We start from the raw sequence: 138,558 nt of genomic DNA, 5'->3' as shown, positions 1-138,558 counted from the left end.
TTGTGTGGTGGGCAGTGCTGGCTGGCAGGCGCCACTTCCGTGCCTGCCTGCCAGCCTGATGGGAAGTGGCTGCTTCTGCTGAATCCTGCCAGCTATGCTACTGCCCCCACCCCCACTTCTGGGATCCCCTCTGAACACTGTCCAACTCCCCTGCTGGCAGGATCCCTTCCCATTCCTTTCATTTCCTGCCTCCCTTCTGAGCAAAAGCGCTAGCCTGCTCCCACACTGGGAATTGAATCCAGGCCACCTGGCTGAAAATGAGGAAACCTGACCACTGGACCATATGGGACTTGAACAGTCACTAGTCCAATTACACATTCACACATTCACATTTAAAAGTAGCCGTTCAAAAAACTTCAAAAACACTTCAAAGAGAATCTGCAGAGTTATAATTTATTTGCAAACTTAACACCATTAATTTGAGCTTGAATAGGGACTGGGAGTGGCTGGCTCACCACAAAAGCAATTTTCCCTCTCTTGGTATTGACACCTCCCCATCAATTATTGGGAGTGAACCACATCCACCCTGACTGAATTGGCCTTCAACACTGGTTCTCCCCTTGTAATGTAACTCCCTTCATGTCATGTTCCAATATATATTTATGCCTGTATCTGCAATTTTCACTCCATGCATCTGAAGAAGTGGGTTTTTGACCCACGAACACTTATGCCCAAATAAATCTCTTAGTTCTTACGGTGCCACCAGACTCCTCGCTGTTTTTGTGAAATAAAAGCAAAACGCATTCTAAGCTGATCTTAACCCTTTCAGTGCCCTTACAAACTTAGATGCTTCTCACCACAGGCTGGCTGGTTGCTTTTCAGCCGGGGTCTCCCCTTTGATCAGCTCTTCAGTCGCTTAGTGTGGTGATGGCTGTAGGTGGAGGTGGAAGAGAGAGATAAAGCTTGGCGAATGTCTCTCCTTTTATCATGTCTTTCTTCCCCATTGGCTTTGTGGCCCTCTTCGGAGTCAGGTGAGCATCACTGCGTCTCTCCAAGCAAGGCTGAACAATTCCCCTCCTGTGGCCTCATGCAGGTGATGGCTGATTCCCCCAACTTACAGCATAGTGACAACCATACTGCACAATCAATGGTATACATCTATGGGTAGAGAAATGACTTTCAGCAGACCATATCCTTTCCCCTGGTACCTTACAAGTCATGCTCTATATGTAAGATCACGATTATATGAAAATGAGGAATATGGGGATTACAGCCCGCTCCCCCAAAGGTCTAGAATGTCACACTGAGATTCTATTTTCATTTATGTAACCAACTTTGACCTCTCTGCCTAACACTTATAATCACTTACAATCTATCTTTCTGTAGTTAATAAACTTATTTTAATGTTTTATACTTACTTGTGAAATTGTCCAAAGTGCTTGGGAAAGCTGTTCAGATTAAAAAGGCTGGTGCATGTTCACATTCTTTTTGAGGAAGTGGTGAATTAATTAATGAGCTTGCACTTTTCAAGAGGTTTTGAGCAGTGTAAGACGGTACATTTCTGAGGTGCAAGGCTGAGGGCTGGGGAGATATGCTGGTGTCTCTCTATGTGTAATTGAGGAGTGGCTTATAGAGCATTCATGCCACTTAGTTGGGTGCATTGCTGCATGTTGTTGGTTGGTGTTGAGTGATCACAGCACATGGAGGGGGTTTTGCTGCTTGTCACTAGTGCAGCATTGTAAGACACAGCCCAGGCTGGAGAGAGAAGAGGACAGAGCAGTTCCACAGTTTGGGATTGTACCCCGCGGATCCCACCACACAGATATCCTGCTGTGACCAGCCATGGTAATACTGTGCTTAGTGCTCTGCCTTGTAGCTTCAACAACTGCACATGCAAGATGAGTTTCAGTGACCTTGACCTTGTTTCCATGTTTATCCAAAGCCTCCTTTTGACACATGTCAGCAAAAAGACCCGTTTCTTTTGCAAGCATTTGTATAGCTAGCCAGAGTCGGGCTTCTCTGTTAACAAAAAAGATTGACCAAAAGGTGACAAGAGGAGGCACGTTCAGCAGTGCAGCACTGGATGCTGGATCCTGAATCTGCTCTTTATCCAGCAGCTCTCTTGGGAACCTCTGCCATGGTGCCACGCTCTGGAACTTCTCCCCTAACTGCTCCATTTTTCATCAACAATAACATGAAAAGTGAAATGACAGTAATTCTCCATTTCCTGCAAGCCCTGCAGAGAACCGTCTAGAAGGGGCTCTGTGCACAGATAGCCTCAGCGAATTGCATGGGTGCCCAACACAGGCTCTCCTGTCACAGCAAATTGCAGCCGGAGCAACCTCCTTGCCAATGCCAATAGCCTTTTGATCAACTCCAGACTGAGGATTTGATTCTCTCCAACGCTCCGCTGGAAAGAAGTCTTTTCCTTCACAAGCAATTACTTGGATTGTCAAGGGAGGTCTCTTCTGTTTCCTAGAAGGACACAGGAAAATGTGAGCAAAGAGATGAAAGCTATAGAACAAGGCACCACTGGGAGTTAAACCCAGGATCTCCTGTTTACTAGATAGGTGCTTTAGCCAATTAAGCCATGGTGCCTTCCTCAAGAGGGCATTTGCAACCACTACACTTGATAGTCCAAGACTACACCTTAAAATTCCAAAGTACAGACATTCCCCATTTCCTTCAAGACTTGCAGACCTTGAGCAGGCTGGCTCAGTGCACAGAAAGCCACAGCTGAGCTGACAGAGGGCTTCTAACATGCACTTCTCCCACAAGCTGCTGTGATCAGATACTGTGTTTCAGTCACAGCAGCTTCAGCTCAACTTGAGTCATGGTAACCTTTCCATCAGCTCCAGACTTACCATTTAACACTTTCCAAGACTTAGCTGCAAGGAAGGGTCTCTGTGTCTTGAACAAGCTCTTACAAGGATTGTGCAGTGAGGTCTTTTCTTTTTATGAGAAGAAATAAAAGAAAGGAGCCTGACACAAAAGCCAGGTTCTGCAAGGAGGAACTGTCAGGTCAAGCCAGGATCTCCTGGTGAGTAGGAAGGTTCTTCAGCCAGCTCTGCCCAAAGATTGCTATCTAGAGGCCACTTCCCACAGAGACTGATTATGGTTACAGACCCATCCTGAAATTAGAGCAGGATATTTTAAAGCTTATTCTCACAATAAAGTAACACAATTCAACCATGTCGGCACAGAGGACAAAGCACTCCGTCATTTCACAGTTATTGCTACTGATCTCACTGACAAACTTCCTTTTCTCGGGGCTGCTCCCAGCACTTTAGGGAGTTTTTCCTCTTCTCCCTTCCAGCTGTGGTTACGGGACTGCAGCAGCTCCCCAGGGCTGGCTTTGCTCTTTCACTTACATCCTTCTCTTCTTTGGCTGAAGTTGTGTTTGCCACCAGTTTAATCCATAGCTGAGACCTCAGGTACCAGCAGCTAGTTACAAAGGCTCAATTCCCATTGTCATCAGTGGCAGGTTATCCTGGGCTGTCAGGGCTGCAGGATTTGGCTCATGGTCAGTCAAGGTGCTACAGCAGCTACATTCTTACGTGGTGAGTCCTGCAGCCTATTACCAAACTGCTCTGCCATAGTCTGCAGGGGGCCTGACTTGCTGAGAATCTGGCAGAGGAGAGACCCTGGAGCAGAGAAGGAAAATGTCCTCAGCAGTCACAGCCGGCAGGCGCAGCAAAGACTGAGTATCAGACACACTTTTTCACCAGGACAGTAAATGTGCACAACCCCCTGATATATTCTCAGTTCACACCCCCTCCCAAGGAAGCCCTATTCTGCTCTCTTACATTCTCATGGGAGGAGAGGGAAGATCCTCTCATGGGTAAATAACTGGTTACAAGGTAGGAATAAATGGTCAGTTTTCAAAATGGAGAGAGGTCAATAGTGGTGCCCCCCAGGGAGGCTGGGACAAGTGCTATTCAACATATTCATAAATGATCTGGAAAAAGGGGTAAACAGCGAGGTGGCAAAATTTGCAGATGATCCAAAACTACTCAGGAAAGTTAAGTCCAAAGCAGCCTGCGAAGAGTTGCAAAAAGAGCTCACAAAACTGGGTGAAAGGGCAACAAAATGGCAGATTTGTTGATAAATGCAAAGTGATGCACATTGGAAAACATAATCCCAACTCTACATTTAAATGAGAGTTGGTTGCCACTCAAGAGAGGGATCTTGGAGCCACTGTGGATAGTTCTCTTAAAACATCCACTCAGTGTGCAACGATGGTCAAAAAAGCAACGAGAATCTTGGGAATCATTGAGAAAGGGATAGAGAATAAGACAGAAAATATCATATTGCTTATGGCCCCCCACATGCATTGGCCTCCCCTCAGGCAGGGGGCTTATAGGCCCTTCTGCCAGTTGGTGTTGGCAGCAGCAAGGGCTGAGTTCAATGTCTAGGAGAGGAGAGCAGCAGAGACGCAGGAGGAGAGAGAGTCCTGAGAAGGAAGCAATGAGAGCAGAGTGCAAACCAACCAGCTGAGGGTCTCACAGGAGTCCTGAAATAACAGTAGCTCCAGGTCCCATCAGGGCTGCCCAGCGGGGTAAGAGGGGCAATTTGCCCTGGGCCCTGCAGGGGCTCCCACAAGAGTTTTTCGGGGCTCCTGGAGCGGGGTCCTTCACTAACTCCGGGGGCTCTGGAAAACTCTCGTGGGGCCTGGGCCCCCGGAGATTCTTCCTCTCCGGGTCTTCGGCGGCAATTCGGCGGCGGGGGGTCCTTCATGAATGAAAGGTGACTTCACTGAAGTTTAGAAGGGCCTTAATGGAGAGAAAATATTGGGTATTAAAGGGCTCTTGAATCTAGCAGAGAAAGTCATAACAAGACCCAATGGCTGCAAGGTGAAGAGACAAATTCATATTACAACTAAGGCACAAATATTCAACAGCGAGCATGTTTCATCACAGGAACAAGCTACCAAGGAAAGTGGTGGATTCTCCATCTCCTGATGTCCTTTAATGAAGGATAGTCCTTTAATGTACAATAGCATTCAACATCCCTGTGGTGGGAAGAACATCTCAACTGCCCAACACTGTGGCCTTTAATTTCAAAAGGGGGAACTATACAAAAATGAGGGGGTTAGTTAGACAAAAGTTAAAAGGTACAGTGACCAAAATGAAATCCCTGCAAGTCGCGTGGGCCCTTTTTAAAGACACCATAATAGAGGCCCAACTTCAATGTATACCCCAAATTAAGAAAAACAGTAAAAGAACTAAAAAAGAGCCACCGTGGCTTAACAACCATGTAAAAGAAGCAGTGAGAGATAAAAAGACTTCCTTTAAAAAGTGGAAGTCAAATCCTAGTGAGGCAAATAGAAAGGAGCACAAACACTGCCAACTTAAGTGCAAGAGTGTAATAAGAAAAGCCAAAGAGGAGTTTGAAGAACGGCTAGCCAAAAACTCCAAAGGTAATAACAAAATGTTTTTTAAGTACATCAGAAGCAGGAAGCCTGCTAAACAACCAGTGGGGCCCCTTGATGATCAAAATTCAAAAGGAGCGCTTAAAGACGATAAAGTCATTGCGGAGAAACTAAATGGATTCTTTGCTTCAGTCTTCACGGCTGAGGATGTTATGGAGATTACAAAACCTGAGCTGGCTTTGGTAGGAGACAAAACTGAGGAACTGTCACAGATTGAAGTGTCACTAGAGGAGGTTTTGGAATTAATTGATAAACTCAACATTAACAAGTCAGCGGGACCAGATGGCATTCACCCAAGAGTTCTGAAAGAACTCAAATGTGAAGTTGCGGAACTATTAACTAAGGTTTGTAACCTGTCCTTTAAATCGGCTTCGGTACCCAATGACTGGAAGTTAGCTAATGTAACGCCAATATTTAAAAAGGGCTCTAGGGGTGATCCCGGCAATTACAGACCGGTAAGTCTAACGTCGGTACCGGGCAAATTAGTTGAAACAATAGTAAAGAATAAAATTGTCAGACACATAGAAAAACATAAACTCTTGAGCAATAGTCAACATGGTTTCTGTAAAGGGAAATCGTGTCTTACTAATCTATTAGAGTTCTTTGAAGGGGTCAACAAACATGTGGACAAGGGGGATCCGGTGGACATAGTGTACTTAGATTTCCAGAAAGCCTTTGACAAGGTCCCTCACCAAAGGCTCTTACGTAAATTAAGCTGTCATGGGATAAAAGGAAAGGTCCTTTCATGGATTGAGAACTGGTTAAAGGACAGGGAACAAAGGGTAGGAATTAATGGTAAATTCTCAGAATGGAGAGGGGTAACTAGTGGTGTTCCCCAAGGGTCAGTCCTAGGACCAATCCTATTCATTTTATTCATAAATGACCTGGAGAAAGGGGTAAACAGTGAGGTGGCAAAGTTTGCAGATGATACTAAACTACTCAAGATAGTTAAGACCAAAGCAGATTGTGAAGAACTTCAAAAAGATCTCACAAAACTAAGTGATTGGGCAACAAAATGGCAAATGAAATTTAATGTGGATAAATGTAAAGTAATGCACATTGGAAAAAATAACCCCAACTATACATACAACATGATGGGGGCTAATTTAGCTACAACGAGTCAGGAAAAAGATCTTGGAGTTATCGTGGATAGTTCTCTGAAGATGTCCACGCAGTGTGCAGAGGCGGTCAAAAAAGCAAACAGGATGTTAGGAATCATTAAAAAGGGGATAGAGAATAAGACTGAGAATATATTATTGCCCTTATATAAATCCATGGTACGCCCACATCTCGAATACTGTGTACAGATGTGGTCTCCTCACCTCAAAAAAGATATTCTAGCACTAGAAAAGGTTCAGAAAAGAGCAACTAAAATGATTAGGGGTTTAGAGAGGGTCCCATATGAGGAAAGATTAAAGAGGCTAGGACTCTTCAGTTTGGAAAAGAGAAGACTAAGGGGGGACATGATAGAGGTATATAAAATCATGAGTGATGTTGAGAAAGTGGATAAGGAAAAGTTATTTACTTATTCCCATAATACAAGAACTAGGGGTCACCAAATGAAATTAATAGGCAGCAGGTTTAAAACAAATAAAAGGAAGTTCTTCTTCACGCAGCGCACAGTCAACTTGTGGAACTCCTTACCTGAGGAGGTTGTGAAGGCTAGGACTATAACAATGTTTAAAAGGGGACTGGATAAATTCATGGTGGCTAAGTCCATAAATGGCTATTAGCCAGGATGGATAAGAATGGTGTCCCTAGCCTCTGTTCGTCAGAGGATGGAGATGGATGGCAGGAGAGAGATCACTTGATCATTGCCTGTTAGGCTCACTCCCTCAGGGGCACCTGGCATTGGCCACTGTCGGTAGACAGATACTGGGCTAGATGGACCTTTGGTCTGACCCGGTACGGCCTTTCTTATGTTCTTATGTTCTTTAAGACTAGATGCCTTTCTGGGATGTGTTTGCCCAAAAGTAGCTATTGTGTCATACAGGAGGCCTGTGATATGCAGGGGGTCAAATAAGATGCTCTAATGGTCTCTTCTGGCAATAAAGTCGACTAATTTCTGAAAAACTGAGTGTAGCATTGGGAGCAGCGTCTGATGTTTTACTGTCCAGCCGGCTTGCTTCCTAGAACGAACGCTCCTTGAGTGGGGTGATCCACAGGGAGTAGCTCAAACCTCCAAAGTGCCTGGCCAGGGGCAGGACATTAGCACAGCAAGGGAGGGGTGTGGCAGTGACATCACAAAGGCCTTTTACAGGACCTCAGACTATTGGTCAAAGGTGGTGGGGAGGTGGTGACCTCACAGAGAGATGCTGACATCAGGCAGGCAGGAGAGGGGTGAGGGGTCAGGGAAACCTCAGAGACCCCTGTGGCTTTGCTTCAGCAAGTCTCCTTCTCCAGGTCTCTCTTTGAGGACTGAGAGAGTATTCGGGTTCAGGCACGTGAGTGCCAGGAGGAACCTCTTCCGAGTTTTCTCCTTCCCTTTTAGTGATTTTACGAGAAAACAGCCATCCCTGTTTAGAAAGTAAGAGCCTCCTCGAGGGAAGGGGTGTCATGGAGGTATCACAGTTCAGATGCCGGTGCCCCCCCCCCCCCCACCATGTAAGGAAGTTCCCACCACCCTGCTCTGTGTTCGCTGTGCGGGAGAGAGCAGCATCCACGGCAGTGATTTGCTCCTGGCTGCTGGAGCAGAGCAGCAGGCTCAGCTGTCAGAACTTCCCAGAGCTATGAAAGGGAGGGGCCCATGGCTCTGTAGCAGGAATGCAGGGCAGGCGAGTTCACGGCAGGCATTGTGGGATACTGGGGAAGGCGAGTTATGGTGATATAATGAACAGCAGTGTTTACTCTGTCACTTTAAGTTTGCTGCAAAAAGCTCTAGACCTCTCATCGAAGTCGTTTTATTTTGTCAGCAAAACAGGGCAGTTTTGTCGCCAGACGTGGCATTGCAGTGTATACACCAGCCACAAGCTGCCGACCAAGGGAGCGTTGTGTGTTTTTCACACACCTGAGCAATATAATTCTGCTGAAACAACTTTGTAGTGCAGACCTGGCCAAAGATTCACTCACACACAGCTTGCAAGGAAAACATCACCTGCTCCTCTGCTTTGCAGAATCCAAACACAACCAAAGCTTGTCAGGCCCTGGTGGCGATGGCAGGGAGTCAGGTGTGTGCAGAGAGTGTGTTTTAACTACATACAGGCACCATGGCTTAGCTGGTTAAAGCATCTGTTTCGTAAACAGAAGATCCTGGGTTCAACTCCCAGTGGTGCCTTGTACACTGGTTGTTGGAGCACCTGTTATTGACTGCTGTCAGAAGACAAGGTTCAGAACTAGGTAGGCTTTTGATCTAGCCCAGTTTGCATCAAGGACACAATAACTGTACCTGGCATTTGAGGCCTGAGAGCTTCACCCTTGCCTGAAAAGTACCCACCATTAACGGGTCTGGATTCCAAATGCAAAAACCTTGTGGGAAATAGAAATGGATGTATGTTTTCTTTTTGCATGTGCTGTTCCTGGTGTGTAAAGACAGAGGCATTTTTGAATCTCTTAGAATTGTTCTTAGTGCTGCAGTGCTGAAATCACTCTCACTAACTTTATGCCATGCCATCTCTTTCGCAGTATATTTTGACCCTGGGAGGTAAAAGGCTGCTCTTTATGTGGTGTTATGCAGTGAGGTAGCAAACATTGATTGCAGAGGTGGTGCGTGTGCCACAAAAATCGTTCCCCTCTTCCCTCCCCTGATCTGGTCCCAGAGTCCATGATTTGCATAAACCCACCCACTGACCAGTGACTAACAATTTCGCCCTGCTAACTCTTCCAGCAAAACAGGCCAAAGAAAGTGTATGCGAGCGCTGTACCACAGCCCCGGTGCTCTTTTCGGTTCCTTCCCACAGAACTTTCGCTCCATAGCAGTCCAGTTCCTTGCTGTTGCTTGGCTAACCACTGCATGCGTGTGCTATACGGTACCCTGAGCTGATTCCTGACTTTTGTGCTCAATGCAGCCTGGCCTGTCTGTGTCTCTATGGCGCAAAGGGTCAGCGCGTTCGGCTATTAACCGAAAAGATGGTGGTTTGAGCCCACCCAAGGACAGCGCTAAGCCCGTGCTACTTCCTTGCTTCCTCAAGGCCTGTGGGGAGCCTCAAAGGTCCCATTTTGCTGACTCTTGACCTCAGTGCTTTCAGCTGGTGGTCCAAAGAGCGGGCTGGATGCCATTCAGAAACCCATCTGCCAGCAGCCGTGCCGGAGGCTCAGGCTTAATCCTCAAGGCCGAGCACAAAAACTTTCAGCCGGGAACATTTCGCTCCCTTCCCGCCTCCGCCAAAGCGGCAAGGGAGAAGCGGAAGAGACACGCCTGCTCAAAGACGCCTCCCTCCCACTTCCCTGTACGCTGTACAAAGCTCTTGGCCTGCCTCATGCCTCGTCAGGAAAGCGTAGCCATGCGGCCCAAGCCTGAGTCACATCCGCAGCCTGGCCCGCCCCGCCCCGGCTGACGGCGCGCAGAGCCATGCGAGTCAAAGGCAGGTCGAGTCGGGAGCCTCGGTTCTTTCCCCTGACAGCCACACACACAGCGCTGCCTAGCGCCCCGAGAGCCTCCCTCGTGTTCTCCCGCAGCAGCCGCCTGCCGGTGTGGGTGGGAAAAGGGGACCAGGAAGCACTGCAGCCTCATTCCGGGACAGGAGGCCCTCGCCACGCCTAGGCCTGCCTCTTGCCTTCAGCCCAGGCAGCCAGAGGTGCCGGGGAGCTCCCTGGCAGGCCGCCGCTTCGCCTCAGCCACCTCTTGCCTCATGGCCTAGGCTCTCTGCTGGTCACCGGCTCGCTTGAAGGCCCAGAGGGAAAAGAAACAAGCGCATGCGTAGCAGAGGATGGTTTCGATCCATCGACCTCTGGGTTATGGGCCCAGCACGCTCCCGCTGCGCCACTCTGCTGGTTCTGCATATCCTCCCCCTGCCACCTAGCCGCCACTATCCGGATTAGTGCCTTACACGCTCTCGCGCTGGCAGGCAGATGCGCAGGCTGCTAGGCAGCTGCCCTGGTCACAGGATTTTACAGCTTCTACAGGGTAAAAAGGATCTATTTGGGGTTTGGACCCCATTGGGAGCTGGGTAGCTGAGTGCCGGAGACGGGAGCACTTCTTAAACTGTTTTCAGTTAAGCTTTCAAACTTGTGAGGGACGAGGTTCAGCCTTGGATCCGTGTCTGCAGCAGGCAAGCACCTCTGGCTCAATCGGCCCCCCGCCGTATTAGCAGACTAAAACGCGGAGCGAACGCACACGCCTTGCAAAGGAACAGGAGCCGGGATCTCGAACAAAAGTCAACATTTTATTAAGATGTCGTTCAAAGAAAAAAAGTGTACGGTACAGAGTTTCGGCGTAGAAGTTTCTGGTGCTCAGGGAACAACGTACAGCTTACCCAAGGGGTGCGAAGTTTGATTTAAGATCGGGTGGCGTAAGGAATACATAATCTGCAATAGCCCTGACTGGGGGTAAAAGGTTAACGTACAGACACTGAGTTAGGAGGGTATGTTGTCCATATGAGGGCTACGTTCGGGTGTGGAGTATAACGAGCGGATACGACGATGAGGATGGATTGACCCGCGTTTGGTGAGTTTTAACGTTCGGTGTTTTGGAATCTTTGCCACAATCTAGTTGAAGCAGGGTCAGTAATGAAGTCTACCCTGCCATCTGTTGGTGATCTGTCGTCAAGGCCTTTTGGGGCTGATGTCATTTGCATGGTTACACCCACCCCGGATTGCATGATGGGAGTGCTTGTCCAAACGGTCATTTCAGCTGCTGCGGGATCCCCAGTCTCTTTGTTATTGGGGCAGGAGTAATGCAGTGTATTTTCCCTGTTGATTTTGGATCAAGGACAGAGTAACTGTACCTGGCATTTGAGGCCTGAGAGCATCACCCTCACCTGAAAAGTACTCACCATTAAGGGGTATGGGTTCCTAAGGGCAGCACATGGTAGGAGGTAGAAATGGATGTTTGTTGGTGTCTTGCAGGTGCTGCTGATGTCCTTTCTGCTGTCCCTGGTGTGGAAAGACAGGTGGTTTTGAATCCCTTAAAATTGTTGTTAGTGCTGCAGTTGCTCGCCCTAAGCTTATGCCGTTAGATCTCTTTCACGGTGTATTTTGGTCCTGAGTGGTAAAAGGTGTGTTGTTAGGGAGTGAGGTAGCAAAGGTTAGTTGCAGAGGTGCTGCGTGTGCCACAGAAGTCGTGTGCCCCCCCCCACCCCGCTCCGGTCCAAGAGTCCAGTATTTGCATAAACCCACCCACTGACCTCTGACTACCAATCTCGCTCTGCTAACTCTTCCAGCAAAACTTTTCTGCCAGGTTCTCATTCCAAACTGTATTGCTATGAACTTAAGCTTTTAAATAGCATCACAGTCCACTTCCTTCAGTATATCTCAATTTTTCACTTATCTGTCTAAGATTTTAAGTGCATGTTTTAACACACTATTTGTAGTGGAATAATAATTAATTCTATTTTTCAACTAAAGAGAGAAGAAAACGATAAAATGTGTATTTAGAGAGTTCCGCAGAATCTCAGGATGTTAAATACATATATTTTCAATCTCTTAAATTGCTAGTCTTTGGAACCCATGTCCCTTGTCTATCGATTTTTATGTAGGTTCGGGTGAGTCCCGAAATCATGAACTGCTAAGTACCGTTCTACTGGTTTTGATTCATATGACCAGGATTACTACACTTTATTACTCCTGCCCTATTAAGAAAGTGTTTGGGGATCCCACAGCAGCCAAAATCACCATTTGGACAAGCACCCCCATCATGCAATGCGGGGTGGGTGTGACCATGCACATGAGCAACCAAAAGCCTTTACAACACATCACCAACAGATGGCAGGGTAGAGTTCATTCTGACCCTGCTTACATCCTCCCCACAGCCAAGAGTTGGTGGTCCTGATAAATCACACTCCCTATTATACCAGCTCATTGGTATTGAATGCTGAAGTTATGGCTAGCAAAAGTAGCCACCCATCTCTGCCCTGTAGCATCCAGCTTAGCCCTTCTTAACACATAAGTCAGTGGATTGTTCTCTGTGCATACCTGAAACTGAGCACCAGACAAGTAGTCTCAAAATTTCTCAATGATGGCCCATTTCAAGGCCAAGAACTGCAGCCGGTGGATGGGATAGCGAGTTTTGCTATCAGACAGTCCTCAGCTGGCAAAGGCTACAGATTTACATTTACCTTCCACTTCCTGGTAGGAGAGTGCTCCCAGACCCTCCAAACTGGCATCAGCATGCAGGATACTGTTTGTTTGGTCAGCAAGGACTAGGACTGGCACATGAATCAGGCAAATAATGATTTCCCGTAAAGCCCTGTCACATCTCTCATCCCGCCATGTCCCCAATGGAGAGGAGAGGAGCCCCCTCCCCTGTCCCAGGCCAGGCGTACCAGATCTGTGGGGGCAGATGTCCATGGCCCAGCCCAGGTGAGCTGGAGCTGCTGGGGAGAGAAGTTCCTTCCTCAGCCCAAGCCCACCAGAGTTGATGTTGCAGTGGGGGAGAGGTATTTCTCACCTGGTTTTTAGATGCTCTGATGAGAGCGAGCAGAAGAAAGATTTTTCTTCTCCTTACATTTCAAATTCTCCACCCCCACCCCTAACCATTTTCTGCTCTAGCCTGATCTCTCTCTTATGTGTCCAGGGCCATCCTTACCCATAGCCAGCTGCCTAGGGCACCACTAGGTGTGGGGGCACTGCTCTGCTGGGAGCCTGGACAGACGGAAGCAGTGGAGCATGTAAGAGCAGGGCTGCTGGGTCCTAGAGAGAGCCAAATGCAGCACAGTCTGAGGGAGGGGATTGGCTGCTGGGGTCTCTGGGAAGGGGAGGGGTTGGGGAGGGAGCTCACCTGTGAGTGTGACTCTTTCCCCTGGCTGAGGTGAGGTGAGGCAGGCCCTGCGGCTCTGGAACCAGTATCCTCTGTTGTCCCCCATAACATCCATTCTTCTCCCACCCTGCCCCATGGAGCACCCCCTCCTTTCTCCCTCCTCCCCAGGAGCATCCCTCTCTCTCTCCTCCCTCCCCTCCATCAGGGATGGGTTGGGTGAGGTGCTGGGGGGTAGGTGGGGGGAGGAGGCTGGCTGGCTGCCTGCTGAGGAATGAAAGTGAAAGTAACTCACTTCTTGGGCAGTGAGCCAGGATTGGAATGTCACACGGGGCTGGGCTGGGGTTAGCCAGATGTGTGAAAACTCAGGACAGGGGGTTGGGATAGGGTGAGCAGATATCCCTATTTTATAGGGCCAGTCCCAATTTTGGGGTCTTTTTCTTATATAGGCTCCTTTTACCCCCCACCCCCTGTCCTGATTTTTCACACTTGCTGTCTGGTCACTCTGGGTGGGGGTAAATGGTGCCTATATAAGACAAAGCCCCAAATATCGGGACTGGCCCTATAAAATCAGGACATCTGGATCTGGTCAACCTACCTGGGGAGCATGTCTCCCCCGGGCTGGCAGCTGCCACCGATCCACCTCATCCGGGGGGAGCTGTACAGGGCAGGATGAGCTGCTGTGGCTCCATGGGTGACCTGTCCCTGAGATCAGATGCTGTGCTAACTTCACCATGGTCCGTAAGGCTGGTGGTGGTGCCCATTGGCGTGTGATTGGACCTGAGGGTTTGCTGCTGCTGTTGCCACTCTGCACCCCAAGAGGTGGATTTTGGGGTCTACTGCAGCTGTTGGACCAGCAGTATGAAAGCAGTACTGTGTTGCCATTTAGATTGTCATTTAACAACTTTGTTTGCCAAAAATTCTTGCTAACAATCCTGAATCCAATTTCAATATATTTTTTAAAAAAAGTCAATCTCTTAGCCAAAAACAGAAAATTAAGTTGTTGACAATTATTAGTGACAGGTTTGGTTTGAGGCAGGGAGTAGGCCAGTTTTCATCAGAGAAACAAAAAATGTTGACTGACTTTCCTATAGCCTGTTACTCCTGATAAGAGCCCTCCAACAACTGTAATATGCTCATCTCCTTACTAGCGTATAAAGCAGGGGTCGGCAACCTATGGCACACATGCCAAAGGTGGCAGGTGAGCTGATTTTTGATGGTACGCAGCGGCAGGCTGAGTGGCTCAGCCCATCACTGCTCTGGGGTTCCGGCTGCTGCCCTATTGCCAGCTGGGATACCGGCCGTCGGCCCCTCTCAGCACCTGCTGCTGGCCTGGGGACCCCCAAGGAACCCCAGGCTGGCAGCGGGCTGAGCAGGCCGGCAGAACCACTCAACCTGCTGTCAGCCTGGGGTTCCATTCACTCAGCCGGCAGCGGGCCGAGTGGGCTGGTGGCGGGCTGAGCAGGGCCGGTGGAGGGTTGAGTGGCTCAGTCTGCTGCCAGTCTGGGGTGCCGGCAGTACTCAGCCTACTGCTACGCCGGGGTTCCTGCTGCCGGCCCCTTGCCAGTGAGGAGCCCAGCCGCCGACCCCTGTCTGCCTCCTGCGAGCCTGGGTGAGCAGAACCCCAGGTTGGTAGCGGGCTGAGGGGGGTTGGCGGCCGGGATCCTGGCTGGCAGGAGTTGGTGGTCAGAACCCCAGACCAGCAGCGGGCTGAACAGGGCCTGGGATCCTTGTCTAGGGTTCCAGCCACCAGTCCCACTCAGCCGCTGCCAGTCTGGGGTTCCATTTACTCAGCTGGCAGTGGCCTGAGCAGGACCGGTGGCCAGGACCTCAGATAATAGTTTATTTATATAATATACACATAGAGAGAGACCTTCTACAAACGTTAAAATGTATTACTGGCACGAGAAAACTTAAGTTACAGTGAACTTGGCACACCACTTCTGAAAGGTTGCCGACCCCTGGTATAGACTGACCATATGTTGTACTAAGATTCTCCTGCTTTTTTTTTCCTGTGAGTCTGTATAGCTTTTGCCAGCCCAGAAGTTGGGCAGCCAATGTTTTACGTTTTCACAATGTTTTCTCCAACTTTCATAAAGTAAATTCATTATGAGTTAAAAAGGCCAGGGACACTTCCTTGTGAAGAATCTGTACAGCAGATCATGCTAGAGCTGTGAAAATGTCAGTTTTTGATGGAACTTTAGAGGCAGTGATTTATCATTTATTTTATCATGTGAATGTGCTGCTATTGCTAATGTCTTTCCAAACAAAATAAGGCACAATAGGACTTCTGTAACATTTCTGTGCTACCTTAATCTAGATGAGATGATGCTGTGCTGACTTCATTTTGGTCACTTTGTGCTTTACCTAGCAGTAAAACTAGGGTTATATTTTCCCACTGTTTGGAAACCCAGCTTATTAAACTGATTTTGCAGCCAAAAAAGCCAGAAAGATTGCTTTTAATTAAAAACAAATTTTGGTTCAATACCTCTTCATATAAATTTCCAATAAAAATTAGACAAATTAAAAAAATTATATTATTTGCATCATTCTGTCAAATCAGAATTTTTTCTATAGTGCTACTTCTTTAGTGCTAGTGCATCAGCATTACAGCGTGCTTCATTATGTTAAACTGGTTTTAATAACGTGAATGTGGCAAGTTTTCCAATACTGTATGCTTATATTTGTGTTGCTAAGAGCAGATCAGGCACAGGGGCACCAGTTTCATAATCTCGCCTAGGGCACCATAAATCCTAAGGACGGCCCTGGTGTGAGGAGATGGGGAGGGAGGAGGAGCCGAGCCTTGGCTGAGGCAGCAGTGAGAGGGGCTCCTGGAGCGTGTGAGGAGATGGGGAGGGAGGAGGAGCCGAGCCTGGGCTGAGGCGGTGGTGAGAGGGGCTCCTGGAGCGTGTGAGGAGATGGGGAGGGAGGGGGAGCCGAGCCCGGGCTGAGGCGGCGGTGAGAGGGGCTCCTGGAGCGTGTGAGGAGCCAGGGAAGGAGGAGGAGACGAGCCTGGGCTGAGGCGGCGGTGAGAGGGGCTCCCGGAGCGTGTGAGGAGATGGGGAGGGAGGAGGAGCCGAGCCTGGGCTGAGGCGGTGGTGAGAGGGGCTCCTGGAGCGTGTGAGGAGATGGGGAGGGAGGAGGAGCCGAGCCCGGGCTGAGGCGGCGGTGAGAGGGGCTCCCGGAGCGTGTGAGGAGATGGGGAGGGAGGGGGAGCCGAGCCCGGGCTGAGGCGGTGGTGAGAGGGGCTCCTGGAGCGTGTGAGGAGATGGGGAGGGAGGAGGAGCCGAGCCTGGGCTGAGGCGGCGGTGAGAGGGGCTCCCGGAGCGTGTGAGGAGCCGGGGAAGGAGTGGGAGCCGAGCCTGGGCTGAGGCGGTGGCGAGAGGAGCTCCCGGAATGTGTGAGGGAAGGAAGTGGGGACCAGGATGCAGGGAGGAAGGCGAGGTCCTGCTGCCGCTGCCACTCCGGGCGGCGCCGCATTTCCCTGCCAGAGTGGGCTGGGCAGGGCGTTGCTGGGCTGGGCAGGGGGCGTGGATCCTGGCTCGGGCGAGTGCCTGCTCCAGGGCTGGCTCCGGGCAATGCCGCCCCAAGCAAAAAAATAAAAAATAAAAATAAAAAAAGGCGGGGCGGAGTGTAGCCCCTTAGAAAGTGCCGCCCCAAGCACATGCTTGGAGGGCTGGTACCTAGAGCCGGCCTTGCTGATAGCTTTGGATCCAAAAGCAAGCCCGAAAGCCTGTATGAATGCAAATGACCTAGCTGATGGTGGAAGGAGAGATCTGCCCATAAGTAGCAGCATAAAGGAGCTGCAAATAATGAATACATCTGGTCAGCAAACAAGCTACTGGAAGATTCAGATTGTGGCCCTCCAGGAAAGGGAGGTGAAAAAACAAGTCAAGCCTGAAAATAAGGGGGACAGGTTAACCCTAAGGGGGTGTGTGTGTGTGTGTGTGTGTGTGTGTGTGTGTGTGTGTGTGTGTGTGTGTGTGTGTGTGTGTGTGTGTGTGTGTGTACAGTGCTAAAGCTAAATCTAAAGGTGTCTTTCACCACCTGAGAATAAACTTAAAGCTTAGTACAGCAGAGAAACTATTGCAAACCTGGTCTGTTGTACAAGAGGGGACACTGAGGCACACCACCTCATGAATTTCATAAATGACCAGCGAGTGGGGTAATTCACTATCTGACGATAGACCACAGTAAGGACAGCCTGGAGGTAATTATTCTGTTTTTCCTGCAATTAGCAAGGACATTTGTAAAAGGAAGTGGTATTATTATTAAGCACTAATCTGTCCCCACCAACAGGAGGGAGGGGTGGAAATTGTTTCTTTTGTTTTTCAGACACTCTACAAGCAAGCTGGCACCAGCAAAAGGATAACCCATAATACCATGAATCTATGTTTTGTGTTGTTTGTCTGTGGTGTTTGTCTTGTTGTTAGCATTGTTGTGTTTCAATTAACAGAAAAACCTCATGACATGAGTGGGGATGGCTTCAAAGGTTGACCTGGGGGAAGATATGTATGGAAATTCAAAATGCTCGACAAGGAGGCCAGCACCTGTGTAATAGCTACCGTGGTATCTGGAAGTGAATTGGCAGCTAAGGTGGGCCCCACAAGCCGTATGGGAATAATGAGAAGAGGATTTGCTCTCTGGGAATCAATGGAGGGGTGTATAAAATGGTGTAAATCCAGAGAAGATGTTTGCATGTGCCCCTCCCTGATGGCCGTGGAGGAGCACACCCAATGGCCCGTGGCAAGGGTTGACAATTGGGTGTCTGTGTATGAGGTGTTTTGCTGGAAATGTACATATTACTGGGGGCACAATTACACCAGCCCCTAACCAAATTCCACACTACACGCTGCTCTCTGGGCTTTGGTGCACAGATAGACCTGTGAATCTTACTGCTGTGAATAATCGAACCAGCGCATACAGCCTGATTCCACACCATGTGGTTAAGTTGGTTTGGACAATAACCCATTTCTCTGTGGACATTCAATGGAGTTATGATATGGACAAAAGCACAAAAACCTGCAGTGGCAGCGTATTGCAACTGCCAGCAACTGGACATGTTAAGAGCTTGACCCCGTCGAAGGAGGAGAGCAGGTGTTTCGGTGGTGGCCGGGATGTTGGACCATGCGGCAGTGCTCAGGTCTCTCGGTGTTGCTGTGGATTATTACAGCGGCTGGTGTATTGCTAAGTATACTTGTGTTACGTTGCCTATGGAAATAACCTAGAAGTAATGGAGTAAGCCCCTCCCCCCCTGTACTAGACAACTTGGACCCAACCTTCCCAGGCCCACTATAGTGGGAAGTCTGGAACGCTAATTGGAACAGGTGTGGCACGCCCGTACGAGAGACGGTGCAGGGCACTGTACTACGCACGGGGCAGTGGGACAAATGGAATATCAACACCTTCCACCTTGATGCCTGGCCCTGTCAGGAAATGTGTCACCATATGTCCTATCACAGCAGCAAAGAATCCTGTGGCACCTTATAGACTAACAGACGTTTTGCAGCATGAGCTTTCGTGGGTGAATACCCACTTCTTCGGATGCAAGTCTTGCATCCGAAGAAGTGGGTATTCTGCATGCTGCAAAACTCATGCTGCAAAACGTCTGTCTATAAGGTGCCACAGGATTCTTTGTTGCTTTTACAGATCCAGACTAACACGGCTACCCCTCTGATACTTGACATATGTCCTATGTTTTGCTAAGGGGGAGAATGGGAGCAGGGGATGGGAACACTGAGGAAGGAATGGAATCATTGCTTGCTGGAAGTTCAATCTAATAAACATCTCATTGTTTGCACCTTCGGACTTTGGGTATTGCTGCTCTGTGTGTATGCAAGAAGGACCTGGTAATGAGAGGGTGAAGAGATAAACCCTCTAACACTAACTAACATCTAACACATTTCAACCTCTTCTTTTCACACCATTGCTCATTCTCAGGGGCTGCTTTGTCTCTAGACAGATCCATTCTCTTTCAGGACGGCCTTGCTCTTTCCATCTGTTTCACTCACTGAGGTGTGGGAGTAAACACTCCCCTTCCCTCTAGTCTCAGACAAACACTAGCATTAATTGTTTGCTACTGAGGGGTTAGAAAACATTTGTCAAGATGCCATTTCTGGGGCATTTTTCCCAAGATCCAGTATTTTGTGTTCAAACATCTCCCAGCTTCCTTGGTGAAAATAAGGCCAAGGTTTCCTTGCAATACAGAGGCAGTTTTTCACCCCAGATGGGACTTGAACCCACAATCTCTGACTTAGAAAGCCATTGCCTTGTCCATTAGGCCACTGGGGCCCTGTGAAAAAAAGGAAATTCAATCTCCTAAATGCATATTTCTCATATTAACTTGGAAGCCAAATACCCTCTTTCTGCACCTTACAGAAATGTCTGCATCCCCTGGCAGCGAGGCTACTGGGCAGGTCACTTACAGAGCTGAGCACCACCTTTCTGCCAGCCATCTTTAGAGAAGAAGGCTCTTTCCCCTGACAGCCACACAGCGCTGCCTAGCATCCCGAGAGCCTCCCTCGTGTTCTCCCGCAGCAGCTGCCTGCCCGTGTGGGTGGGAAAAGGGGACGAGGAAGCACTGCGGCCTCAGGCCGGGACAGGAGGCCCTCGCCACGCCCAGGCCTGCCTCTTGCCTTCAGCCCAGGCAGCCAGAGGTGCCAGGGAGCTCCCTGGCAGGCCGCCGCCTCATCCAGGAAATAAGGAAAAGGGGATGAATGAAGAAGTCAGGAAATAACAAGGAAATGAAGAGGTTTGTTGAATGGGTTTCTGCCCAATTTACCATCTTCTCAGCTACCGCTCAAAGTTAAAGACCTAAAGTCGACCTATCAGCATAAGTACAGATGGTTGGATGGGAATTAAAAGGAGCTGCTGTCACAAGTGTTAGGTGCCTGCAAGCAGCATGCAGACCGTTTAAAAACACCGCAATTAGAGGCTCAGATGAAACGTTTGCCCTAAATCAGAAACGACAATAGGAGGACCAGCACAAAGCCACTCTAGGTAAATGGCCGAGTACTGGAGGCTGTTAGAGGCAAAAAGTCATTCCTCAAAATTTGGAAATCAGATCCTAGTGAGGATAATAGGAAGGTGCACAAACTCTGGCCTGTTAAGTGTCAAAGTGTAACAAGTCAGGCCAAGAAAGAATCTGAGAAGCAACATGCTAAAGACACAAAAGCTAAACATAAATCCGGTCAGTGCGAGTCCTGGCCTGTCCCCGCAGAAAGGTGAACCCCCTCTGTGGCTGGAGTGAGCTCCTCTAAGCCGACCTCACTACAGACCTGCGCCAGGTAGTGCTCATTGTAAAAATGTTTCCTCTGACGGTTGGGAAAACGGGACCAGCGGGCCTCAGGCCGGCTGACACAATTAAAATCCCCCCCAACACCAAACATAATGCGGTCCAGAGGAAGGGAGCCTTTGATCTTCCCTCTCATGGCTTAACTGGGGACCATACACACTAATATAGCAGTAACCAGTGCCACAGAGCCCACCAGTAATGCCCTCCCTGGTCGGAGCTCCACCACCTTCTGTACTCGCACCGTGAATGTGAAGAACAAGACTCCAGCCCCATCATTCTTCCCTGGCCAGGAGGCCCTTCCTCCAATCACCCTCTGCCCATTGATCTACCCTAAAGTCATGAATGTGCATTTCCTGAACACTCACCATGGCCAAGTCCGGCTGCTCCAAGGCACTGAACATCAAGCACCTCCTCCTGGGCCCCCAAATCCCTTCCATCTTCCACAGGGCCACTTTCACAGATGCCCCTTCCCTGGTACTGCCCTTGCTCAGCTGCGCAGAGGAGTTTTCATCCCCAGTCCCTGCCTGTCACTGCCCAGCAGCCCTCTGGCACCATTCCTGAGGGTCACCCTGCCTCACTCTCTTCCTGCCATGTTGGGAAAGACAGCTCCCATCTCTCCTTGGTAAAGGTCAGGTGGGCCAACTAGGGGCAGAAGCCCATTCTATGTTTTCCTACTGCAGAGCCCAAGCTCAGGGACTCACCTTCAGGGCCACCCACAGGGGAGGCAAGTGGGGCAATTTGCCCCAGGGCCCACAGGGGCCCCATGAGACTACAGCCTTGCAACTTTTTTTTAATGGAAGGGGCCCCCAAAATTGTTTTGTTCCAGATCCCCTGGATCCTCTAGGGCAGCCCTGCTCATCTGGGGTGCAGACACCACTGTGCTCCCAGAGAACAAGCCACCACTGCATAAAGAGGGATGAAAGGACTTGCCAAAGCCTGGGATTGAACCAGCGACCTTTAGAGCTTCAGTCTAACGCTCTCCCAACTGAGCTACTTTAGCAGCTATATGGGAGCATTTTGGCCTGTTACTTCTGCCTGGGATATTTTTGCAGCAGATGCACACAAAAAGGACGCCATTGTGAGCGGCCCATGAAGACAAGACTCGCTTTTGCCTGCCTTGCTCAGCTTGACTTGCTGCCTCACCCCGTTCCTGCCCTAGTGCCCGGGTTGACCTGGTGGTGGAAGGGGACTGGGGGCCAGTGGCGCGGGGAGGAGGTTGAGCTGGACCCTGAGCTAGACTAGACGCTGGCGGTGAGAGACTGGCCACCACTTGCCGCCCCACCCTGTTGTCCTGGCTTCCCCCACTGGGCGTCATTTCGGGAGGGAAGTGGGGCTGCTGCCTCCCCTCCCCGATTTTCACACCGCAGAGGAGTGTGAACAGGAAAACGAACGGCTGCTCCACACCCCCACCGGAGGAACCCGACGCCCTTAGCTGTGGGGAGTAAGAAGTGGCTGTTGGCTGACAGGGCCTGTCCCCGAGGAGCTGGAACAGCAGCTGCCGCCTCCCCCTCGGCTCCAGGCTGTGGGAAATGCTCATTGCCTGGCTGCATGGGTGGCTGCTGCTCCGTGCTCTGGAGAGTGTCTGTATTGCTCAGTCAACCCCCCGTCTTCACTGAGCCAGTCTGGTAAGGTCCCAAGTGCCCCCTCCAGCCTGGCAGCTGAGAGTCTGTGCAGACATCAGTCCCCCTGCCAGCCCCACAGGGGCACTCAATGCACTGGGTTTGTCCCAACATATGTCCTAACCACTTCTGTGAGCTCATATCTCTGGTTCTTCTGCCATGTGCATTGGTGGAAGGAATCTCCTAGGTCAGAATATTTGCATCACATGTTTTAATCTTTCAAAGCTGGGCCTGACTGTTATAAAAAGGCAGTCAGCTGCGAACCAGCTGAGCAGTGGACAGCAGAGAGGCAAACAGAAGGAGTTTGCCTGGGAGCTGACTGAGCTGAGGTACACTAAGTGCTGCATTAGGGGGACTGCGCTGGTGAGTATCTGGGTGTCTGTTAAGGGAAAGTTTGGCAGTTTGACCGTGTGCTTGATTGTTTGATTGCTTGTTTGACCAGTGTGATTTGGGAGTGCTTTGTTCCAGCTGGGCCTGACTGTTATAAAAAGGCAGTCAGCTGAGCAGCGAACAGCAGAGAGGCAAACAGAAGGAGTTTGCCTGGGAGTTTGCCTGGAGAGAACCTACTGAGGCCCCCCTCTCACAGGTTTCTCTGAGTAGCTTCTGCCACAAGTAAGGAAGCTCTCAGAAGGAAGAGACTATGGATGCTGAGCAATCCGCTGTTGTGACCTGCACAGGATGTGCCATGTTTGTCTTCCTTCCACAGGATAGAAGCGACTTTGTCTGTACAAAGTACAAGCTGATCTCCATATTGGAAGAGAAGATTCAAGGTCTGGAGAAACGAATATCAACCCTGCGTTCCATAAAAGAAAATGAGGATTTCCTGGATAGATGTCAGGATCAGCTTCAGCGGCCACAATGTTCTGAAGATTCAGAGCAGGCTACGCAGCGGGGACAGAAGGCCAGCGAGGATAATTGGCGGCATGTGAGTTCCAGAAGAGGAAAGAGTACCAGAAACATCCATGTACCAGAAACACAGATACAGGTGAGCAACCGTTTTTATGTTCTCTCCACAGGTACTAGTGCAGAGAGTGGAGTGGATGATACATCTGAGGGAACAGAGCAGAAGGAGACTCCACTGATTGGAAGGCATGAGATGCACTGTCCTAGGGATATTTTTGGCAGAAGGGGGGGGCAGTGAAAGGAAGTTTGAGAAACCCTGGCATAGAGCATCTCCATTACTGAGCTGCAGCAGCAGAGACTCACTGTTTGAAATGTTGATTTGTCCTTAGCCTCTAAATATGTCTAGACTTGGCTCCCTGGGGCATCGTGGGTGATCAGACACTGAAAGTGCAGCCATGGAGACACCACACACCAGCCTTGCCTAGCTGGCAAGAATCAAACCTCCACAGAAAAACCCCTATGGTGTTATAGCTCAGCTCCCTAAGCCCTCAGCCACAACCACTTAACACAGGGGCCTTTCTACACTCTGGTTCTGTTCTCACTGAAGGGTCATTTCCAATTGTTTGCTCAGACCAGCTTCCCCAGCACACTCACTGCTGTGCAGCTCTGTACGTGTGGCCATGGCTGAACAGCAAGAATTCCTGCCCATTTCCCTACTGGCTGGAGCATGGCTAGAGTGTGTTTGTGGTTAATGATGTTGTTGTAGATTGTTCATTCTCTGCCTTGGCAATTCAGACAGTCCCTTTTCCCATCATATTGCCAGCACCTTTGTGAGTCCAATAGCAGGGCAGGTTTTCTCTGGGCACTGAGATTTTTCAGGGAGTTGGTGGCTCCTTTCTTTCCTCACCCTGGAGTAAACTCATCTTTTTATTCTATCCTTGATGACTCATGGAATAACAGCAGTATGAAGAGGAGAGAAAATATCTCACTGCCGGGGGGCGGGGGGTGAAGGTGGCCACGTCCCCTCTGTTTGACCATTGCCATTGCAGGAGAAAAGGTTTCAATGGAATAAAATGCCCTGGCTCAGACAAGAGACACAGGGAGGTTTTGCTGTTCGTGGATCCATGCAAAGGAAATTGTGTGTCTGTGTGAAAATGGGGAGGAAAATGAAACGGCCACCTGGTGGTGCCTAAGGCAGAAGGGACCCCTATAGGATTAGAACAGGACACGTTCTCAAGCAGCATGTTTCTTACTTTGCCCATCTGTCAATTTTGATTATTATTGATGGAAATATTTTGCCATTGGGTCGTGTGTTTCCACAGAAATTGACATTTACCAACAAACACGTAATTCTTCCAGTCCTGCCGAGTCTGCCCTTGGTGAGTTTAGAGGGACACATTCCCCCTTCCCACTCCCCATGCCAGGCCTGGGCTCTCCATGCTGCCCACTTCCCACACTGCTGGGATCCTTCCCTGATCTCCCCTCAGAGCTCTGCCCCCCACTCCCACTTCTGGGATCCCCTCCCAACACTGTCTAATGCCCTGTTTCCAGGATCCCTCCTCATTCCCTTCCTCCCCTCTAAGCAAAAACTCTGCATTATTCCCACACTGGGAATTAAACCCAGGCTGTTTGGGTGAAAACCAGGAATCCTGACCACTAGACCCTATGGGACTGGGATTGTGATGGTTGTCTGTTAAAACCCTCATAAGAGCAGCAGCGCCACCCAGTGGTGGTTGCACACAGGGCTGCATTAACCCTTCAGATGCTGAGGTTTCCCTCTCTCCATTTCCAGTGCCTGTGATCAGGAAACAGACATCAGGGCTCCCAGGTGCTGCACAGACCATGACTGAGATCGGGACCCCATATTGCGCTAGGTGTTGTACAAACCCTGGCCAACACTGGGACACCCAGGGGGTTCCCCTCAATTTCTCTGAGCCTCTGCTGCCCAACTTCTTCTGACTCCCTCCCCCGCTCCCAAAAACCCACCTTTCCAAACAGTCCTTTCCCTGCCCCCTAATTTTGCTTTCACACCCTGGGACCATCTCCTCTCTTTGTCTCTCCCCCGCCCCCCAGGTAAAGCAGAGAGGGAGGCAACTTCAGCCACTGGAGACAGCCCCAGCGAGCGCTGGAGCCCGCCCCGAGGGGGGGGGGGTGCAGACACAGGAAGGGAGCAGCTGGGAGCTGGGGGTGCTGGGAAGAAGGAGCCAGGAGAACAAAGCCCAGAGATGGGACATTGGGCAGCTCCTGGGGACGTGGCAGCTCCTGGGGGCGGGGCTCTGGCACAGCCCGGGGGCGGGGCAACTCCTGGGGGCGGGGCTCTGGCACAGCCCGGGGGCGGGGCAGCTCCTGGGGGGGGGGCTCTGGCACCGCCCGGGGCGGGGCAGCTCCTGGGGCGGGGCTCTGGCACAGTCCGGGGGCGGGGCAGCTCCTGGAGGCGGGGCTCTGGCACAGCCCGGGGGCGGGGCAGCTCCTGGAGGGGCTCTAGCACAGCCCGGGGTGGGGCAGCTCCTGGGGCGGGGCTCTGGCACAGCCCGGGGCGGGGCAGCTCCTGGGGCGGGGCTCTGGCACAGCCCGGGGCGGGCAGCTCCTGGGGCGGGGCTCTGGCACAGCCCGGGACGGGGCAGCTCTTGGGGCGGGGCTCTGGCACAGCCCGGGGCGGGGCAGCTCCTGGGGCGGGGCTCTGGCACAGCCCGGGGCGGGGCAGCTCCTGGGGCGGGGCTCTGGCACAGCCCGAGGGCGGGGCAGCTCCTGGGGCGGGCTCTGGCACAGCCCGGGGGCGGGGCAGCTCCTGGGGGCGGGGCTCTGGCACAGCCCGGGGGCGGGGCAGCTCCGGGGGGCGGGGCTCTGGCACAGACGGGGGCGGGGCAGCTCCTGGGGGCGGGGCTCTGGCACATTGTGACGCAGGAGCCCGGGCTCAGCAGCTGCTCCCTGGTGTCCACGTGCTGCCAGCAGCGCTGGAGCCGCCCGGGCCGGAGCGGAGCCGCTGTTCTCCGCTGCAGCCGGGATCTGCCCCCGGCCCCGCTGGGATCCAGGTGGGGACAGAGCCTGGGGCCCGGGGTTCCCCGTTGTGTGGCTGGCGGGGGCGGGGGCGGAGGGAGAAGCCGGAGCTGCAGGCGGGGGAAGGGCAGTGGGGCAGGTGGGGGTTGAACGGTCTCTGTGCAGCGGGAAAGTCCAGGGGGAGAGTGTGTGTGAGTCGGGGGGGGGAGATACCTGCATCCTTCTCCTGTCTGTGCCACTTCCCTCCCCAGTACTGGTAACAAGTCTCTCTAGTTCTCCCCCTTTTCTCTCCCCTCACCACACAGGACCGTCAAACCCAAGGAGATTCCCTCGTTTTTCCTAAAATTATTGACTCTCTAGTCTCTTATTTTTCCCGATTTTCTCCATAATTCTCAAATATCAATTTAAATTCTCCTCATATTTGGGGGGCTTCCCCCCACCCCCCATTTCATCTGCAGCAATTCGTCCTTGTTTGGGTGGGAAATTGTTGCCCTGAGTCATTCCCCAAAAGGGATGGGGGTTTTTGGGTGCTGTTTGGGGAAGCCCTGAGACACAGCTCCCTCTGGGGTGGAGATGGGGTGGCCGTTCTCTGCCAGCCACAGGGCATGGCTGGGGCACCGGTGGGGAAGGAGGAACCAGTGTCCCCTATGGAGCCTGCCCAGCCCCTTTGGTTCTGCTCCTTTCTAGCATTTTGTTCAGAGAGTTTATTACTGCAGAGGCTGAAAAATGTCTGTGGATTTAGCCCTGGCAGGAGGGGTCAGGTCTACACTGTAATAAAGAGATCGAGCATTTCCCAGCATGGCAGAGTCTAGGATGTCTGTGTGCAGGGAAAGGGCCTGGGGGAATAGTGATGTGAAATGAACTAAAGCCAGTTCTGAAACCTCCACCACTGCCCTTCTCATCCTGCCAGGCTGCAGAATGACGCCCACGTCTCGCTCCAGCTCATCCCATCCTCCCGTGGGACAGGGAAGAGAAATGGCTGCTGTGGAGCCAGTTCAGGTAGGGGTTATTGGGGGGCTGCTGGTGGATTCCTGCAGGAGGGAGAGAGGCCGTAAATACTGAAGAGGTGGCAACTTCTGGAGACTTACGTCTGGAGGAGGCAGGGAATACGCTGGGTGAAGAAAGGGAGGAGGACAGAGTGTGACAAACCTGCTGGGACTTGTTTAACGTGGGCCTAGATCCTCAGAACAAAGGCTTGGATGTTGGGGGAGAAAATTCCCTAATTTTAAAACAGGAACTAGAGAAACAAACCCCCTGCGCAGGGCAGGGAAAACTGACCAGACTTCTGGTGCTGAACCCTCAACCTGCTAGCCAGAGGCTAGTGTGACATGGAAAGGTAGGAAGGTGAAGGGAAGATGTCCCAGCTCCTCACATCCAGCTGCTGGCAGTGGAGTGGGTGTTGGATTCCCTACATGGGGCTGGATCAGCCTCTGGCTCGTAGCCGTGTGATGGATCTGCTGGCAGAGACAAGGGGTCTCTCTTTGTTCTTTCACTGTGATGCCCCTTGGCTGCTCTCAGCAGTGTGGGGATAGGACTCTGCTGACTGTTTCTCTCTCAGAGCTCCATTTGATTGGCTCCTCTCCCCCATGAATAGTGGGGTTGTGAGTGGGGCAGCAGGTACCGAGTGTTGGACTCTTGCTCTTTCGGGGCCGGTGACCTTCGAGGAGGTGGCTGTGTATTTCACCAGGGAAGAGGGGGCTCTGCTGGACCCCACTCAGAGAGCCCTCTACAGGGATGTCATGCAGGAGAACTATGAGACGGTGGTCTCGCTGGGTAAGGAGTCCTGTCTCCTGGGTTATTAGAAGCTGTGGGGGTCTCTGAAGAACCTGAGTAGTAATAACTTTATTTGTCATACAAGTGTTGACAAGTTTCCTTGTCCCCATATTTTTGCCTTATCTCCCACCCACTAGAATAATGTTTGGACATGTGCCTTTTTGGTGCTGTCAGTCATTTTAAAGTTGCATTTAATGTATCCTTATAGGATACCTTAATAACTACATTAATAACTGTAGCTTTCATGCCGTTTCCTCATTTTAGGAGGAAAATATGCCTCCTGTAGAATTCTAAATTGAGTAAATAGGTGTATGACTCATGCCTGGCTTGTGTGACAGTCATACGAGCTCCTCTTTTAATAGGAGAGTGTATAATATTGCCATTCAGGAGCCCACGGGTGAAGGGAGAACAGAGCCATGTGAGAGGAGGAGAAGTGGCGGAGTAAATAATTCTGGGGTGCCAGGACATGGGGAGGGTGCGTGCAGGATTAGCGCTAAGAAGTGGCAATAAGGAAACAGATCAACAGGGCCAGACGTGTACCCAGAAGCCTCGTACTGCAAAAGAAGCCCAAGAAAGAAACCAAGAGAACGCCACTGGCCATCACATACAGTCCCCAGCTAAAACCTCTCCAACGCAGCATCAGTGATCTACAACCCATCCTGGACAATGATCCCTCGCTTTCACAGGCCTTGGGAGGCAGGCCAGTCCTCACCCATAGACAACCCACCAACCTTAAGCATATTGTTACCAGCAACCACACACCACACCATAGTAACTCTAACTCAGGAAACAATCCATGCAACAAACCTCGATGCCAACTCTGCCCACATATCTAAACCAGCAACACCATCACAAGACCTAACCAGAGCAGCCACACCATCACCAGTTCATTCACCTGCATGTCCACCAATGTAATATACGCCATCATATGCCAGCAATGCCCCTCTGCTATGTACATCGGCCAAACTGGACCATCCCTACATAAAAGGATAAATGGACACAAGTCAGATATTAGGAATGGCAATATACAAAAACCTATAGGAGAACACTTCAACCTCCCTGGACACACAATAGCAGATTTAAAAGTAGGCATCCTGCAGCAAAAAAACTTCAGGACCAGACTCCAAAGAGAAACTGCTGAGCTTCAGTTCATCTGCAAATTTGACACCATCAGCTCAGGATTAAACAAAGACTGTGAATGGCTAGCCAACTACAAAAGCAGTTTCTCCTCCCTTGGTGTTCACACCTCAACTGCTAGAAGAGGGCCTCATCCTCCCTGACTGAACTAGCCTCATTATCTCTAGCCTGCTTCTTGCCTGCATATTTATACCTGCCCCTGCAAATTTCCGCCACATGCGTCTGACCAAGTGGGTATTCACCCACGAAAGCTCATGCTCCAATACGTCTGTTAGGGCATGGCTACACTTGCAAATTTGCAGCGCTGCAGCAGGGTGTGAAAACACACCCTCTCCAGCGCTGCAAATTGCGGCGCTGCAAAGCGCCAGTGTGGTCAAAGCCCCAGCGCTGGGAGCGCAGCTCCCAGCGCTGTCCGTTATTCCCCACAGGGAGGTGGAGTACGGACAGCGCTGGGAGAGCTCTCTCCCAGCGCTGGCGCTTTGACTACACTTAGCGCTTCAAAGCGCTGCCGCGGCAGCGCTTTGAAGTGCAAGTGTAGCCATAGTCAAAGTCTATAAGGTGCCACAGGACTCTTTGCTGCTTTTACAAATCCAGACTAACACGGCTACCCCTCTGATATATTCTAACAGTGGGTTCTACCCCTTCCCCCATTCTGTGTCTGTCTTGTCTATTTAGATTGTAAATTTTTCAGGGCATGGGCCATCTACTATTCTCATTTGTACTTTGCCTAGCACAATGGGGACCCACGGTTAGTCCTTAGGCACTAAGGTAATGAATCTGATTTATAATAATAAGTCTCCTGCCACTTTAATCCAAGGAAGCTGATCTTGGGATGTTACTGCTTAAAAATGATCTCGGGTTAAAATCATGGAATGTTCTTTGTGACAAGTGTCCCACAAATTCCACTGACTTCCCTTGTTTTCTTTGCCTGGAGTAAGGTTTCCAGTTTCCAAACCTGATGTGATCTTCCAGCTGTGTAGATAAATCTCTGCATTAAGCATCTTTGCATAACTTTCATATGACTTTGTATTATGCCTCTTCATATAACTTTGTATTGGGGCTACCCATGTGTGACCTCTGTTTTCATGCAACTTTATGTCAAGTCCTTTGATATGGGAACTTTGTATCAAATCCTTATATAGAACCTTTGTATTGAGCCTTGGTATAATGTTATAGCTCATAAGGATAGAAGAAAAATATCTTTTTTGCTAGGAGTAGAATAAGATCTTCCCCTCTCCTTTAATCAAGTGCCCCGTTGAATGAATGAGGGGTGAATGAGGAAGGCGTGGAAGGCAGCACCTCCAGACAGCTGCAACAGTTGGAGGGGGAGGGAAGCCAGACTCAAGAGCAATAAAACTTGTCAAGTGGGCTCATTAAAGAACATCAGACATAGTGATGGCCTTGGAAGTTAGAAGCGAGCACCTTCTTTTGAAAACACCCTCTTTGAAAATAAATGTGGCAGCAGTAAGATAACCCCCAGAAGGAGGTGCCACACATGACCAGGTGCCACAGACTTTGAATCTGTACCAGATTTGCACGAGAAGGAAGCTGCGATAAATGTGAAGTGTCTTGTAGAGGACCCCAGGTCTCATCTTGTCAACACAGAATCATAGATTATCAGGGTTGGAAGGGACCTCAAGAGAGCATCTAGTCCAACCCCCTGCTCAAAGCAGGACCAATGCCCAGAGAAATTTTTGCCCCAGATCCCTATATGGCCCACTCAAGCATTGAAATCATAACCCTGCATTTAGTAGGCCAGTGCTCAAACCACTGAGCTAGCCTTCCCCCATGTAGGAGCATCGATCCGGATCAACAGAAGCCTGGCTCCACCCCTCCCCCATCTAACTCACCTGGACAGTGAAGTTAAGGAGAGCAACTAGTTGGTAACAACAACAAGATGGATTGTGCTTGTGGATGTGTGGGAGCGCATGAGTTTAATATATATCACATGCATGTGATACAGTGTTGATTGATACATGTATTACCAAGAAATGTGGCACTTTGCCTTGTCCCCCCTGAAAAGATCCTGTGCTGTACTTTAAGTACAACAGCGGGAATGAGGGAAAGAGCCGTGGGTCCCAGACCGCCAGGGCTCTGAGAAAGAAGTGCTCCTGAGAGCTGCCTGCACAGGTAGGGAATTGGTTAAACCAACTCAGAAACTCTCTGTGAACATAGGAAACATTTGGGATGCCCTACAAAGACCCTGTGAGCACTCTAAGTTCAGGATTGTTCCCTGCAGATGTGGAATCATTAGGCAGATGTCACTCATGGCTTCCCACCTATTCTGACTGACAACTGGCAGCAGGTCGCTCCCCGATCTCACTTTCCCCTGAGTGTTCTCGTGAGATGCAGACCAAAACTGATCCTTTCCTCTGTCCTCTGGGGAAGGGTTTGGGGAAAATCATTTCCTCATAGGTTTGATGTCTCCTGCACATATGTTGGTTTGTTCATCTCTTTTTTGATTCCTGTCTCTGAGATTTCCTTTTTCTCAGGCACAGGGATTGACCTATATCTGGATTCTCTCTGTCTCCCATCAGTGATGGGATGGCGAGTGAGAATGAGGAGACACCCCAGCAGGAAGATGCTGAGCAAGTAGAACCACATGGGATGTTATCAGGAAGACCCAAAGGGAATATTTCCGGGAGTTGTGCACTCCCAGAAAAAGCAAAAGCCTGTGAGACTCAGCAGAGGCCAGAGGAAAACTTGAGGAGCCACTTAGACCTTATTACAAGTGAGAGAATCAACTTGGAAGAGACACGCTACACATGCCATGAGTGTGGGAAAAGCTTCAATCAGAGCTCAAATCTTATCAGACATAGGGGAATCCACACAGGAGCGAGACCTTACATATGCTCTGAGTGTGGGAACAGCTTCTATCAGAGCTCTGACCTGATCAAACATCGTAGAATCCACACAAGAGAGAAACCCTACACATGCACTGAGTGCGGGAAAAGTTTCAATCAGAGCTCAATCCTTACTAGACATCAGAAAATCCACACAAGAGAGAACTGTAATAAATGCCTTTATTAGGGCTGGCCAAAGATTTTCCTTTAAAAAAAAAATCACATTTGCTAATTCCTACAGAGTGATCTTTACACCATCTTCACCATGGTCACTCAGCTCCCCCAGGTGAGTTACCTGCTTCTGCCTTTTGCAGCTCACCCTTCTTTGGGGTCAGTCCTGTGATCTTTTCTATCAACTCCTTTCCTTTTGACTTGCAGGAGCGTGTGTCCCTCCAGCCAGGAATGTTCATCAGCTCCAGGTGGGGGAGAGAGGTTTGATCCCAACAAGCAAAACTGAGGCAAAAGCTACCTGGGCCTTCCATCCACTAGGGCTGCACATGGCGTTAGCTGCTCAAGTTAGTGATCTTGGTGTAAAAAGACAATTATAGTTGTAGAGCAGGTGCAGCCCAGGGGCAGTGGTTGGCATTAGCTTTCCCCTGGACCTGACCTAAACTCCATCACTTTTCCTAGTCTAAACAAACCCTGAGCATCACGGTTATACTGTTCCCCCATTTCGCAGCAATTGTTAGTCATCAAGTTTCCCCTTTGGGAACAAATTGTTTAATTCCCAGTTGCTTTGATGTTGCTTCAGGTTTTGCTGGAGAGCAGATACTTTTGCTACCATTTTTCTCACTTAAAATATATTGAACTATAACGAAGAGCAGGAACAGGGCAGGGATAGGGAAACATGTCATTTCATTGGCTATAAGAACAGAAGAATAAGATAGGGTAAGTCAGAGGGATTCCCTTATTCCCCATCAGCATCCCAATCCCCCTGTTGTTCAATTGGTTAGGTCAGTATTTTTTCTAAAGGGCTGGGAAGAGGATTCCCTCGTAAATGGCTTGGAACTAAGCAAGATACCCCTGCATTTGGCCCCCAAAGCCGTTGTGGCCCAGGCCCTGCAGGAGGTGACTCCTGAAGATATCGCCTTCCTAATCAGGTGCGTGTTGCCTATTATTTGGGAAATGCAATTCCTGTCTAGGTAGGGAAGGGGGAAAATGGAAATGATGTTTCTGTTCAGCTCACCCCGGGAGATGCTGCAAATATGTAGAAAATGAAATCCCTGTTGAATGTGACATAGCTGCAGAAAGAGACCTATTTTCCATAGAGACCTGACATTTGGTGTTTTACAAGGATTCTAAGCCGCACCTGAATTTAGTCCCTAATTTAAATCTGTGCCACCAGATTAAAGAAATGAAAGGGCATAGTTGGGGGAGTTGTACCTCACTATCACTATTGATACGTTGTGTGGTTGGTGAAGAATTCTACACCAGAGACGTGTTAAATTACTCCAAGAAAGGTCAAAGATTCGACAAGAACTCAGGGAGAAACTCCAGATTTTGATTTTCACCCTAGAGATGGAAGCTATGGTGACCTGTGGCCCAGGTAAACTATTTTTAGAATGCTGCTCCCTAGTTAAGTGGCATTGGTCCCTCCTAAAAGATGCCATGATTAAATTAGGAACAACTGTCTTTTACCATTTGGATCCAAAGTTTCATGGAGCACAGAGAGAAACAGCTGATTCCTTCAGAGCCATTCCATGCCTATGCGTCTCAATCTGGCTGACTTGTTGGACAAGAAGCAGTTCCATGCTGGGCAAATGATGGTAGCCAATGAGGGAATGTATCACATTCCAAGTTCAGACCGCAGGATACATGAATGCTGAGTCCTGACTCCGTGGTTTGGTCTCTTAGTTTTGCTATTAAGGGTATGTCTACACTACCAGAGTAGTTCAATTCTACTTAAATCGAATTTGTGGAACCGATATTACAAAGTCGAACGTGTGTATCCACACTAAGGACAGTAATTCGACTTTGTGAGTCCACACTAATGGGGCAAGCGTCGAGATTGGAAGCGGTGCACTGTGGGCAGCTATCCCACAGTTCCCGCAGTCCCCACTGCCCATTGGAATTCTGGGTCAAGCCCCCAATGCCTGCTGGGGGAAAAAATGTGTCAAGGGTGGTTTTGGGTAACTGTCCTCATTCAACCGTCACTCCCGCACTCCCTCCCTGAAAGCGCCGGCGGGCAATCAGTTCGTGCACTTTTCTGGTGAGTGACAGCACGGACAGCACAGCACTGCGAGCATGGAGCCCGCTGCGATCATCGGGGCAGTTATGGCCGTTGTCAACTCCTCGCACCTTATCGTCCACCTTTTTCACAGTCAGATGCTGAGAAATCTGCCGAGGAGGCTATGGCAGCGCGGTGAGAACATGAAGTCTGAGAGTGGCACAGACCTCTCACAAAGCACGGGACCCCGCGCTGTGGACATCATGGTGGCAATGGGTCATGTTCATGCTGTGGAACGGCGATTCTGGGCCCGGGAAACAAGCACGGACTGGTGGGACTGCATAGTGCTGCAGGTCTGGGTTGAATCACAGTGGCTGCGAAACTTTAGGATGCGTAAGGGAACTTTCCTTGAACTGTGTGAGTTGCTGTCCCCTGCCCTGAAGCGCAAGGACACCCGCATGCGAGCAGCCCTGACTGTGCAGAAGCGAGTGGCCATAGCCCTTTGGAAATTTGCAACGCCAGACAGCTACCGGTCAGTAGCGAACCACTTTGGCGTGGGCAAATCTACCGTGGGGGTTGCTGTGATGCAAGTAGCCAACGCAATCTTTGAGCTACTGCTCTCAAAGGTAGTGACCCTGGGAAACTTTCAGGTCATCATAGATGGCTTCACCGCAATGGGATTCCCAAACTGCGGTGGGGCTGTAGATGGAACTCACATCCCTATCCTGGGACCGGCCCACCAGGCCAGCCAGTATATTAACCGAAAGGGCTACTTTTCAATGGTGCTGCAAGCACTGGTGGACCATAGGGGACGTTTTACCAACATCAATGTCAGATGGCCGGGCAAGGTTCATGACGTGCGTGTGTTCAGGAACTCTGGTCTGTTTAGACACCTGCAGGAAGGTAGTTTCTTCCCGGACCACAAAATAACTGTTGGGGATGTGCAGATGCCTATAGTGATCCTTTGGGACCCAGCCTACCCGCTAATGCCCTGGCTTATGAAGCCCTATACAGGCGCCATGGACAGTGACAAAGAACTCTTCAACTACCGGCTGAGCAAGTGCAGAATGGTGGTGGAGTGTGCTTTTGGACGTCTCAACGGGAGATGGAGAAGTTTACTGACTCGCTCAGATATCAGCGAAACCAATATCCCCATTGTTATTGTAGCTTGCTGTGTGCTCCACAATCTCTGTGAGAGCAAGGGGGAGACCTTTATGGCGGGATGGGAGGTTGAGGCAAATAGCCTGGCTGCAGATTATGCCCAGCCAGACAGCTGTGCGATTAGAAGAGCCCAGCGGGAAGCGCTGTGCATCCGGGAGGCTTTGAAAGCTATGTTCCTCAGCGAGCAGGGTAACCTGTGACTACTAAGTTTGTTTACAGAGAAGCTGAACCTGCCCCCGTTTCTTTACCCAGCTAATGTTGACTATCCTCTGCAGTTACATACCCCGTTCCCCCCCTTCCAACGCACGTTTAAAAATAAAATACATGGAACTTTGTTAATTAACACCGTTTTCTTTATTATTGATTTTGCGTTAAAGGGTTGAAACTGGGACGCAGACTGTGCTGGGTAGGGTGTGTAGTGATGTAAAGACCGCTTCTAAACTCGAGGAATGACAGGCTCCTGCTCCTAGAGCGGTCCGCAGTGGCGGACTGGTTGTTTCAATGGAGCCTGCCACCCCTCCCTTTCGGGACTCTGTGTGTGGGGGAGGACGGTTACAGATCCCCTGCTGCGTGGCTCTGTGATCCAGGATAAGGACCGCTGCATAAGATCTCTAACCGCCCTCCCCCGCCACAAAGTCACATAGCCCCCCCGCCTACACAGAACATGAAAACCACCTCCCAGACTGACCAGGGTGCCTAGTGACTGCACTGTGTGTGTGACCTGCTGCTGAACCTGCCTCCGTGTCTGTACCTTGGTAAAGGTGACTGTCCTGTCCAATTACCAACCCCCTTCCCCCCATTCAAACACAGTCTCCTCTAAAAGAACATGACGGAAACAGTAATTAACAGAAAAGTATTTTTTATTATCAACTAGACAGTTAGGGGATGAAACTGGGACGGGGGCTTGGGTGAGGCGGGAAGGAAAGGATTTATCAAAATTTTGGGAATGAGAGCCTTCTTGTAATTGAGCACTCTGCAGGGGTGGAGTGACAGTATTCACGGCCCCTGCCGCCCCTCCTTCTTGGTACTTTGGGTGAGGGGGGTATGGGACTTTGTGGCGGGGGAGGGCGGTTGCAGATACACTGCAGTGGGGCTCTGTCCTCCTGCCTCTGGTCCTGCAGAACATCCACAAGGTGCCGGAGTGTGTCCGTTTGCTCCCTCATTAGTCCAAGCAGCGTTTGAGTCGCCTGCTGGTCTTCCTGCCGCCACCTGGTCTCCCGTTCGCTGTGTGAGCGCTGGTACTGCGACATGTTCTCCCTCCACTGGATCTGCTGGGCCGCCTCGGCTCGGGAGCAGCCCATAAGTTCTGAGAACATCTCGTCCCGTGTCCTTTTCTTTCACCACCTAATCTGTGCCAGCCTCTGTGAGGGGGATGCTGGGGTAGGTCGGGAGACAGCCGCAGCTGTGTGATGGGAAAAAGGGAGTGAATTCCTTACAAAGATACATTTTTGCGAACAATGAACATAGTCTAGTCTGTCTCTGTGAACAAGACCATGCACAGCACCTATCTCATGCGCACTCAGGACAAGTTCGAATTTTCGGCCTTCGCATTCAGTGCCTGGGGTCTTGCAGTGGAGATCAGACAAGCGGGGCAGGACAGCAGAATTTGTGTAGCAGCCAGGCATGGTAAGCCGTAGACTTTTGGCTGCTTAAAACTTAATTTATAGCAGTGCCCTCCTTTCATGGTCAAAGCAATGCTCCTACTGTTGGCCAGTTCCTGCTGCCGGCAATCCGGAAAGCATGAACTCTGCCCCTGTCCCACCTCCACCGCATGGCTGTAAACCGCCGGTTACAGTTATGTAAAGGAACAGGCAAGCAGTCCCAATACTAACATTCCCCTAATTCAAAGCAGGTCACCATGAGCGACATCACCCTGAGGAGGATCACTGCCACTGATAAAGCCCGCATGCTGCGTGAAAGCCAGCAAAAACCAGGGCCCTATGCCGCCATGCTCTGCGAGGCAATGATACCAGAGAACCTGAGGATAGCCTGGCACGGAAAAGTGTGCTACCACGGAGGACGCAATAAGGCCGCTCTCCCCAGAAACCTCCTGCGGAGGATTTTCGATTACCTCCAGGAGAGCTTCGTGGAGATCTCCCAAGAGGATTACTGTTCTATCCCCGTTCATATTGACCTTCTTTTCCATTGTTAATATTCCTGTTCTGTTAAAAATAAATGTTTTCATGTTTAAAGCACTTACCGACTGATCCTTCCCCTGATTCAGGGTCCGGGGTAACGGCTGGGGAGGGTTGTTAGGGGATCTCCATGAGGGTGATGAAGAGATCCTGGCTGTCGGGGAAATCAGCGTTGTAAGCGCTGTCGACTGCCTCGTCCTCCTCATCTCCTTCTTCATCTTCCCTGTCCGCGAACATCTCCGAGGAACCGTCCGTCGACACTATCCCATCCTCAGAGTCCACGGTCAGTGGTGGGATAGTGGTGGCGGCCGCACCTAGAATGGCATGCAGTGCCTCGTAGAAGCGGCATGTCTGGGGCTGGGATCCGGAGCGTCCGTTTGCCGCTTTGGTCTTCTGGTAGCCTTGTCTCAGGTCCTTGATTTTCACGTGGCACTGCGTTGCATCCCGGCTGTATCCTCTGTCTGTCATGGCTTTGGAGATCTTCTCGTAGATCTGTGCATTCCGTTTTTTGGAGCACAGCTCTGAAAGCACAGACTCATCGCCCCACACAGCAATCAGATTCAAGACTTCCCAATCAGTCCATGCTGGGGCCCTCTTTCTATTCTGAGATTGCATGGACTCCTCTGCTGGAGAGCTCTGCATCGCTGCCAGTGCTGCTGAGCTCGCCACGATGTCCAAACAGGAAATGAGATTCAAACTGGCCAGACAGGAAAAGGAATTCAAATTTTCCCGGGGCTTTTCCTGTGTGGCTGGTCAGAGCATCCGAGCTCGGACTGCTGTCCAGAGCGTCAACAGAGTGGTGCACTGTGGGATAGCTCCCGGCACTATTAGCGTTGAATTCCATCCACACCTACCCTAATTCGACATAGCCATGTAGAATTTAGCGCTACTCCCCTCGTCGGGGAGGAGTACAGAAATTGAACTAAAGAGACCTGTATGTCGAACTAAATAGCTTCGTTGTGTGGACGGGTGCAGGGTTAATTTGATTTAACGCTGCTAAATTCGACATAACCTCCTAGTGTAGACCAGGCCTAAGTGACACAGACAAAACACTCAAATCCCGCCTGGTGCGGGGAGCCAGGTTTGCTCTTCAGATTCTGTCGTTGGTACATTTCCAGGCCTGGGAATGTCCCCCAACAGCATTTAATGGGAAGCTGCCTGCAGAACAGTTACACTGCACAGAGCTCCTGTGGAGGAGGGGTGGGAATTAGTAACATTTTGAGGATGGTTTGGGAAATGAGCCTTTGCTGACAAGGTTTGTCTCTGTTCATATTTCACCTTCACCTTATGTTGAGAGATCTTTAGTATATTTTTAGGAGGTTAATAACTATCTCCTCAACTTTATTTACTCAACTTAAAAATTGATGTCACTTGATTTTTGCATCTCCCTGTGAAAATACAACTGACACATGTGGCTTTCTACAGGGGGGTCATGATGTTAAAGTTGGGGAATTCAGTGTCTGTACTTCTGGGGGGGGGGCTGTTGCTTTTTTACAGCTGCCTCACGGCCAGGCACACCGGGCTGTTAGCTGCACCCACTGTCCTTGCCGGGGCCCCTGCTGTGTTGCATCGCAAGAGCAGGAACGAAGTCCAAGCAGAGAGAGAGAGTGTGTGTGTATGCATCCATCTTTATTCATTCCCAGCATGCTCTTATATACAACATGATAAGCAATCACAATTGCTAATTAGTTAATTAAACCCACACAGCCGCAGCTGTAACTCATAGGGTAATTATCATTCTACACACCTGTCTACCTATTCACAATTAGCTGGCCAATGAGAACAAGCCCAAGGCCAGTCCTTCACACACAACTCCCAGCATAATCAGCTCAGTATCTCACATTCTAATCCCACATCTCCCCCCTCTATTCAAAATAAAGAAGAGGGAAAGGAAAAAAGGATAAAAAACATTCACAAAACATTTCCAACTTATAACAACATAACACCACAATCTATCTTAGTCTTGTCCAAGAAGTTTAAATTATCATAATAAATATTATGATGGAAACAAATAGGTGCAGGTCCTCAGCTGGTGTAAAGTAACACCAGCTGATGATCTGCCTCAAATTCTTCAAATAAGATCACAATACACAACCACTAAATAATCTGTAGAGTATCTTTATTCCACTCCAGCAGGCTCTTATATACAATCAAATCAGGCAATAACTAATTGGTTAATTAATTTAGCCTGCACACCTGTCTAACTTATCTCACATTTCTTTTCCCACACCTCCCCCCTGTATTCAAAAATCAAAGGAAGAGGGGAAAAGAAAGAAAAGAAGAAAACATTTCCAACTCATAACAGCATAACACTATAACCTATCATAAACAAAAAATTAAAACTTTATAAGATCAACCTATATGACCATTCAATCCTTAACATATAATTTCAAAAACATCAAACGAACAAAACAAAACACAATAAACAAATGATGTAACCTCTGCAGGACCCCCCCCCTTTTTTTTTTTTTTTTTTTTGAAACATCCCTCAGCTGTCAGGTGATCAAACTGACACTGAGGGTGGTGGGGGGGTCTTAAGGAAAAAAAAAACATCAAACCACATGACAATACAACAACAATTCTGGCCAGAAAACAGACAACACAAAACATAACAAGGAACATAAAACATAAATCTTAGTTCTAAATAATAATTGCATGGTACCACACAGATTTTCTTTCAAACACAAAAGATCATCTCAAGTGAGTAATTCATTCATGGAGGATCAGACAGAAAAAGTCCTGGCAGAGCTAACAAACAGCTCTCCTCCGGGGGCTCTGGTTCCGCGACATCTGAGCGCGTCTCGTGAGGCTCCTCCGCATCTGCCTGCCGTCACTCCGGAGGACGCAACCAAGGCCGGACCCACCTCGCTGGCATCCACCTGGGACCCGCATCAGTGGCAACACACACATAACCCCTGCCCCACATTAGCAAGTTAACTGGTCCTTTCCATATTTGCTGCTGATAATCAAACCATTTGACCGAGGGTCGGGGGGCCGCACCCTGCTCTTCCCCAGTCATCCCGCTGACATGTTTAATCGCGGGGGGCACCTGGCTGTTTTTACCAAGATGTAACCAATTAAGTACGTAAAGAGCTTGCAGCAACCGAGCGGCAGGCGTCTTATCCAAGGCGTCTGCCCGCTCACTGCAAATCCCCCCTTTTTGTCTTAAAAGGAGCGCCTTAAAAGAGGCATGAGCACATTCAATAATAGCGTGTAGTTTGTCTGCTTCAGCCTGAAGGGTTTGGACAAGCAGTTCTTTGGCTTGTAGCTCCTTCTTAATTTCACTCAGCTCAAGAACCGCAGCTCTATAATGACGACGGTTATGTGCTGCATCTACTTTGGCTGCCGCAACCTGCTTTTGAAGGTTATTAACGTTTGACTTTTCTCTTTCTAAGGCAGTCTGTAAAGCTTGAATATTTAGGACTGCTTGAACCCGGAGATTCAGCTGCACCAGGTCTGCCTCTCTTTCTGCTAGTACTGTTTCGGGGGTGTTGCTGTACTCTCGCAAAACAGTGTTAGACTGACCAAGACCAGTGAGCTTCCCCCGTTCATGTTCCAGTTCGAGGGCCAACTTCTTGTTTATTTCTTCCAAACGTTTTATCTTTCTCCTGAAACCTCTAGATTCTCGAAGCTCCTGGCTGGTGAGTGAAATTACTTCTTGCAGCTCTTTCTCCAAAGCTTGAATCCGTTCATGGGAAGCCTGGTTATTTCCTCCATCAGCGATTTGTGCATCCTTTTCTTTTTGCACTGACTGGAGGTGGCTTTCTAACTCCACTATCTGCTGGTGAACCTGGGATACTTCCTTCTGAAGTCTTGAGCATTCAACATCAATGGACTGCTTTTCACTTCGAAGTTTCAGTAACTCCCGTTTTAATTCTTTCACTTCCAAATCCAGCCGCTTCTTTGTAGATTTTAATTCACTAATCAGCTGGTCCTGTGAACTTGCATCTCTTTGATAAGCTTCCACCATTAACTTTTGCTGTAAGAACTGCTCCTTTACTTTTTGGGTCTGTTTCTTCAGGCTGGCACTTTCCTGTTGCAGATTTTCCATCTGGCTCAATTGTGCCAAGATTTCTGATACTGCCTCAGTACTTTCACCTAAGAAGTTTGCTCCTTCATCAGGTTCCTCTTTGCTTGCTTTTGCTGCCTGCAGAGCTACCTCTAGGACAATCTTCTCATTCTGCAAATATTGGATCGTGTCATCCTTAGAAATAACATCACCCTGGAATTCCTCTAACCTGGCCACCAGCTCATCATATTGAGTCTGTAGGTCATTTAGGGACTGCTCTTTGGTGTGCAATGATTCTTGGGTTAAGGTGAGCTGCTTCATGAGCACTAGATGCTCTTGCTGTAAAGATTTAAACTGTAGATCTCGCTGATGCAGAATCAATTTAACCTGTTCCAGTTCTCGCTCCAGTGTTACTGCAAAATCAGCCATTTTCTGAAGTTGTCTTCTCTCATCCTCAAACTCCTCCAATCGTCTCTGCGCGGTGAGCCATACTGGACTCAGGGAGAAAACCTCCTTATTGCCCTGAGCCACCAATTTCCAGAGCTCACAGCCCAACCGCTCCCAAACAGTATTATTACTTGATTGAACGGAAAGTCCCCCTCTTCGTCCCCACTGCAACAGGCGGGACAACGCATCAGAGGGGAACTTTTCTCCCCACCGCTCCGTGATGCGTATCAAATCTGCTGACGCAGCAGTTCCCATATTAGCTGCTCACTTCTTGGTTCGAGTGTGCCTCCCTTGTCAGATGCCCTGCGGCTCCCAGCCGCTCGCTCGAACACCCTGCGGCTCCCAGCCACTTGTCAGGTACGCCTCCTTTCTTCGGACGCCCCGCGGCTTCCCAGCCGCTCACTCGGACGCCCTGCGGCTTCCCAGCTGCTCGTCAGGTACGCCTCCTTTCTTCGGACGCCCCGCGGCTTCCCAGCCGCTCACTCGGACGCCCTGCGGCTTCCCAGCCGCTCACTTGGACACCCTGCGGCTCCCAGCCGTTTGTCAGGTACGTCTCCCTGATTCGAACGTCCCGCGGCTTCCCAGCCGCTCGTTCGGATTCCCTGCGGCTCCCAGCCGCTTGTCAGGCACGCCTCCTCTCTCGGACGCCCTGCAGCTCTCAGCTGCTCGCTCGGACGCCGTGCAGCTCCCAGCTTTGATGCGTTCCCACTTGGCGCGGCGGTTCTGGAACCAGATCTTGACCTGTACCTCGCTGAGCGTGAGGGCGTGAGCGATCTGCGAGCGCTCCGTCAGGCTCAGGTACTTCTTGCAGTGGAATTCCTTCTCCAGCTCCAGCAGCTGTTCGCTCGTGAAAGCCGTGCGCTTTTTTTTTTTTTTTTTTTTTTTCCTCCCCCCCTCCGGCCGCTCGACGCTGGGACTTCAGGCGCGTCCTTCTTTTTCTTTTTATCAATTCAGGCCACCAACACTATCTTCATTCAAGATTGGCAACAGTGGTACTAGTACTTATCTTGTTTTAGTTCTGTTTGCCTTCTTGATAGTTCACGATTTGTCTTCTAGTGACTTCAGTTATGGGTTTAGTTCTCTTTGCATTTCATTCATTTCCTTTGCCTCAGCCTTCTCATACTTTCCTCTCCTTCTCCTAGTGATAACCAGTACAATAATTCCAGCAACAATTGCTAGTACCACCACTACAATGACTGCAATAACACCAGCAGTCAGACGTTTCATGGAAAACTCTGGGGGCTTTTCATCAACATAGTAGATTAGAGCTTGATCAAATTTTAGAGGTTCTTCACTGATGTTTATCTGTAGTGTGAGTCACCTTTAACATCTTTTTCAAAGTAGTAAGCCACGTCAGATATATCCACACTCTTGGCAGACTTCTGGGAAACATTTTGTTTCAGTTCAATAGTGATATAAGGTTTTTCATACACAACATCAGTTATATACTCTGGATTCAGCGAGTAACGCTCCTTAAATTCATTTTTGATGATTTCCTTCAAAAGAGAAGCATCCACAGCTGTACTTCTCTCACTGTGTTTTGTTTCAATGATGATCCAGCTTGTTCTGACTAGTTCACTGCACTGTAAGTCTGTATCACATCGGGGTCACCATTTGTTGCATCGCAAGAGCAGGAACGAAGTCCAAGCAGAGAGAGAGTGTGTGTGTATGCATCCATCTTTATTCATTCCCAGCATGCTCTTATATACAACATGATAAGCAATCACAATTGCTAATTAGTTAATTAAACCCACACAGCCGCAGCTGTAACTCATAGGGTAATTATCATTCTACACACCTGTCTACCTATTCACAATTAGCTGGCCAATGAGAACAAGCCCAAAGCCAGCCCTTCACACACAATTCTCAATCCAGAAGCCTTCAGCATCTCACATTCAATCCCACAGATAACATGCTCAGTTTAAAGCTGAGACACTGACTTTGTTCAAGGACACTCCTCACAGCTAAGACTTGGCTAACCCTCAAAAGGAACAAGGGGGGGACTTAAATTTGCCCATGCAGCTATAAAATTTGTAAACTCTGCAAAGACACTAATGCAATGTGTTAGGTTTCTTTTCTCACAGGTAAAGAGGAAACAACCCAAAGATCCTAGCAGCCCGCCACTCCTTGGAACCAGAAGACTGGGTCTACATAAAGATCCATCAACGACAGACTGCCTTGGCTCCATGCTGGAAGGGCCCTTTCCAAGTCCTGTTAACCACCAACACCGCTGTGAAGTGCCAAAGACTGACTGCCTGGACCTAGGATTCTCACTGCAAAAAGACCCCTCCACCTCAAAAGAATTCTCCTATTGATGATTAGCCTATTCCTTTCTCTAGTACTATTGTGCTTCTGAACAGCAGGGAAAAAGGACAAGGTGACGTGCTGATTGAACCTCTCCCTTGTCCACGGACAAATCTATTGTGCCTTTGAATTTTTCTAAAAGAAGCAAAACCATTACAGGGTGATGTACTGATAATCTCTTCCCTGTAGAATGCTAAACTACATCTGTTTTGGGAAAGAAGAAAAAAACACTCACTCCACTGACATTGCCAAAGTCCAGGAATTCCTGACCAGAAAGGACATTGAGAACTGACCCTGGTGAAGAAACAAACAATTACACACTGGCAGGACGAAATTTGTGGGACTTATATTTGGAACTGTGGTATTAATTGGATTTTGGGGTTTATTCTACAGGCTGCGCCCTGTGTTTTGGATAAATCCTTCAGCATGTATTGCCTCCCTCATTGCATTTTGAATAACATTGTCCTTATCCTGTTTTCAGATCGCTTTTACATACCCAGATTGCTCACAAGGGGCTGCCCTTACATTAGTATAACAGAGAGCCTGGGCTATTTCCTCTGGAACAAAGAGGGACCTAAAAGCCAAGAAAATGATGAGAAATTGGGCCAACTAGAAAAGGCCACTAGACTTACTTTTGAAGCTCAGCTATCTTAAGTACAGGCTGGAGTTGGTGAGTTACATGTCATTTCAGCCCTTAGTTCTGTGACCCAGAAGTTACTGACAGAGATGGTATTGAATATCACTGAGGCTGGGAAGGCATTGCAGTGGGATCTAGTATGTTTAAATTGATCCTGAGCACTGGACTTGGCCCACTGCCCTTACAGACACGTCAGGAGTACCATCTGATCTGTGGTCATGCAGACATACTTGGACACTTTTTTGCGGCCTGCAGGGAATGGAGACAAACCAGGGGGATGCGGGGACTCAGGGCAGGACCCACGGATCTGATAGTGCAGGACCACAGTCGCTGGAGGAGGAGAGAGAGTCCCACGAGAGGAAGCCGCTGGTGGGAAGCAATAAGTGCAGAGTGCAAACCAGCCAGCTGAGAGTCACAGGGGTCTAGAGAATGAAACAGCAGCAGGTCCCATGGTCTAATGGGCAACACTCAGGGCTCTGAATCCTTGAATCTGAGTTCAAATCTCAGTGGGCCCTCCTAGAGATATGTGATTTTGCTGCAAAGCCCTGGAGCTCAACGTGTTTGGCTACCTTCTCTCAGGGTGAACTAGAGTGAGTTTTTTTCTCTCACGTTGGGTGACTGATGCCCACTGGAGATAGGTCTCTGGTCTGGCTGGTTCAATGTGCTGGCGGCTATAGGTTGGGGTCCTAGAACTTAACAGTCTGGCTAGAGATTCCTGTGGATTGACCATATGGTTGTTTCTCGCTGCTTCACCTGATCCCAAAACTTTGGTCCCTGCAGCTGCCACACTCTTCCTCTTGCCCACATGGCATTTAAAGGAAGGAGTTCCAGGGCCAGGCTTCATAGTCAGGGCTAGGCAAGAGGGAGGAAGAGTCCCAGGCTGGAGCCCAACACACCTCTCCTCCTCTGGGCACCTGGAGCAGAGGCGGCTGGTGCTGACAGCTCCAAGGGAAGGCTTAAAAGCCACAGAGCAACCAAGGGCAGGGCAAGAGGAGGGGAGAACCATGCCTATGTGTGGCCAGCAGACAGCCACAGAGACACCCGGCCAGCCTGCGCCCTGCTCCCTGGCATGACAAACCCCCATTGAAGGCCACCCACAGACCAGCATTCGTTCTACGGCCGGCCAGCATCACAAGGTGGTTGGAAAGCAGGTGGGGCCTCTGACCGTTCCCACTCAAGGGGCTCCTTTTGGCGGTGGGGCAGGAGATATTTCCCCCAAGAGGCTCTTTCCCAGCTGCTGAGAAGCACCGAAGTACCCGGTCTTTGCTCTTGCCGTGAAAGGGGTTAATATGTTTAGGCGGCCTGGCTAGCTCAGCTGGCAGCACCTCTGGCTCTTACTCTGAAGGTTGAAGTGACAATTCCCTGTTTGGGTGCTTGGGGCTCCTCTTCAACAATACAACACACAATCTGCCTAAGCCCCCACCCAGTAACCTGGGGAAACTAATCCTGGCCACTGGGTGCCTCTAAGAGGCGATACTTTCCCCACTCAACCACTGAGTGTAGAAAAGAAACTTTAAGAAAAAGGAGGAAAATCACCTTGTATTAACTTGGGAAAACACCACAATCATAACACAACACTATGAGCAAAACACCCCCCCACAGTGCGCTGGGCAGTGGCCTTTTGCCTCAGGCTCCTAAATCCAGACACCAGAAGCTCTGTGGTTTCCAGGTCTGGGAATGTCCCACAACAGCATTTAATGGGAAGCTGCCTGCAGAACAGTTACACTGCACAGAGCTCCTGTGGAGGAGGGGTGGGAATTAATAACATTTTGAGGATCGTTTGGGAAATGAGCCTTTGCTGACAAGGTTTGTCTCTGTTCATATTTCACCTTCAGGTGTTATGTTGAGGGATCTTTAGTGTATTTTTGTGAGGTTAATAACTATCTCCTCAACTTTATTTACTCAACTTGAAAATTGGTGTCACTTGATTTTTGCATCTCCCTGTGAAACGACAACTGACGTGTGGCTTTCTACAGGGGGTCATGATGTTAAAGTTGGGGAATTCAGTCTCTGTACCTCTGGGCGGGGGGGTTGCTTTTTTACAGCTGCCTCACTGCCAGGCACACCGGGCTGTTAGCTGCACCCACTGTCCTTGCCAGGGGCCCCTGCTGACCCCTGGGTGGCTGCACTGCAGTGATGGGGTGACTCTGCAGGTGGAGAAGCTGCTGTGGAGCAATGTTGAGCAGGTGCAGGAAGGAGACGAGGTCACTATTCACATTCTGAACTGCACAATTTTCCAAATTTGGGAATAGATTCATCGATTCATAGACTTAAGGTCAGAAGGGACCATTATGATCATCTAGTCTGACCTCCTGCACAATGCAGGCCACAGAATCTCACTCACCCACTCCTGTAACAAACCCCTAACCTATGTCTGTGTTATTGAAATCCTCAAATCGTGGCTTAAAGACCTCAACGTGCAGGGAATCCTCCAGCAAGTGACCCGTGCCCCATGCTGCAGAGGAAGGCGAATGTCCGAGAACAAGTCTAAGGGGAAGGTGAATGCAGAGCAATGACACTGGAGATGCCCAGACCTCCAATGGGGGCAGCGTGGAAATTAATAATGGGAAGATCATTTGCGAAATTAGTCATCACTGGCAAGCTTTGTCTCTGTTCCTATTTCACATTGTGGTGTTAGTTAGAGGAATCAGTACAGATTTTTTTACTATATTGATTAAACACTTAATTTTATTTAATCAAGCCAAAAACTTAGTGTCACTTATTTTTTCTCTGTCCTAGCAAGAATGAATTGAATTTTGTGACTTTCTGGAAAGTGCAGCGAGATTAAATGTGGGGAATTCAGTCTCTGTGTTTGCGAGCTGATGTTTTCCTCTCACAGGTCAGTGCCTGCATTGAAATACCAAGAGGGATCTAAGGGCTGGTGTACGCTGGGCACTGAACTGGCAGACCGACGTCTCTCAGGGTGTGACCCCCCCCCAAACCCATAGAGTTAAGGTGACCTAAGCCCTGGTTAGATAGTGCTAAAGAAAAGGAAGAATGGTTTTGTCCATGTAGCTATTACAGGGATGGGAAAACCCCTCTAGTCACTGTCTACTCCAAAGTGCTATAGCAGTGCCACAGCAGCATTTTAAGTGTAGACAGAGTGAAACTAGATCTGGCTCCAGTTTGCACTGTGGATGCTCAGGTACTAAGACTATAATAACAACAGCACAGTGCTTGCGTAGTTGGCAGGATTCGAACCTGCGCAGGGAGACCCCCAATAGATTTCTAGTCCATCGCCTTAACCACTCGGCCACAACTACTTAAGCTACAGTTGTTCCACTATATGATGATTCTGTTCTCACTGAATTGTCACTTCAAATTGTTTGCTCAGACCAGCTTCCCCAGCACACTCATGGCTGTGTTAGTGTAAGAGTGTCCTTGGTTGAACAGTGAGAATTCCTGCCCATTTCCCTTCCGGTTGGAGCAGGATGGGAGTGTGTTTGTGTGAACGACATTGCTGTAGATTGTTGTTCATTCGCCACTCTGAAAATTCAGACAGTCCCTTTCCTAGTCAAATCTCCAGCACATCGTTCCAATAGCAGGGGGCAGGATTTCTCTGGGGCACTGAAATTTTTCAGAGGGCTGGTGCGTGTACTCAGCCTTGCATTCCATCCCTGGTGTTTCATGGACTAACAACAGCAGCAGAAAGAAAGAGCGGAGCCAATATCTCCCTGGCAGGGATGCAGGTGCCATGACCCCTCTGTCTGACCGTCGCCATTGCAGGAGAAAAAGGTTCACTGGCATCGAATGCCCTGTCTCAGACCAGAGACACAGGGAGGTTTTGCTGTTCATGGATCTGTGCAAAGGAAATTTTGTCTCTGTGTGAAACTGAGGTCGGAAATGAAACGTTCACATGGTGGCCCAATGCTCTAGGGAATGTGGGTGAAGGACTCGGGCTGAGAAATGATTTAACAGGGGTTTGTTTCAATTTATTGCCCCGATTAAAATCTATGGCTAAAAGGCAGCCACTGTTGTTAGTACTTGTACCTGTGTAGGGACACCCCAGTGGGTGTCAAGTCCATTGTCTTCACCAGGGGCAGTCGATTATTTTATCAAGATACAAATTTCTTGGTCAAGGCCTGGACTCCAGAGAAAACAATACACTGCTGATAAGAAGAAGTACATCAAAAGATTTTGCAGCCACCATGGGCATAACTATGATGTGTCGTGTTTCACTCTTTATACCTGGCACCACCTCCTTTCCCTTTAGCCTTGTAGTTTACCAAGGGCAAAGCTGAACATCTCCTCAGATACCAGGGAGTGTTTATGTCCATTCCTGTGAGCTACACAGGGGTTTGATGTTGGTGTTTCAATCCTCTGGCTCTGCCGGGATAAGGAACAATTCAGGCTGTCACTGAACTGAAGGAGGAAGATCAGTTTTTGACAGGCAGAGGGACGCCTCCTCTTAAAGGTGTTTGTCTGGCTGGCAGTCCTGGTTCCCAGGTCTCGCCCGTGGGGTCCAGCAGTTTTGGGACCAGGTCACTCCCTTGGCCCCACCTGCTCCCCCCAGGGGCCTCAGCAGTGCAGCAGAGCTGAGCAGCATCTGCCTGCTCGCTCCAGTGGCTGCCGGCCCCTCCGCATGGCAGGGTGGGGCTGGGCCTCCGCATGCTGCCCCCACCCCGAGCCCTTTTAGCCAATGAGATGTTTTGGGGGCGGTGTCTGGGGGCAGCAGCACATGGAGGCCCCCCCAGTCCACCCCGCCTTGGAGCCCCAGGTAAGTGCTAACCCTAACCCTGACCCCCTCCCAGAGCCTGCACCCTCCCCCCTCCCCACATACCTCTTCCCACTCGTAAACTCCCTCCCAGAGCCTGCTCCCCCCTCCACACACCCCTGCCCCCAACTCTCTCCCACAGCCTGCACCCCCTCCCTCCATGCCCCCAGCCCCCAAACTCCCTCCCAGAGCCTGCACCCCCTCCCCCTTCTCACACACCCCCTCCTGCCCCCCCCCCCACTACCACCCAGAGCCGGCACCCCACCTCTCCTCCTGTTCCCGCTACCCCCTGCCCCAGCCCAGAGCCTGCACCCAGCACCCAAACTCCCCCCAGAGTCTGCATCCCTCCTGCATCCCAATCCCCAGCCCCAGCCCAGGGCCTGCACCCTAGACCTCCTCCCCCCACCCAAACTCCCTCCCAGAGCCTTAGGCAGGTGAGGGGCAGAGTTTGGGGGGATGGTTTCTGGGCAGTATGAGTGACATTATTGGCCCACTGGGAGGACTGGAGGACTGGCCCTGGCCCTAAGGTAAATTGTGGTTGAGACCCTGCTTTAAGGGATTGGAGCAATGCTGGAGAGACTGACGGGCAGGGAGCTGGGGAGCCGTGTGTGCTCCAAGGAGAGTTGTTGTTGTGCTCTGGTGACACAGAGCGGGGGTGGGGAGTTTGTAAGCTGTGGTGTTTGTATAGAGAGAAAGTTTACTAACCCCCAAGTTAAAAACTGTTCCTGCTCTGGGCTACACATGACACTCTCTGTTGTGAGTGTAGGTCAGTGGGTGAATGTTTCCCTGTAGGATGATGGGTTCCTAGTTCCAATTCAAGTGATTCCCTTTAAAAACTTTTTTGAATGAAAATCAATTTCCAGACCCATCTCCAGTATGTTCAGGAGTTCGCTGAAGGGGGGCAGGGGGCTTGAAATGAATTTAAACACTCAGCATTTTCCTGTGCAAATGAATAAAGACCTAGCAGAGCTGTCCAGCAGCTGAAATCAGTTCCAGCCCTCGGCGTCTCTAAGAGGGACACTCGGTAGCTGAGGCATGTGGGACACCTCTGTGGTGAGGACAGGTGAAAAAATGCTGGATTCAATGAAAGCTGAGACCATAGGAGGGGAAGGTGAACGGCGGCACCACACAGGGTCATAACACTCAGACATGGGGCTTCACTGTCACTTCCCCTGTGTTTTCTATAATTTCTATCCTAAGGAACACACCCTCCCCCTCCCCCACGCACTGTCACACACAACCTTCTCCCCTTGAGCCCCATCCCACCCCTACCCCTCTCCCCCACACACGCCATGGGACACAGCCTCTCGGTGACTATCCCAGATGGGGGCTTGTCTCTGCATCTCCCCAACAGGGGAGCAGAGAGCCGAAAGGGCCACAGGAGACCAATGGAGCTAGGCAGGGATAGAAAAGACTTCCCCTCCCTTCCCAAGAGTCCCGTTAATCTCACCCATGGGACGTTCCAGCACCGGGTGGGCTCAAAGCACCAACCTTCCCCTGAGCAACAGAAGGGGGAACCAGCTCTATCACACAGAAGGAGGCTCCCCATCTCTGCTGCTGCCATCCTGCAGCCTTTAATATGGATTTGTTTTAGCTAATGCAATCCCTGACCCCTCTAATCCATCCATGAAATACAGATACAAACTCCTACATGTGGGCTCCAGTGGTGCAATGGGTTAGTGCCCAGTGCTTATGGAGCACTGCTGAGTGGGCTGAAGTTGTGAGATCAAACCTCCCCTAAAATGCTAATTTTCTTTAAGCAAATAGCTTCTCCCAATCATTTTGCCCTGCAGAAAATACAATTGCAGCTCAGAAGACACCGAGGTCCCCTTGCTTTACAGAGAGCAGGGCAGATTCCACAGATCTACCATGCTCTGCTCTCCACCAGCCGCCTGTGTCAGGAGGGGTCAGGCAGAGCCCAGAGCACTGCCCCCAACTCCCCCTCAGTCTTTGCTCCCCAAACCACCTGTGTGCTCACCCTCTTCGCTGTGAGACTCAAACCCTGCCTGGCTTTCTGTATGTCGGTGTGGTTTTTGTCTGTCTCACTGATGTGCGTGTGGGTCCTGTGTGATTTTGGTGGATGCCTTGCATAGTTTTGTGTGCATGAGTGTGTGTATGATTTTTGCATGAATATTGTTTTTTGCTTAGTATTCTTCTGTTATGTGGGTTTTGTGCTTTCTTGTTGTGGGCTTTTGCTGTACTTTTTGGTGTGGATTTGTTCTTTCTATGTTTTGTGTGGCTTTCCCTTATGTGTATATGGCTCTGTGTGCTGTTTGGTTTTTGTTTATGTCTGTGTGGGCCTGTGCAGTCTGTGATGTTCTCATTCTCTCTGTGTGGGTTTGTCTCTCTGTTTGTATCTTCATGTGTAAATTCACTGGAACTTTTCAAAATCTCCACAGCTTTGCCAATTTTCACCAGGAATTTTTCTCCATTAACAAATTCTCACTTGTTCCCTACCACTTGGTAACCATTGCCCCAGGAGCCTGTCAGTCTCTGGGTCCTGATTTCCCATTGACCCTTCCCCCTTCTATTGGGACTGGGAACTAGCCAACCAAAAACCCCACTAAGTTTTAGTAAAGGGCCAACAGTCCCTTACATGAGCCAGCCCCGTGAAGGTCACCAATGTGCAAAGAAGGCAGCACAAGCTGCTCTCATGGTGTAATACACAGGGCTCTGAATCCTGCAATCTGAGTTCAAATCTCAGGGGGATCTTGTGTTAGCTGGTGGTAAAGATCTGGTGCTCAAAGTGCTTTCCTGTTTCCAGCTATATAAGAGTGAGTCATTACCCTTCTGCTGGGTGACTCCTCCCCCACTGGAGCCAGGTCTTTGGTTGGGGTGTAGAAGTGGCTGTGGCTCTGTCTGGTGGTTGGGATTCTCACTGCTTCACCTGATGCCCACAAGTTTGGTGCTTGTGGCCACACTTTTCCTCTTGCCTACATGGCACTTGAACAAAGCGGTGCCAGGGCCAGGCTTGCTGGGCAGGAGGGAGGCAGAGTCCCAGGCTAGAGCCCAGCACCTCTCCTCCTCTGGGCACCTAGAGCAGAGGCGGCTGGTGCTGACAGCTCCAAGGGAAGGTTTAAAAGCCACAGAGCAACCGAGGGCAGGGCAAGAGGAGGGGAGAACCATGCCTATGTGTGGCCAGCAGACAGGCAACAAGACTCCCAGCCAGCCTGCTCCCTGCCATGCCAAACCCCCACTGAAGGCCACCCGCAGACCACCATGCAGGGCGGCTGCTGATGCTCTGTGGCCAACACCAGTAGACCGTAGGAAAGCAGGGCCAGCCCCCATGGTGGAGCCTCTTACCGTTCCCACTCATGGTGCTGACTTTTGCAGTGGGGCAGGAGATTTTACCCCAAGGGGCTTTTCCCCAGCTAGTGAGAAGCAGAGAAACATCCAGGCTCCAAAGGCGCTATGTAGCAACCCCCCCTCCAGCACAGGGACAGGCGCACACTTGGAAGAGGGAAACTGCTCCATACACTTGCCCGGGCAGCCATCCATTTTCTTTGGCAAGTCAGGAATGGCAAAGGCGAGACTGGAAGCACCTGGGGCTCATGCCCCAGCCTTTGTGACACCCAACCCCCAACTCCTTCCCAGGGCTCTAGCAGAAGGCAGAGCATTGGCCTGAGCAGCCAAGAAGAGGTTCCAGATTTGAAAGGAGCAGGACTTTCAGCACAAAGGTAAAACTGCACAAGCACAACGGGACTTGACCTCTCAAGCTCTTGATTCAAAGTCAGACACCTTATCCGTTAAGCCATGTGGATGCCTACTTCATGCACTTCGTTGGAAAAGGTGGACACTGTGTTTCTTGGGTCATCTATTGAGGGGGGGCAAGACTCTCTGGGCACAAGAAGTCGAGTTCCCAGCGAGATGTGAAAAGTAATTTTATGGAGCCAGGTGCAGGACTTTGGGAGGGAGGCTCAGGCATGGGGTATTGTGGTGCAGCGGATGGACCGGCTGTCTAGGTGTGGAGAGCCTGAGGCACAGGAGGGAGGAGGAGGAGGAATCCTGCTGACAGGCAGTGGCTGTGCAGAAAAAGAGGAGGGGTTTCTGGGACTTTTTTTGCCTCTCTTTGGCCTGCCTGCTCACTCTTGTGGTGAACCGTAACAATGGTTTTCAACAAGCCCAGGTAGCTCAGTTGGTAGAGCATCAGGCTCTTAATCTGAGGGTCCAGGGTTCAAGCCCCTGTCTGGGTGCTCAGCTTTTAAGTTGCCTTGTGTGCCAGGAGCCAAATTCTGTTTACAGCCACATGCAGATACCCAGAACCTGTGGCCATTTCATGGAAAGGTTCCTTTCCTTTCCTTGGCAATCAGGAGAGAGGCCACATCCACAGGAGCAGGTGTAGAAAGCGCAGTCTCTGGCTGCCAGGAAGCGCTGTGCCAACATAGCGTTCTCTACAATGGCACTTAGATCGGGATAATTTACATGGCTCAGCACCCCCAGTTCCAGCCCCTCTGCCCAGGCAGCTCCCCCAGCCTGACACACACACCCAGCCCCTGCACCCGCCCACCCCAGGGCTCCTCAGCCCAGAGGGGAGCCCCCCGGCTGAGTGGGGAATCAGAACCCTCCGAAATTACCCTGGGACCAGCATGATCTGCCTCCGCCCTGCCCTGCTCCGCATGTATTCGGAGTGAGTCAGTTTCCCTGTCCCAACATGTGTCCTGCGATGTGTCTCTTCTCCTCCTTAGTTCCCTCCAAACTGTCTTATTTCCCTGCACCCCAGGCTGGGTATCTGCCCACCCCGCTCCTGCCCCCAATATCTCCCTGCCCCTACAGGTCTATAGGGCTGGATCCCTCCCTCCCCCCTTCTCCTCTCATTTCCTGCCTCTGGGGGTTTAAGGAGATGTGTCTCTCCTCCCTCCATCCCCTCTCCTGCCCCCCCATATCCCGCTGCCTCTAGGGGTCTATGGGGCTGGGTCTCTCCCCCTATCTCCCCCCATCCCCTCATCCCCTTCCCCAATATCTCCCTGCCCCAGGCTGTGATGTGCTATGACGTGTGCTGGGGCTGTGACGTGTGCTGGGGCCAGGGCCGGCTCCAGGGTTTTTGCCACCCCAAGCGGCAGGAAAAAAAAAATCTGTGATCACAATTGGCGGCAGCTCCACTGCGCTGCTTTCTTCTTCGGCAGCAATTCGGTGGCAGGTCCTTTCCTCCAAGAGGGACCGAGGGACCCGCTGCCGAATTGCTGCCGAAGAGCCCGACGTGCCGCCCCTTCCCCTTGGCTGCCCCAAGCACCTGCTTGCTGAGCTGGTGCCTGGAGCCGGCCCTGGCTGGGGCTGTGACCTGCTGTGACCTGCTCACTCCCCGAGGGCAACTCACTCACTTGAAACCAGCAGGACAGAAGGTGTCACGTGTCCATGGGCGGGGCTATGCAGATGAGCAGTGTCTGGTGGCAGGACGGGGAGCAGCGAGAGGAACCGCAGGAGCCCGGCGGAGAGAATTCTCTGTGTGTGGCCAGAATCCCACCAGTTTTCTCTGTGTTGGGGGGAGGGGGGCAGATTTCATGATGTCACAGTCCTTGGGGGAGGAGTTTGAATCATAAGTCCAAAGTGGGAGAACAACTCCCCCCACTTCTGCTCAGTCTCCTCTAGGGGGCTGGGCTGGGATCACTAGGGAGGGGAGCACTGGCAAAAAACAGTCTCCCCTATGGAACCCAGGAGTCCTGGCTCCCAGTCCCCCTGCTCTAGACCCCCTCCACTCCCAGAGCCAGGGATAGAACCCAGGGGTCCTGGTGCCCAGCTCCCTCCCTGCTCTGATCACTCGACCCCACTCCCCTCCCAGGGTGGTGCAGGGGTCACTGGGTCTGTGTCCCAGCTCTGCTAAGGGCCTTGACTGACTTTCCCAAAGTGCTTCCTTCTGAATCCATCCGACGAAGTGGGGATTCACCCACAAAAGCTCATGCTCCAATACGTCTGTTAGTCTATAAGGAGCCACAGGATCTTTGCTGCTTTTACAGATCCAGCACATCTGGCCCCCCCCCCGCCTGGTCGCTGCCCACCCCCGTGTGGGGGCACCAGCACTGTGCCGGGTCGTGATGGGAAATTGTCCAAGCTGGCTCAGAGGAGACGTGTGTGTCCCTGGTGCCCCCTGCTGGTGGGGCTGAGCCCTGCTCTGTGTGTGTGTGTGTGTGCGCGTGCATCTGTGACACTGTTTGTATCAGTGTGTTGCTGGGCTAACCAGTAGGACATGGCTTTGCAGGATTTTGTATTCTGCAGCAAGTCACAGTCACAGTCACTCTCTCTCTCTCTCTCTCTCTCTCTCTCTCTCTCTCTCTCTCTCACACACACACACACACACTCTGACGCACAAAGGGACTCACACAATCCCAAGAACACTCACACACAACACACCCAGAGGGACATGCTAGCCCAACCCCCAAAGAGAGCAACAATCACACCCCCAGCCACACTCACAATCACCCCCCCACACACCATAATATTCACAATCGTGCTCAGAGACACAACTGCACGCAGTTCACTCCCACTGCTCCAAATACAAGGACCTCCTGCCCCACACAGCATGTGCCAAGGCCTGTGGCACTCACTGCCACTGGACAGCTACCGATGAGAATGATCCCCTCGTGCTGGATCATCTGCTTGGCCCCCTGCCCCCTCTCGGGGTGCGCTGTGCAGCGTGGCTGGGGATTGTGCAGTGGCCCAGCACCAGGCAACGCAGAACGGACACCACACACCCTGCCCCACCTCACCTGAGCTACTCTCCAGGTGCATTGGAGCCCAGCACCTCACACCTTGGCACTCCTGCCCCACATGGGGTGAGCTGCAGCCCCTGCCACACTCTGCAGAGAGGAGAAGGATCAGGCCAGCCAGCCATTGTAAGATGGGGAAATCACCATCGGGGTCGACGGTATGGGCTGTGACATACAGAGAAACAGTTGTCGCGCCGGCAGAAGGCAGCAGAGCATGCACACACACACACACAATTGCAAACATACACAAACACATGCATGAATCCAACCACACACGCACACAATTGCTAATATACACAAACACCCGCACAAATCCAGCCAACACCAACACAAGCCTGGGAGCCAGGGGAGCAGAGCAGGCTGGGGCTGGGTCACTCCACTTCCCGCAGGAAGTAGCCATCCCCCCTGGTCCCACGATGGCCTGGGGCCAGCCCCCCTCTGCTTCCCCCCACGCAGGCCTGGGGCCCCAGCCTGCTCTGCTCCCCTGGCTCCCAAGCTTGGGGGGAGGGGGGAACCACCCCACAGCACTCGCCAGCGGCATGGCTGGGAGCCAGGGGAGTGGACCAGGCTGGGACTGGGTCACTCCACTTACCATGCAGTGAGTGCAGGGGCGGGGGCCATGGGTAAGAGCCGGGCAGCCCCCCCTGCAGCAGCTCCCCACCCCAGCTCACCTCCACTCCGCCTTCTCCCCTGAGCACGCCGGCGCCGCTCCACTTCTCCCGCCTCCCAGACTTGCGGTGCCAATCAGCTGTTTAGTGCCACAAGCCTGGGAGGGGAGGAGAATTAGAGCGGGGGCAGCGTGCTCAGGGGAGAAGACGGAGCAGAGGTGAGCTGGGACAGGGAGCGGTTCCCCTGCAGCCCCCCCCCATTGCTTGCTGCACGCCCTCCCCCCACACCTCCCAGCCCCCTGCCCCAGCTCACCTCCACTCCACTGCCTCCCCTGAGTGCGATTTTTGGTGCCCCCAACCACTTGGCACCCTGGGCGGCCGACTAGTTCGCCTAGTGGTTGCACCGGCCCTGGCCACTGCCTATCAGCAGGATTCCTCCTCCTCCTCAGTGCGACTAAATCTCCTCACCTAGACAGCCGGTCCATCCGCTGCACCCCAGTCCCCCATGCCTGAGCCTCCCTGCCAAAGCTCTGCACCTGGCTCCAGAGAATTAAGTCTCACGTGTCACTGGGAACTTGACTTCTTGTGCCCAGAGAGTCTTGGCCCCCCTCAGTAGCTGACCCGAGAAACACAATGTCTGCAAAAGCAGCAAAGAGTCGTGTGGCACCTTATAGACTAACATACGTATTGGAGCATGAGCTTTCGTGGGTGAATCCCCACTTCGTTGGATGCGTCAGTGTCTGCCTTTTGCTAATAGACCCTGCAGCTCCGAAGACCCTGGAGCTCCCAGCCGCCCCAGGCAGCCCTCAGCCGCCCCCAGCGCTCAGACATTGCAGGCAGAGCCTGGCGTTCCCAGTCACCGGGGGGGTGAGGAGAAGCCGCAGCCCCCGGCCATTGCAGGTGGCCCCGTAGCTCCCAGCCGCCGCAGGTGGATGCCAGAGCCCCCAGCTGCCATCGGGACCCCGCAGCCCCCGGCCGCCACGGGCAGGAACCGTCACCCCGCGACCGGCAGAAAACAGCCGTGCGCGGAAGCTCTTTGCGCCCTGTGACACCCCCGGTGCTGCGGCTTCTCGCCAGGCAGGAGGCGGCGCCCAGTAGTTTCCCCAGGAAATGAAATTAGAGGGGGTGTTTGAATTTACAGGGGGGCTGTCAGGGCCAATGAGATACATAAAAGAGATGTGAATAAAGTAAATGTTTTGTTAGGATAAAGCAAATTTAACATAAGGATAATGCAAGTTACACATAACAGGTCTAGATTTCTAAAAATATATATAATTTTAAAAAAATGTATTTAATTTAAATTGACTTTTGAAAAGTAAGCCATCATGGGATAAGAGGGAAGTCCTCTCATGGATCAGTAACTGGTTAAAATCTTGGAAACAAAGGGTAGGAATAAATTATCAGTTTTCAGAATGGAGAGAGATGGTATCCCAGAGGGGTCAGTACTGGGACCATTACTGTTCAACATACTCATAAATGATCTGGAAAAATGGGTAAACAGTGAGGTGACAAAATTTGCAGATGATACAAAACTGTTCAAGATAGTTAGTTAAGTCCCAGGCAGACTGCGAAGAGTTACAAAGGGATCTCACAAAACTGGGTGATTGGGCAACAAAATGGCAGCTGAAATTCAATGTTGATAAAAGGCTTCATCGGATGCATAGAATGGAACATATAGTGAGGATATATGTACATGCACACACACATACACACAGAGAACATGAAAAGGTGGGAGTTGCCCAACCAACTCTAAGAGGCTAATTAATTAAGATGAGCTATTCTCAGCAGGAGAAAAAAAAACTTTCGTAGTGATAATCAAGATGACCCATTTAAGGTAGTTTGACAAGAAGGTGTGAGGATACTTAACATGGGGAAATGGATTCAATGTGTGTAATGGCTCAGCCATTTTCAGTCTCTATTTAAGCCTAAATTGATTGTAACTAGTTTGCATATTAATTCAAGTTCAGCAGTTTCTCGTTGGAGTCTGTTTTTGAAGCTTTCTGTTGCAAAATTGCCACCTTTAAATCTGTTACTGAACGGCCAGAGGTTGAAGTGTTCTCCTACTGGTGTTTGAATGTTATAATTCTTGACGTCTGCTTTACATCCCATTTATTTTTTTGCACAGAGACTGTCTGGTTTGGCCAATGTACATGGAAGAGGGGCATTGCTGGCACATAATGGCATATATCACATTGGTAGATGTGGAGGTGAACGAGCCCCTGATGGTGTGGCTGATGTGATTAGGTCGTATTATGGTGTCACTTGAATAGATATGTGGACAGAGTTGGCATCGGGCTTTGTTGCAAGGATAGATTCCTGGCTTAGTGTTGTTGTTCTGTGGTTGCTGGTGAGGATTTGCTTCAGGTTTGGGGATTGTCTGTAAGCAAGGACTGGCCTGTCTCCCAAGATCTGGGAGAGTGAGGGATCATCTTTCAGGATAGGTTGTAGAAATTTGATGATTCGCTAGAGAGGTTTTAATTGGGGGATGAACATAAAGGCCAGTGGCATTCTGTTACTTTCTATGTTGGGCCTGTCTTGTAGTAGGTGACTTCTGGGTACTCTTCTGGCTCTGTCAACCTGTTTTTTCACTTCAGCAGGTGGGTATTGTAGTTTTAAGAATGCTTGATAGAGATCTTGTAGGTGATTATCTCTATCTGAGGGATTGGAGCAAATACGGTTGTATCTTAGAGCTTGGCTATAGACAATGGATCATGTGGTGTGTCCTGGATGGAAGCTGGAGGCATGTAGGTAAGTATAGCGGTCAGTGGGTTTCCGGTATAGGGTTGTGTTTATGTGATCATCGTTTATCAGCAGAGTACTGTCAAGGAAATGGACCACTTGAGTGAATTGATCTAGGCTGAGGTTGATGGTGGGATGGAAATTGTTAAAATCATGGTGGAATTCCTCAAGGGCTTCTTTTCCATGAGTCCAGATGATGAAGATGTCTTCAGTGTAGTGCAAGTACAGTAGGGGCATTAGGAGACGAGAGCTAAGGAAGCGTTGTTTTAAGTCAGCCATAAAAAAATTGGCATACTGTGGGTCCATGTGGGTACCCATAGCAGTGCCGCTGACTTGAAGATATATATTGTCCCCGAATGTGAAATAGTTGTGGGTGAGGACAAAGTCGCGAAGTTCAGCCACCAGGTTTGGCATGAAACTAGTTCACAAAATCATTGCTTATGCCCCTGGCCTGCCTATTTCCCTTTGGCTTCTCAAGTGCCTCTGGAGGGACGCAGCTTCCCAGACACACAGATCCTTCCCTTCAACGTGCACTGGACGGACATTCGAAACACAGCCCTTTCCAGGAGGGAATGCGCCGCTTTTGGACCCTGGCGCCCAGCAAGAAGTCCTGGGACTCTTTTTCTGACGGATGGACCCCACTGACTTGCCTTTACCAAGCAGAAACTAAGGACCGGCTGATGGCTCTCTTTGCAAACGGACGCCATCAGACTGAGCCACGAGGCGTGCTGCAGGATAGCCCCTCCCCACCAAAAATTAATGCCGTGACCCGGATTCGAACCGAGGTTGCTGCGGCCACAGCGCAGAGTACTAACCACTATACGATCACGGCCAGGCGCTGCGGGGTGCAGGCAGCAGCCCAGTGCAAAAGGCTCAGCTCTGCGCTCTCGGGGCGGCCACCTACCTCGCCGGCAGCCACAGGTATTTCTCAAGTCTCCCCATTACAGTCACAGGTAAAATGCTGAGCAAAGGAAAAAAGACAGGAAGCCAATCCCATGCCTGTCCCTTTTTCTGTCTTCCTCCACCCCTGGACCAAGTCCCTCCCCGTTTGTCTGGGCCATTGTCCTCATGCCCCTGGCCAGCCTATTTCCCGTTGCCGCTCTGAAACGTGCCCCCACGTGCAGGCCCCGGGGGAGGTTTTGGCTAGGGCCAGCGTGTCCTTGCGAGGTAATTGTCTCTCTGGAGGTGAAAGTCATCAGTGCGGGGTGTGAAGGGAAGTGGCCGTTGAAGGAGAATGCAAGGCATGTGGCGGGCAGGCCAGGGATTTCTTTGTCCCCCCTTCAAAAGGGGTCACACTCCCCGTCGGGGAATCAAACCCCAGTCTCCCGCGTGACAGGCGGGGATACTCACCACTATACTAACGAGGAAAGGGGCACGGTGAGTGGCCCCAGCTCCCACAGACCAGCTATGGTCAGCGTACACCTACACCGTCGCATGGGCCCCAGCAGGCAACAACACCCCTGGTCCTCTTCTGCTTCCCAAAGGCTTTGGCCGCAGCAACAGCCCTGGCCCTCCTCACCTGCCCTTGCCCAGCAGGACGCCTTTCCGGGCCTACACAGCTCCTCACACAACACCCGCCTGGGACCTTGCCCTCCCCTACCAGCTCAGCAGCACCTTTTTTCCTCTCAAAACCTCCTCTTGCCACCCTCCCCCTTCCACACTTCACACTCACCTCATCACAAACTCACCCACGGCCCCTTTGGCTTCTCAAGCGCCTCTGGAGGGACGCAGCTTTCCTGGCACGCAGATCCTTCCCTTCAACGCGCACTGGACGGACATTCGAAACACAGCCCTTTCCAGGAGGGAATGCGCTGCTTTTGGACCCTGGCGCCCAGCAAGAAGTCCTGGGACTCTTTTTCTGATGGATGGACCCCACTGACTTGCCTTTACCAAGCAGAAACTGAGGACCGGCTGATGGCTCTCTTTGCAAACGGACGCCATCAGACTGAGCCACGAGGCGTGCTGCAGGATAGCCCCTCCCCACCAAAAAGCAATGCCGTGACCCGGATTCGAACCGAGGTTGCTGCGGCCACGGCGCAGAGTACTAACCACTATACGATCATGGCCAGACGCTGGGAGTGCAGGCAGCAGCCCAGCACAAAATGCTCAGCTCTGCGCTCTCGGAGCGGCCACCTACCTCGCCGGCGGCCACAGGTCTTTCTCAAGTCTCCCCATTACAGTCACAGGTCAAATGCTGAGCAAAGGAAAAAAGACAGGAAGCCAATCCCATGCCTGTCCCTTTTTCTGTCTTCCTCCACCCCTGGACCAAGTCCCTCCCCGTTTGTCTGGGCCATTGTCCTCATGGCCCTGGCCAGCCTATTTCCCTTTGCCGCTCTGAAACATGCCCCCACGTGCAGGCCCCGGGGGAGGCTTTGGCTAGGGCGAGCGTGTCCTTGCGCGGTAACTGTCTCTCTGGAGGTGAAAGTCATCAGTGCAGGGTGCGAAGGGAAGTGGCTGTAGAAGGAGAACGCAAGGCATGTGGCGGGCAGGCCAGGGATTTCTTTGTCCCCCCTTCAAAAGGGGTCACCCTCCCCATCGGGGAAATCAAACCCCGGTCTCCTGCGTGACAGGAAGGGATACTCACCACTATACTAACGAGGAAAGGGGCACGGGAAGGGGCCCCAGCTCCCATAGACCAGCTATGGTCAGCGTACACCTACACCGTTGCATGGGCCCCAGCAGGCAACAACACCCCTGGCCCTCTTCTGCTTCCCAAAGGCTTTGGCCACAGCAACAGCCCTGGGAAAAGCCCTGGCCCTCCTCACCTGCCCTTGCCCAGCACGACGCCTTTTCGGGCCTACACAGCTCCTCACACAACACCCGCCTGGGACCTTGCCCTCCCCTACCAGTTCAGCAGCACCTTTTTTCCTCTCAAAACCTCCTCTTGCCACCCTCCCCCTTCCACACTTCACACTCACCTCATCACAAACTCACCCACGGCCCCTTTGGCTTCCCAAGCGCCTCTGGAGGGACGCAGCTTCCCAGGCACGCGGATCCGGCTGATGGCTCCCAAGTGTGCAAGTCCGTCCCCGCAGAGCTGCCCCATAGGGTGACCTTGAAGCAACTGTGGAAAACGGGACGGGGGTGGGGGGCAATAGGCTCCTGTATAAGAAAAAGTCCAGCCAGACCGGCCTGTCCCTTTAAACATGGGACATCTGGTCACCCTGGAGCAGCCCCGCACTCCTGCTCCCCGGTTGGTGCGTTTGTGACCCGGGGGCTGAAGCCGACGTGAGAAAGGGAAGTGAGCGAGCTCGGAGCTCTCCGGCGCCACCTGCTGGGAGCAGAGGGCAATGACTGAGCGACGTCCTGGCTAATTTAAATATCACCTGGTTCTCTGCCGGGTGGCTCCACGGCAGAGCTCGGGAGTGGCCTGAATGTGGCCCCACCTTATTTGCATATATTAAAAGCGGCAGTTTGGGGCCATTGGGGTAAAATATGAGTAAGTTTTGGGGTTGGGCCCCACATGTTTAGTGCAGGCTGTGGGGAGCCGGGCTGAGCAGAGCCTGCCCCGACGGGGTGTGTGGTCACCGTGAGCTGGAGCGTGTGGCCAGACATGGGGAAGGGGCTGCGGGGGGGAGGGGGGGAAAGGAGGGAGGGAGAAAGTTGGTTGTGAAAAGTCCCCCCCTTTTTTGGTGTCTGGGTGGGGGTCTCGTTACCTAATGCAGAGCAGTGGTGGGGGAGGGGAATTGAGACTCTGCTTTGGGGGCTGTTGTTGGGCGCTATATGAGCCACCCGGCGCTGGCTGCTGCTGTGGGGCATAGGACAGGTGGGGGCGGGGCTGTCTGGATACTCGAGGTGAGGGGCGGTTCCTGGTTGGCTGGTGCCTTGGCCTGCCTAGTGTTTTTTGACAGCTAATCTCCCATTGGTCCTCGTGCGGGGCGGGTCTCTGAAAGCTGGTCTCCCATTGGGCCCTCCCCACCTGACGTTTCTGACAGGCTCAGCTCCCATTGGTGACGTTGTCTGACAGCGATGCGGGGCGGAGCCGCCAGGGCCTTGTGCGCTCAGAGCTCAGCGCCCCCCGCGAGAAGCGGCGCGAGGCCGCGCGGGGCGGGACCCGCTGCCGGGCGGAGGGACCGAGACCGCAGCCGCGCGCCGCCTCCCGCCTGGCGGCCGCAGCACCGGGGTCACAGGGCGCGAGGCGCTTCGCGCGCGGCTGTTTCCTGCCGGTCGCGGGGTGACGGGTCCTGCCCGGGCGGCCGCGGGGTCCCGATGGCAGCGGGGGCTCTGGCGTCCGCCGCCCGCGGCGGCTGGGAGCTGCGGGGCCACCTGCACTGGCCGGGGCTGCGGCTCCTCACCCCCGGTGACTGGGTGCTCCGGGCGCGGCCTGCGGGGGCGGAGCGCCGGGGCTCCTCCTGCCCGGGCGGCCGGGAGCTCCCGGGCTGCGGCTCCTCCTCACCCCGGTGACTGGGAGCTCCGGGCTCTGCCTGCGGTGTCTGAGCGCCGGGGGCTCCTCTCCTGCCCGGGGCGGCCGGGAGCTCCCGGGGCTGCGGCGCTGCAGGGTCTGTGAGCAATGACGTGGGGCTGCGGGGCCCTCCCGCCATCAAGGCCTGTTGGGAAATCCTGGGTCCATCCGCAGCGGCTGGGAGCTCTGGGGTCCGCTCGTAGGAGCTGCAGGGTCCATACGCAGTGGGGTGGGGCTGGGGGGGCTCCCCGGCCACCCATGGCTGCTGGGAGCCCCAGGGTCTGCCTGTGGGAGCTGTGGGGAGATGAGGGGTTTGGGGTGGAGGAGGGGGCTCCAGGCTGCAGGGTGGGGCCGAGGGATTCGCAGTGCAGGAGGGGGCTGTGGGTTGAGGCAGGGGGTCGGGGTCCAGGATGGGGTGATGGCTCTGGGGTGGGGGCAGGGATGAGGGGTTCCAGGTGTGGGAGGAAGCTGTGGGCTGGGGCAGGGGGGTGAGGGCTCTGGGGTGCAAGAGGGGCTCTGGGTTGGGGGTTCAGGGCTGGGGCAGGGGTGGAGGTGCAGACGTACCTCGGGCGGCTCCTAGTCAGCGGTGCAGCAGGGGGGACCTACTGGCCACTTCCAGGGCGCAGCGCGGTGCCCTAGGACACGTAGGGACCAGCCTGCCTGAGCCCCGCAGCACCGCTGACCGGACTTTATAACCCAGTCACCCCACTGGGAGCTCCAGGGTCCCCCTGTCCCATGTGGTGGCTGGGAGCTCTGGGATCCACTCACAGCAGCTGGGAGCTCTGGGGCCTCCGCTGCTCACAGTAGCTGGGAGCTGTGGGGTCCATCCGTGGTTGCATGGGCCTGTGGGAGCCCCTTCCGACACTGGTGCCTGATAGCTGTGAGGCCCCCACCGGCCGACAGCCCCAGTCTTGCTGCCCCAGGGCTGAGGTGGAAAATGTCACTGAGATCTCTGAAAGTCACAAATTCTGTGACCCCCTTTATATAATCTGAGCCTTAATCGTTGTTGACTGTCTCTCTCAATGTAGAGGTCTGTTCTAGGGCAGATGGGACAGGGAAGACAGAAGCTCACCCCCCAGCACAGGTTTGGGCAGCAATGGCTCTTGGGCTATTTGCTGTGCATGCAGAGGACTTGTCCAGGCCGGTGGAGCAGCTCAGCCAGATGAGGAGCTGGAAGAAGGAGAGACCGGAGCAGCCTAGACATCCCACTTTTTCTCCACAGCCACTGCCTGTCAGCAGGATTCCTCCTTCTCCTCAGTGAGACCAAATCTAAGCACCTAGACAGCCGGTCCGTCCACTGCACCCCAATCCCTCATGCCAGAGCCTCCCTGCCAAAGTCCTGTACCTGGCTCCAGAGAATTGTCTCACATCTCACTGGGAACTCGACTTCTTGTGCCCAGAGAGTCTCGGCCCCACTCAGTAGAGGACCTGAGAAACACAGTGTCTGCCTTTTCCAAATAAGTGCTTGGAAAGGTTTTGTTTCTGTGACCACGTGGCCTAACGGATAAGGCGTCTGACTTCGGATCAGGCGATTGAGGGTTCGAGTCCCTTTGTGGTTGTGCAATTTTACCTTTGTGCTGAAAGTCCTGCTCCCTTCAGGGCTGGAACCTCTTCTTGGCTGTTCAGGCCAATGCTCTGGCTTCAGCTAGAGCCCCAGGAAGGAGTTGGGGGTTGGGTGTCTCAAAGGCTGGGGCATGAGCCCCAGGTGCTTCCAGTCTCGCCTTTGCCATTCCTGACTTGCCAAAGAAAATGGGCGGCTGCCCGGGCTAGCGTGTGCGCCTGTCCCTGTGCTGGAGGGTACTTGCTAAATAGCACCTTGGGAGCCTGGGTATTTCTCTGCTTCTCGCCAGCTGGGGAAAAGCCTCTTGGGGTAAAATCTCCTGCCCCACTGCCAAAGTGAGCACCTTGAGTGGGAACGGTAAGAGGCATAGGCGGCAGGTTTGTATAATTTTTGGTGGGGCCCAAAATGGTGGTGCCCCCCCGCTCCCGCCCTGTAAGCCGATATAAAATGAAGCTACAACGCGTCAGTGCCACAAGATTACAAGGGTCAATTAAAAGTGGAAAGTCAGAAGCAGCACTTGCCTACTTCAATATACAGTATTATATTTTGTTGCATCTGTTGTGATGAAGTGGGAATGTTCTTAATATTTTCTCTGAATACTGTGTGGGTGCCTCAGTTTCCCCTGCAAGATGCCAACTGAAGGTGTTAGGGACAAAGAGATCAGGTGGCCTCCTTGTCCAGAAGAGACACAGAGGCCAGAGGAGGGAGTGTCAGTTTGGAGCTGGCTGGGGAAATTGGGAGAGACCCAGAACTTGGTTCTGGGCTCCCCACCCCCCAAGATGGACCTGACAGAGGGGTTCTGTTTTCTGTACCAACAAGCTCTGTTTAAACTGTGTTCCCGTCATCTAATAAACCTTCTGTTTTACTGTCTGGCTGAGAGTCACATCTGATTGCAGAGTTGGGGTGCAGCGACCTCTGGTTGCCCCAGGACCAGCCTGGGCAGACTCACTTTGGAAAGTGCATGACGTGGAAGGGCATGCTGAATGCTCCGAGGTCAGACCCAGGAAGGTGTAAGCTTCTTGCCCTGGAGACAGTATGCTCCGAGAGAGGAGGCTCCCCCAGAGTCCTGACTGGCTTTGTATGGAGATGTTCCAAAGCATCACAGCATCCCCTTCCACACCGTGCACTTCCCAGAAGTCCGCACAGGCACTGACACTCCCTCCTCCGGCCTTTGTCTCTTTTCCAGGCATTAGGAGGCCACCTGATCTCTCTGTTCTCCAACACCTTCAGTTGGCACCTTGCAGGAAACTGATTTGGGAGAAATGAAGTAAAAGCTGCCCAAACTGAGCTTGAGCACTCCTGAATTTTGAGGTGTTCAAATCTGGAAGGCAGGTGCTGGGGGTGGGAGAGGGCTGTGGGCTCCATGGGGGAGCATGGCAGCAACTGTCTGGAGCTGCATGGAGCCAGATACGCTGGTCTGAGTGGCACAGTAAGCAGTTTGGGGTTGGAGAAGAGGTAGGGAGTTCCGGGGGCAGTCAAGGGACAAGGAGCCGGGGGCGTTGGATGGGGCAGAGGTTCGAAGGGGCAGTCAGGGGACAGGCAGCAATTGGATAGGCATGGGAGTCTAAGAGGTTTATCAGGGGACAGGTAGGGGTGCGGTCCTGGGAAGTTGGGTGGGGTCTCAGGAGGGCAGTTGGGGACAAGGAGAAGGGAGGCTTAGATAGGGGCTGAGGTCCCAAGGGGCAGTTAGGGGCAGGGGTCTCGGGAGGGGGTCCGGGGGGAACAAGGACCAGTGGGGCTGCGAGAGGGGGTGGAGGTTCTGGGGGGCAGTTGGGGCAGGGGTCTGGGGAGGGGCAATCCGCGGACAGCGGCTGGGATTCAACGGGCTCGGGGCGGCTGGCAGCCAGGGGGATCCCAGAGCCCTTTAAATCCCAGCCCCGGCTGGGAGTCAGAGGACTCTGGGCTGCCTGCAACCGCAGGGAGCCCAGAGCCTTTTAAATCCCAGCCGGGGCGGGAATCAGAGGGCGCTGGGCTGCCCACTGCGGCGGGGAGCCCAGAGCCCATTCAATCTCAGCAGCGGCGGGGAATTACAGGGGGCTGGGCTGCCTGCGCCCGGGAGCACAGAGCTTTAAAATCCCAGCCGCGGCCGGGAATCAGAGGGCTCTGGGCTCCCCGCCGCAGCAGGCAGCCCAGAGCCCTCTGATTCCCGGCCGCGGCTGGGATTTAAAGGGCTCTGGGCTGCCTGCAAACGCGGGGAGCCCAGAGCCTTTTAAATCCCAGCCGCGGCCGGGAATCAGAGGGCTCTGGGCTGTTTGCTGCGGCGGGCAGCCCAGAGCCTTTTAAATCCCAGCCGCCGCCGGGAATCAGAGGGCTCTGGGCTTCCCGCTGCAGCAGGCAGCCCAGAGCCCTCTGATTCCCCGCCGCGGCTGGGATTTAAAGGGCTCTGGGCAGCCCTGGCGGCGGCGGCGGCAGCGGCGCTCGAAGCAGGGGAGAAAAAATATTGGTGGGGCAGAGCCCCTGCCTGGGATTTATTCATGGGGCTAAAGCCCCAGAGCCCCATATAAGTCGGCGCCTATGGTAAGAGGCCCCACCAGGGGCGCTGGCCCTGCTTTCCTATCATCTTCTGATGTTGGCCACAAAGCATCAGCAGCTGGCTGCGGGTGGTTTTCAGTGGGGGTTTGACATGCCAGGGAGCAGGGAGCAGCCTGGCTGGGTGTCTCTGTGGCTGTCTGCTGGCCACGCATAGGCATGGTTCTCCCCTCCTCTTGCCCTACCCTTGGTTGCTCTGTGGCTTTTAAGCCTTCCCTTGGAGTTGTCAGCACCAGCCACCTCTGTCCTAGGTGCCCAGAGGAGGAGAGGTGTGTTGGGCTCCAGCCTGGGACTCTGCCTCCCTCCTGCCTTTCCCTGACTATGAAACCTGGCCCTGACACTCCTTTCTTCAAGCGCCATGTGGGCAAGAGGAAAAGTGTGGCAGAAAGCACAAGGGCCAAACTTGTGGGCATCAGAAATCCCAAACACCCAGTCAAACCATAGCCACTTCTAGACCCCATTCCAACCAAAGACCTAGCGCCAGTGGGTATGAGTCACTCAGCACAAGGTAAACAACTCATTCTTAGACAGCTGGAGACAGGAAAGCACTTGGATCTCCAGGGATTTACCACAAGGTCCCACTGAGATTTGAACTCAGATTTTAGCCTGCCAACCCTTACACCATGGGACCAGCTTGTGCTAGTTTCTCTGAATATTGGTGACCCTATCATAGAATACCAGGGTTGGAAGGGACCTCAGGAGGTATCTAGTCCAACCTCTGCTCAAAGCAGGGCCAATCCACAGACAGATTTTTATCCTAGATCCCTAAATGGCCCTCTTGAGGACTGAGCTCACAAACCTGGGTTTCGCCGTCCAATACTCAAACCACTGAGCTCTCCCTCCCTCACAGGCCCAGCTTGTGTAAGGGACTGTTGGCCCTTTACTAAAACTGAGTGGGGTTTTTTGGTTGGCTAGTTCCCAGTCCCAACAGAAGGGGGAAGGGTCAATGGGAAATCAGGACCCTGAGACTGAAAGGCCCCTGGGGCAATGGTCACCAACTGGTAGGGAACAAGTGAGAATTTGTTAATGAGTAAAATTCCTGGTGAAAATTGGCAAAGCTGTGGAGAGTTTGAAAAGTTCCAGTGAATTTACACATGAAGATACAAACAGAGAGACAAATAGAGAGAAAGAGAACATCACAGACTGCACTGGCCCACACAGACATAGACAAAAACCAAACCCACACAGCACACAGAGCCATATACACATAAGGGAAAGCCACACAAAACATAGAACAAATCCACACCAAAAAATACATCAAAAGCCCACAAGAGGAAAGCACAAAAACCACATACCAAAAGAATACTTAGCAAAAAATGATCTGCATGCAAAAGTCATACACACACACACACACAAAACTATATGGCATCCACACAGGACCCACATGCACATCAACACAACAGACAACAAAAAACCCAACATACAGAAAGCCAGGCAGGGTTTGAGTCTCACAGTGAAGAGGGTGAGCACACTGGTGGTTTGGGGAGCAAAGACTGAGGGGGAGTCAGGGGCAGTGCTCTGGGCTCTGCTCGACACCTCCTGACACAGGCGGCTGGCGGAGAGCAGAGCCTGGTAGATCTGTGGAATCTGCCCTGCTCTCTGTAAAGCAAGGGGACCTCGGTGTCTTCTGAGCTGCAATTGTATTTTCTGCAGGGCAAAATGATTGGCAGAAGCCATTTGCTTAAAGGAAACTAGTGCTGTAGATGAGGTTTGAACTCACAACCTGAGCATGACTCCACTCAGCACTGCTCTGTAAGTACTGGACACTAACCCATTGCACCCCTGGATCCTGCTTTCAGGAGCTTCTCTCCATGTTTCATGGGTGGATTAGCAGAGGGGGGGGGTGGGGTTGCATTAGCTAAAACAAATCCATATTAAAGGCTGCAGGATGGCAGCAGCAGAGGTGGGGAGCCTCCTTCCATGTGATAGAGCTGGTTCCCCCTTCTGTTGCTCAGGGGAAGGTTGGTGCTTTGAGCCCACCCGGTGCTGGAATGTCCCATGGGTGAGATTAACGGGACTCTTGAGAAGAGAAGAGAAGAGAAGGGAGGGGAAGTCTTTTCTATCCCTGCCTAGCTCCATTGGTCTCCTGTGGCCCTTTCAGCTCTCTGCTCCCCTGTTGGGGAGACGCAGAGACAAGCCTCCATCTGGGAGAGTCACCGAGAGGCTGTGTCCCGTGGTGTGTGTGGGGTTGTGGGGTGGGGGGGGTATGGGGCTCAAGGGGAGAAGGTTGTGTGTGACAGTGTGTGGGGGAGGGGGAGGGTGTGTTCCTTAGGATAGAAATGATGGAAAACACAGGGGCAGTGACAGTGAAGCCCCGTGTCTGAGTGTTATGACCCTGTGTGGTGCTGCCGTTCACCTTCCCCTCCTATGGGCTCAGCTTTCATTGAATCCAGCATTTTTTCACCTGTCCTCACCACAGAGGTGTCCCACCTGCTTCAGCTACCGAGTGTCCCTCTTAGAGACGCCGAGGACTGGAACTGATTTCAGCTGCTGGACAGCTCTGCTAGGTCTTTATTCATTTGCACAGGAAAATGCTGAGTGTTTAAATTCATTTCAAATCCCTGCCCCATTCAGCGAACTCCTGAACATACTGGAGATGGGTCTGGAAATTGATTTTCATTCGAAAAAGTTTTTAAAGGGAATCACTTGAATTGGAACTAGGAACCCATTACCCTGCAGGGAAACATTCACCCACTGACCTACCCTCACAACAGAGAGTGTCCTGTATAGCCCAGAGCAGGACCAGTTTTTAACCTGGGGGTTAGTAAACTTTATCTCTATACAAACACCACAGCTTACAAACTCCCCACCCCCGCTCTGTGTCACCAGAGCACAACAACAACTCTCCTTGGAGCACACACAGCTCCCCAGCTCCCTGCCCGTCAGTCTCTCCAGCATTGCTCCAAACCCTTAAAGCAGGGTCTCAACCTCAAGTTACCTTAGGGCTGGTGCCAATCCTCCAGTCCTCCCAGTGGGCCAATAATGTCACTCATACTGCCCAGAACCCGCCCCCCAAAACTCCACCCTCCACCTGCCTAAGACTCTGGGAGGGAGTTTGGGTGGGGGGAGGAGGTCTAGGGTGCAGGCCCTGGGCTGGGGCTGGGGACTGGGGTTCAGGAGGGGGTGCAGGCTCTGGGGGGAGTTTGGGTGCAGAAGGGGTGAGTGGCTGGTCTCTGGATGGGTGTTTGGGTGGGGGTGGGGTTCTGGGGTGCAGGCTCTGGGGGGAGTTTGGGTGCAGAAGGGGTGAGAGGCTGGTCTCTGGGAGGGAGTTTGGGTGGGGGGAGGAGGTCTAGGGTGCAGGCCCTGGGCTGGGGCTGGGGATTGGGGTGCAGGAGGGGTGCAGGCTCTGTGGGGAGTTTGGGTGCAGAAGGGGTGAGAGGCTGGTCTCTGGGAGGGAGTTTGGGTGAGGGAGGGGTTCTGGGGTGCAGGCTCTGGGATGGAGTTTGCAGCGCTGTAACAAGGGTGAGGCGAGTGAGGCACTTGCCTCGGGCGCGCAAAGTGGAGGGGCGCAGCTCTACCACAATCAGCGGCGCTTCGGTGGCAGCTCTACCACTGCTGCTTCTTCAGCAGCAATTCAGCAGTGGGTCCTTCTCTCCGAGAGGGACTCAGGGACCCGCTGCTGAATTGCCACCGAAGGATGAATGAAGTGGCGGTGGCAATTCAGTGGCAGGTCCTTTCCTCCAACAGGGACTCAGGGACCCCCCGCCATCGAGCCTGGAGGCGGCCCTTGCCTCGGGCACAAAAATTCCTTGTTATGGCTCTGGGAGTTTGGGTGCTGGGTGCAGGCTCTGGGAGGGAGACTGGGACAGGTGGGAGGGGGTGTGTGGAGGGGGGTGCAGGCTCTGGGAGGGAGTCAGGAGTGTGGCGCTTACCTGGGGCTCCAAGGTGGGGCAGGCTGGGGGGCCTCCGTGTGCTGCTGTCCCCAGGCATCACCCCCACAGTGTCTCATTGGCTGCAGGGGCTCGGGACAGGGGCAGCGCATGGAGGCACAGCCCCACCCTGCCCTGCCATGGGGAGGGGCCGGCAGCCACTGGAGCGAGCAGACAGATGCTGCTCAGCTCCGCTGCACTGACAGGGCCCCTGGCGGGGGGGAGCGCCTGGGGGCAGCAGGTGGGGCCAAGGGAGTGACCTGGTCCAAAACTGCTGGAGCCCCACGGGCGAGACCTGGGAACCAGGACTGCCAGCCAGACAAACACCTTTAAGAGGAGGCGTCCCTCTCCCTGTCAAAAACTGATCTTCCTCCTTCAGTTCAGTGACAGCCTGAATTGTTCCTTATCCCGGCAGAGCCGGAGGATTGAAACAGAAACATCAAACCCCTGTGTAGCTTGCATGAATGGACACAAACACTCCCTGGTAGCTGAGGAGATGTTCAGCTTTGCCCTTGGTCAACTACAAGGCTAAAGGGAAAGGAGGTGGCACCAGATATAAAGAGTGAAACACGACACATCATGGTTATGCCCATGGTGGCTGCAAAATCTTTTGATGTACTTCTTCTTATCAACAGTGTATTGTTTTCTCTGGAGCCTAGGCCTTGACCAAGAAATTTGTACCTTGATAAAATAATCGACTGCCCCTGGTGAAGGCAATGGACTTGACACCCACTGGGGTGTCCCTACACAGGTACAAGTACTAACAACAGTGGCTGCCTTTTAGCCATAGATTTTAATCGGGGCAATAAATTGAAACAAACCCCTGTTAAATCATTTCTCAGCCCGAGTCCTTCACCCACATTCCCTAGAACATTGGGCCACCATGTGGACGTTTCATTTCTGACCTCAGTTTCACACAGAGACAAAATTTCCTTTGCACAGATCCATGAAAAGCAAAATCTTCCTGTGTCTCTTGTCTGAGCCAGGGCATTCGACGCCAGTGAACCCTTCTCTCCTGCAATGGCGACGGTCAGACAGAGGGTCGTGGCACCCGCATCCCTGCCAGGGAGATATTGGCTCGGCTCTTTCTTTCTGCTGCTGTGGTTAGTCCATGAAACATCAGGGATGAAATGTAAGGCTGAATTCACGCACCAGCCCTCTGAAAAATTTCAGTTCCCCAGAGAAATCCTGCCCCCTGCTATTGGAACGATGTGCTGGAGATTTGACTAGGAAAGGGACTGTCTGAATTGTCAGAATGGGGAATGAACAACAATCTACAGCAATGTCGTTCACACAAACACACTCTAATCATGCTCCAACCGGAAGAGAAATGGGCAGGAATTCTCGCTGTTCAGCCCAGAACACATTTACACTGATGCGCAGCCGTGAGTGTGCTCGGGAAGCTGGTCTGAGCAAACAATTTGAAGTGACAATTCAGTGAGAACAAAATCATCATGCAGTGAAATCAATGCATGTCAAGTAGTTGTGGCCGAGTGGTTAAGGCGATGGACTAGAAATCCATTGGGGTCTCCCTGCGCAGGTTCGAATCCTGCCAACTACGCAAGCGCTGCGCTGCTGTTGTTATTATTGTAGTCTTAGTGCCTGAGCATCCACAGTGCGAACTGGAGATAAATCTAGTTTCACTCTGTCTACACTTAAAATGCTGCTGTGGCACTGCTATAGCACTTTGGAGTAGACAGTGACTGGAGGGTTTTTCCCATCCCTGTAACCCGGGCTTAGGTCACCTTACCTCTATGGGTGTGGGGAGGGTCACACCCTGAGAGACGTCGCTCTGCCAATTCAGTGCTCAGCGTACACCAGCCCTTAGATCCCTCTGGGTATTTCAATGCAGGCACTGACCTGTGAGAGGAAAACATCAGCTCACAAACACAGAGACTGAATTTCCCACATTTAATCTCGCTGCACTTTCCAGAAAGTCACAAAATTCAATTCATTCTTGCTAGGACAGAGAAAAAATAAGTGATACTAAGTTTTTGGCTTGATTAAATACAATTAAGTGTTTAATTAATATAGTAAAAATCTGTCCTGATTCCTCTAACTAACACCACAGCGTGAAATAGGAACAGAGACAAAGCTTGTCAGTGACGACTAATTTCACAAATGATCTTCCCATTATTAATTTCCACTTTGGAGGTCTGGGCATCTCCAGTGTCATTGCTCTGCGTTCACCTTCCCCTAGAATTGTTCTCGGACATTCGACTTCCTCTGCGGCATGGGGCTCGGGTCACTTCCTGGAGGATTCCCTGCACCTTGAGGTCTTTAAGCCACAATTTGAGGACTTCAATAACTCAGACATAGGTTAGGGGTTTGTTACAGGAGTGGGTGAGTGAGATTCTGTGGCCTGCATTGTGCAGGAGGTCAGACTAGATGATCATAATGGTCCCTTCTGACCTTAAGTCTATGAATCTAGTCCCAAATATGGAAAACTGCAGTTCAGCATGAGAATAGTGACCCCGTCTCCTTCCTGCACCTGCTCTACATTGCTCCACAGCAGCTTCTCCACCTGCAGAGTCACCCCAGCACTGCAGTGCAGCTCCAGGGTTCAGCAGGGGCCCCTGGCAAGGACAGTGGGTGCAGCTAATAGCCCAGTGTGCCTGGACGTGAGGCAGCTGTAAAAAAGCAACACCACCCCCCAGAAGTACAGAGACTGAATTCCCCAACTTTAACATCATGACCCCCTGTAGAAAGCCACACGTGTCAGTTGTATTTTCACAGGGAGATGCAAAAATCAAGTGACACCAATTTTTAAGTTGAGTAAATAAAGTTGAGGAGATAGTTATTAACCTCACAAAAATATACTAAAGATCCCTCAACATAACACCTGAAGGTGAAATATGAACAGAGACAAACCTTGTCAGCAAAGGCTCATTTCCCAAATGATCCTCAAAATGTTACTAATTCCCACCCCTCCTCCACAGGAGCTCTGTGCAGTGTCACTGTTCTGCAGGCAGCTTCCCATTCAATGCTGTTGTGGGACATTCCCAGGCCTGGAAATGTACCAAGGACAGAATTTGAAGAGCAAACCTGGCTCCCCGCACCAGGCGGGATTTGAGTGTTTTGTCCCTGTCACTTAGTCTGTGTTAATAGTACAGATGCCATGGGCAGGACTCCAGGCTCTGCTTGAGGGATCCTGGCACAGGGGCTGGTGGGGGAGAAAGGATGGTAGATTCTGACCTGTGCTCTGGAGAGAAGCTAATAAGTGAAGGGGGCATTTCTGACTCCTTCCCTGTCTCAGTGTCCCAGGGCTGGAATTCTACATTCCACAGGGCCAAATGAGGGGGTGATGCCATTTGGTTAATGAAAACCAGTGCTCCAGCTGAGGCTTGAACTCACAACCTCAGCATAGCTCCTCTCAGCACTGCCCTATAAGTACTGTGCGCTAACCAATTGCGCCACTGGAGCACCTGTTAATTAAGATTTTCTGAGACCCCTAGGCTGATAAAGCCAAGGAGTGACCCCCCCAAAACATTCTCAGTGGGGCTGAGAGCAGGTAGTGACAAGTGTTGTACTTGGTGGGGTGGATTCTTCTTAAGGGTTCCAGGCACCATTTGACCCTTTTGTTCTTCCCTGTGTAATAACAGAGCTGGTTCAGACTCAATGGAGAGTCTTGCTGCAGACCAACAGATCTGAAATCACTGAGAACCAGCTCTAAGCATTAGTCCTGCTTTGGGACAGTGTCTCTCATGCAAGAAACTGCCCAGTCTGCGCTAGCAGTGAGGCTCCCTCACTAACAGCTGAAATCAGGGAGAGCTGTGTGAAGTGCAGGGCCCCAGAGGTGCCTGAACAGGGGGGAACAGCACCCCAGGTGCCCAGAGGAGGAGAGGTGTGCTGGGCTCCAGCCTGGGACTCTGCCTCCCTCCTGCCTAGCCCTGACTATGAAGCCTGGCCCTGGCCCTCCTTCCTTTAAATGCCATGTGAGCAAGAGGAAGCATGTGACAGCTGCAGGGACCAAAGTTGTGGACATCAGGTGAAGCAGCGAGAAACAACCATATGGTCAAACCACAGGAATCTCTAGCCAGACTGTTAAGTTCTTGGACCCCAACCTGTAGCCGCCAGCCCATTGAACCAGCCAGACCAAAGACCTATCTCCAGTGGGGATCAGTCACCCAGCAGGAGGGAAAAACCTCACTCTCTACCTGAGAGAAGGTAGCCAAACACATTGAGCTCCAGTACTTTGTAGCAAAGCAACATATCTCTACAAGGTCCCACTGAGATTTGAACTCAGATTCCAGGATTCAAAGTCCTGAGTGCTGCCCATTACACCATGGGACCTGCTACTGGTTCATTTTCTAGACCCCTGTGACTCTCAGCTGGTTTGCCCTCTGCACTTATTGCTTCCCACCATCAGCTTCCTCTCGCGGGTCTCTCTCTCCTCCTCCAGTGACTGTGGTCCTGCAGTACCGGATCCGTGGGTCCTGACCTGAGTCCCTGCATCCCCCTGCTTTGTCTCCATTCCGTGCAGGCTGCAAAAATGTCAGGGGAGTCTGCTCCTCCCTTCACTAGATGCTCCCGCTCATATCAGCCAACTGCAGCCTCATCTCCTGGAACTCAGGCAGCTGTTGCTTGATCCGATCGTACAGTCACACACTGACTGGCTCCCCTGCCTGGATGCTCTTGTGGAAATCCCACAGGTGACACTGCAGGACTTTACACTGTTGGTTTCTTTAATGTTGTGGTGTTTCCCCAGCCGCCGGAACAAAGCTGCTAACTCCTCCCTCACCGACTCGCATCAATCCCCCTGGTTGCCACAGAACCCTCTGATGCTTTCCCGTTCTGCCAACACCGCCAGGCCTCGCCCCCCTGCTCCTTTATCTTGCAAGCTCTGGACGTTCAGCTTCCAATATCCTCTGCCGTGGGTCAGGGAATTGCCCACATTGAGCACACGGTGAGAGCTGCGTGATCCGAACAGTCCATTGGCACCACCCTGCACTGGGCTGTCGACGTGCTCTCCTTCACGGAAATCCGGTCAGTGCAACTCCTGGCCTGTCCCCGCAGAAAGGTGTATCCCCTCTGCGGCCGGTGTGAGCTCGGGTCAGAGGAATAGGAGGTTACTGCCCACCCTCCACTGGTTCACTGTGCAGAAACAGGTTCTCTAAGCCGACCTCGCTATAGACCTGCACCAGGTAGTGCTCATCGTAGAAGAGTTTCCTCTGACGGTCAGGAAAACAGGACCAGCAGTCCTTAGGCCGGTGCAACAATTGAAATCCCCCCCGACACCAAACACCGTGCAGTCCAGAGGAAGGGAGCCAGTTCCTTCATAGAAATTTCCTTTCATGCCTTAGCTGGGGACCATACACACTAATATAGCCGTAGCCAGTGCCATGGAGCACAAAGCCACCAGTAATGCCCTCTCTGGTTGGAGCTCCAGCCCCTTCTGTACTCGCACTGCGAATGTGAAGAACAAGACTCCAACCCCATCATTCTTCCCTGGCCTGGAGGACCAGAGAGATGGGCCCTTCCTCCAATCACCCTCTGCCCATCAAGCTACCCTAGAGTTGTTAATGTGCATTTCCTGAACACCCACCATGTCCAAGCCCAGCTGCTCCAAGACACTGAACATCAAGTGCCTCCTCCTGGGCCCCCAACTCCCTTCCACATGGCCACTTTCACACATGCCCCTTCCCTGGCACTGCCCTCCCTCAGCTGCACAGAAGAGTTTTCATCCTCTCTACCTGCCTGTCACTGCCCAGCACCCCCTCTAGCACTCTCTTCCTGCCATATTGGGTCCACCAATAACTCACTTAGGAGAGACAGCTCCTGTCCCTCATTGTTAAATGTCAGGCCAGCCAATTAGGGGCAGAAGCCCACAATATCTTTTCCTACTGCAGAGCCCAAGCTCAGGGACTCACCTTGGGCGCAGGGACCACTGTGCTCCCAGAAAACAAGCCACCCCTGTGCAGAGAGGGATGAAAGGGCCTGCCAAAGCCTGGGATTGAACCAGGGACCTTTAGAACTTCAGTCTAACGCTCTCCCAACTGAGCTACTTTGGCAACTGTGTGGCAGTATTTTGGCCTGTTGCTTCTCTGTCTGGGATGTTTTTGCAGCAGTTGCACACAAAAAGGACGTCATTGGGAGCGGCCCATGAAGACAAGACTCGCTTTTGCCTGCCTTGCTCAGCTTGACTTGCTGCCTCACCCCGTTCCTGCCCTAGTGCCCGGGTTGACCTGGTGGTGGAAGGGGACTGGGGGCCAGTGGCGCGGGGAGGAAGTTGAGCTGGACCCTGAGCTAGGCTAGACCCTGGCGGTGAGAGTCTGGCCACCACTTGCCGCCCCACCCTGTTGTCCTGGCTTCCCCCACTGGACGTCATTTCGGGAGGGAAGAGGGGCTTCCGCCTCCCCTCCCCGATTTTCACACCACAGAGGAGTGCGAACAGGAAAACGAACGGCTGCTCCACACCCCCACCGGAGGAACCCGGCACCCTTAGCTGCTTCCCCTGCTCCACCCCAGTTATGCTACTGAGTGGAAGTGTCCTGTGTCCATAACACAGAGGTCGATTAATCAAAACCCTCTTCTGCCAGCACCGGGCCTCCTGCTTCTTACACTGGGCCTGCAAGCGAGGGGGCAGCTGGCACAGCGCCAAGAGTCTAACCCGTGAGGCAGGAGGCGTCTGACGCCCGCAGCCTGCTGGGGAGCTCCCAGAAGTTATTAAGGGACAGAGACTCCTCAATGCCCTTAGTAACAAGGGTTTGGGGGTCACCGAGGCCAGTAAGGGGGTCACTATGTCGGCCTTATAACCCTGGGTGTCAGGTCACTGTGCAGCTTTGATCTAGAGCTCGGATCCCAACAACCGACCAGCAGCCCACAGCCTCCCCCTGAGTCTGCCCCACCTGGTTCCTCCTTACAGGCCGACCTTACCCCCCTTCCAGCCCCAGATTCGCCCCCTAATCATCCTACTGCCGCTCAGAGCCACAGCCGTGGAGGTGCTGAAGGAGGCAGGGGTGACTCTAGGGTGGGGTTCTTCTCTAACGATGGCTGGCAGAAAGGTGGTGCTCAGCTCTGTCAGCCACCTGCCCAGTTGCCTCGCTGCCAGGGGATGCAGACGTTTCTGTAAGGCCATTAAATGGAGTATTTGGCTTCTGAGTGAATGTGAGGAATGTGCAATCCTGAGAGGGAATTTCCATCCTTCTTTTTACTGCTTCTCAGCGGCCTAATGGATAAGGCATTGGCTTCCTAAGCCAGAGATTGTGGGTTCAAGTCCCATCTGGGGTGGCAAAACTCTTTTCTCCTTGTATATTGCAACAAAGCCTTGGTGTTATTTTCACCAAGGAAACTGGGAGACGTTTGAACCCAAAGTACTGGATCTTGGGAGCAATCCCTGAGAAACAGCATCTTCCACTTGACAAATGCTTTCTAGACCCATCAGTAGCAAACACTTAATACTAGTGTTTGTCTGAGAATAGAAGGAAGGGGAGTGTTTACTCCGACACCTCAGTGAGTGAAACAGACAGAAAGAGCAAGGCTGTACTGAAAGAGAATGGATCTGTCTGGAGACAAAGCAGAACCTGAGAATGAGCAACAGTGTGAAAAGAAGAACTTCAAATGGGTGTTAGGTGTTAGGTTGGTCTGACAAGTTTCAAGAAAATACCAGTGCTCGTAGACTGATGCGGACACTGGCTGCTTCTGATCTTTTACTGAGAATTCATTGAGAAATATTTTCCTTAACTATGTTATGGAATATTGGGTGGGCAATGAAGGCACCATTCCTCCTGCTTTCGCCCTTCGAGACAACACGGCTACATGGCATGCGGCCAATGCTCACCTTCCAGTCAACTGCTAGAGAAGACAACACAGATAGGGATGGCAGCAGGGCAGACTGGAGCTCCGCCGAGATGGTGGGACCAGGTCTCATCAATGGGGAGGTGGCCACCCCAGCATGCACAAGGCTGAGCTAGTAAGTGCGGCGTGTGCTCCACGGTGCCCCTACTCCCTGCATGTGGTGGTGGAGGGCAGTTACTGAGTTCGGTTGGTTTGGGAAATGTAGGGCTTGGCTACACTTGCAGAGGTAGAGCGCTGGGAGTTAAACCACAGCAGGGAAACCGCTGCCGTGTGTTCACACTGACAGCTGCAAGCGCACTGGAGTGGCCACATTAGCAGCTCTGGCAATGCCACAGAGAGCAGTGCAGTGTGTTAGCTATCCCAGTGTGCAAGTGGCTGCAACGTGCTTTTCAAATGGGGGACAGGGGTGGAGTGTGACAGGGAGTGTGTTGTGTGTACGTGGGGGGAGTGACAGTGTGTTTGGGGGGCTGAGAGTGTGTCAGCATGCTGTCTTGTGTGTTCGGACAGCAGCAGACCCCACCTCCCCTCATACACACTCAAAACAGCAGCAGCATTCCACACTAATGGTTGCTTTGTCCCAGAGCAGATAAGCAGCCGGCTGTCAGAAACGGAGCTTTGAAAGGGGATATCCGCATGCCTGCAGCCGATTTCAAAACAATGACCAGAGTGGGCACTTGACTTCAGGGGGTTATGGGACATTTCCTGAGGCCAAACACAGTGCAGTGATGCAACACGTCATCCACACTGATGCCCGGGTATTTCAGCAGGGCTCAGCAAGCTTTATGCTTCTCATGGAGGTGGATTACCAGGAGCGCTCCACCTACAGAGCCCAGGTGCTCCATGTGCCTTGCGAGTGTGGACACCTCAGGAGTTAGGGCCCCCGGGGCTGCTTTAATGGGCTCTAACTTGCAAGTGTAGCCAAGCCCCTAGACTATGTCACTTGTGTGACTTACTTGTGCTATTGTAATAAATATAATAGATGTGCAATGGTCAGAAATTGCACCAGCGGAGAAGTATATTGCAGGGAAACCATAAGGAAAATAAGAGTTTAAATTATCCTCCACATGTCCCGCATCCCACTAAAATGAATCCAACCCACAGGGCACGTGGGCAGAAGTATCGGTGTCAGGATGCTACATTGTTAGCACAGTAAATGAAGCTGCAAAATAAATGATGTTTAAATGACCTCACTCTATTTTTTACAATCCGGTATTAAGAGGTAATAGATACAGATGGACACCAGGCAGGGTCGTTTGGAGGACGAAACCTTTATGCTTCCATCCCCCACCACTGTCAAGTTTTAGCCAATTAGGACAAGTCAGCAAATAAGAACAACCTCAGGTCTCAGTAACTGCTACAGGTAGCAAAGTCCTAGGAGCAGTTTCTGGCACTACACCTGCACAGCTCTGCTCCCCGGCTCTTCTTGGGCTCCTGCTCTCTCCTTAGCTCTGCCCCACTCTGACCCAGGCAGTTCCAGCTCCCACGGAGGATGGGACCCCCTGGCCTGGTGACTCCCTCATTACACTGCCTGGCCTGTCAGTGCGGCTAACTTGGAGCTTTGGCCTCTCCCCATTGCCCCTGGGGACTGTCAGTCTCAGGGTCCTGATTTCCCATTGGCCCTTCCCCCTTCTACTGGGACTGGGAACTAGCCAACCAAAACCCCCACTAAGCTTTAGTAAGGGGCCAACAGTCCCTTACACAAGCCGGCCCCATGAGGGTCACTGATGGCCAAAAACAGCAGCATGAGCTGGTCCCATGGTGTAATGGGCAGCACTCAGGACTCTGAATCCTGCAATCTGAGTTCAAATTTCAGTGGGACCTTGTGGTAAAGCCCTCGAGCTCACACTGCTCCACTTCCCTGTCTCCAGCTCTGCAAGAGCAATTTTTTCCCCTCCTGCTGGATGGGTCAGGGCTCTAGAACTGACACCTGAGGGTTGGGATTCTCACGGCTTCACCTGGTGATCACAAGTCTGGCAGTTGCCACTGTGCTTGAAGGAAGCAGGGCTGGGCAGGTGGGAGCCCAGCACCTCTCCTCCTCTGGGCACCTGGAGCAGAGGCGGCTGGTGCTGACAGCTCCAAGGGAAGGCTTAAAAGCAGCGGAGGTCAGGGCAAGAGGAGGAGAGGACCATGCCTATGTGTGGCCAGCAGACAGCCACAGGGCCAGGCTGCTCCCTGCTGTGCTGAACCCCACTGACGGCCACCCACAGGCCAGCATGCAGGGCGGCTGCTGATGCTCTGTGGCCAACATCAGAAGATGGTAGGAAAGCAGGGCCAGCCCCCTGGGTGGGGCCTCTTACCGTTCCCACTCATGGTGCTGACTTTGGCAGTGGAGCCACCCATTTTCTTTGGCAAGTCAGGAATGGCCAAGGTGAGACTGGAAGCACCTGGGGCTCATGCCCCAGCCTTTGTGACACCCAACCCCCAACTCCTTCCCGGGGCTCTAGCTGAAGCCAGAGCATTGGCCTGAGCGGCTAAGAAGAGGTTCCAGCCCTGAAGGGAGCAGGACTTGCAGCACAAAGTGAGCACAACCACGAGGGGACTCAAATCCTGAATCATCCGATCCACAGGGAGATGCCTTATCCTTTCGGCCACATGATGAGGGGGTCTAAGCTCTTCTTTGGAAAAGCCGGACACCGTGTTTCTCAGGTCATCTGCTGAGGGGGCCGAGACGCTCTGGGCACAAGAAGTCGAGTTCCCAGCGAGATGTGAGACTTAATTGTATGGGGCCAGGTGCAGGGCTTTGGCAGGGAGGCTCATGCATGGGGGATTGAGGTGCAGCGGATGGACCGGCTGTCTAGGCACAGAGATTTAGTCTCCCGGAGGAGGAGGAATCCTGCTGACAGGCAGTGGCTGTGCAGAAAAAGAGGAGGGGTTCCTGGGACTTTTTTTGCCTCTCTTTTGCCTGCCTGCTCACTCTTGCCTGCACACTGGGATAATCACTCTTGTGGTGAATGGTGAAAATGTTTCTTAACAAGCCCAGATAGCTCAGTTGGTCGAGCATCAGGCTCTTAATCTGAGGGTCCAGGGTTCAAGCCCCTGTCTGGGTGCTCAGCTTTTAAGTTGCCTTGTGTGCCAGGAGCCAAACTCTGTTCACAGCCACACAGGGATTCCCAGAAGCTGTGGCCATTTCCTGGAAAGGTTCCTTTCCTTAGCAAGCAGGAGAGAGGCTGCAGGAGCAGGTGCAGATAGCGCAGTCTCTGGCTGGCAGGAAGGGCTGTGGGGTCAGGTGCTGAGAAAGCCCAGAGGGGGAGCAGCAGAGATGAGGGGAAGAGAGACAGAGAAGCAGTGAGGACAGAGCACAAGTGTACAGGGGGCATCTGGTCTGGCTATTGTGGGGAACTTCCCTGGTTTATACACGACCCTGGTGGAATTGGCTGTAGAAAGGATCTGAGTCCCCACCCCCTTACCCAGAGGCTGCCTGACCTCGAGGACTGTTAGGATACAGAGATTCAGGCCTGTCTGCAAAGGCCTGTACTTTAAGAATTTAGGTGTATTTTTTTCACTTAGCTAGTTATAAAGATATAAAAGAAAGAATAAAAAATCACTGTCTGTCTGTGTAATGGCCTTCTCTTACTGTGACAGTCTGAGGCCTGGTTCTTCGGCTAAGCAGCAAAGGCAGCCATAAGGTGGGAAGTGTATGGTCACATCCTCACATTCCCAACTAGTCACATTGAAATAAGGTGCGATTGGGCTGTTAGGAATACAATCCTGTCCTGATATTCCATCACCTCCAGAGAAAGGGAAACTTAGTTTGGTAGCATCCTGTCTGGCAAGAACTCACTTATCAATAGACGCAGCTGGAAAACCCTTATGTCTGTATAGATGTAGTTGTGAAATCCTCCCTTCTGTATTGTTTTGTATGTTTATTTGCATGGTCTCTGTCTGGTTCTGTGATTGTTTCTGTCTGCTGTATAATTGATTTTGTTGGGTGTAACCAGTGAAGGTGGTGGAATATAACCATGTTACAGTATATTAGGGCTGGTTAGTCTAGAGGAGTGAGGGTGCCAGGCGGCGTGGCGGTCGGAGCCGCGTGGTGAGTGCCCCCCTGAAGCGCTGGCCGCCCCCCTTCTCTCTCCCCCCCGCTCCCTCCCCTTCCCCCCCCACACTAGACCGGGCGCGCACTCTGCAGCACAGGGAGTCCCCTGGCTCCGGCCACCCTGTGGGTTTTTTCTTTTGATTTTCCCCTGCTTTGCCAGCCGCGCCGTTGTCTTTCCCCCCATCCCCCTGCTTTGCTGCTCCAGCCCCGCCGTTTTTGTGTTGTCCCCCGCCACTTTGCCATTCCAGCCACGTCGGGTCCCCGCTTGCCGCCACAGCCGCGCCGTATCCCCCCACACACCCCCGCTTTGCCGCTCCACCCGTGCCGTTTTTCCCCCCTGTTTTGTTGCTCCGGTGGCCCCACCCCATTTTTTTTTGCTTGGGGCGGCAAAAAAGCCAGAGCCGGCCCTGCCCACACCTGACTCCCTGCCATCTTTACAGGGGCCTGACAAGCTTTGCTTGTGTTTGGATTCTGCAAAGCAGAGGAGCAGGTGAGGTTTTCCTTGCAAGCTGTGTGTGTGTGTGTGTGAGTGAATCTTTGGCCAGGTCTGCACTACAAAGTTGTTTCAGCAGAATTATATTGCTCAGGTGTGTGAAAAACACACAACGCTCCCTCGGTCGGCAGCTTGTGGCTGGTGCACACACTGCAATGCCACGTCTGGCGACAAAACTGCCCTGTTTTGGTGACAAAATAAAACGACTTCGATGAGAGGTCTAGAGCTTTGTGCAGCAAACTTAAAGTGACAGAGTAGACGCTGCTGTTCATTATATCACCATAACTGGCCTCCTCCAGTATCCCACAATGCCTGCTGTGAACTCGCCTGCCCTGCATTCCTGCTACAGAGCCATGGGCCCCTCCCCTTTCATCGCTCTGGGAAGTTCTGAGAGCTGAGCCTCTATCTCCGGCAGCCAGGAGCAAATCACTGCCGTGGATGCTGCTCTCCGGGAACTTCCATACATTGGGGGGGGGGGCACCAGCATCCGAACTGTGATGCCCCCATGACACCCCTTCCCTCGAGGAGGCTCTTACCTTCTAAACAGGGACGTCTGTTTTCTAGTAAAATCACTAAAAGGGAAGGAGAAAACTCGAAAGAGGTTCCTCCTGGCACTCACGTACGTGAACCCGAATACTCTCTCAGTCCTCAAAGAGAGACCTGGAGAAGGAGACTTGCTGAAGCAAAGCCACAGGGGTCTCTGAGGTTTCCCTGGCCCCTCGCCCCTGTCCTGCCTGGCTGATGTCAGCATCGCTCTGTGAGGTCACCACCTCCCCACCACCTCTGACCAATAGTCTGAGGTCCTGCAAAAGGCCTTTGTGATGTCACTGCCACACCCCTCCCTTGCTGTGCTAATGTCCTGTCCCTGGCCAGGCACTTTGGAGGTTTGAACTACTCCCTGTGGATCACCCCACTCAAGGAGCGTTCGTTCTAGGCAGGAAGCCGGCTAGACAGGAAAACATCAGATGCTGCTCCCAATGCTACACTCAGTTTTTCAGAAATTAGTCAACTTTATGGCCAGAAAAGACCATTAGAGCATCTAATCTGACCCCCTGCATATCACAGGCCTCCTGAATGACACAATAGCTACTTTTAGAGCAAACACATTCCAGAAAGGCATTTAGTCTTCATTAAGTGACATCAGGAGATGGTGAATCCACCACTTTCCTTGGTAGCTTGTTCCTGTGGTGAATCATCCTCACTGTTGAATATTTGTGTCTTAGTTGTAATATGAATTTGTCTCTTTTCACCTTCCAGCCACTGGGTCTTGTTATGACTTTCTCTGCTCGATTAAAGAGCCCTTTCATATCCAATCTTTTCTCTCCATTAAGGCCCTTCAACACTTCAATGAAGTCACCTTTCAATCTTCTTTTGATAAGCTAAACAGGTTGAGCTCTTTCAATAGCTCACTAGAAGGCATTTTTTCCAGCCCTCAGAACATTTGTCATCAGACTCCTGAACTGCAGCTGGATGTGGTTCTTGTTCTTCTGCACAGCACAGCTCCTGGAGAAGAGGGATCTGCAAATGTGCATTCATATGATACCTTTGTTAAATTGATGAAAACATAAACTAGACACTTAGAGGATTGGAATTGATTTCAGCTGATGGACAGCTTCGCTAAGTTTTTATGCATTTGGACAGCAAAATGTTGAGTGTTTACATTCATATCAAGCACCCCTGTATAGTGGAGCCCCTGAACAGAATGGAGAATGGAAATGAAAATGTTTTCCTTTTTTAAAAAAGGAAAGAAGGTTATAAGAGAACACTGGGGTTTAAACTGAAGATCACTGGAGCTGCAATCAACCACTCTACCACTGAGCTATACCAGCACAATGAGCTGAATAGAGAATTGTGATTTTCAGGACTTTGAAGGACAAACCCTGCTTCATCGAGGTCCTTTGCCATTCCCAGACCACAGGTGGTTTTCAAAATGGGGTTTGATTAAACTTCTTAAATGTGGTAAACACCACAGCTTGCACACCCACCGATATAGCTTCTCCCACTGACATAGCTGCCACCTCTTGGGAAGTGGATTAACTGCACCCACAGAAAACTCTCTCCCATCAACATAGAGCAGTGGTTCTCAAGCTGTGTGTCAGGACCCCAAAGTGAGATGTGACCCTGTTTTAATGGGATTGCCAGGGCTGGCATTAGACTTGTTGGTGCCTGAGGCTGAAGCCAAAAGTCTGAGCCCCACCACCCAGGGCTGAATCCCTCAAGCTCTGGATTTGTCCTCCCCTAACTGGGGCAGAGCTCGGGCTTTGTCTCCCCTGCCTCTGCTCAGTGGGGAGGGGCTTGGTGCTTGATCCCTCTTTCCAGGGCCATGTAGTGAGTTTTTTTTTTGGCAGAAGGGGGTTGCAGTGAAAGGAAGTTTGAGAAACCCTGGCATAGAACCTCTGAATATGTCTAGACTTGGCCCTGTGGCAGATCAGACACTGAAAGTGCAGCCATGGAGACACCACACACCAGCCTTGCCTAACAGGCAAGAATCAAACCTCCACAGAAAAATGCCTGTTATTGTTTAACCCATCTCCCTAAGCCCTCAGCCACCACCACTTAACAAAGGGGCTTTTCTACACTATGGTTCTGGTCTCACTGAAGGGTCATTTCCAATTGTTTGCTCAGACCAGCATTAGGGAAAATGGTGCCCTGGGCAAAGCTTGTACTTTGGCACTTCCCCATTGCCCCTGGACGATCCCCCTCCCCCTTTACCGCTAGCTCCTGCACTCCCAGCCCTTGCACCTCCTTCACCCCTAACTCCTGCCCCTGCTGTGCCCCCTTTGCCCTTAACTCCCTGGGCCACCAGCCATTGCCCCGCTCCTGCAGCCCCTCACATGGCTCCAGTGCTGGGGGCCCCGCACTTGTTCTCCCTTTCCCTGGGCTTTGGCATCACTAGCCCCTGCTTAGCGAGTAGGGTTCAGTAGTTCCCAAAATGTGGGGCATGACTCCTAGGGGGACACAGAGGAACATGCATGGGGGCACCTCAGGGCCTGAGCCAGCCCCTATGGAGGGAGCCCCACTCAGCCCCACTCTGCCCCAGTTCTTCCCCAACCCCACCCTCAGCCTGGGCCCCTGGTTCCCAGCTCGGCCTCGACCCCCTTTCCCCAGCAAGCAACGGCCCCACTCCCAGCCCCGGTTCTTGACTGCGGACTAGGGGGATTAGGGATAGAGGAGGGTGGGGTTACCAAGGTGCATTGTGGGAAGGTGGGATTTAGAGAGCCCAGAGTGGATGGGTGGGGGTGGGTTGGAGTTCCAGCCCCTCTGCCCAGGCAGCTCCCCCAGCCTGACACACACACCCAGCCCCCGCACCCGCCCCACCCCAGGGCTCCTCAGCCCAGAGGGGAGCCCCCCGGCTGAGTGAGGAATCAGAGCCCCCCCCCCCGAAATTACCCTGGGACCAGCATGATCTGCCCATGACAAAGTGTTGATCCTCGCTCCCCCCAGCCCCACTCTTGACACCCACACACTCCATCCCCATTCTGTGCACACACCTTGGGTCACTGTGACATTGAATACTTCAATTGGATGGGGGGCCCAGCACCATGGCTATTCCCTGCCCCCCAGGGCTCACGGGGCCGATTGGGGGCACAGGGGGCATGATCCAGTGCCAGCCAAGGGTGGATCAGAGGTGGGGATGGGGCTGTGGTTTCTGCACCACCCAGTTTCTGGCACAGGCTCCTTCGAGGATTTGCATTTCTTGATAGTTTTCACCAGTGATGAGCTGCCAAAATGCTAACAACCGGTTCCCTCCTCCTCCTCCTCACCCCATGAGGGGTCATGCCCCCCACCGGGACTCCTGCCCCATCCAACCCCGCCATGTTCCTTGACAGCCCCACCCCAGGACCCATGCCCCATCCACCCTTCCCTGTCCCGACTGCCCCTTGCCACCCCATCCAACTCCTTCTCTGATTCCTGATGGCACCCTGGGACCCCTACCCCATCCAAACACCCTTCTCTCTGTCCCCTGACTGTCCCTGGAATCCCTACCCTAACTGCCCCCACTGCCCCATCCAACCCCTGCTCCTTTCTGACTGCCTCCCCGACCATTGCCCGTTCAATCCCCCTGTTCCCTGCCCGCTGACCGCTCCGACACTAATCCATTCCCCCCCCCCAACTCCCCTACCCTCTATACAACACAACCTCCCTGTTCCCTTACCGTCCTACCTGGACCCGGGGCCAGCCCCGGGGGCCGGGCAGGCAGGAGCCGCGCCGCCCGGCTGGACCCGGACCCGGGGGGCCGGGCAGGCAGGAGCCGCCCCCCGCCCCCAGCTGGACCCAGCCCCGGGCAGGCAGAAGCCGCCCACCCCCCCCCAGCTGGACCCGGCCCCGGGCAGGCAGGAGCCGCGCCCACCCCCCGGCTGGACCCGGGGCTGGGCAGGCAGGAGTCGCGCCCCCCCCGCGCGGCTGGACCCAGGGACGAGCAGGCAGGAGCCGCCCCCCCGGCCCGCTGGACCCGGGCCGGGCAGGCAGGATTACATGATAATCAGTAAGAACAGAAGGCACAGATATCATTACAAGTAAAACAAACAAAACAAGCTTTCTAGTGACTAAAACTTAACTTCATAGAGTTACAATCTTTATCTAAGCAGGCAAGGTCCCAGGCGGGTGTTGTGTGAGGAGCTGTGGAGGCCCGAAAAGGCGTCCTGCTGGGCAAGGGCAGGTGAGGAGGGCCAGGGCTTTTCCCAGGGCTGTTGCTGCGGCCAAAGCCTTTGGGAAGCAGAAGAGGGCCAGGGGTGTTCTTGCCTGCTGGGGCCCATGCGACGGTGTAGGTGTACACGGACCATAGAAGGTCTGTGGGAGCTGAGGCCACTCAGCGTGCCCCTTTCCTCGTTAGTATAGTGGTGAGTCTCCCCGCCTGTCACGTGGGAGACTGGGGTTCGATTCCCCGATGGGGAGGGTGACCCCTTTTGAAGGGGGGACAAAGAAATCCCTGGCCTGCCCGCCACATGCCTTGCATTCTCCTTCGACGGCCACTTCCCTTCGCACCCCGCACTGATGACTTTCACCTCCAGAGAGACAGTTACCTCGCAAGGACATGCTCGCCCTAGCCAAAGCCTCCCCCGGGGCCTGCACATGGGGGCACGTTTCAGAGCGGCAACGGGAAATAGGCTGGACAGGGCCATGAGGACAATGACCCAGACAAATGGGGAGGGATTTGGTCCAGGGGTGGAGGAAGACAGAAAAAGGGACAGGCATGGGATTGGCTTCCTGTCTTTTTTCCTTTGCTCAGCATTTGACCTGTGACTGTAATGGGGAGACTTGAGAAAGACCTGTGGCCACCGGCAAGGTAGGTGGCCGCCCCGAGAGCGCAGAGCTGAGCATTTTCCGCTGGGGTGCTGCCTGCGCCCCCAGCGCCTGGCCGTGATCGTATAGTGGTTAGTACTCTGCGCCATGGCCGCAGCAACCTTGGTTCGAATCCGGGTCACGGCATTGCTTTTTGGTGGGGAGGGGCTATCCTGCAGCACGCCTCGTGGCTCAGTCTGATGGCGTCCGTTTGCAAAGAGAGCCATCAGCCGGTCCTCAGTTTCTGCTTGGTAAAGGCAAGTCAGTGGGGTCCATCGGTCAGAAAAAGAGTCCCAGGACTTCTTGCTGGGCGCCAGGGTCCAAAAGCAGCGCATTCCCTCCTGGAAAGGGCTGTGTTTCGAATGTCCGTCCAGTGCGCGTTGAAGGGAAGGATCTGCGTGCCAGGGAAGCTGCATCCCTCCAGAGGTGCTTGAGAAGCCAAAGGGGCCGTGGGTGAGTTTGTGATGAGGTGAGTGTGAAGTGTGGAAGGGAGAGGGTGGCAAGAGGAGGTTTTGAGAGGAAAAAAGGTGCTGCTGAGCTGGTAGGGGAGGGCAAGGTCCCAGGCGGGTGTTGTGTGAGGAGCTGTGTAGGCCCGGAAAGGCGTCCTGCTGGGCAAGGGCAGGTGAGGAGGGCCAGGGCTTTTCCCAGGGCTGTTGCTGCGGCCAAAGCCTTTGGGAAGCAGAAGAGGGCCAGGGGTGCTGTTGCCTGCTGGGGCCCATGCGACGGTGTAGGTGTACGCTGACCATAGCTAGTCTGTGGGAGTTAGGGCCACTCACTGTGCCCCTTTCCTCGTTAGTATAGTGGTGAGTATCCCTGCCTGTCATGCAGGAGACTGGGGTTCAATTCCCCGATGGGGAGTGTGACCCCTTTTGAAAGGGGGACAAAGAAATTCCTGGCTTGCCCACCACATGCCTTGCATTCTCCTTCGACGGCCACTTCCCTTCGCACCCCTCACTGATGACTTTCACCTCCAGAGAGACAATTACCTCGCAAGGAGATGCTCGTCCTGTCCTTCCGCCCCCGGGCCCAGCTTCGGGGTCTGCATGTGGGGGCACGTTTCAGAGCGGTAAAGGGCAATAGGCTGCCCAGGGGCATGAGCAGTGATTTCCCAACACCCGCCCCTAGTTTTGTGAACTAGTTACATGCCAAACCTGGTGGCTGAACTTCGCTACTTTGTCCTCACCCACAACTATTTCACATTGAGGACAATATATATCTTCAAGTCAGCGGCACTGCTATGAGTACCCACATGGCCCCACAGTATGCCAACATTTTTATGGCTGACTTAAAATAACGCTTCCTTAGCTCTCGTCTCCTAATGCCCCTACTGTACTTGCACTACACTGAAGACATCTTCATCATCTGGACTCATGGAAAAGAAGCCCTTGAGGAATTCCACTGTGATTTTAATAATTTCCATTCCACCATCAACCTCAGCCTAGATCAATTCACTCAAGTGGTCCATTTCCTTGACAGTACTGTGCTGATAAGCGATGGTCACATAAACACAACCCTATACTGGAAACCCACTGACCGCTATACTTACCTACATGCCTCCAGCTTCCATCCAGGACACACCACATGATCCATTGTCCATGGCCAAGCTCTAAGATACAACCGTATTTGCTCCAATCCCTCAGACAGAGATAAACACCTACAAGATCTCTATCAAGCATTCTTAAAACTACAATACTCACCTGCTGATGTGAAAAAAACAGGTTGACAGAGCCAGAAGAGTACCCAGAAGTCACCTACTACAAGACAGGCCCAACATAGAAAATAACAGAACACCACTGGCCTTTACATTCATCCCCCAATTAAAACCTCTCTAGCGAATCATCAAAGATCTACAACCTATCCTGAAAGATGATCCCTCACTCTCCCAGATCATGGGAGACAGGCCAGTCCTTGCTTACAGACAACCCCCAAACCTGAAGCAAATCCTCACCAGCAACCACAGAACAACAACAGTAACCCAGGAATCTATCCTTGCAACAAAGCCCGATGCCAACTCTGTCCACATATCTATTCAAGTGACACCATAATACGACCTAATCACATCAGCCATGCCATCAGGGGCTCGTTCACCTCCACATCTACCAATGTGATATATGCCATTATGTGCCAGCAATGCCCCTCTTCCATGTACATTGGCCAAACCAGACAGTCTCTGTGCAAAAGAATAAATGGGATGCAAATCAGACGTCAGGAAATATAACATTCAAACACCAGTAGGAGAACACTTCAACCTCTGACCGTTCAGTAACAGATTTAAAGGTGGCAATTTTGCAACAGAAAGCTTCAAAACAGACTCCAACGAGAAACTGCTGAACTTGATATGCAAACTAGATACAATCAATTTAGGCTTAAATAGAGACTGGAAATGGCTGAGCCATTACACACATTGAATCTATTTCCCCATGTTAAGTATCCTCACACCTTCTTGTCAAACTATCTTAAATGGGTCATCTTGATTATCACTACAAAAGTTTTTCTCCTGCTGAGAATAGCTCATCTTAATTAATTAGCCTCTTAGAGTTGGTTGGGCAACTCCCACCTTTTCATGTTCTCTGTGTGTATGTGTGTGTGCATATACATATATCCTCACTATATGTTCCATTCTATGCATCCGATGAAGCCATTTATCAACATTGAATTTCATCTGCCATTTTGTTGCCCAATCACCCAGTTTTGTGTGATCCCTTTGTAACTCTTCGCAGTCTGCCTGGGACTTAACTCTCTTGAACAGTTTTGTATCATCTGCAAATTTTGTCACCTCACTGTTTACCCATTTTTCCAGATCATTTATGAGTATGTTGAACAGTAATGGTCCCAGTACTGACCCCTCTGGGATACCACTATTTATCTCTCTCCATTCTGAAAACTGATAATTTATTTCTACCCTTTGTTTCCAAAATTTTAACCAGTTACTGATCCATGAGAGGACTTCCCTCTTATCCCATGATGGCTTACTTTTCAAAAGTCAATTTAAATTAAATACATTTTTTTAATTATATATATTTTTAGAAATCTAGACCTGTTATGTGTAACTTGCATTATCCTTATATTAAATTTGCATTATCCTAACAAAACATTTACTTTATTCACATCTCTTTTATATATCTCATTGGCCCTGACACCCCCCCCCCGTAAATTCAAACACCCCCCCTAATTTCAATTCCTGGGGAAACTACTGGGCACCGCCTCCTGCCTGGCGAGAAGCCGCAGCACCGGGGGCGGGGGGTCACAGGGCGCGATGGGTTTCTGCGCACCTCTGTTTTCTGCCGGTCGAAGGGTGACGGTTCCTGCCAGTGGGGGCCGGGGGGTCCCGATGGCAGCTGGGGGCTCTGGCATCCACCTGTGGCAGCTGGGAGCTACAGGGCCATCTGCAATGGCCGGGGGCTGCGGCTTCTCCTCACCCCCCCGGTGACTGGGAGCTCCTGGCTCTGCCTGCAGTGTCTGAGCGCTGGGGGCTCCCTCTCTTGCCTGTGGTGGCTGGGAGCTCCAGGGGCTTCGGAGCTGCAGGGTCTATTAGCAATGACGTGGGGCTGCAGGGTCCTCACACCATCAATGCCTGTTGGGAAATCCTGGGTCCATCCACAGACCTGAGCAGCCTGGAGATCCCACTTTTTCTCCACAGCCACTGCCTATCAGCAGGATTCCTCCTTCTCCTCAGTGAGACCAAATCTAAGCACCTAGACAGCCAGTCCGTCCGCTTCCTGAGCCTCCCTGCCAAAGTCCTGCACCTGGCTGCAGAGAATTGTCTCACATCTTGCTGGGAACTCGACTTCTTGTGCCCAGAGAGTCTCGGCCCCATTCAGTAGAGGACCTGAGAAACACAGTGTCTGCCTTTTCCAAATAAGTGCTTGGAAAGGTTTTGTTTGTGTGGCCTAATGGATAAGGCATCTGACTTTGAATCAGGCAATTGAGAGTTCAAGTCCCGTTGTGGTTGTGCAATTTTACCTTTGTGCTGAACGTCCTGCTCCCTTCAGGGCTGGAACCTCTTCTTGGCCGCTCAGGCCAATGCTCTGGCTTCAGCTAGAGCCCCGGGAAGGAGTTGGGGGTTGGGTGTCACAAAGGCTGGGACATGAGCCCCAGGGGCTTCCAGTCTTGCCTTTGCCCTTCCTGACTTGCCAAAGAAACTGGGCAGCTGCCCGGGCTAGCGTGTGGAGCAGTTTCCCTCTTCCAAGTGTGCGCCTGTCCCTGTGCTGGAGGGTACTTGCTACATAGCACCTTGGGAGCCTGGGTGTTTCTCTGCTTCTCGCCAGCTGGGGAAAAGCCTCCTGGGGTAAAATCTCCTGCCCCACTGCCAAAGTGAGCACCTGGAGTGGGAATGGTCAGAGGCCCCACCAGGGGGGCTGGCCCTGCTTTCCTACCATCTTCTGATGTTGGCCACAAAGCATCAGCAGCTGGCTGCGGGTGGTTTTCAGTGGGGGTTTGACATGCCAGGGAGCAGGGAGCAGCCTGGCTGGGTGTCTCTGTGGCTGTCTGCTGGCCACGCATAGGCATGGTTCTCCCCTCCTCTTGCCCTGCCCTCGGTTGCTCTGTGGCTTTTAAGCCTTCCCTTGGAGCTGTCAGCACCAGCTGCCTCTGCTCCAGGTGCCCAGAGGAGGAGAGGTGCTGGGCTCCAGCCTGGGACTCTGCCTCCCTCCTGCCTAGCCCTGACTATGAAGCCTGGCCCTGGCCCTCCTTCCTTTAAATGCCATATGGGCAAGAGGAAGAGTGTGGCAGCTGCAGGTACAGGGACCAAAGTTGTGGGCATCAGGTGAAGCAGTGAGAAACAACCATATGGTCAACCCACAGGACTCTCTAGCCAGACTGTTAAGCTCATTGAACCAGCCAGACCAAAGACCTATCTCCAGTGGGCATCAGTCACCCAGCAGGAGGGAAAAACCTCACTCTAGTTCATCCTGACAGAGGGTAGCCAAGCACATTGAGCTCCAGGGGTTTGCAGCAAAATCACATATCTCCAGGAGGTCCCACTGACATTTGAACTCAGATTGTAGGATTCAAAGTCTTGAGTGCTGCCCATTACACCATGGGACCAGCTCTATGTGTGTGGTAGACATTGGGAGCAAGGGGACTGTCCCCAGAGCAAGTGTCCAGCCCGTGGTGTCCCTGCAGCACAGCCAGGGCCTGGGAAGGAGGCCTGGGACATGTGAGGGAGAGACTGTGACCTGCCCTGACCCTCCAGAGACGCTGGTTGTGATCTCCCTGTGCCACAGAACAGGGTGACGTGTTTTCCTTTCCCATCTTTCCTTGTGTTTTACATTGATTGCTGGGTAATAAATGGTGTTTGCTTGAAACACATGCAATGAGGAGTGGGTCAGGGAAGTGCCCAGAGTGGAGACACTGTAGCCCTGTTCAAGTGATCATGACAAGATTGGGGGTCATCAAACACCCCAGGATTCCTGGGCCCAGCCTTGTTGGGGTTACGAGGTCTCTGCCACACAGGAGAGTAGAAAGAGCGTCCTTGGGGTCAGGCAGCCTCTGGGTAAAGGGATGGGGACTCAGATCCTTTCTCTGGCCAATTGCACCAGGGTCATGTATAAACCAGGGAAGTTCCCCACAATACCCAGACCTGAACCCCCTGTACACTTGTGCTCTGTCCTCATTGCTTCTCTGTCTCTCTTCCCCTCATCTCTGCTGCTCCCCCTCTGGGCTTTCTCAGCACCTGGCCCCACAGCACTTCCTGGCAGCCAGAGACTGCGTGTTCTAGGCCTGCTCCTGGGGATGTGGCCTCTCTCCTGAGGAAAGGAACCTTTCCAGGAAATGGCCACAGCTTCTGGGAATCCGCATGTGGCTGGTGAACAGCACCAGGAATCATTTGGCTCCTGGCACACAAGGCAACTTAAAAGCTGAGCACCCAGACAGGGGCTTGAACCCTGGACCCTCAGATTAAGAGCCTGATACTCTACCAACTGAGCTACCTGGACTTATTGAGAGTATCTTCACTGTTCAGCACAAGAGCGAGCAGGCCGGCAAATGAGAGACAAAAAAAGTCCCCAGAACCCCTCCTCTTTTTCTGCACAGCCACTGCCTGTCAGCAGGATTCCTCCTCCTCCTCCCTCCTGTGCCTCTGCGACTAAATCTCCGCACCTAGACAGCCGGTCCGTCCGCTGCACCCCAATCCCCCATGCCTGAGCCTCTCCGCCAAACCCTGCACCTGGCTCCAGAGAATTAAGTCTCACGTGTCGCTGGGAACTCGACTTCTTGTGCCAGAGAGTCTCGGCCCCCCTCAGCAGATGACCTGAGAAACACAATGTCCGTCTTTTCCAAAGAAGGGCTTGGAGGGGTTTTTCTCATGTTACCATGTGGCCTAATGGATAAGGTGTCTGAGTGTGGATCAGAAGACTGAAGTTTCGAGTCCCTTGGTGGTTGTGTTTCTGCAGTTTTACCTTTGGGCTGAAAGTCCTGCTCCCTTCAGGGCTGGAACCTCTTCTTGGCCGCTCAGGCCAATGCTCTGGCTTTAGCTAGAGCCCGGGGAAGGAGTTGGGGGTTGGGCATCACAAAGGCTGGGGCATGAGCCCCAGGTGCTTCCAGTCTCGCCTTTGCCCTTCCTGACTTGCCAAAGAAAATGGGTGGCGGCCCGGGCTGGCATGTGCGCCTGTCCCTGTGCTGGAGGGTACTTGCTACATAGCGTCTTCGGAGCCTGGGTGTTTCTCTGCTTCTCGCCAGGGTAAAAGCCTCTTGGGGTAAAATCTCCTGCCCCACTGCAAAAGTGAGCACCTTGAGTGGGACCAGTCAGAGACCCCACCAGGCGGGCTGGCCCTGCTTTCCTACCATCTTGTGATGTTGGCCACAGAGCATCAGCAGCCGCCCTGCATGCTGGTGACCTTCAGTGGGTGTTTGGCATGGCAGGGAGCAGCCTGGCTGGGAGTTTTTGTGCCTGTCTGAAGGCCACACCTAGGCATGGTCCTGCCCTCCTCTAGCCCTGACCTCAGTTGCTCTGTGGCTTTTAAGCCTTCCCTTGGAGCTGTCAGCACCAGCTGCCTCTGCTCTAGGTGCCCAGAGGAGGAGAGGTGTTGCTGGGTCACTTTTACAAATGCCCCTTCCCTGGTACTGCCCTTGCTCAGCTGCACAGAGGAGCTTCCATCCCCAATCCCTGCCTGTCACTGCCTGCCACTGCCCAGCAGCCCTCTGGCACCATTCCTGAGGGTCACCCTGCCTTGCTCTCTTCCTGCCATATTGGGAAAGACAGCTCCCATCTCGCCTTGTTAAAGGTCAGGTGGGCCAACTAGGGGCAGAAGCCCATTCTGTGTTTTCCTACTGCAGAGCCCAAGCTCAGGGACTCACCTTGGGTGCAGGCACTGCTGTGCTCCCAGAAAACAAGCCACCACTGCACAAAGAGAGATGAAAGGACCTGCCAAAGCCCGGGATTGAACCAGGGACCTTTAGATCTTCAGTCTAATGCGCTCCCAACTGAGCTACTTTGGCAGCTGCTAAATAGTATTTTGGCCTGTTGCTTCTCTGTCTGGGATGTTTTTGTCAGCAGTTGCACAGAAAAAGGACAGGAAAACGAACAGCTGCTCCACACCCCCACCGGAGGAACCCGGCGCCCTTAGCTGTGGGCAGTGATGAGCTGCCAAATTTTTAACAACGGGTTCCCTCCGCCCTCCAAAATTTTAACAACGGGTTCCCTCCTTCCCCCCCCCTCCGGGGGGGGGGTCATGCCCCATCCAACCCCTCATGTTCCTTGACACACACACTCTGAGACCCCTGACCCATCCCCCCCTTCCCTGTCCCCTGACTGCCCCTTGCCGCCCCACCCAACCCCTCCTCTCATTCTCAATGGCCCCCCAGAACCCCTACCCCATACAACTACCCCTTCTCTCTGTCCCTGAGTGCCCCCACCACCTCATCCAACCCTGCTCTTTCCTGACTGCTCCCCGGGACCCTTGCCCCATTCAATCCCCTGTTCCTGCCCTCTGACCCCCACCCCCAAACTCCCTACCCTCTCCAACACCCCTCCCTGCCCCCTTACCGCTGCCTGGACGTGGCTGGGCCAGGACAGGAGTCGCGGCCGAGCCGGAGGATGCGGCGGGAGCCCAGCGGCCGGAGCCAGGTGGCTGGCCGGGTGGAGCCAGGAGGGCTGCGGCCAGAGCTGGAGCCGGGCAGCGCCGGGGCCGCCACGCCCAGACCCGCGCTGCCGGGCCCAGCCCCTGGCAAAACAGCAGGGGCGGCTGGAGCCACGGGCCAGGCCGGGCTGGAGGTGGGGGCCGTGTCCATAGCCGAGCATCCCGGTAGGTGGGGCACGGCAAGGCCGGGGTGCGGCCGAGCTGGGCGGCCGGGAGGGGTTCGGGGGCGGGACGCAGGGCCGTGCCGCAGCCGGTGAGGGTCGGGCGGGGACCCGGAGATGGGGCGGGGTCGGGCAGGGTCGCGGTCGGGAACGCGGGGCGCGCCAGGAGGGTCGGGCAGGGACCTGGGAGGGTGCGGCCAGAGGCAGGCGGCCGGGGAGAGGTTCGGGGTTGGGGGCGCGTGCCGCAGCCGGTGAGGGTCGGGTGGGGACCCGGGGCCGGGGGCCGGGCAGGGTCGCGGCCGGGAACGCGGGGACGTGGCCAGGAGGGTCGGGCGGGGACCCGGGGCTGGGCGGGCCGGGGCCGGGCAGGGTCGCGGCCGGGAGGCGGGGACGGGCCGCGGCCAGGACTGGCCGGGCACACGCCCCTCCCCTCCCCTCCCCTCCCCTCCGCTAGTTTCTTACCTCAGCGTCCTCTTCCTGGGCGGGAAGCCTGCTTGCTTCTCAGCCCTCCCAGGCTTCCGAGCGAACAGCTGATTCGCGGGAAGCCGTGGGGAGGAGAAGCAAGGAGGAGCTTCATGGTAGGAGGTGGAGGCAGAATTCGCGCAAACCGTTTGCTAAAATTAGACGCCGGACAGAGAACTTTAGCATCCGGTTCGCTGTCCGGCGTCTAATTTTAGCAAACGGTTCGCGCGAACCGTTGCGAACCGTCTGCAGCTCACCCCTGGCTGTGGGGAGTAAGAAGTGGCTGTTGGCTGACAGGGCCTGTCCCCGAGGAGCTGGAACAGCAGCTGCCGCCTCCCCCTCGGCTCCAGGCTGTGGGAAATGCTCATTGCCTGGCTGCATGGGCGGATGCTGCTCCCTGCTCTGGAGAGCGTCTGTATTGCTCTGTCAACCCCCCGTCTTCACTGAGCCGGTCTGGTAAGGTCCCAAGTGCCCCCTCCGGCCTGGCAGCTGAGAGTCTGTGCAGACATCAGCCCCCCTGCCAGCCCCACAGGCAGCAGCAGCGCCAGCCCCCCAGCACCACAGGGGCACTCTATGCACTTCCTGTGGGGAAATGGCTCCTTGGCGTCCAGCTGCTAGAGTGAGAGCCAGGAGAGAGCAGTGTCTGGCTCACCGTGGGGGAGAGAAGAGACCTGATGAGTGCGGATCTCCCTCAGCCTCCCCCGCAAGGCTGGTCACTTCTATTGTCACTGTGATAGTTAGTGCTTCCCATCGGGGCCACCCGCAACAACTCCTCCCCTTCCTTCCAAGGCCCTGCCCCCACTCCACCCCTTCCCCCAAGCTCCCACCCCTGTCCCCTCTGCACCATTCCTCTCCCGCCCCCACCTCTTCCTGTCTCTTGCTCCTCCCTCTCCCTGCCCAGCGCCTCCTCCACCCCACTGAACAGCTGATCACTGGCAGGTGGGAGGTGCTGAAGGGGAAGAGGAGGAGCTTGTCAGCAAAGCCTGTAGTGGGGCGGGGGGGCGAGGAGCTGGCTGCCAGTGGGTGCTGAGCACCTATTTTTTCTCTGTTGGTTCTGCAGCCCCATAGCTCCCATGGAGTCACTGACTTGGCTCCTTTCACACTGTAGAGAGAGGAGCAGAACCAGGGCTATGTCTGATCTATGGGGCACCAGGTGAGTGGCAGAGGCTTCAGGTGCTGAGAGTTTGCCAGACCCCCTCAGGGACACAGTGTGAGGGGGTGTCCCAGGGATCTCTATGAAAGGAGCAGAACAGGATTTACTTGTGGTGGGGAGAGAATTGAGAGTGTCTCAGGGGGTTGTACAGAGGTGTTGCCCCAGTGAGAGACTGGCTAAAACACAGGCCTCGCTGTGAGCAGGATTTGAACCTGCCTATTGAATTTCGATTCCAACACCTTAACCACTTGGCCATCACAGCTGTGAGCACAAAATTGCCCCAGTGCCAGAGAAACTGGTAAAGAATCACAATGCCCAGGCATGAAGTCATCTGAGCTACAGAATTCCCACATAAACCTGGCTCCCAAAGCACAGGGGGGATTTGGGGTTCATTCTCTTTGCTTAGCCATGTGCAGTCGCACAGCAGGATGCAGCTGGTGGGACAGGGATACTGAATGCTCAAGGGTCAGACCCAGGAAGGTTGAAGCTGCATAAGCTTCTTGCCCTGAAGACAGCCTGCTCAGAGAAAGGAAACTCCCTTAGAGGGGTCTGCGGTTGGGATCGCATCGCAAGAGTCTTGCGCCGGGCCGGCAGCATGTCCGACAACGAGGACAACTTTGATGGTGACGACTTTGACGATGTGGAGGAAGATGAAGGGCTAGATGATTTGGAGAACGCAGAGGAAGAGGGTCAAGAGAATGTAGAAATCCTTCCATCTGGAGAGAGACAGCAGGCAAATCAGAAGCGGATCACAACTCCATACATGACCAAATATGAGCGAGCCAGAGTCCTGGGCACTCGTGCACTCCAGATAGCGATGTGTGCTCCAGTCATGGTAGAGTTGGAAGGAGAGGCAGATCCTCTGCTGATTGCAATGAAAGAACTCAAAGCTCGGAAGATTCCCATAATCATCCGCAGGTACCTGCCAGATGGAAGCTATGAAGACTGGGGTGTGGATGAGCTAATTATCACTGACTGACCTGCTTCCTGTCATTGTCCCTGGTTCCTCTTTCACCTGCAGATGCTTTTATTTTTGTTTATATTTGTGTAAATAAAAAATAAACCCCCATTTTTAAGCAAAAAAAAAAATTCCGGACTGGCTGTGTGTAGCGCACTTCCACAGCATTGCCTTCTACAGCCCCTGACGCAGCCACTGGCCCGCCGGGAGAGCTGGACCCAGCAGAGGCCCCGGCGGGGACCAGGCGGCACTTCGGCAAGTGCCCCTGGTGGGGCTGGCAGCCGGACTCTTAGCACCGAAGAGCCGGGGCTGGCCAGGGGAGTGCGCCAGGCCGGGCAGGTAGGCAGGGGGCGGGACCTGACTGGAGGGCTGGAGCCACGTGAGCAGGTGTGGGAGCAGAGCATTGTGGGAGAGGAAGCAGGAGTAATCAAGTGTATTTTCCTGTTTAGTTTGCATCAAGGACAGAGTAACTGTACCTGGCATTTGAAGCCTGAAAGCTTCACCCTCACCTGAAAAGTACTCACCATTAAGGGGTATGGGTTCCTAACGCCAAAACCTGTGGGGAGATAGGAATGGATGTTTGTTTAGAATCTGCTTGTATGAGTGGGTTCCTGCTGATTTTTTTTTTTTTTTTTGCTGTTCCTGCTGTGTAAAGACAAAAGTATTTTGGGATCTCTTAGAATTGTTGTTAGTGCTGCACTGCTGAAATCATTAGTCCTAAGCTTATGCTATGTGATCTCCTTCACGGTATATTTTGGCCCTGGGAGATAAAAGGCTGCTCTGTGTGTGGTGTTAGGGAGTGAGGTAGCAAACATTGATGGCAGAGGTGGTGCATGTGCCACAGAAGTCGTGTGCCCCCCCCGCCCCCGCTCCTGTCCAAGAGTCCAGTATTTGCATAAACCCACCCACTCACCTGTGACTAACAATCTCGCTCTGCTAACTCTTCCAGCAAAACAGACCAAAAAAAGTGTATGCGAGCGCTGTACCACAGCCCCGGTGCTCTTTTCGGTTCCTTCCCACAGAACTTTCCTTCCATAGCAGTCCAGTTCCTTGCTTTTGCTTGGCTAACCACTGTATGCATGTGCTATACCGTACCCTGAGCTGATTCCCGGCTTTTGTGCTCAATACAGCCTTGCTCCCTCCATGTCTCTGTGGCGCAATGGGTCAGCGCGTTCGGCTGTTAACCAAAAGGATGGGGGTTCGAGCCCACCCAGGGACGACGCTAAGCCTGTGCTGCTTCCTTGCTTCCCCGAGGCCTGTATGGGGAGCCTCAAAGGTCCCATTTTGCTGCCTCTTGGCCTCAGTGCTTTCAGCTGGTGGTCCAAAGAGCAGGCTGGATGCCATTCAGAAACCCAACTGCCAGCAGCCGTGCCGGAGGCTCAGGCTTAATCCTCAAAGCCGAGCACAAAAACTTTCAGCCGGGAACATTTCGCTCCCTTCCCGCCTCCGCCCAAGCGGCAAGGGAGAAGCGGAGGAGACAGGCCGGCTCAAAGACACCTCCCTCCCACTTCCCTGTACGCTGTGCAAAGCTCTTGGCCCGCCTCATGCCTCGTCAGGAAAGCACGGCCATGCGGCCCAAGCCTGAGTCACGTCCGCGGCCTGGCCCACTCCGCCCCGGCTGACGGCGCGCAGAGCCACGCGAGTCAATGGCAGGTCGAGTCGGGAGCCTCGGCTCTTTCCCCTGACAGCCACACACACAGCGCTGCCTAGCGCCCCCAGAGCCTCCCTCGTGTTCTCCCGCAGCAGCCGCCTGCCGGTGTGGGTGGGAAAAGGGGACCAGGAAGCACTGCAGCCTCATTCCGGGACAGGAGGCCCTCGCCACGCCCAGGCCTGCCTCTTGCCTTCAGCCCAGGCAGCCAGAGGTGCCAGGGAGCTCCCTGGCAGGCCGCCGCTTTGCCTCAGCCACCTCTTGCCTCATGGCCTAGGCTCTTGGGGCTCTGCTGGTCACCGGCTCGCTTGAAGGCCCAGAGGGAAAAGAAACAAGCGCACGCGTAGCAGAGGATGGTTTCGATCCATCGACCTCTAGGTTATAGGCCCAGCACGCTCCCGCTGCGCCACTCTGCTGCTTCTTCACACTCTCCCCCTGTCACCTAGCTGCCACTATCCGGATTAGTGCCTTACATGCCCTCGCTCTGGCAGGCAGATGCGCTGGCTGCTAGGCAGCTGCCCTGGTCACAGGATTTTACAGCTAGCTTCTACAGGGTAAAAAGGATCTATTTGGGGTTTGGACCCCATTGGGAGCTGGGTAGCTGAGTGCCAGAGACGGGAGCACTTCTTAAACTGTTTTCAGTTACGCTTGTGGGGGACGAGGGTCAGCCTTGGATCCGTGTCTGCAGCAGGCAAGCACCTCTGGCTCACTCGCCCCGCCGTATTAGCAGACTAAACGCGGAGCGAACGCACGCCTTGCAAAGGAAGAGGAGCCGGGATCTCGAACAAAAGTCAGCATTTTATTAAGATGAGGTTCAAAGAAAAAAAGTGTACGGTACAGAGTTTTGGCGTAGAAGTTTCTGGTGCTCAGGGAACAACGTACAGCTTACCCAAGGGTGCAAAGTTCGGTTTAAAATGTGGTGGCGTAAGGAATACATAATCTGCAATAGCCCTGAGGGGGGGTAAAAGTGTAACGTACAGACAATGAGTAAGGAGGGCATGTTGTCCATATGAGGGCTACGTTCGGGTGTGGAGTATAACGAGCGGTTACGACGATGAGGATGGATTGACCCGCGTTAGGTGAGTTTTAACGTTCGTTCGGTGTTTTGGAATCTTTGCCACAATCTAGTTGAAGCAGGGTCAGTATGAAGTCTACCCTGCCATCTGTTGGTGATCTGTCGTCAAGGCCTTTTGGGGCTGATGTCATTTGCATGGTTACACCCACCCCGGATTGCATGATGGGAGTGCTTGTCCAAACGGTCATTTCAGCTGCTGCGGGATCCCCAGTGTCTTTGTTATTGGGGCAGGAGTAATCCAGTGTATTTTCCTGTTGGTTTTGGATCAAGGACAGAGTAACTGTACCTGGCATTTGAGGCCTGAGAGCGTCACCCTCGCCTGAAAAGTACTCACCATTAAGGGGTAGGGGTTCCTAACGGCAGCGCGTGGAGGGAGGTAGAAATGGATGTTTGTTGGTCTCTTGCAGGTGCTGCTGATGTCCTTTCTGCTGTCCCTGGTGTGGAAAGACAGAGGCGGTTTTGAATCTCTTCAAATTGTTGTGAGTGCTGCAGTTGCTCACCCCAAGCTTATGCCGTTAGATCTTAGATCTCTTTCACGGTGTATTTTGGTCCTGAGAGCTAAAAGGTGTGTTGTTAGGAGTGAGGTAGCAGACGTTAGTTGCAGAGGTGGTGCATGTGCCACAGAAGTCGTGTTGATCCCCCCCGCCCCTGCTCCTGTCCAAGAGTCCAGTATTTGCATAAACCCACCCGCTCACCTGTGACTAACAATCTCGCTCTGCTAACTCTTCCAGCAAAACAGACCAAAGAAAGTGTATGCGAGCGCTGTACCACAGCCCCGGTGCTCTTTTCGGTTCCTTCCCACAGAACTTTCCTTCCATAGCAATCCAGTTCCTTGCTTTTGCTTGGCTAACCACTGTAGGCATGTGCTATACCGTACCCTGAGCTGATTCCCGGCTTTTGTGCTCAATACAGCCTTGCCCCCTCCATGTCTCTGTGGCGCAATGGGTCAGCGCGTTCGGCTGTTAACCGAAAGGATGGTGGTTCGAGCCCACCCAGGGACGGCGCTAAGCCCCTGCTACTGCCTTGCTTTCCCGAGGCCTGTATGGGGAGCCTCAAAGGTCCCATTTTGCTACCTCTTGGCCTCAGAGCTTTCAGCTGGTGGTCCAAAGAGCAGGCTGGATGCCATTCAGAAACCCATCTGCCAGCAGCCGTGCCGGAGGCTCAGGCTTAATCCTCAAAGCCGAGCACAAAAACTTTCAGCCGGGAACATTTCGCTCCCTTCCCGCCTCCGCCCAAGCGGCAAGGGAGAAGCGGAGGAGACAGGCCGGCTCAAAGACACCTCCCTCCCACTTCCCTGTACGCTGTGCAAAGCTCTTGGCCTGCCTCATGCCTCATCAGGAAAGCACGGCCATGCGGCCCAAGCCTGAGTCACGTCCGCGGCCTGGCCCACCCCGCCCCGGCTGACGGCGCGCAGAGCCACGCGAGTCAATGGCAGGTCGAGTCGGGAGCCTCGGCTCTTTCCCCTGACAGCCACACACACAGCGCTGCCTAGCGCCCCCAGAGCCTCCTCGTGTTCTCCCGCAGCAGCCGCCTGCCGGTGTGGGTGGGAAAAGGGGACCAGGAAGCACTGCAGCCTCATTCCGGGACAGGAGGCCCTCGCCACGCCCAGGCCTGCCTCTTGCCTTCAGCCCAGGCAGCCAGAGGTGCCAGGGAGCTCCCTGGCAGGCCGCCGCTTTGCCTCAGCCACCTCTTGCCTCATGGCCTAGGCTCTTGGGGCTCTGCTGGTCACCGGCTCGCTTGAAGGCCCAGAGGAAAGAAACAAGCGCCGCAGCGTAGCAGAGGATGGTTTCGATCCATTGACCTCTGGGTTATGGGCCCAGCACGCTCCCGCTGCGCCACTCTGCTGCTTATTCACACCCTCCCCCTGTCACCTAGCTGCCACTATCCGGATTAGTGCCTTACATGCCCTCGCTCTGGCAGGCAGATGCGCTGGCTGCTCGGCAGCTGCCCTGGTCACAGGATTTTACAGCTAGCTTCTACAGGGTAAAAGGATCTATTTGGGGTTTGGACCCCATTGGGAGCTGGGTAGCTGAGTGCCAGAGACGGAGCACTTCTTAAACTGTTTTCAGTTACGCTTGTGGGGACGAGGGTCAGCCTTGGATCCGTGTCTGCAGCAGGCAAGCACCTCTGGCTCAATCGCCCCCGCCGTATTAGCAGACTAAAGCGGAGCTAACGCACACGCCTTGCAAAGGAAGAGGAGCCGGGATCTCGAACAAAAGTCAGCATTTTATTAAGATGAGGTTCAAAGAAAAAAAAAGTATACGGTACAGAGTTTTGGCGTAGAAGTTTCTGGTGCTCAGGGAACAACGTACAGCATACCCAAGGGGTGCAAAGTTCGGTTTAAAATGGGGTGGCGTAAGGAATACATAATCTGCAATAGCCCTGAGGGGGGGTAAAAGGTTAACGTACAGACACTGAGTTAGGAGGGCATGTTGTCCATATGAGGGCTACGTTCGGGTGTGGAGTATAACGAGCGGTTACGACGATGAGGATGGATTGACCCGCGTTAGGTGAGTTTTAACGTTCGTTCGGTGTTTTGGAATCTTTGCCACAATCTAGTTGAAGCAGGGTCAGTATGAAGTCTACCCTGCCATCTGTTGGTGATCTGTCGTCAAGGCCTTTTGGGGCTGATGTCATTTGCATGGTTACACCCACGGATTGCATGATGGGAGTGCTTGTCCAAACGGTCATTTCAGCTGCTGCGGGATCCCCAGTGTCTTTGTTATTGGGGCAGGAGTAATCCAGTGTATTTTCCTGTTGGTTTTGGATCAAGGACAGAGTAACTGTACCTGGCCTTTGAGGCCTGAGAGCGTCACCCTCGCCTGAAAAGTACTCACCATTAAGGGGTAGGGGTTCCTAACGGCAGCGCGTGGAGGGAGGTAGAAATGGATGTTTGTTGGTCTCTTGCAGGTGCTGCTGATGTCCTTTCTGCTGTCCCTGGTGTGGAAAGACAGAGGCAGAGGCGGTTTTGAATCTCTTCAAATTGTTGTGAGTGCTGCAGTTGCTCACCCTAAGCTTATGCCGTTAGATCTTAGATCTCTTTCACGGTGTATTTTGGTCCTGAGAGCTAAAAGGTGTGTTGTTAGGGAGTGAGGTAGCAGACGTTAGTTGCAGAGGTGGTGCATGTGCCACAGAAGTCGTGTTGATCCCCCCCGCCCCTGCTCCTGTCCAAGAGTCCAGTATTTGCATAAACCCACCCACTCACCTGTGACTAACAATCTCGCTCTGCTAACTCTTCCAGCAAAACAGACCAAAGAAAGTGTATGCGAGCGCTGTACCACAGCCCCGGTACTCTTTTCGGTTCCTTCCCACAGACCTTTCCTTCCATAGCAATCCAGTTCCTTGCTTTTGCTTGGCTAACCACTGTAGGCATGTGCTATACCGTACCCTGAGCTGATTCCCGGCTTTTGTGCTCAATACAGCCTTGCCCACTCTATGTCTCTGTGGCGCAATGGGTCAGCGCGTTTGGCTGTTAACCGAAAGGATGGTGGTTCGAGCCCACCCAGGGACGGCGCTAAGCCCCTGCTACTGCCTTGCTTTCCTGAGGCCTGTATGGGGAGCCTCAAAGGTCCCATTTTGCTACCTCTTGGCCTCAGAGCTTTCAGCTGGTGGTCCAAAGAGCAGGCTGGATGCCATTCAGAAACCCATCTGCCAGCAGCCGTGCCGGAGGCTCAGGCTTAATCCTCAAAGCCGAGCACAAAAACTTTCAGCCGGGAACATTTCGCTCCCTTCCCGCCTCCGCCCAAGCGGCAAGGGAGAAGCGGAGGAGACAGGCCGGCTCAAAGACACCTCCCTCCCACTTCCCTGTACGCTGTGCAAAGCTCTTGGCCTGCCTCATGCCTCATCAGGAAAGCACGGCCATGCGGCCCAAGCCTGAGTCACGTCCGCGGCCTGGCCCACCCGCCCGGCTGACGGCGCGCAGAGCCACGCGAGTCAATGGCAGGTCGAGTCGGGAGCCTCGGCTCTTTCCCCTGACAGCCACACACACAGCGCTGCCTAGCGCCCCCAGAGCCTCCCTCGTGTTCTCCCGCAGCAGCCGCCTGCCGGTGTGGGTGGGAAAAGGGGACCAGGAAGCACTGCAGCCTCATTCCGGGACAGGAGCCCCTCGCCACGCCCAGGCCTGCCTCTTGCCTTCAGCCCAGGCAGCCAGAGGTGCCAGGGAGCTCCCTGGCAGGCCACCGCTTTGCCTCAGCCACCTCTTGCCTCATGGCCTAGGCTCTTGGGGCTCTGCTGGTCACCGGCTCGCTTGAAGGCCCAGAGGGAAAAGAAACAAGCGCACGCGTAGCAGAGGATGGTTTCGATCCATCGACCTCTGGGTTATGGGCCCAGCACGCTCCCGCTGCGCCACTCTGCTGCTTCTTCACACTCTCCCCCTGTCACCTAGCTGCCACTATCCGGATTAGTGCCTTACATGCCCTCGCTCTGGCAGGCAGATGCGCTGGCTGCTAGGCAGCTGCCCTGGTCACAGGATTTTACAGCTAGCTTCTACAGGGTAAAAAGGATCTATTTGGGGTTTGGACCCCATTGGGAGCTGGGTAGCTGAGTGCCAGAAACGGGAGCACTTCTTAAACTGTTTTCAGTTACGCTTGTGGGGGACGAGGGTCAGCCTTGGATCCGTGTCTGCAGCAGGCAAGCACCTCTGGCTCAATCGCCCCCACCGTATTAGCAGACTAAAACGCGGAGAACGCACACGCCTTGCAAAGGAAGAGGAGCCGGGATCTCGAACAAAAGTCAGCATTTTATTAAGATGAGGTTCAAAGAAAAAAAATTATGCGGTACAGAGTTTTGGCGTAGAAGTTTCTGGTGCTCAGGGAACAACGTACAGCTTACCCAAGGGTGCAAAGTTCGGTTTAAAATGGGGTGGCGTAAGGAATACATAATCTGCAATAGCCCTGAGGGGGTAAAGGTTAACGTACAGACACTGAGTTAGGAGGGCATGTTGTCCATATGAGGGCTACGTTCGGGTGTGGAGTATAACGAGCGGTTACGACGATGAGGATGGATTGACCCGCGTTAGGTGAGTTTTAACGTTCGGTGTTTTGGAATCTTTGCCACAATCTAGTCGAAGCAGGGTCAGTATGAAGCCTACCCTGCCATCTGTTGGTGATCTGTCGTCAAGGCCTTTTGGGGCTGATGTCATTTGCATGGTTACACCCACCCCGGATTGCATGATGGGAGTGCTTGTCCAAACGGTCATTTCAGCTGCTGCGGGATCCCCAGTGTCTTTGTTATTGGGGCAGGAGTAATCCAGTGTATTTTCCTGTTGGTTTTGGATCAAGGACAGAGTAACTGTACCTGGCCTTTGAGGCCTGAGAGCGTCACCCTCGCCTGAAAAGTACTCACCATTAAGGGGTAGGGGTTCCTAACGGCAGCGCGTGGAGGGAGGTAGAAATGGATGTTTGTTGGTCTTTCGCAGGTGCTGCTGATGTCCTTTTTGCTGTCTTTGGTGTGGAAAGACAGATGCAGAGGCGGTTTTGAATCTCTTCAAATTGTTGTGAGTGCTGCAGTTGCTCACCCTAAGCTTATGCCGTTAGATCTTAGATCTCTTTCACGGTGTATTTTGGTCCTGAGAGCTAAAAGGTGTGTTGTTAGGAGTGAGGTAGCAGACGTTAGTTGCAGAGGTGGTGCATGTGCCACAGAAGTCGTGTTGATCCCCCGCCCTGCTCCTGTCCAAGAGTCCAGTATTTGCATAAACCCACCCGCTCACCTGTGACTAACAATCTCGCTCTGCTAACTCTTCCAGCAAAACAGACCAAAGAAAGCGTATGCGAGCGCTGTACCACAGCCCCGGTGCTCTTTTCGGTTCCTTCCCACAGAACTTTCCTTCCATAGCAATCCAGTTCCTTGCTTTTGCTTGGCTAACCACTGTAGGCATGTGCTATACCGTACCCTGAGCTGATTCCCGGCTTTTGTGCTCAATACAGCCTTGCCCCCTCCATGTCTCTGTGGCGCAATGGGTCAGCGCGTTCGGCTGTTAACGGAAAGGATGGTGGTTCGAGCCCACCCAGGACGGCGCTAAGCCCCTGCTACTGCCTTGCTTTCCCGAGGCCTGTATGGGGAGCCTCAAAGGTCCCATTTGCTACCTCTTGGCCTCAGAGCTTTCAGCTGGTGGTCCAAAGAGCAGGCTGGATGCCATTCAGAAACCCATCTGCCAGCAGCCGTGCCGGAGGCTCAGGCTTAATCCTCAAAGCCGAGCACAAAACTTTCAGCCGGGAACATTTCGCTCCCTTCCGCCTCCGCCCAGCGGCAAGGGAGAAGCGGAGGAGACAGGCCGGCTCAAAGACACCTCCTCCCACTTCCCTGTACGCTGTGCAAAGCTCTTGGCCTGCCTCATGCCTGATCAGGAAAGCACGGCCATGCGGCCCAAGCCTGAGTCACGTCCGCGGCCTGGCCCACCCGCCCGGCTGACGGCGCGCAGAGCCACGCGAGTCAATGGCAGGTCGAGTCGGGAGCCTCGGCTCTTTCCCTGACAGCCACACACACAGCGCTGCCTAGCGCCCCAGAGCCTCCTCGTGTTCTCCCGCAGCAGCCGCCTGCCGGTGTGGGTGGGAAAAGGGGACCAGGAAGCACTGCAGCCTCATTCCGGGACAGGAGCCCTCGCCACGCCCAGGCCTGCCTCTTGCCTTCAGCCCAGGCAGCCAGAGGTGCCAGGAGCTCCTGGCAGGCCACCGCTTTGCCTCAGCCACCTCTTGCCTCATGGCCTAGGCTCTTGGGGCTCTGCTGGTCACCGGCTCGCTTGAAGGCCCAGAGGAAAGAAACAAGCGCCGCGCGTAGCAGAGGATGGTTTCGATCCATCGACCTCTGGGTTATGGGCCCAGCACGCTCCGCTGCGCCACTCTGCTGTTTCTTCACACTCTCCCCTGTCACCTAGCTGCCACTATCCGGATTAGTGCCTTACATGCCCTCACTCTGGCAGGCAGATGCGCTGGCTGCTAGGCAGCTGCCCTGGTCACAGGATTTTACAGCTAGCTTCTACAGGGTAAAAGGATCTATTTGGGGTTTGGACCCCATTGGGAGCTGGGTAGCTGAGTGCCAGAGACGGGAGCACTTCTTAAACTGTTTTCAGTTACGCTTGTGGGGACGAGGTCAGCCTTGGATCCGTGTCTGCAGCAGGCAAGCACCTCTGGCTCAATCGCCCCGCCGTATTAGCAGACTAAAAGCGGAGCGACGCACACGCCTTGCAAAGGAAGAGGAGCCGGGATCTCGAACAAAAGTCAGCATTTTATTAAGATGAGGTTCAAAGAAAAAAGTGTACGGTACAGAGTTTTGGCGTAGAAGTTTCTGGTGCTCAGGAACAACGTACAGCTTACCCAAGGGTGCAAAGTTCGGTTTAAAATGGGGTGGCGTAAGGAATACATAATCTGCAATAGCCCTGAGGGGGGGTAAAAGGTTATCGTACAGACACTGAGTTAGGAGGGCATGTTGTCCATATGAGGGCTACGTTCGGGTGTGGAGTATAACGAGCGGTTACGACGATGAGGATGGATTGACCCGCGTTAGGTGAGTTTTAACGTTCGGTGTTTTGGAATCTTTGCCACAATCTAGTTGAAGCAGGGTCAGTATGAAGTCTACCCTGCCATCTGTTGGTGATCTGTCGTCAAGGCCTTTTGGGGCTGATGTCATTTGCATGGTTACACCCACCCCGGATTGCATGATGGGAGTGCTTGTCCAAACGGTCATTTCAGCTGCTGCGGGATCCCCAGTGTCTTTGTTATTGGGGCAGGAGTAATCCAGTGTATTTTCCTGTTGGTTTTGGATCAAGGACAGAGTAACTGTACCTGGCATTTGAGGCCTGAGAGCGTCACCCTCGCCTGAAAAGTACGCACCATTAAGGGGTAGGGGTTCCTAACGGCAGCGCGTGGAGGGAGGTAGAAATGGATGTTTGTTGTTCTCGCGCAGGTGCTGCTGATGTCCTTTCTGCTGTCCTTGGTGTGGAAAGACAGAGGCAGAGGCGGTTTTGAATCTCTTCAAATTGTTGTGAGTGCTGCAGTTGCTCACCCTAAGCTTATGCCGTTAGATCTTAGATCTCTTTCACGGTGTATTTTGGTCCTGAGAGCTAAAAGGTGTGTTGTTAGGGAGTGAGGTAGCAGACGTTAGTTGCAGAGGTGGTGCATGTGCCACAGAAGTCGTGTTGATCCCCCGCGCCCCTGCTCCTGTCCAAGAGTCCAGTTTTTGCATAAACCCACCCGCTCACCTGTGACTAACAATCTCGCTCTGCTAACTCTTCCAGCAAAACAGACCAAAGAAAGTGTATGCGAGCGCTGTACCACAGCCCCGGTGCTCTTTTTGGTTCCTTCCCACAGAACTTTCCTTCCATAGCAATCCAGTTCCTTGCTTTTGCTTGGCTAACCACTGTAGGCATGTGCTATACCGTACCCTGAGCTGATTCCCGGCTTTTGTGCTCAATACAGCCTTGCCCCCTCCATGTCTCTGTGGCGCAATGGGTCAGCGCGTTTGGCTGTTAACCGAAAGGATGGTGGTTCGAGCCCACCCAGGGACGGCGCTAAGCCCCTGCTACTGCCTTGCTTTCCTGAGGCCTGTATGGGGAGCCTCAAAGGTCCCATTTTGCTACCTCTTGGCCTCAGAGCTTTCAGCTGGTGGTCCAAAGAGCAGGCTGGATGCCATTCAGAAACCCATCTGCCAGCAGCCGTGCCGGAGGCTCAGGCTTAATCCTCAAAGCCGAGCACAAAAACTTTCAGCCGGGAACATTTCGCTCCTTCCCGCCTCCGCCCAGCGGCAAGGAGAAGCGGAGGAGACAGGCCGGCTCAAGACACCTCCCTCCCACTTCCCTGTACGCTGTGCAAAGCTCTTGGCCTGCCTCATGCCTCATCAGGAAAGCACGGCCATGCGGCCCAAGCCTGAGTCACGTCCGCGGCCTGGCCCACCCCCCGACTGACGGCGCGCAGAGCCACGCGAGTCAATGGCAGGTCGAGTCGGGAGCCTCGGCTCTTTCCCCTGACAGCCACACACACAGCGCTGCCTAGCGCCCCCAGAGCCTCCCTCGTGTTCTCCCGCAGCAGCCGCCTGCCGGTGTGGGTGGGAAAAGGGGACCAGGAAGCACTGCAGCCTCATTCCGGGACAGGAGGCTCTCGCCACGCCCAGGCCTGCCTCTTGCCTTCAGCCCAGGCAGCCAGAGGTGCCAGGGAGCTCCCTGGCAGGCCGCCGCTTTGCCTCAGCCACCTCTTGCCTCATGGCCTAGGCTCTTGGGGCTCTGCTGGTCACCGGCTCGCTTGAAGGCCCAGAGGGAAAGAAACAAGCGCCGCGCGTAGCAGAGGATGGTTTCGATCCATCGATCTCTGGGTTATGGGCCCAGCACGCTCCCGCTGCGCCACTCTGCTGCTTCTTCACACTCTCCCCCTGTCACCTAGCTGCCACTATCCGGATTAGTGCCTTACATGCCCTCGCTATGGCAGGCAGATGCGCTGGCTGCTAGGCAGCTGCCCTGGTCACAGGATTTTACAGCTAGCTTCTACAGGGTAAAAAGGATCTATTTGGGGTTTGGACCCCATTGGGAGCTGGGTAGCTGAGTGCCAGAGACGGAGCACTTCTTAAACTGTTTTCAGTTACGCTTGTGGGGGACGAGGGTCAGCCTTGGATCCGTGTCTGCAGCAGGCAAGCACCTCTGGCTCAATCGCCCCCCGCCGTATTAGCAGACTAAAACGCGGAGCGAACGCACACGCCTTGCAAAGGAAGAGGAGCCGGAATCTCGAACAAAAGTCAGCATTTTATTAAGATGAGGTTCAAAGAAAAAAAAAGTGTACGGTACAGAGTTTTGGCGTAGATGTTTCTGGTGCTCAGGGAACAACGTACAGCTTACCCAAGGGGTGCAAAGTTCGGTTTAAAATGGGGTGGCGTAAGGAATACATAATCTGCAATAGCCCTGAGGGGGTAAAGGTTAACGTACAGACACTGAGTTAGGAGGGCATGTTGTCCATATGAGGGCTACGTTCGGGTGTGGAGTATAACGAGCGGTTACGACGATGAGGATGGATTGACCCGCGTTAGGTGAGTTTTAACGTTCGGTGTTTTGGAATCTTTGCCACAATCTAGTTGAAGCAGGGTCAGTATGAAGTCTACCCTGCCATCTGTTGGTGATCTGTCATCAAGGCCTTTTGGGGCTGATGTCATTTGCATGGTTACACCCACCCCGGATTGCATGATGGGAGTGCTTGTCCAAATGGTCATTTCAGCTGCTGCGGGATCCCCAGTGTCTTTGTTATTGGGGCAGGAGTAATCCAGTGTATTTTCCTGTTGGTTTTGGATCAAGGACAGAGTAACTGTACCTGGCCTTTGAGGCCTGAGAGCGTCACCCTCGCCTGAAAAGTACTCACCATTAAGGGGTAGGGGTTCCTAACAGCAGCGCGTGGAGGGAGGTAGAAATGGATGTTTGTTGGTCTCTTGCAGGTGCTGCTGATGTCCTTTCTGCTGTCCCTGGTGTGCAAAGACAGAGGCAGAGGCAGAGGCGGTTTTGAATCTCTTCAAATTGTTGTGAGTGCTGCAGTTGCTCACCCTAAGCTTATGCCGTTAGATCTTAGATCTCTTTCACGGTGTATTTTGGTCCTGAGAGCTAAAAGGTGTGTTGTTAGGGAGTGAGGTAGCAGACGTTAGTTGCAGAGGTGGTGCATGTGCCACAGAAGTCGTGTTGATCCCCCCCGCCCCTGCTCCTGTCCAAGAGTCCAGTATTTGCATAAACCCACCCGCTCACCTGTGACTAACAATCTCGCTCTGCTAACTCTTCCAGCAAAACAGACCAAAGAAAGCGTATGCGAGCGCTGTACCACAGCCCCGGTGCTCTTTTCGGTTCCTTCCCACAGAACTTTCCTTCCATAGCAATCCAGTTCCTTGCTTTTGCTTGGCTAACCACTGTAGGCATGTGCTATACCGTACCCTGAGCTGATTCCCGGCTTTTGTGCTCAATACAGCCTTGCCCCCTCCATGTCTCTGTGGCGCAATGGGTCAGCGCGTTCGGCTGTTAACCGAAAGGATGGTGGTTCGAGCCCACCCAGGGACGGCGCTAAGCCCCTGCTACTGCCTTGCTTTCCCGAGGCCTGTATGGGGAGCCTCAAAGGTCCCATTTTGCTACCTCTTGGCCTCAGAGCTTTCAGCTGGTGGTCCAAAGAGCAGGCTGGATGCCATTCAAAAACCCATCTGCCAGCAGCCGTGCCGGAGGCTCAGGCTTAATCCTCAAAGCCGAGCACAAAAACTTTCAGCCGGGAACATTTCGCTCCCTTCCCGCCTCCGCCCAAGCGGCAAGGGAGAAGCGGAGGAGACAGGCCGGCTCAGACGCCTCCCTCCCACTTCCCTGTACGCTGTGCAAAGCTCTTGGCCTGCCTCATGCCTCATCAGGAAAGCACGGCCATGCGGCCCAAGCCTGAGTCACGTCCGCGGCCTGGCCCACACCGCCCCGGCTGACGGCGCGCAGAGCCACGCGAGTCAATGGCAGGTCGAGTCGGGAGCCTCGGCTCTTTCCTGACAGCCACACACACAGCGCTGCCTAGCGCCCCAGAGCCTCCTCGTGTTCTCCCGCAGCCGCCTGCCGGTGTGGGTGGGAAAAGGGGACCAGGAAGCACTGCAGCCTCATTCCGGGACAGGAGGCCCTCGCCACGCCCAGGCCTGCCTCTTGCCTTCAGCCCAGGCAGCCAGAGGTGCCAGGGAGCTCCCTGGCAGGCCGCCGCTTTGCCTCAGCCACCTCTTGCCTCATGGCCTAGGCTCTTGGGGCTCTGCTGGTCACCGGCTCGCTTGAAGGCCCAGAGGGAAAAGAAACAAGCGCACGCGTAGCAGAGGATGGTTTCGATCCATCGATCTCTGGGTTATGGGCCCAGCACGCTCCCGCTGCGCCACTCTGCTGCTTCTTCACACTCTCCCCCTGTCACCTAGCTGCCACTATCCGGATTAGTGCCTTACATGCCCTCGCTCTGGCAGGCAGATGCGCTGGCTGCTAGGCAGCTGCCCTGGTCACAGGATTTTACAGCTAGCTTCTACAGGGTAAAAAGGATCTATTTGGGGTTTGGACCCCATTGGGAGCTGGGTAGCTGAGTGCCAGAGACGGGAGCACTTCTTAAACTGTTTTCAGTTACGCTTGTGGGGACGAGGGTCAGCCTTGGATCCGTGTCTGCAGCAGGCAAGCACCTCTGGCTCAATCGCCCCGCCGTATTAGCAGACTAAACGCGGAGCGAACGCACACGCCTTGCAAAGGAAGAGGAGCCGGGATCTCGAACAAAAGTCAGCATTTTATTAAGATGAGGTTCAAAGAAAAAAAAAGTGTACGGTACAGAGTTTTGGCGTAGATGTTTCTGGTGCTCAGGGAACAACGTACAGCTTACCCAAGGGGTGCAAAGTTCGGTTTAAAATGGGGTGGCGTAAGGAATACATAATCTGCAATAGCCCTGAGGGGGGGTAAAAGGTTAACGTACAGACACTGAGTTAGGAGGGCATGTTGTCCATATGAGGGCTACGTTCGGGTGTGGAGTATAACAAGCGGTTACGACGATGAGGATGGATTGACCCGCGTTAGGTGAGTTTTAACGTTCGGTGTTTTGGAATCTTTGCCACAATCTAGTTGAAGCAGGGTCAGTATGAAGTCTACCCTGCCATCTGTTGGTGATCTGTCATCAAGGCCTTTTGGGGCTGATGTCATTTGCATGGTTACACCCACCCCGGATTGCATGATGGGAGTGCTTGTCCAAACGGTCATTTCAGCTGCTGCGGGATCCCCAGTGTCTTTGTTATTGGGGCAGGAGTAATCCAGTGTATTTTCCTGTTGGTTTTGGATCAAGGACAGAGTAACTGTACCTGGCCTTTGAGGCCTGAGAGCGTCACCCTCGCCTGAAAAGTACTCACCATTAAGGGGTAGGGGTTCCTAACAGCAGCGCGTGGAGGGAGGTAGAAATGGATGTTTGTTGGTCTCTTGCAGGTGCTGCTGATGTCCTTTCTGCTGTCCCTGGTGTGCAAAGACAGAGGCAGAGGCAGAGGCGGTTTTGAATCTCTTCAAATTGTTGTGAGTGCTGCAGTTGCTCACCCTAAGCTTATGCCGTTAGATCTTAGATCTCTTTCACGGTGTATTTTGGTCCTGAGAGCTAAAAGGTGTGTTGTTAGGGAGTGAGGTAGCAGACGTTAGTTGCAGAGGTGGTGCATGTGCCACAGAAGTCGTGTTGATCCCCCCCGCCCCTGCTCCTGTCCAAGAGTCCAGTATTTGCATAAACCCACCCGCTCACCTGTGACTAACAATCTCGCTCTGCTAACTCTTCCAGCAAAACAGACCAAAGAAAGCGTATGCGAGCGCTGTACCACAGCCCCGGTGCTCTTTTCGGTTCCTTCCCACAGAACTTTCCTTCCATAGCAATCCAGTTCCTTGCTTTTGCTTGGCTAACCACTGTAGGCATGTGCTATACCGTACCCTGAGCTGATTCCCGGCTTTTGTGCTCAATACAGCCTTGCCCCCTCTGTGGCGCAATGGGTCAGCGTGTTCGGCTGTTAACCGAAAGGATGGTGGTTCGAGCCCACCCAGGGACGGCGCTAAGCCCCTGCTACTGCCTTGCTTTCCCGAGGCCTGTATGGGGAGCCTCAAAGGTCCCATTTTGCTACCTCTTGGCCTCAGAGCTTTCAGCTGGTGGTCCAAAGAGCAGGCTGGATGCCATTCAAAAACCCATCTGCCAGCAGCCGTGCCGGAGGCTCAGGCTTAATCCTCAAAGCCGAGCACAAAAACTTTCAGCCGGGAACATTTCGCTCCCTTCCCGCCTCCGCCCAAGCGGCAAGGGAGAAGCGGAGGAGACAGGCCGGCTCAAAGACACCTCCTCCCACTTCCCTGTACGCTGTGCAAAGCTCTTGGCCTGCCTCATGCCTCATCAGGAAAGCACGCCATGCGGCCCAAGCCTGAGTCACGTCCGCGGCCTGGCCCACCCCGCCCGGCTGACGGGCGCGCAGAGCCACGCGAGTCAATGGCAGGTCGAGTCGGGAGCCTCGGCTCTTTCCCTGACAGCCACACACACAGCGCTGCCTAGCGCCCCAGAGCCTCCCTCGTGTTCTCCCGCAGCAGCCGCCTGCCGGTGTGGGTGGGAAAAGGGGACCAGGAAGCACTGCAGCCTCATTCCGGGACAGGAGGCCTCGCCACGCCCAGGCCTGCCTCTTGCCTTCAGCCCAGGCAGCCAGAGGTGCCAGGAGCTCCTGGCAGGCCGCCGCTTTGCCTCAGCCACCTCTTGCCTCATGGCCTAGGCTCTTGGGGCTCTGCTGGTCACCGGCTCGCTTGAAGGCCCAGAGGAAAAGAAACAAGCGCACGCGTAGCAGAGGATGGTTTCGATCCATCGATCTCTGGGTTATGGGCCCAGCACGCCCCGCTGCGCCACTCTGCTGCTTCTTCACACTCTCCCCTGTCACCTAGCTGCCACTATCCGGATTAGTGCCTTACATGCCCTCGCTCTGGCAGGCAGATGCGCTGGCTGCCAGGCAGCTGCCCTGGTCACAGGATTTTACAGCTAGCTTCTACAGGGTAAAAGGATCTATTTGGGGTTTGGACCCCATTGGGAGCTGGGTAGCTGAGTGCCAGAGACGGGAGCACTTCTTAAACTGTTTTCAGTTACGCTTGTGGGGACGAGGGTCAGCCTTGGATCCGTGTCTGCAGCAGGCAAGCACCTCTGGCTCAATCGCCCCGCCGTATTAGCAGACTAAAACGCGGAGCGAACGCACACGCCTTGCAAAGGAAGAGGAGCCGATCTCGAACAAAAGTCAGCATTTTATTAAGATGAGGTTCAAAGAAAAAAAGTGTACGGTACAGAGTTTTGGTAGATGTTTCTGGTGCTCAGGAACAACGTACAGCTTACCCAAGGGTGCAAAGTTCGGTTTAAAATGGGGTGGCGTAAGGAATACATAATCTGCAATAGCCCTGAGGGGGGGTAAAAGGTTAACGTACAGACACTGAGTTAGGAGGGCATGTTGTCCATATGAGGGCTACGTTCGGGTGTGGAGTATAACAAGCGGTTACGACGATGAGGATGGATTGACCCGCGTTAGGTGAGTTTTAACGTTCGGTGTTTTGGAATCTTTGCCACAATCTAGTTGAAGCAGGGTCAGTATGAAGTCTACCCTGCCATCTGTTGGTGATCTGTCATCAAGGCCTTTGGGGCTGATGTCATTTGCATGGTTACACCCACCCCGGATTGCATGATGGGAGTGCTTGTCCAAACGGTCATTTCAGCTGCTGCGGGATCCCCAGTGTCTTTGTTATTGGGGCAGGAGTAATCCAGTGTATTTTCCTGTTGGTTTTGGATCAAGGACAGAGTAACTGTACCTGGCCTTTGAGGCCTGAGAGCGTCACCCTCGCCTGAAAAGTACTCACCATTAAGGGGTAGGGGTTCCTAACAGCAGCGCGTGGAGGGAGGTAGAAATGGATGTTTGTTGGTCTCTTGCAGGTGCTGCTGATGTCCTTTCTGCTGTCCCTGGTGTGCAAAGACAGAGGCAGAGGCAGAGGCGGTTTTGAATCTCTTCAAATTGTTGTGAGTGCTGCAGTTGCTCACCCTAAGCTTATGCCGTTAGATCTTAGATCTCTTTCACGGTGTATTTTGGTCCTGAGAGCTAAAAGGTGTGTTGTTAGGAGTGAGGTAGCAGACGTTAGTTGCAGAGGTGGTGCATGTGCCACAGAAGTCGTGTTGATCCCCCCCGCCCCTGCTCCTGTCCAAGAGTCCAGTATTTGCATAAACCCACCCGCTCACCTGTGACTAACAATCTCGCTCTGCTAACTCTTCCAGCAAAACAGACCAAAGAAAGTGTATGCAGCGCTGTACCACAGCCCCGGTGCTCTTTCGGTTCCTTCCCACAGAACTTTCCTTCCATAGCAATCCAGTTCCTTGCTTTTGCTTGGCTAACCACTGTAGGCATGTGCTATACCGTACCCTGAGCTGATTCCCGGCTTTTGTGCTCAATACAGCCTTGCCCCCTCCATGTCTCTGTGGCGCAATGGGTCAGCGCTCGGCTGTTAACCGAAAGGATGGTGGTTCGAGCCCACCCAGGACGGCGCTAAGCCCCTGCTACTGCCTTGCTTTCCCGAGGCCTGTATGGGGAGCCTCAAAGGTCCCATTTTGCTACCTCTTGGCCTCAGAGCTTTCAGCTGGTGGTCCAAAGAGCAGGCTGGATGCCATTCAAAAACCCATCTGCCAGCAGCCGTGCCGGAGGCTCAGGCTTAATCCTCAAAGCCGAGCACAAAAACTTTCAGCCGGGAACATTTCGCTCCCTTCCCGCCTCCGCCCAGCGGCAAGGGAGAAGCGGAGGAGACAGGCCGGCTCAAAGACACCTCCTCCCACTTCCCTGTACGCTGTGCAAAGCTCTTGGCCTGCCTCATGCCTCATCAGGAAAGCACGGCCATGCGGCCCAAGCCTGAGTCACGTCCGCGGCCTGGCCCACCCCGCCCCGGCTGACGGCGCGCAGAGCCACGCGAGTCAATGGCAGGTCGAGTCGGGAGCCTCGGCTCTTTCCCCTGACAGCCACACACACAGCGCTGCCTAGCGCCCCCAGAGCCTCCCTCGTGTTCTCCCGCAGCAGCCGCCTGCCGGTGTGGGTGGGAAAAGGGGACCAGGAAGCACTGCAGCCTCATTCCGGGACAGGAGGCCCTCGCCACGCCCAGGCCTGCCTCTTGCCTTCAGCCCAGGCAGCCAGAGGTGCCAGGAGCTCCCTGGCAGGCCGCCGCTTTGACTCAGCCACCTCTTGCCTCATGGCCTAGGCTCTTGGGGCTCTGCTGGTCACCGGCTCGCTTGAAGGCCCAGAGGGAAAAGAAACAAGCGCACGCGTAGCAGAGGATGGCTTCGATCCATCGATCTCTGGGTTATGGGCCCAGCACGCTCCCGCTGCGCCACTCTGCTGCTTCTTCACACTCTCCCCCGGTCACCTAGCTGCCACTATCCGGATTAGTGCCTTACATGCCCTCGCTCTGGCAGGCAGATGCGCTGGCTGCTAGGCAGCTGCCCTGGTCACAGGATTTTACAGCTAGCTTCTACAGGGTAAAAAGGATCTATTTGGGGTTTGGACCCCATTGGGAGCTGGGTAGCTGAGTGCCAGAGACGGGAGCACTTCTTAAACTGTTTTCAGTTACGCTTGTGGGGGACGAGGGTCAGCCTTGGATCCGTGTCTGCAGCAGGCAAGCACCTCTGGCTCAATCGCCCCGCCGTATTAGCAGACTAAAACGCGGAGCGAACGCACACGCCTTGCAAAGGAAGAGGAGGATCTCGAACAAAAGTCAGCATTTTATTAAGATGAGGTTCAAAGAAAAAAAGTGTACGGTACAGAGTTTTGGCGTAGAAGTTTCTGGTGCTCAGGGAACAACGTACAGCTTACCCAAGGGTGCAAAGTTCGGTTTAAAATGGGGTGGCGTAAGGAATACATAATCTGCAATAGCCCTGAGGGGGTAAAGGTTAACGTACAGACACTGAGTTAGGAGGGCATGTTGTCCATATGAGGGCTACGTTCGGGTGTGGAGTATAACGAGCGTTACGACGATGAGGATGGATTGACCCGCGTAGGTGAGTTTTAACGTTCGGTGTTTTGGAATCTTTGCCACAATCTAGTTGAAGCAGGGTCAGTATGAAGTCTACCCTGCCATCTGTTGGTGATCTGTCGTCAAGGCCTTTTGGGGCTGATGTCATTTGCATGGTTACACCCACCCCGGATTGCATGATGGGAGTGCTTGTCCAAACGGTCATTTCAGCTGCTGCGGGATCCCCAGTGTCTTTGTTATTGGGGCAGGAGTAATCCAGTGTATGTTCCTGTTGGTTTTGGATCAAGGACAGAGTAACTGTACCTGGCCTTTGAGGCCTGAGAGCGTCACCCTCGCCTGAAAAGTACTCACCATTAAGGGGTAGGGGTTCCTAACGGCAGCGCGTGGAGGGAGGTAGAAATGGATGTTTGTTGGTCTCTCGCAGGTGCTGCTGATGTCCTTTCTGCTGTCCCTGGTGTGGAAAGACAGAGGCAGAGGCGGTTTTGAATCTCTTCAAATTGTTGTGAGTGCTGCAGTTGCTCACCCTAAGCTTATGCCGTTAGATCTTAGATCTCTTTCACGGTGTATTTTGGTCCTGAGAGCTAAAAGGTGTGTTGTTAGGAGTGAGGTAGCAGACGTTAGTTGCAGAGGTGGTGCATGTGCCACAGAAGTCGTGTTGATCCCCCCCGCCCCAGCTCCTGTCCAAGAGTCCAGTATTTGCATAAACCCACCCGCTCACCTGTGACTAACAATCACGCTCAGCTAAATCTTCCAGCAAAACAGACAAAAGAAAGTGTATGCAGCGCTGTACCACAGCCCCGGTGCTCTTTTCGGTTCCTTCCCACAGAACTTTCCTTCCATAGCAATCCAGTTCCTTGCTTTTGCTTGGCTAACCACTGTAGGCATGTGCTATACCGTACCCTGAGCTGATTCCCGGCTTTTGTGCTCAATACAGCCTTGCCCCTCCATGTCTCTGTGGCGCAATGGGTCAGCGCGTTCGGCTGTTAACCGAAAGGATGGTGGTTCGAGCCCACCCAGGACGGCGCTAAGCCCCTGCTACTGCCTTGCTTTCCCGAGGCCTGTATGGGGAGCCTCAAAGGTCCCATTTTGCTACCTCTTGGCCTCAGAGCTTTCAGCTGGTGGTCCAAAGAGCAGGCTGGATGCCATTCAAAACCCATCTGCCAGCAGCCGTGCCGGAGGCTCAGGCTTAATCCTCAAAGCCGAGCACAAAACTTTCAGCCGGGAACATTTCGCCTCCCTTCCCGCCTCCGCCCAAGCGGCAAGGGAGAAGCGGAGGAGACAGGCCGGCTCAAAGACACCTCCTCCCACTTCCCTGTACGCTGTGCAAAGCTCTTGGCCTGCCTCATGCCTCATCAGGAAAGCACGGCCATGCGGCCCAAGCCTGAGTCACGTCCGCGCCTGGCCCACCCCGCCCCGGCTGACGGCGCGCAGAGCCACGCGAGTCAATGGCAGGTCGAGTCGGGAGCCTCGGCTCTTTCCTGACAGCCACACACACAGCGCTGCCTAGCGCCCCAGAGCCTCCTCGTGTTCTCCCGCAGCAGCCGCCTGCCGGTGTGGGTGGGAAAAGGGGACCAGGAAGCACTGCAGCCTCATTCCGGGACAGGAGGCCCTCGCCACGCCCAGGCCTGCCTCTTGCCTTCAGCCCAGGCAGCCAGAGGTGCCAGGAGCTCCTGGCAGGCCGCCGCTTTGCCTCAGCCACCTCTTGCCTCATGGCCTAGGCTCTGGGGCTCTGCTGGTCACCGGCTCGCTTGAAGGCCCAGAGGGAAAAGAAACAAGCGCACGCGTAGCAGAGGATGGTTTCGATCCATCGATCTCTGGGTTATGGGCCCAGCACGCCCCGCTGCGCCACTCTGCTGCTTCTTCACACTCTCCCCTGTCACCTAGCTGCCACTATCCGGATTAGTGCCTTACATGCCCTCGCTCTGGCAGGCAGATGCGCTGGCTGCAGGCAGCTGCCCTGGTCACAGGATTTTACAGCTAGCTTCTACAGGGTAAAAGGATCTATTTGGGGTTTGGACCCCATTGGGAGCTGGGTAGCTGAGTGCCAGAGACGGGAGCACTTCTTAAACTGTTTTCAGTTACGCTTGTGGGGACGAGGGTCAGCCTTGGATCCGTGTCTGCAGCAGGCAAGCACCTCTGGCTCAATCGCCCCGCCGTATTAGCAGACTAAACGCGGAGCGAACGCACACGCCTTGCAAAGGAAGAGGAGCCGGATCTCGAACAAAAGTCAGCATTTTATTAAGATGAGGTTCAAAGAAAAAAGTGTACGGTACAGAGTTTTGGCGTAGATGTTTCTGGTGCTCAGGAACAACGTACAGCTTACCCAAGGGGTGCAAAGTTCGGTTTAAAATGGGGTGGCGTAAGGAATACATAATCTGCAATAGCCCTGAGGGGGGGTAAAAGGTTAACGTACAGACACTGAGTTAGGAGGGCATGTTGTCCATATGAGGGCTACGTTCGGGTGTGGAGTATAACAAGCGGTTACGACGATGAGGATGGATTGACCCGCGTTAGGTGAGTTTTAACGTTCGGTGTTTTGGAATCTTTGCCACAATCTAGTTGAAGCAGGGTCAGTATGAAGTCTACCCTGCCATCTGTTGGTGATCTGTCATCAAGGCCTTTTGGGGCTGATGTCATTTGCATGGTTACACCCACCCCGGATTGCATGATGGGAGTGCTTGTCCAAACGGTCATTTCAGCTGCTGGATCCCCAGTGTCTTTGTTATTGGGGCAGGAGTAATCCAGTGTATTTTCCTGTTGGTTTTGGATCAAGGACAGAGTAACTGTACCTGGCCTTTGAGGCCTGAGAGCGTCACCTCGCCTGAAAAGTACTCACCATTAAGGGGTAGGGGTTCCTAACAGCAGCGCGTGGAGGAGGTAGAAATGGATGTTTGTTGGTCTCTTGCAGGTGCTGCTGATGTCCTTTCTGCTGTCCCTGGTGTGCAAAGACAGAGGCAGAGGCAGAGGCGGTTTTGAATCTCTTCAAATTGTTGTGAGTGCTGCAGTTGCTCACCCTAAGCTTATGCCGTTAGATCTTAGATCTCTTTCACGGTGTATTTTGGTCCTGAGAGCTAAAAGGTGTGTTGTTAGGGAGTGAGGTAGCAGACGTTAGTTGCAGAGGTGGTGCATGTGCCACAGAAGTCGTGTTGATCCCCCCCGCCCCTGCTCCTGTCCAAGAGTCCAGTATTTGCATAAACCCACCCGCTCACCTGTGACTAACAATCTCGCTCTGCTAACTCTTCCAGCAAAACAGACCAAAGAAAGTGTATGCGAGCGCTGTACCACAGCCCCGGTGCTCTTTTCGGTTCCTTCCCACAGAACTTTCCTTCCATAGCAATCCAGTTCCTTGCTTTTGCTTGGCTAACCACTGTAGGCATGTGCTATACCGTACCCTGAGCTGATTCCCGGCTTTGTGCTCAATACAGCCTTGCCCCTCCATGTCTCTGTGGCGCAATGGGTCAGCGCGTTCGGCTGTTAACCGAAAGGATGGTGGTTCGAGCCCACCCAGGACGGCGCTAAGCCCTGCTACTGCCTTGCTTTCCCGAGGCCTGTATGGGGAGCCTCAAAGGTCCCATTTTGCTACCTCTTGGCCTCAGAGCTTTCAGCTGGTGGTCCAAAGAGCAGGCTGGATGCCATTCAAAATCCCATCTGCCAGCAGCCGTGCCGGAGGCTCAGGCTTAATCCTCAAAGCCGAGCACAAAAACTTTCAGCCGGGAACATTTCGCTCCCTTCCCGCCTCCGCCCAAGCGGCAAGGGAGAAGCGGAGGAGACAGGCCGGCTCAAAGACACCTCCCTCCCACTTCCCTGTACGCTGTGCAAAGCTCTTGGCCTGCCTCATGCCTCATCAGGAAAGCACGGCCATGCGGCCCAAGCCTGAGTCACGTCCGCGGCCTGGCCCACCCGCCCGGCTGACGGCGCGCAGAGCCACGCGAGTCAATGGCAGGTCGAGTCGGGAGCCTCGGCTCTTTCCCTGACAGCCACACACACAGCGCTGCCTAGCGCCCCAGAGCCTCCTCGTGTTCTCCCGCAGCAGCCGCCTGCCGGTGTGGGTGGGAAAAGGGGACCAGGAAGCACTGCAGCCTCATTCCGGGACAGGAGGCCCTCGCCACGCCCAGGCCTGCCTCTTGCCTTCAGCCCAGGCAGCCAGAGGTGCCAGGGAGCTCCCTGGCAGGCCGCCGCTTTGCCTCAGCCACCTCTTGCCTCATGGCCTAGGCTCTTGGGGCTCTGCTGGTCACCGGCTCGCTTGAAGGCCCAGAGGGAAAGAAACAAGCGCACGCGTAGCAGAGGATGGTTTCGATCCATCGATCTCTGGGTTATGGGCCCAGCACGCCCCGCTGCGCCACTCTGCTGCTTCTTCACACTCTCCCTGTCACCTAGCTGCCACTATCCGGATTAGTGCCTTACATGCCCTCGCTCTGGCAGGCAGATGCGCTGGCTGCCAGGCAGCTGCCCTGGTCACAGGATTTTACAGCTAGCTTCTACAGGGTAAAAGGATCTATTTGGGGTTTGGACCCCATTGGGAGCTGGGTAGCTGAGTGCCAGAGACGGGAGCACTTCTTAAACTGTTTTCAGTTACGCTTGTGGGGACGAGGGTCAGCCTTGGATCCGTGTCTGCAGCAGGCAAGCACCTCTGGCTCAATTGCCCCCCGCCGTATTAGCAGACTAAAACGCGGAGCGAACGCACACGCCTTGCAAAGGAAGAGGAGCCGGGATCTCGAACAAAAGTCAGCATTTTATTAAGATGAGGTTCAAAGAAAAAAAAAGTGTACGGTACAGAGTTTTGGCGTAGATGTTTCTGGTGCTCAGGGAACAACGTACAGCTTACCCAAGGGGTGCAAAGTTCGGTTTAAAATGGGGTGGCGTAAGGAATACATAATCTGCAATAGCCCTGAGGGGGGGTAAAAGGTTAACGTACAGACACTGAGTTAGGAGGGCATGTTGTCCATATGAGGGCTACGTTCGGGTGTGGAGTATAACAAGCGGTTACGACGATGAGGATGGATTGACCCGCGTTAGGTGAGTTTTAACGTTCGGTGTTTTGGAATCTTTGCCACAATCTAGTTGAAGCAGGGTCAGTATGAAGTCTACCCTGCCATCTGTTGGTGATCTGTCATCAAGGCCTTTTGGGGCTGATGTCATTTGCATGGTTACACCCACCCCGGATTGCATGATGGGAGTGCTTGTCCAAACGGTCATTTCAGCTGCTGCGGGATCCCCAGTGTCTTTGTTATTGGGGCAGGAGTAATCCAGTGTATTTTCCTGTTGGTTTTGGATCAAGGACAGAGTAACTGTACCTGGCCTTTGAGGCCTGAGAGCGTCACCCTCGCCTGAAAAGTACTCACCATTAAGGGGTAGGGGTTCCTAACAGCAGCGCGTGGAGGGAGGTAGAAATGGATGTTTGTTGGTCTCTTGCAGGTGCTGCTGATGTCCTTTCTGCTGTCCCTGGTGTGCAAAGACAGAGGCAGAGGCGGTTTTGAATCTCTTCAAATTGTTGTGAGTGCTGCAGTTGCTCACCCTAAGCTTATGCCGTTAGATCTTAGATCTCTTTCACGGTGTATTTTGGTCCTGAGAGCTAAAAGGTGTGTTGTTAGGAGTGAGGTAGCAGACGTTAGTTGCAGAGGTGGTGCATGTGCCACAGAAGTCGTGTTGATCCCCCCCGCCCCTGCTCCTGTCCAAGAGTCCAGTATTTGCATAAACCCACCCGCTCACCTGTGACTAACAATCTCGCTCTGCTAACTCTTCCAGCAAAACAGACCAAAGAAAGTGTATGCGAGCGCTGTACCACAGCCCCGGTGCTCTTTCGGTTCCTTCCCACAGAACTTTCCTTCCATAGCAATCCAGTTCCTTGCTTTTGCTTGGCTAACCACTGTAGGCATGTGCTATACCGTACCCTGAGCTGATTCCCGGCTTTTGTGCTCAATACAGCCTTGCCCTCTCCATGTCTCTGTGGCGCAATGGGTCAGCGCGTTCGGCTGTTAACCGAAAGGATGGTGGTTCGAGCCCACCCAGGGACGGCGCTAAGCCCCTGCTACTGCCTTGCTTTCCCGAGGCCTGTATGGGGAGCCTCAAAGGTCCCATTTTGCTACCTCTTGGCCTCAGAGCTTTCAGCTGGTGGTCCAAAGAGCAGGCTGGATGCCATTCAAAACCCATCTGCCAGCAGCCGTGCCGGAGGCTCAGGCTTAATCCTCAAAGCCGAGCACAAAAACTTTCAGCCGGGAACATTTCGCTCCCTTCCCGCCTCCGCCCAAGCGGCAAGGGAGAAGCGGAGGAGACAGGCCGGCTCAAAGACACCTCCTCCCACTTCCCTGTACGCTGTGCAAAGCTCTTGGCCTGCCTCATGCCTCGTCAGGAAAGCACGGCCATGCGGCCCAAGCCTGAGTCACGTCCGCGGCCTGGCCCGCCCCGCCCGGCTGACGGGCGCGCAGAGCCACGCGAGTCAATGGCAGGTCGAGTCGGGAGCCTCGGCTCTTTCCTGACAGCCACACACACAGCGCTGCCTAGCGCCCCAGAGCCTCCTCGTGTTCTCCCGCAGCAGCCGCCTGCCGGTGTGGGTGGGAAAAGGGGACCAGGAAGCACTGCAGCCTCATTCCGGGACAGGAGGCCCTCGCCACGCCCAGGCCTGCCTCTTGCCTTCAGCCCAGGCAGCCAGAGGTGCCAGGAGCTCCTGGCAGGCCGCCGCTTTGCCTCAGCCACCTCTTGCCTCATGGCCTAGGCTCTTGGGGCTCTGCTGGTCACCGGCTCGCTTGAAGGCCCAGAGGGAAAAGAAACAAGCGCACGCGTAGCAGAGGATGGCTTGATCCATCGATCTCTGGGTTATGGGCCCAGCACGCCCCGCTGCGCCACTCTGCTGCTTCTTCACACTCTCCCTGTCACCTAGCTGCCACTATCCGGATTAGTGCCTTACATGCCCTCGCTCTGGCAGGCAGATGCGCTGGCTGCCAGGCAGCTGCCCTGGTCACAGGATTTTACAGCTAGCTTCTACAGGGTCAAAAGGATCTATTTGGGGTTTGGACCCCATTGGGAGCTGGGTAGCTGAGTGCCAGAGACGGGAGCACTTCTAAAACTGTTTTCAGTTACGCTTGTGTGGGACGAGGGTCAGCATTGGATCCGTGTATGCAGCAGGCAAGCACCTCTGGCTCAATCGCCCCCGCCGTATTAGCAGACTAAAACGCGGAGCGAACGCACACGCCTTGCAAAGGAAGAGGAGCCGGATCTCGAACAAAAGTCAGCATTTTATTAAGATGAGGTTCAAAGAAAAAAAGTGTACGGTACAGAGTTTTGGCGTAGAAGTTTCTGGTGCTCAGGGAACAACGTACAGCTTACCCAAGGGTGCAAAGTTCGGTTTAAAATGGGGTGGCGTAAGGAATACATAATCTGCAATAGCCCTGAGGGGGGGTAAAAGGTTAACGTACAGACACTGAGTTAGGAGGGCATGTTGTCCATATGAGGGCTACGTTCGGGTGTGGAGTATAACGAGCGGTTACGACGATGAGGATGGATTGACCCGCGTTAGGTGAGTTTTAACGTTCGGTGTTTTGGAATCTTTGCCACAATCTAGTTGAAGCAGGGTCAGTATGAAGTCTACCCTGCCATCTGTTGGTGATCTGTCATCAAGGCCTTTTGGGGCTGATGTCATTTGCATGGTTACACCCACCCCGGATTGCATGATGGGAGTGCTTGTCCAAACGGTCATTTCAGCTGCTGCGGGATCCCCAGTGTCTTTGTTATTGGGGCAGGAGTAATCCAGTGTATGTTCCTGTTGGTTTTGGATCAAGGACAGAGTAACTGTACCTGGCCTTTGAGGCCTGAGAGCGTCACCCTCGCCTGAAAAGTACTCACCATTAAGGGGTAGGGGTTCCTAACGGCAGCGCGTGGAGGGAGGTAGAAATGGATGTTTGTTGGTCTCTCGCAGGTGCTGCTGATGTCCTTTCTGCTGTCCCTGGTGTGGAAAGACAGAGGCAGAGGCGGTTTTGAATCTCTTCAAATTGTTGTGAGTGCTGCAGTTGCTCACCCTAAGCTTATGCCGTTAGATCTTAGATCTCTTTCACGGTGTATTTTGGTCCTGAGAGCTAAAAGGTGTGTTGTTAGGGAGTGAGGTAGCAGACGTTAGTTGCAGAGGTGGTGCATGTGCCACAGAAGTCGTGTTGATCCCCCGCGCCCCTGCTCCTGTCCAAGAGTCCAGTATTTGCATAAACCCACCCGCTCACCTGTGACTAACAATCTCGCTCTGCGAAGTCTTCCAACAAAACTTTTCTGCCAGGTTCTCATTCCGAACTGTATTCCTATGAACTTAAGGTTTTAAATAGCATCACATTCCATCTCTTTCACTATAACTCAATTTTTCACTTATCTAATTTTTAAGTGTATGCCTTAACACATTATTTGTAAGGGAATAATAATTAATTCTATTTTTCAACTAAAGAGAGAAGAAAACCATATAATGTGTATTTAGAGAATTCAGCAGAATCTCATGATGTTAAACACATATATTTTCAATCTCTCTTAAATTGCTATTCTTTGGAACCCATGTCCCTTGTCTAACGATTTTTATGTAGGTTCGGGTGAGTCCCGAAATCATGAACTGCTAAGTACCGTTCTACTGTTTTTTATTCATATGACCAGGATTACTACACTTCATTACTCCTGCCCTATTAAGAAAGTGTTTGGGGATCCGACAGCAGCCAAAATCACCATTTGGACAAGCACCCCCATCATGCAATGCGGCGTGGGTGTGACCATGCACATCAGCAACCAAAGGCCTTTACAACACATCACGAACAGATGGCAGGGTAGAGTTCATTCTGACCTTGCTTACATCCTCCCCACAGCCAAGAGTTGGTGCTCCTGATAAATCACACTCCCTATTATACCAGCTCATTGGTATTGAATGCTGAAGTTATGGCTAGCAAAAGTAGCCACCCATCTCTGCTCTGTAGCATCCAGCTTAGCCCTTCTTAACACATAAGTCAGTGGATTGTTCTCTGTGCATACCTGAAACTGAGCACCAGACAAGTAGTCTCGAAATTTCTCAATGATGGCCCATTTCAAGGCCAAGAACTGCAGCTGGTGGATGGGATAGTGAGTTTCGCTATCAGACAGTCCTCAGCTGGCAAAGGCTACAGATTTACATTTACCTTCCACTTCCTGGTAGGAGAGTGCTCCCAGACCCTCCAAACTGGCATCAGCATGCAGGATACTGTTTGTTTGGTCAGCAAGGACTAGGACTGGCACATGAATCAGGCAAATAATGATTTCCCGTAAAGCCCTGTCACATCTCTCATCCCGCCATGTCCCCAATGGAGAGGAGAGGAGCCCCTCCCCTGTCCCAGGCCAGGCGTACCAGATCTGTGGGGGCAGATGTCCATGGCCCAGCCCAGGTGAGCTGGAGCTGCTGGGGAGAGAAGTTCCTTCCTCAGCCCAAGCCCACCAGAGTTGATGTTGCAGTGGGGGAGAGGTATTTCTCACCTGGTTTTTAGATGCTCTGATGAGAGGGAGCAGAAGAAAGATTTTTCTTCTCCTTACATTTCAAATTCTCCACCCCCACCCCTAACCATTTTCTGCTCTAGCCTGATCTCTCTCTTATGTGTCTAGGGCCATCCTTACCCATAGCCAGCTGCCTAGGGCACCACTAGGTCTGGGGGCACTGCTCTGCTGGGAGCCTGGACAGACGGGAAGCAGTGGAGCTTGTAAGAGCAGGGCTGCTGGGTCCTAGAGAGAGCCGAATGCAGCACAGTCTGAGGGAGGGGATTGGCTGCTGGGGTCTCTGGGAAGGGGAGGGGTTGGGGAGGGAGCTCACCTGTGAGTGTGACTCTTTCCCCCGGCTGAGGTGAGGTGAGGCAGGCCCTGCGGCTCTGGAACCAGTATCCTCTGTTGTCCCCCATAACATCCATTCTTCTCCCACCCTGCCCCATGGAGCACCCTCCTTTCTCCCTCCTCCCCAGGAGCATCCTCTCTCTCTCCTCCTCCCCGTTGGGAGGAGGAGATGGGTGGGTGAGGTGCTGGGGGGGTAGGTGGGGGGAGGAGGCTGGCTCCCTGCCTGCTGAGGAATTAAAGTGAAAGTAACTCACTTCCTGGGCAGTGAGCCAGGATTGGAATGTCACATGGGGCTGGGCTGGGGTTAGCCAGATGTGTGAAAACTCAGGACAGGGGGTTGGGATAGGGTGAGCAGATATCCCTATTTTATAGGGCCAGTCCCAATTTTGGGGTCTTTTTCTTATATAGGCTCCTTTTACCCCCCACCCCCACCCCCTGTCCTGATTTTTCACACTTGCTGTCTGGTCACTCTGGGTGGGGGTAATTGGTGCCTATATAAGACAAAGCCCCAAATATCGGGACTGGCCCTATAAAATCAGGACATCTGGATCTGGTCAACCTAGCTGGGGAGCGCCTCTCCCCCGGGCTGGCAGCTGCCAGCAATCCATCTCATCCGGGGGGAGCTGTACAGGGCAGGATGAGCTGCTGTGGCTCCATGGGTGACCTGTCCCTGAGATCAGATGCTGTGCTAACTTCACCATGGTCCGTAAGGCTGGTGGTGGTGCCCATTGGCGTGTGATTGGACCTGAGGGTTTGCTGCTGCTGTTGCCACTCTGCACCCCAAGAGGTGGATTTTGGGGTCTACTGCAGCTGTTGGACCAGCAGTATGAAAGCAGTACTGTGTTGCCATTTAGATTGTCATTTAACAACTTTGTTTGCCAAAAATTCTTGCTAACAATCCTGAATCCAATTTCAATATTTAAAAAAAAAAAGTCAATCTCTTAGCCAAAAACAGAAAATTAAGTTGTTGACAATTATTAGTGACAGGTTTGGTTTGAGGCAGGGAGTAGGCCAGTTTTCATCAGAGAAACAAAAAATGTTGACTGACTTTCCTATAGCCTGTTACTCCTGATAAGAGCCCTCCAACAACTGTAATATGCTCATCTCCTTACTAGCGTATAAAGCAGGGGTCGGCAACCTACGGCACACGTGCCAAAGGTGGCAGGTGAGCTGATTTTTGATGGTACGCAGCGGCAGGCTGAGTGGCTCAGCCCATCACTGCTCTGGGGTTCCGGCTGCTGCCCTATTGCCAGCTGGGATACCGGCCGTCGGCCCCTCTCAGCACCTGCTGCTGGCCTGGGGACCCCCAAGGAACCCCAGGCTGGCAGCGGGCTGAGCAGGCCGGCAGAACCACTCAACCTGCTGTCAGCCTGGGGTTCCATTCATTCAGCCGGCAGCGGGCTGAGTGGGCTGGAGGCAGGCTGAGCAGGGCCGGTGGAGGGTTGAGTGGCTCAGTCTGCTGCCAGTCTGGGGTGCCGGCAGCACTCAGCCTGCTGCTACGCCGGGGTTCCGGCTGCCGGCCCCTTGCCAGTCAGGAGCCCAGCCCCCGGCCCCACTCTGCCTCCTGCCAGCCTGGGTGAGCAGAATCCCAGGCTGGTAGCGGGCTGAGGGGGGTTGGCGGCCGGGATCCTGGCTGGCAGGAGTTGGTGGTCAGAACCCCAGACCAGCAGCGGGCTGAACAGGGCCTGGGATCCTTGTCTAGGGTTCCAGCCACCAGCCCCGCTCAGCCTGCACCCGGTCTGGGGTTCCATTTACTCAGCTGGCAGTGGCCTGAGCAGGACCTCAGATAATAACAATAGTTTATTTATATAATATACACATAGAGAGAGAGACCTTCTACAATCGTTAAAATGTATTACTGGCACGAGAAACCTTAAATTACAGTGAACTTGGCACACCACTTCTGAAAGGTTGCCGACCCCTGGTATAGACTGACCATATGTTGTACTAAGATTCTCCTGCTTTTTTTTTTTCCTGTGAGTCAGTATAGCTTTTGCCAGCCCAGAAGTTGGGCAGCCAATGTTTTACATTTTCACAATGTTTTCTCCAACTTTCATAAAGTAAATACATAGTTAATATGAGTTAAAAAGGCCAGGGACACTTCCTTGTGAAGAATCTGTACAGCAGCTCATGCTAGAGCTGTGAAAATGTCAGTTTTTGATGGAACTTTAGAGGCAGTGATTTATCATGTATTTTATCATATGAATGTGCTGCTATTGCTAATGTCTTTCCAAACAAAATAAGGCACAATAGGACTTCTGTAACATTTCTGTGCTACCTTAATCTAGATGAGATGATTCTGTGCTGACTTCATTTTGGTCACTTTGTGCTTTACCTAGCAATAAAACTAGGGTTATATTTTCCCACTGTTTGGAAACCCAGCTTATTAAACTGATTTTGCAGCCAAAAAAGCCAGAAAGATTGCTTTTAATTAAAAACAAATCTTTGTTTCAATACCTCTTCATATAAATTTCCAATACAATTTTGACAAATTAAAAAAATTATACTATTTGCATCATTCTGTCAAATCAGAATTTTTTCTATAGTGCTACTTCTTTAGTGCTAGTGCATCAGCATTACAGTTTGCTTCATTAAGTTAAACTGGTTTTAATACCGTGAATGTGGCAAGTTTTCCAATAGTGTAAGCTTATATTTCTGTTGCTAAGAGCAGATCAGGCACAGGGGCACCAGTTTAATAATCTCACCTAGGGCACCATAAATCCTAAGGACGGCCCTGCATGCCTCAATTCTCTTTTTCCTGGCCTTGTTCCAGAGCCCTCACAGCCCAATTCTCTACCCTAACGTTGAGCCCTCTACTGCACCCTGAACCTCTCATTCCAACCCCACCCCAAAGCCTGCACCCCCTAGCCAGTGCTCTCATCCCCCTGCACTCCAACTCTCTGTCCCATGTAGCCTGATTTAGGGTGTACTAATAATATTAATTTGGAAAATATGATGAAAATTTAATTTATTAGCTTACATTTTATTTAATTTAATTGAGTTATAAAGTTACAGTTGCATTACTGCTATTCAAAAGATACATATGGCATTATATGCAACAAAGTTTTGGTTAATATACTCACACCCTTCCTTGATAACCTGGTGGTAAGAGACACAGGACCAGCCTTGCAGTTCAGGTTTTCAATTCTTGAGTGAAAGATGCAGTGCTTTGAAAAAGCTAATGTTACTTAGGGTTTACTTGACTAGGTTAAACTTAAAATCAAATCCTATTAAACAAAGAATAAAAACTTAGGGAAACCGAGCTTAGCCGAGTTACTTTGAAACTTAAAGTTTAAGAACAAGTACAGCCTACTGATAGTAGATAGAGAGTGGAGGAAGTAAGTCAGAATGACAGAGCGATGTGCTCTAGCGAGATGGATGACCTCTTTTATAGGGCACAAGCGCCGGAAATCCTTCCTCCTATGCCCAAATTTCATTCCTTACCCACAAAACATTAGGGTACGCTTACTTCATAGGCTAGTATGTTTGTGCGTGTTGATGACATGTACATATGCACATAAGTTCCCTTGTGGTGTACGTGTTAATTCTGTGGGTACAACACTGAAAAACCCCTTATGCCATTCTCCATTGTCGATTGGTCTAGGTAAAGGTCTTAGACAGGCGTGGGTACTTCTCTATTTAAGTAAAAAGATAAAGGTCAATTTTCCTTTCTGAGTAAAAGGTCACACTATAGAGATGCTCACTTTGCCTTAGCTTAACATACAGGATATGGCCTGTAGGTCCTCATAAGTCATGTGCCCCAACCCCCTAATCATTTTGATTGCCCAGTGCTGGACTCTCTCCAGTTTGTCCACGTCCCTTCTCATGTGGGTCCCAACCCCAAAAGTACTCACATTTCACCCCAATGGCCCCAAAATGTACATAGGGTGCTGCCATGGTCAAGTCGCCCTTGAGCCTGCTGGCAGAGAACAAGGTGAAAATTAGCCAGGACGTCGCTCAGTCAATTCCCTCTGCTCCCAGCAGGTGGTATCGGAAAGCTCCAAGATGGCTCACTTCCCTTTCTCTCATCAGCTTCAGGCCCCAGGGTTACAAATGCACAAACCAGTTGGGATTCTCCCCTGGGCTCAGGGGGTGGGACTGCTCTGAGGGGATGGACTTGCACACTTGGGATATTAGTGCAAAGATACAATTTCAATTTCTCTTAGAGAAATTTGAGGGCAATTTATATTTGGTAAAAATCTTATTTAGTGAAAGGAAAGCTGCAGTGACAGCCAGGTTACTGGGGTGCAAAACACTTTCCTCCTGGGAGAAACAAGAAGTTAGAATTAGAAATTTACATCGTTTGTTCCAATGTTGGCACAGGTTTAATTTTGCTTCTGTGTAGGCTTGTTTCAGGCTGTGACTGTTTTGGTTTATTGGGTTGTTTTGTTTTTTTAAGTTGGACTGGAGCTTTTAATTGACATTTGCTGGATTCGAATGACTGACCTACAACACCAGTTTTGACATAGTTCTGCATATTTTATACAGATTTGGCCAGTATTCAAGGATCCAAATCCTTTATAGAAGGTTTTAGTGGTCAGGCTTATTTATTTTATGTTATTTTATCATCCTGCTGTAGCACACCTTTTGGATAAAATGTTGAAATTATTAATTTATGGTATTTGTTAATTTTTATTTTTGAAAACAAAGTTTTTCTTAGTGTTTGGGTTTTAAATTAAGCATTATTTTTGGTTTCAATTTTTTATTTTGGCTTTGGTTATTGATGGGATCTTTAAGAACTTTGGATTTAATACTAAAATTTGGACAGATTTAGATTATTTAAAGTAAACCCTGTTTACTATTTTATTTTAATAAAGGTTGTATTGCTCTAAACCCTGGCCAGGGGGAGAGGAGATGAGCCTGGCCTTTAACTGAGAAGGAGCAGAGGCATTGGAGGCATGGCCCCCGTGAAGGGTGGGGCCAGATGATGGGGGCACAGCCCCCCCGATTTTTTTTGTCTAGCCCACCTCAGTCACCCACCAAACGAGAAGAGTCTGATGCCACCTGCTGGTCACTGGGTGTCACTGCTGCTCCATGGGAAACATGCTCTGTGTGTTATCTTGACTGGTCCGTGGGTGTCACTGCTCCTAGAAGGCAGCTACACGCTGTGCATTACGCCACCTGGCCACTGGGTGTCACTGCTGCTCCAAGGAAAACACCTTCTGTGCGTTACCCTGATTGGCCACTGGGTGTCGCTGCTGCGCCAAGGGAGACATAAGAGCGGCCAGACTGGGTCAGATGCAAAGTCCATCTAGCCCAGTATCCTCCTGTCTTCTGCCAGCGGCCAGTGCCAGGTGCCCCAGAGGGAATGAACAGAGCAGGGAATCATCCAGTGATCCATCCCCTGCCGCCCATTCCCAGCTTCTGGCAAACAGAGGCTACAGGCACCATCCCTGCCCACCCTGGCTAATAGCCCTTGATGGACCTGTCCTCTGTTCATTTATCTAGTTCTTTTTTTTAACCCTGTTATAGTCTTGGCCTTCACAACATCCTCTGGCAAGGAGTTCCACAGGTTAACTATGCAACTGCCCTGAGTCCCCCCCCCCCCGGGTTGTATATGGAAAAGAGGATGAGGATGAGGAGAGCCATGATGTGTCTGTCACTGGCTGGTGCCTCAGTTTCCTCTAGGCAGCAGTGCTGCAGACTCCTTTGGTCAGTGCCCATGCAGCTGTGTCGGGGGAAGGGGGAGTAGAGGCTCATGCTCCCCAGCCCCACGCCCCTCCCCCAGCAGCTGGGGAATCCAGGCCAAATGTAACCCTGGTAGCTGGGCCGGGATTAGCCTGGGCCAGGGTAGGGCTGGGGAGGAATTGTGGGGGAGACAGATGCACCCGCTGTGAGGGGAGATCCTCCCATTCCCTGCCAACCCCCCTCACTCCTTGCAGCACGGTGCCCCCTAGCACTTCTTTCTCTGTTGTGGGGGTGTCTGCTGCCTGCTTCTCCCTTAGCATCATCTCTCCCCTGAGGCACTGGTGTTGCCCGTCCTGTGCAAACAGGCAGGCCCTAGTGTGCCCCATGGTGCTGCCCTGCAATTGCGGGGGCAGCTGTTGGGTGGAATATGGGGTGGACAAGGCTGGGGACCAGGACTCCTGGGTTCTCCCCAAATCTGGGAGGAGGGGTTAGTGGGTAGAGTGGGGAGGGGGAGGGCGGGGATCCAGGGCTCCTGCTTTTTCTGGTTTTCTCCACCTCCTGCAGCTGCCTTGGTCCTTTCAGTGCATTTCCTGTTCCAGATTCATTTGCTGACTTGTGCAAATCACCCCAGAGGTGGCTGCATCTCAGTGTTGGGTGAGGCACCCTTGGCTGCATCACCCCCTAACCGCGTCTCTCTCTCCCTGCAGGTGACCCTGCAGCTCTCGGCAAACATCCGCAAGATCGTGGGGCGCTTTGAGCATTGGGCAGGCAGGGGCTAGGCGCCCCCCCTGAGAATGGGACCCAGCCCCCCCCTTACTTTTTACAGGGATTAAAGAGGGGCAAAGGGGGGGAAATCAGAGGAGGGGGGTGGCCAGGGTCCGAGCAGGGGGTGGAAATTGACTGGTCGGGGGGTCAAGCAGCTGGAGGCAGAGTTAGGAGAGGGGCTGAAGGGCAAAGTCAGGGAACGGGGAAGGAGCTGGAGTTAAGCCCAGGGGGAGGCGCTGCCAGAGGGTTAAACCCCGGCACAGGCAGGGCAGAGGGGTAACAGTTACCCCGGGGGGCTGAGACTCCAGTGTTTGCAAAAACAGGGTGGGGGGAGCAGAGGGGCTTTTCTATTTCCCCTCCCACAGGCAGCACCTCTCAGCATGGGCTTCCCAGGGCTGGGCTCTTAAAGGCACAGGCATCCCACTGCCTAGACCCTGCAGCTCCTCTCTGATGTGACCTACTGAGGTGCTGCAGTAGGAGACTCAATTCAGTGAAACCGGGAATTCCCTATACGCCCCCCAGCCAGGGGGCTGTGCACCCCCTCCCCCGAATTTCCCCAACACCCCCCCACCAGTGGTCAGGTAGTTACATGCAGCGCTGCCAATGTTGTCATTGGTTGCAAATTTGAATGGAAATTGAAACATTAACACAAACTTTAAAAGCAGATCCAACGTATGAAAAATACCTGTATCTGAGAAAGTAAAATAGGATTGAAAAGTCTGGACAAAGCCGGGTTTCCTCACCCAGCTGTTGTGTTTGCTGACAATGTCGGTGCATTGGCTTCGGCAATGTTGGCCAACCTCAGAATTTCAAATGATGATTTGGAAGCAAGGTGTGGATGACTCTGCCCTGACAGCTAGTGATGAGCCAGGGTTGGGGGAGGCTTTGGGACCAGACTGTATTTACATGAACTCACCTACTCTGCCGAGGTGTGCAGCAGACAGAGCTGGGCTGCTTCTGCTCTAGGTGCCCAGAGGAGGAGGGAAGGTGTGTGGGGCTTCAGCCTGGGGCTCTTCCTCCCTCCTGCCAAGCCCTGACTATCAATCCCCGCCCTGGCCCTCCTTTCTTCAAGCGCCATGTGGGCCAGAGGAAAAGTGTGGCAGGAAGCACCAGGGCCAAACTTGTGGGCACCAGGTGAAGCAGCAAGAATCCCAACCACCAGGGTAGCAAGTTCTAAAGCCCCAACCCATTGTGGCCACCCCAGCCAAAACCCTAGCTCTAGGAGGGGTGAGTCACCCAGCAGGAGGGGGAAGATTGGCTCTTGCACAGCTGGAGACAGGGAAGTTGAGCACTGGGAGCTCCAGGGCTTTACCACAAGCCAACACAAGGTCCCACTGAGATTTGAACTCAGATTGCAGGATTCAGAGTCCTGAGTGCTGCCCATTACACCATGGGACCAGTTCATACTGCCTTCTTTGCACAGTGGTGACCCTCATGGGGCTGGCTTGTGTAAGGGGCTCTTGGCCCTTTACTAAAACTTAGTGTGTGTGTGTGGGGGGGGGGGGGGTTTGGTTGGCTAGTTCCCAGCACCAATAGAAGGGGGAAGGGCCAATGGGAAATCAGGACCCTGACACTGACAGTCCCCAGGGGCAATGGGGAGAGGCCAAAGCTCCAAGTTAGCCGCACTGACAGGCCAGGCAGTGTAATGGGGGAGTCACCAGGCCAGGGGGTCCCATCCTCCGTGGGAGCTGGAGCTGCCTGGGCCAGAGTGGGGCGGAGCTAAGGAGAGAGCAGGAGCCCGAGAAGAGCCGGGGAGCAGAGCTGCGCAGGTGTAGTGCCAGAAACTGCTCCCTGTAGGACTTTGCTACCTGCAGCAGTTACTGAGACCTGAGGTTGTTCTTATTTGCTGACTTGTCCTAATTGGCTAAAATTTGACAGTGGTTTCTCTAGCAAAGGCCAGTCCCTGGCTCCTTGGTCCAGACATCCTCATTCACATCAGGCTGGGGTGACCAAATGTCAAAGATGAAATATCGGGACGTGGGGGGCGGAGCAAAAAAAAATCCGGAGGCTCCCCCCCCCG

General features: G+C 53.0%; 2 protein-coding genes, 26 non-coding genes and 1 pseudogene across 28 annotated transcripts; 15 read left to right on the top strand and 14 right to left on the bottom strand.

The window, feature by feature from the left end:
- Window positions 1-2,464: 2,464 nt before the first annotated feature.
- Window positions 2,465-2,538, bottom strand: TRNAT-AGU. Its single transcript has one exon. It is a non-coding gene; the product is annotated as a tRNA-Thr (tRNA).
- A 6,033-nt stretch (window positions 2,539-8,571) lies between these two features.
- On the top strand, window positions 8,572-8,645 carry TRNAT-CGU. Its single transcript has one exon. It is a non-coding gene; the product is annotated as a tRNA-Thr (tRNA).
- A 1,582-nt stretch (window positions 8,646-10,227) lies between these two features.
- Window positions 10,228-10,299, bottom strand: TRNAM-CAU. The gene has a single exon. It is a non-coding gene; the product is annotated as a tRNA-Met (tRNA).
- A 9,139-nt stretch (window positions 10,300-19,438) lies between these two features.
- On the bottom strand, window positions 19,439-19,511 carry TRNAR-UCU. Its single transcript has one exon. It is a non-coding gene; the product is annotated as a tRNA-Arg (tRNA).
- A 22,580-nt stretch (window positions 19,512-42,091) lies between these two features.
- Window positions 42,092-42,512, bottom strand: LOC120375505 (homeobox protein CHOX-7-like; the record flags this gene model as incomplete). Its single annotated transcript, XM_039496166.1, has 1 exon — window positions 42,092-42,512. A coding segment is annotated over one exon (324 nt), but the record flags the coding sequence as incomplete, so codon positions are not given.
- A 24-nt stretch (window positions 42,513-42,536) lies between these two features.
- LOC120375614 lies at window positions 42,537-43,246 on the bottom strand (annotated as a pseudogene).
- A 4,520-nt stretch (window positions 43,247-47,766) lies between these two features.
- TRNAS-AGA lies at window positions 47,767-47,849 on the bottom strand. The gene has a single exon. It is a non-coding gene; the product is annotated as a tRNA-Ser (tRNA).
- A 5,571-nt stretch (window positions 47,850-53,420) lies between these two features.
- Window positions 53,421-53,493, top strand: TRNAK-CUU. Its single transcript has one exon. It is a non-coding gene; the product is annotated as a tRNA-Lys (tRNA).
- Window positions 53,494-60,108: 6,615 nt separating this feature from the next.
- TRNAH-GUG lies at window positions 60,109-60,180 on the bottom strand. Its single transcript has one exon. It is a non-coding gene; the product is annotated as a tRNA-His (tRNA).
- Window positions 60,181-73,188: 13,008 nt separating this feature from the next.
- On the top strand, window positions 73,189-73,270 carry TRNAS-AGA. The gene has a single exon. It is a non-coding gene; the product is annotated as a tRNA-Ser (tRNA).
- Window positions 73,271-75,038: 1,768 nt separating this feature from the next.
- Window positions 75,039-75,132, bottom strand: TRNAI-UAU. The gene is made up of 2 exons: window positions 75,095-75,132; window positions 75,039-75,074 (listed from the first exon to the last, which is right to left on the bottom strand). It is a non-coding gene; the product is annotated as a tRNA-Ile (tRNA).
- A 798-nt stretch (window positions 75,133-75,930) lies between these two features.
- On the bottom strand, window positions 75,931-76,002 carry TRNAQ-UUG. Its single transcript has one exon. It is a non-coding gene; the product is annotated as a tRNA-Gln (tRNA).
- Window positions 76,003-77,647: 1,645 nt separating this feature from the next.
- Window positions 77,648-77,720, bottom strand: TRNAF-GAA. The gene has a single exon. It is a non-coding gene; the product is annotated as a tRNA-Phe (tRNA).
- A 4,760-nt stretch (window positions 77,721-82,480) lies between these two features.
- On the top strand, window positions 82,481-82,553 carry TRNAK-CUU. The gene has a single exon. It is a non-coding gene; the product is annotated as a tRNA-Lys (tRNA).
- Window positions 82,554-90,104: 7,551 nt separating this feature from the next.
- Window positions 90,105-90,176, top strand: TRNAD-GUC. Its single transcript has one exon. It is a non-coding gene; the product is annotated as a tRNA-Asp (tRNA).
- Window positions 90,177-95,181: 5,005 nt separating this feature from the next.
- On the bottom strand, window positions 95,182-95,254 carry TRNAK-CUU. Its single transcript has one exon. It is a non-coding gene; the product is annotated as a tRNA-Lys (tRNA).
- A 4,109-nt stretch (window positions 95,255-99,363) lies between these two features.
- TRNAS-CGA lies at window positions 99,364-99,434 on the bottom strand. The gene has a single exon. It is a non-coding gene; the product is annotated as a tRNA-Ser (tRNA).
- A 324-nt stretch (window positions 99,435-99,758) lies between these two features.
- On the top strand, window positions 99,759-100,198 carry LOC120375503 (DNA-directed RNA polymerases I, II, and III subunit RPABC2-like). The gene has a single exon (XM_039496165.1). It carries the CDS (start codon window positions 99,768-99,770, stop codon window positions 100,149-100,151), a length of 384 nt encoding a protein of 127 aa, XP_039352099.1. The 5' UTR covers window positions 99,759-99,767; the 3' UTR covers window positions 100,152-100,198.
- Window positions 100,199-101,275: 1,077 nt separating this feature from the next.
- TRNAN-GUU lies at window positions 101,276-101,349 on the top strand. Its single transcript has one exon. It is a non-coding gene; the product is annotated as a tRNA-Asn (tRNA).
- Window positions 101,350-103,780: 2,431 nt separating this feature from the next.
- Window positions 103,781-103,854, top strand: TRNAN-GUU. Its single transcript has one exon. It is a non-coding gene; the product is annotated as a tRNA-Asn (tRNA).
- Window positions 103,855-106,290: 2,436 nt separating this feature from the next.
- TRNAN-GUU lies at window positions 106,291-106,364 on the top strand. The gene has a single exon. It is a non-coding gene; the product is annotated as a tRNA-Asn (tRNA).
- A 771-nt stretch (window positions 106,365-107,135) lies between these two features.
- Window positions 107,136-107,207, bottom strand: TRNAM-CAU. Its single transcript has one exon. It is a non-coding gene; the product is annotated as a tRNA-Met (tRNA).
- Window positions 107,208-111,279: 4,072 nt separating this feature from the next.
- Window positions 111,280-111,353, top strand: TRNAN-GUU. The gene has a single exon. It is a non-coding gene; the product is annotated as a tRNA-Asn (tRNA).
- A 2,437-nt stretch (window positions 111,354-113,790) lies between these two features.
- Window positions 113,791-113,864, top strand: TRNAN-GUU. The gene has a single exon. It is a non-coding gene; the product is annotated as a tRNA-Asn (tRNA).
- A 2,424-nt stretch (window positions 113,865-116,288) lies between these two features.
- On the top strand, window positions 116,289-116,365 carry TRNAN-GUU. The gene has a single exon. It is a non-coding gene; the product is annotated as a tRNA-Asn (tRNA).
- A 4,915-nt stretch (window positions 116,366-121,280) lies between these two features.
- On the top strand, window positions 121,281-121,353 carry TRNAN-GUU. Its single transcript has one exon. It is a non-coding gene; the product is annotated as a tRNA-Asn (tRNA).
- Window positions 121,354-123,771: 2,418 nt separating this feature from the next.
- On the top strand, window positions 123,772-123,844 carry TRNAN-GUU. The gene has a single exon. It is a non-coding gene; the product is annotated as a tRNA-Asn (tRNA).
- A 2,428-nt stretch (window positions 123,845-126,272) lies between these two features.
- Window positions 126,273-126,346, top strand: TRNAN-GUU. The gene has a single exon. It is a non-coding gene; the product is annotated as a tRNA-Asn (tRNA).
- Window positions 126,347-137,864: 11,518 nt separating this feature from the next.
- Window positions 137,865-137,936, bottom strand: TRNAQ-CUG. Its single transcript has one exon. It is a non-coding gene; the product is annotated as a tRNA-Gln (tRNA).
- Window positions 137,937-138,558: the final 622 nt, after the last annotated feature.

This window comes from Mauremys reevesii, linkage group 12 (genome assembly GCF_016161935.1).
Source record: "Mauremys reevesii isolate NIE-2019 linkage group 12, ASM1616193v1, whole genome shotgun sequence".
Taxonomy (NCBI): domain Eukaryota; kingdom Metazoa; phylum Chordata; order Testudines; family Geoemydidae; genus Mauremys; species Mauremys reevesii.
The sequence above is the reverse complement of the archived record's forward strand: the minus strand, read 5'-3'. Positions and strand labels throughout refer to the sequence as shown.

Bases quoted from the DNA above. Each gene is read 5' to 3' on its own strand.
- LOC120375503 (XM_039496165.1), top strand. From the start codon at position 99,768: ATGTCCGACAACGAGGACAACTTTGATGGTGACGACTTTGACGATGTG.